We start from the raw sequence: 144,179 nt of genomic DNA, 5'->3' as shown, positions 1-144,179 counted from the left end.
CGGTCATAGCTTCTTGCTTAATTACAAAGCACTAAAACATGAAAATAACCAAAATAATGACTGCAATAAACTAGCAAAATAAAATATGTATTACTGAAATTAAAACATCTCTGTCCAGACTGAAAGGCCCAAAGATTAACCTGTGTATTCATGAGACGTTTGGGGACTAATTTTGCCTTCAGATTCATACATACACCATTGACAGCCATGGAAACCTCACAGTTTCCAAGGGTAGAATTTGGCTGTAAGAATACTTCTGTCCTACACATACATTCTCTTTAAATTAAGTTGATTTATTTCCCCACTGTGAAAACTGAAGTGCAACATAATGATATTTGTAGGCTCAACATCATGTAGAGATATTTGCCTAGTTTGCAATGGGGTAGGCAAGTGGCAGAATATGCAAAACTTGCTTGTTTCACCATTACCTCATCTCCAGTGCTTCTGGTCCCATTATGTTTGTTTCATTCACCTCTTGTATCTTGTCAGACACCTTCCCTGGGAAGCCACTGCCTTTTTTTACTACATGTCTGGATGGTGCCTTGCACAATGGGACCCTAATTGTGACTGGGACCTCTAGACACTTTAATGTGTTTATTATGGTAGTGCAATAAACACCACCATAATAAACACATTAAAGTGTCATGTAACATGTTTATTACACCACTGTAATACAAATAATACTAACAGGAATGGGGCATTAATATGTGCGAGTGTGTATATATTATAGTGATCATTCATCTATGTGGATATTGCTGTTGTGGTTTGGTTTTTTTAAGTTCTTTCCTTTTGTGTGTCCCTTCTTAAATGTGCTGGTTTGTATGTTTCCCTGAACACAGGTGAGCTTGCAGGACCAGGATGCAAGTCCCCTGCCTGCGTGGAATGCTCCTGTGTGTTCACATGAACAATATTGATGCCCGGCCATCAAATAACTGCTGAAATTGGGTTTTGGAGAAGTCAAGATTAAAATTCGTCGGGGCTTTCAAGCAATGAAACTTGGGCATCACGATGATCACTACAGTCTCCTCAAATCAGCATTTAGGCATCTAAAAATGGGCATTTGGGCAACTGAATGATGCTTTGTCCAAGTTTGAAAACTCAGTCCACTGACTTTAATTTTGGGCCAGAGGCAATGTTCTAGGAGATCAGGAGTAGGCTGATTCCTGGGACAGCAAGAGCAAAACTGAGCCAAGCAGAGCTGTGGTTTTTTGGTTAGGGAGGGAAGGAGGGAAAGGGCAGAGCAGGTAAAGTTGGCTTATGGAGCCATGCATAGGCATGTTAATGTCACCATACTTGTGCATGGAAGCCTTGATGTAAACAAAGAACATCACTTGCATAAATTAAGATCCAAATTTGATTGGCGAAGAGTCTAAGGTTTTAAGCGTCCAAGATGCTATTGGTAATGAAAGAAGTAAGGCCTCTTGGTAGTCTAGCCAGGGCGGGATCTGAGTTTTGGTCAAACTTTCCTTGGCATGAGGAGGCAAGAGCTGTGCAGAAACATATGATGTGCCAGCAGGAAAGGAGGAGTGCCGCCCATTACACTCAGGTGCATCGTGGATGACATTGACAAGCTCAGGAGGAGGCTGCAGTGCTAAGAGTAGGCAGATGGGGAGATCCTACGGTGTCTTAAAAATGATGTCTAAAACTGGTAGAGAAAAATAAGATTGAAATCTCAGAGTTGTTTTAAGTTATTGGGGTGACTATAATGGGGCGGGCCACAACTTAAAATCAAATGGTCCCGGAGCAGTTAGTCTCAGAACTGGGCATGCTTTATATGCAAGTAGTCAGATAGAGCTGAGCTGCCAGATCAGTGGGCTAACCACTTTATAAATGTGGTTTAACACTATGTGTCTTCAGTGGTTTTATTAATGCCACTTCCATCGTTTTAGAAGCTTAAAAACCATTTTGTGACTTAGAGAGAGGATGATGTGGGTCTGTGTTTGGGGGGAGGGATAGCTCAGTGGTTTGAGCATTGGCCTGCTAAACCCAGGGTTGTGAGTTCAATCCTTGAGGGGGCCATTTAGGGATCTGGGGCAAAAATTGGGGATTGGTCCTGCTTTGAGCAGGGGGTCGGACTATATGACCTTCTGAGGTCCCTTCCAACCCTGATATTCTATGATTCTATGTGTTCTTAAAATATAAAAATGGTTGACAAGAAGGGGTTAAAAATCCTCCTGATAGTCAGACAAGGCCCAGCTCACAAATCAGAGAAGGAACTTCTGCTTTTGTCAGTGTTCTTTGGCCATGAAATAGCATTTAGGCATAGCAGCTACTCACTAACCTGTGAAACCAAGAATGAGAATTGTGCTTAATGGGCCTCTTAAGTAATGCATGTACTCTGAGTTTCACCCATTTCTGGCATTACTGCTGATTGTGGGCTGCCATGCAGATAACTGCAATTTACAAAAATGCACAATTGTTATGAGGATTGACTACCGCTATTATCGGTGTTTGTGTGCCATTTACAATGAGAGCTGCTTTAAAATGTAATTAAGGGAACAGCTTCCTGTTTTCAGTCTCCTCTCATTCTTTAACATTTACATTAAAATAAATTACACTCACTGAATGTTGTTCAATAGTCTCAGCATAGGCCTCGGATCATCAGAAATTCTCAAGCTGGCAAATTTTTATTTCTGTGTGTGTGTGTGTGTGTAATATGATATAGACTGGTCCCTGATGTCAGGTCTGGCCAAACTGTGTCTAGCACAGGACTTAGAAAGAAAGAGTGAGAGCGTGTATGTGAGGGAGGGGAGTATCAAAAGTACACATTCCTGGTATTCCCCTGGCCCTTGTCTCAGTTGGGTCTTTCCAGGCCCTGGTGTAAATCAGAGCAGCCTTCAGGCTACTCTTGCCTGTGCCCATTCCCCACAATCCCTAAGGGATGATCTGGCAGTTGAGGATTACTGGAGCACAGGGGCTCCCTGGCTACTCCCCTTTTAACCTGTGAATCCCCCCTACCCTGCTACTACAGCAGACCAGCGCCACCTAGGGATGCAGTCCATGCCGAGATAATCCTGAGGGGGGTCAGTTCCTCTGGTTTTCTGGCTGATTTGTATCTGACAGCACTGGTAAATCCTCTATTTATCCATACTAAAGCTAGAGCATGGGCCGCTGCATTGCAGACTTGGTCACTCTGCCTCTCCATCCTCTCTCAATCCCTTCTCTTCTCTTCTAATCGATGTAGGTCCTTGTACCCTCTAAGTGGTCAGCCTCCAAGCACATACTCTGCTCCTTCCATCAGGCCCATAAAATGTGACCTTCTCCTCAAAATAGCAGCGTCTTAGATAGAGTTTGTCATCATGCCTCAGTGCCTCTTGTCTTGTCTTAGATCTAGTGCCATTTGTGATGGTGATATTTATGGTGTGGACACCTTCACTTAGGAACTGGGCTGACACCAACAACTCATTTCACATAGGCCATTAGAGTAATGACTTTTGGTCACTATTGAGTGGTGTCTTAGACTGATAACACAGACATAAAAGCTGCTGTATTTATTATCCTACAGTCCGTCTCTTGAACCATCCAGTCCCCATTAAGTCTCCAGCTCCATTCACAAATCTGCCCTGGCTTGTCTCCTGCAGTCCAGTCTTGTTCAGTTCCTCCAGAAGCTGTAAGTGGTGCAGAGCACATTCAGAGCTTTGGGAACACTCTCTGGCTTCCCTGGAGCTGAGCCACGTCTCTGGGACATCACATGTGGAAGGCAGCCCACAGGTAGGGTGACAAGATAGCAAGTGTAAAAACATTGGGATGGAAGTGTGTGTGTGTGTGGGGATTAATAGACACCTAAATAAGACAAAGCCCTGAATATTGGGACTGTCCCTATAAAATCGGGACATCTGGTAACCCTATGTACAGGTACCAGTGCTTTAGCTGAGTGGACGATACTGAAGGACGTGTCCAGGTGTTGCTGGCAACATTAAGGCTTCAGCTCATCCTTAAAGGTCATGTTAAAGGCTTATATTTGCCTCTGCACAGATAACAAGACATTTCATGTTCAGGATTTCCAGGGTTTCAACCTACTCCACAGAAACAGCTGTTAGTAAATCTGCGACAACAGATGTTGGGATATTCAGTGTTCTGTGCACTAATCTCTTGCTCTGCCCTGCACAATTAGACATTTTTCTCAGGGTGAAGTTCGGACAAATATTCTCAGAACAATGTGCAGTAAACTACTCTGGGTCATTTTGGACTAAGGAGCCCTAGGCAGACTGCCCACTTTTCCAGTCAATTGACCTTATTTAAAGAGCTCTGTCGAGACAATAATTTCTTGCTTTGGCTTTTCCCCCTGCTGCTATTGTGCATCATGGGATTGTCTGAAAACAGCAGGATAAAAACCTGAAGGGTTTACGTATTCCTAGGATGAAAAAGCAAAGAACAGCCCATCCTAGGTTGTTAGGATAATTTCTATTGCTACACAAAGGGCTCAATCCAGCTCTCAGGCAAATAGGTGTAAGTTACAACGTAACTTGTAAATATCAGCTTCTCTGTGTGAGAGAGACAGCTATATATGAGACCGGATAAGTGTATATGAGACCTGATAAGTCAACAAATGCACAGGACTAGCACCAAAGGAAGCCACATCTGGTTTTTATGCTGTTGTTTAATAGCCAGTGTTGTTTAGCTTGTGGCTTTGGAAGCAATACTTCCTAGAGAAGGGTCCAAGCCACCGCGTCAATGTCTACACTACAGCTGGAGGCATATTTTCCAGTCTGGGCAGACATAATTTAGTTTGGGCCCATTATAAAGACAAGGGATGTTTGGAAAATAAAGTGAGATCTGTGTTTGGATTTTGAATCGTTCCACAGACCAGGCTAATCTCTATGGTTTGGAAGACTCGCCTAACAGCATGGATTGATTGTGTGCCCATAAAATCAACTCACAGACAGCTACAAGGACCAGCTCTGGCTCTCTGTTTGGCCCTGTCCTTCCTCATCTCTCTTCTGTTCAGTTTTTCATTCACCTCATTCTGTTTCCAGGAACATCTTCCCTGGTGTGGAAATCAGTGAGCATTAAGACTGGTTGCTTTTATTATTTGAAATTCACAACAGTGAATATTGAAAACATTCCATAAAAAAGCAATCATCAGTCACCTCTGTTACCGTGCCTCAGTAGGTCACAGCTGAGGATAAACCCCTGAGAAATAGCACACTGGTGAACAAGAAGTAAAAAATGCAGACTCCTTAGGCATCCCAGCCCTTATTTCACCACCCGGACGCTAGACTTTATGATGAGTGGTTAATGAAAACCAATTTAATCAAACAAAAGGTTCTTCTGATCTCAAGAGACCAGCCACACAGCCAGGTCAATATATATCACAGATCTTACTCAGTAATCACACTGTTGCCAATCCTTCAATAGCTAAAATCTAAAGGTTTATTTATAAAAAAGAGGAGAGTTAAAATGGTTAATAGATCATATACCTACAATCATTGCAATGTTCTTATCAGATTTGTAGCCGTGATGGAATAAACTGCTAGTTTGAAAAAGTCTCTCTGGAACTTACCCAGCTAGCTTGGGGGTTATCTGTCCTTGTTTAGAGCTTCCTTGTTAGAAATCCAGTCCAGAGAACTGAAGCAGGAAATGAAGAAAAAAATCGAGATGTTTCCAGGGTCTTTTTATACCCTCTTCCCCATGAGTGGAATTCTGTTGTTCCGAACAAAACTCCCAGTCTCAGTTTGTGGAAAATTACAGGCACAAGATGGGGTCCAGGGTCACATGAGCAAGTCACAGGCCCTTTCATGACTTTGACTCACAGCCTCCAAGTGGGCAATAGCTACTCCTAAGTCGTCCACAGGAAGCCTTGCTGGGCAGCACGAGTTTCTTCTATGGCCCATAGAGTTCTTTAATGGGCCATCAGCTTGAATAGTTGATTCGTAATGTGCTGGCCAGACTGGATGTAAATTACTTTGGGGGTATTATCCCAGGAGCAAACACATTTGAATACATAGTCAATATTCATAACTTTTTAGATACAAAAATGGTACATGCATATAAATGGTACTTTGGATATACTTTGTGCAAAATTTGTTGCAATTGTATAACCATGGTAACAACAATGATCTACACGATCATATTTCAATCATACAGCATCACAACCTCTAAAATGGAAGCTGAATCTGACAATCAGTTAAGCTGTTTGACAGTAATGTCAGGATTCAGAGTTTTCCCTCTAATGCTATTTGTATTGCAATAGTGGCTAGAAGCCCATCCCCAGTGTGCTAGGTGCTGTACATGGTGTGGAATTCTGTGCCCTGCTGCAGCTCATGTATGCTGCTCTGGCAATAAAGAGAGGCTAGAAGTAGCCCATAAGGGTTCAAGGGAGAATTCCCCCAGTGCAGGCTGTATGTGAGACATGCTGCTAGGGAACAATCCTGACTAATGTGCAGCTGTTGCCCCTGCCCTAAAACCTTGCCTTACAATGCCTTGCTGACATACCTCCCACCTTAACCTCTCACAGACAGCTTTCCTGCATGCATGCCACACCCTGAGCATCTGTGTGTAACTGCAGCCTGCCAGCCATGTGTGGATTACACTCTGGCTCTTTCCAGTCTCGGTTCTACTGCAGGATGACCCCAACACACCCCCAGGCCTAGATTTCCTCTCCAAAAATGTATGCCCTGAACTGCCTGGCACTCTTCTGGACAGTACAAAAGATTTTAAGTCTGTTATTCTTTAAAGGGAATAATATGCCAGTTTATTATCTGAAATAGTTATTCAGACATTTACATTTAAACACACTGGGTTAGATAAAACAGTAAAACAAGTTTATTGTACAAAGATTTTAAGTGAGTACAAGTAATGAGGCATAAAAGTCAGATGTGCTTACAAGAAAAATAAAGGTAAAACACTTATTAATACCTAACAACAAATGATATCAAATTCAAGCAAAGTTTCTCACCACATGCTTTCAGCAGTTTTACTGATCAAAGCTCTATAGGTCAGGACCCCTCCTCCAAAGTCCAATGATTGCTTCCTTTTTTCTTCCGGAGCAGTGAATGCAATGGGCAGAGAGCTGGGTGCCATGGGATATTTGTGTTTCCTTTTTATAGTTGCAGTCCCTCTCCCGAAAAAAATTTCCAGCTGGCGCTAGGAGACAAAGTCTATGTGGAAGGATGTTCCCTGCTGTTGCCCCCCCCCCCCCACTGTTTAAACTTCCTTTGTCTTCCCTTCCTACTTCATGACTCTGTTTACTGCTTACATGCAAATTAAGCAGAGCACACATTCCTTTGTTTAAGACAGACCTGTTTGCCAGCTTCTGTTCATGCAGGGCTGTGAAGTTTGGAACATACGTTGATAACACTGTACAGGGATATCTTCTAAATTCACATTACAATGTTGCCATACGCCTTTTATTAGGACAATACTGACCAGCAAATTATGAGTTTTCAGATGATACCTTACAAGGCATACTTGGTACAAAGATTATTTCCATAGTGTATACAGTGTGAATACAGGGGTTTATTCTGTCACAGTGTGTCTATAAGGTAAGAGGGGGAAGGGCCATAATACATCTGGCTATAGCCATTTTGGCATGGACTAGAAGCCACAGGCAGCCCCGAGGAAGCTGTTGTAAACTAGAGCAGCCTCCAGGATTTCAGCAGCCTCCACAGCAGCCCGGAATTGGGATGCCCCAAAGGCATCTGAAAGCTACCTGACCTCTTTGCCTGCTGGCCTGTGCTTTCTGTGATGCCCCTCCAGGAGGTTTAGATCAGAACCTCAGCCACAGAGTAAGAGACAGTCCCTACCATGAAGAGCCTCTTCCCCATTTATGTTCTGGAAGGGGGCAAGCTGCCAACTAGAAGAGAGGAGCCAATCTCACCAAGAAACTCTTTCCCATAGAACAGAGTAAAGAGTGACCATGCTGTCAGTTCCAGGTGCACAGGTCACCTGAATATTTCTTTCCCCTGACTGGATGAGTGTAACTCTGATGTGAATATTTAGTTGCCAGTCCAAAAGTCACTATCCCCAACAGGGTGACCAGATGTCCTGATTTTATAGAGACAGTCCCGATATTTGGGCCTTTTTCTTATATAGGCATCTATAACCCCCTCCCCCCCACCACCACCCTACCCCCTCCCAATTTTTCACACTTCCTATCTGGTCACCCTAATCCCCAAGTATTCTATGGATTCATGTAATTGGACATTCTCAGTTTCAATGTCCCCAAATATATGATTTGTAAAACCAAACTTTTATAAACAGAAATGTTTCCACAATTAAAAAAAAAAACCCACTGAAGATGTTTCCTTTTAATCAAATAAACATTCCACTGCAGTATATGAAACCCAGACAAGGTAGCAGGAAGGTCTTGAAAGTGAAACTAATTTTAAAAAAGTAAAACTGAGCTACTGGATGTTTATAGGCCAAGTAGAGAGAAATGTGAAACAATACACAAAACTGTGACAAAGTAATGGGATTTTAAAAATTCATTATAAAAAAAAAAAAACTAAGCTGATATTAAGTACACAGCAAAAGAATGAAAATAGCACAAGGCAGTTTTGTTTGGAAGTGTTATTATTCGAGGATAATCTGCATTTTAAAAAGCATCATAAGTCGTTCTTTAGGCTCATCTGTATATGCTTAGAGGAAGAGTTTTTTGGCAGAGCTGTGCTTCATAATATTTGGAAAGGATGCTGTATGTTTCACTGTTTGCCCGGGAGATCCTAGATCTGGAAAGAACAACTCCTGGAGAGGGAAAAGAGGAAGCAAGGCACAGTAACCATGGTTTCTGAGGAACTTTGCAAGGAAATGAAACAATAACAGTTTAGAAGACGAACAATTGCAGGTAAATAACATGTTGACTTGGTGTTTATGGGAATTTCCATCCTTAATGTAGTAGACGCTTGTTGCTAACTCTCCAATGAAGTGTGCTGCTTCCAAAACAAAGCAGAGTTTAGCTGCCATACCTGTGGAAGGAATGCATGTGAATACCACCATTAAAAAATAACTCCCAAAGAGAGGTAACTTTTGAGATAGAAATTTCCATCCTTTTGGTTTCCACACAAAGATAAATCCTAGCATTTTTTAGTTTTTAAATACCTTTGGGATACATATGTACTAGGGAACCGAGCCATTCCCATTCCTAAGTGAACTGCTTTAAGAACAAATGACTGAGTCCATCCATGCCAGCACTGCTGACTTCTGTTCTAAACCACTGCTGTTTTCCCACACACTGACGCTAGCATTAGTCTAAACCCTTTGAACTGTAATGCCCTCTGGCTACCTATTCTATAGTTTCTGGCACTGTTCCTACAAGCACTGGATTCTGGGAGATTTAGAAAGGTCACTCATATACTATGGAACAGATGTGGGAGGACTGTGAACCTTTTCAGTGTGAACTGTTTTAGTATTATCTACACTGGAACTAACACCTGTGCAGGCCAAAATGATTCAGACTAAGCCAATATTTAGCTGTACTGAAAGCAAGTCTCATGTAAATAGTATTCAGCATGCATGTAGACCATTTTGTGGGCACGTTATCAGTTTAACAAGCCTCTTAAATGGACCACATGGTTCTTAGCATGATAAATTTCGTCAGTATAATAAAGACTACATTACAGAGGTCCTTAGATAATGGAGGGGTCCACAGATCCAAAAGAATTTGTACACTACGGAAACTGGTGTCACTGTTAGTTTCTGTAGCACTGTGGATTGACATGCTTGCTCTGTGCACCCCACACCATCCCTCCCATGTGGAACAGTAGCCCCAGAGTGAGTTCTTTCAGAATCCACACGTGTAATACTTAAACAGGGTTTGTTTTATTTCACTCTGATTAGATCACTTGCTGCTCCCTCTGGCAGAGAATACAAGATTACCCTGAAGAATAAAATGAAGGAATTAATTGACATCTTAATTAATTACAACTTTTAATTAATATTCACAAGGGCAACAAATGTTCCAGAATGAAAAACAGTGATAATTCCTGAGTTGGAAAGGGAAAGGCCCTGCTATTTAAATGAAAATCTTGTAGCTGAATGTGTGATTATAGCATGACATTGGCTGGCTCTGCTCAGTGCATGAAACTTGTATTGTATGTAAAACCATACAGCCCACTGCTTATTAATAATTCTCTATGGCTAGTGCTCCACATTGTCCACAATATGCTGGCATATTGCACAAACATAGTGGAAGGCACAGTCCCTGCTTCAAACAGCTTACAATCTAAAAATCTGGGCCAAACTATGTTTAACAACAGGAATTTGCCATTCCATTGGCCCAGATAACCATCTCCTGTAGTAAGGGATGGGATCTGGGGGATGAAGGGTGGGGGGATCTGGGGGAGGAAGTCTTAGGGAGGATTCCCATGTGGCAACATCCCTAACACTTCCCCCTCACTCTCACTGCCACAGTCACTCTCATTTACATACCGTGGAGCGGGGGTCCCCCTGAAGAAAAATCCATAGGACCCATCTCCTAACCTTAGGGGATTCTGGAGGATCTGTGGGAAGCCAGAGATATCTGGTGCCAGGCCTTATCCCTTCAAGCAGGCACTGGGCTCCAATAGTCCTCCCCTCCTGCTCTGTGGCAGCATGGTTCCATTGGCACAACCCTACCAAGGAAGAACCCTCCCACGTGGGCTTGTCCCCATCTGTTCCTCACTGTATTGCCCCTAAGGCCTCATCCCAGATAGGGGAGGTGGAAAAAGGTGATAGTCTGGCCCACCCCTTCCTCCCTGAAGCCCACCTTCCTCAGGGGACTCGGGCAACCCCCCTGTAGATCTCAAAGGCATAATCTGGCTCTGTGTGATCTGAAGAACCCATTAGAACCATCCAAACACTGTCCTTTTCGTAAAATATTGAGCTATGCTATTAGTGCAGCAGTGCGCTTTATTTGATTTGCATAGTGGAATATATTGGTTGGATGGCTATAAAAGCTGCCCTGGGTTTTTCTGACAGGCTTGAAATATAGCCTTTGGATGTGGCTATAAAGATGGCAGCTTATTCTACTTGCTGGCACGAAAAAGCAGGAAGGGGCAATCCGCCCTGTACATCATTTAGAATTTAGTTTAACACGAGGCTTACATCTTTATGATGACCCCTTGATCCGAAGGACATTCATAGGCTTCAAACTGCGTTGGTGAAGAACATGGTGGAGCTGCACTACAGCAAACGAGATTTGGTGTCCTGTAAAGAAATAAATCAGTGTTGTTTTGCCATCTCAGTAGTTAATTCATCACCTTCCACAGAGCCAGTACAGCACGGCAACTTCCATGCAAGCTTTCACATGCTGTCCTACAGTCTGAGTCAATATTCCTGGAATAACTTCCACTAATCTGAGAAGATAATGTAGTACCATGCCTAGCACAATGGGCATCAGTGCAAATATTAAACATTAACAACGCCCACTGAAGTGCATGACCACTCTGTTGTGGTCGCAATATTATTGCCAATGTGATGAGCATCATTCAGTAGGATCTTGACTGAGAAGATCACTTCTTTCCATGTGGGCCGTTAGATGTTGTTGACTTTAAATCATTATGGTCCTGGAATGGATTTCAATTGTTGAGCGAGATGTGATCGACTTGGCATCTGTTTAACAAACTTCGGAGGCATCCAGTTCCCTGATAACTATCCACAGCTTGTAGCAGGAAGTGTAATTTTTCAAATCATTTTTGGTAGTGGAGTGGTCAGATTGTGCTCTCGGTTACACCAATGCAATCCCATCAACTTCAGAGAGCAGAATTTGACCAAAAAATGCTTATTGGTTAGGTGAAGTATTACCATCAAGTAGAGTGTCTTACACAGGTTCCACCTTGATTCTGCAGTCCTTTCACATGCAAAATAATAATAATAATAATAAATAATAACACCTAACTCTTATATGGTTCCTTTTTCAGTAGATCTCAAAACACTTTACAAAGGTTGGTAAGTATCATCCTCATTTTCGAGATTACAGTAGGGTATTTGCATGTGGAACAACTGCAGTATTGGGTAGTGTTGGTATAGTCCAAAGCAGAGCCTACAGCTGGTCAAACCTGGAAAGAAAAACTTATGTATGAATACTATCTTTGGCAACATTTTCTGACCAACTTCAGAGCTGGTCCGAGCATCGTTAATAAACCCCCACCTTATATGGCAAGGCCCTGATCCTGCAATGAGCTCCATGCAGGTTCTGTTGCTCACATGGAACCCAGCTGATTTCAGTGGAGCTCCACACTGGAATAAGGTTTTGTCTATGCAGAGCCTATTGCAGGATCAGGCCCCAGCTAGTGAAGGAATTTACTGCAATCCCATCTTTGCCTATTAAGTGTCTTCTGCTTCTGAACCAACGTAAACTTCAATATTAATTTTAAAATATTGCTGGCATTTATCAAAGTAATTACTGTGACCATGTAAAACTCCAGACACCATAAATACTGTTGATACTGTAGATTGAATGCTCCCTAGGTACCTATTACTGATGCTACAAAACATACTTGCAGACAAGGATATTTTTCTCCAACCTCAGCATTAGTTGGGCTCATGCAAAACTGATGCAGCACATGGCTGCAGAGTCCCGAAAATGACCAATGTTCTTTGTCAAACCCCATCCATCTTTATCAATGACTATTTGTACTGAGAGGAAAAATACCTGCGTATTTTGAATGCTGGGCAAATAGATCCACAAGCTGTAACGGGGGGGGGGCGGGGGGGGGAATTAACTGCTGTGGTGGCTTTTCTGATCACTCATCCTCTGAAAAGCAGATGGTGTTTTTAAGATGTTTCGGGTTGGTCACCCAAAAGCGAAGCACCCAAAATTACTATTTGCTATAGAAAATGTTGGCTCTGACATCTTAGCGCACACAAGAATGTGTGTAGTGTACAATACACACTGGCCATACTTCTATCAGTCCATCCCTTTTTTTTATTAATGGGATAAATGAAAGTAGTCTCTGCCCCTTCCCCACTCCCCCCTCCCCCCCCGAATGGAGATAAACTGTTTTATAGCATATGAAAATGTTGGGGAATTGTTGGATAGCTGGATCTTATTTGGCATTGGGGGAATTATGTGCTGAGTTGCCAACAAAAATGTATTTTCCGTTGTAGAGGAAATACTTACAAAAAGAAACCAAGCCAAAACAAAAAAAAGCGCTGTCTAATTATCTCTATTTAAGCCATTTCCTGTTGCTGATTGGGCTTATAGTCTAAGAGGAAAGTTGATTTTTTTTGTTGCTAATGCTGTGAAGGAGCAAAGAATTGAACAGTCTGGTTAAATTTTTCAAAAGTGAGTAGTTATTTGGCTGAGAGTGGGTCAGAAAATAGGCTTTTTCCTATGGAAAACAATTACAAACATTAAAAATGCAATTTTTCATTGACATTTTCCACGGTAAAGTTTGACTTTTAAGTATAAACAAACCAACCCAAATATTTCCGCTAAAACCAGAAGTGGTTTGATTCAGAAATACTGCCACAGTGCCTCATGGGAACTGAAGTTAGGTTGTCTCATGCTCTCATTTTCCTCTATAGCCTGTGCTCCCTTGGTGGACTATATCTTCCATAATGCACCATGGTGTCCCCCTCTTGGTGCAGAAATGTGGTTGCATCATGGGAGTCTCTGAATATGGTGCAGTCTAGCTGGGGAGTCCAGCCCATAGAGGAGAATGGGGACATGAGAAAACTGAACTACAACTCCCATGAGGAATTGTGGGTTTTTTTTTCTTTAGAGAAAAATGTCCATGTACAGCAGTAAAAAATTGATTAAAAATTTTCCACAGATACTTTTTCAAATATCTGTTTTGAGTGCCCAACCTGAGACACCTTTAAAAAGGCCTGAGTTTAAGTTCTGAGCCCCTGCCCTATTAAAAAAAATCAGGCCCCTTCAAGGGGTTCCGGGTTGGGCACCCAAAACCACTAGTCATTTCTGAAAACTTTGGCCTCTTGTTTTGGGATGGATCAAGTAAAGGACGGAAAGTACAAAGTGATCTTTATGGAGACCCTCTGGCCTCGTATCACCAAGTCAGTGAGATGGGGGTGAGCAGTCCGTATAGAAGGCTGTCCTTCAACATAACACAGTGCACTCAGAGTGACATAAATTCCAGTCGCATGGCATTAGTTGAGAGTCACGGCTGTTAATATTATCGACTGTGATCCTAGAAACTTTTCTGCACCTGTTTAAGCATATATGTAGCCCACTGACCTCAGAATTAGGTATGCACTTCAGTACCTCTCTGAGGCCTCAGCTCAGGACAGCACCTACATATATGCCTAACTTTAAGTATGTGCTTAAGTCTCATTGTGTTCCAAAATTAGGCAAGTGCTTAAGTGCTTTCCTGAACAGGAAGGCTTTCGTGAATTGAGTCCTTAATGTTTAGCTGTGGCTGTAATATACAAGTGCTAATTTTACCCCTTTCCTTAAAATGATGCATCTTCTGGCATGTCCATGGCAACTTGCGTCAAATTTGCTTTTAGTTAGATGTACTGGCTTAAGTTGATTTTGTTTGTGTGCTAGTGCTATAGCTGCACCTTGTGCCCCTTTGGGGGTCACCCAGACCAGTAAGGGGGCATGTCACCACCTGCCCTGTCCCCCTGGGTGCTTCTGGGCTGTGCCAGTTTGGCTCAGAGCCCTGACGCCAGCAGCCTGCTCACAGTTCAATGGTTTCACCCTGGCTTCCACCAGCCTGGTTACTCCTTGCAGGGTGACCCCAACAGCCCTTCCAATCCCAAGTCTCCCCCAAAACATCTCCCCGGCAGTGTTCAGTCCCTCACACTGGACTCTCCCAAAAGTCATCAAGGTCGCTGTCACCAACCTGTTAGTGTGGCTGAGGATTTTACCCCTTCAGTTTGATACACAGCACCAAGATGGTTTTGTAACAAAGCAAGGATGAGTTGATTAACAAAGAGCAGATATGTAAGTGATAACAAGTAAGAATAGAAGAGACAGGTCTGGTTATAAGTAAAACAAAACACGCTTTCTACTGACTAAAACTTAATTACAGCAAGTTACAACCTTTATCAAAGCAGTTTTCTTTCTTACATCAACTTACTAGCATCCTTAGTCTTCTAGACTAGGACTCCAATGGTCACACAATTGAAAAATACTGTTCCCATTGTTCCCTATGTGAGGGATGCCATATTGACTTTTTGCTTCTGCTTATATTTCCCAAAACTCATTGATTTGACCCCAGGGTCAGAATGACCTTTTGCTGATCTACCCTTCCTGTGGATTTCTCACCCCTCTGTTGATTCATATGTAAATGAAGCTTCCATTGTTTTGATTCTATAATGCTTAATTTATATAAGAGACAGATAGATATCTGCCTTCCCTCCTGTCTGGGAGAAAATCTGTTTCTCCCTGTGTTTGGTCACAAGTTTTAAAGCCTAATATCGGTGAGTATCCATAATTCCTCATAGTGTTGTTAAGTACATTTCACATGAGATTAATCATGAATGTGTCACCAGCTTTTGTAAAAGACAGGGTTTCATAAAAGACCTTACTCAATACACTTCTATAGTACAGTAATATTGTATACTGCGTGCAACTCTGGTCTCCCAGGTTTAAGAAAAATGAATTTGAAGTGGACGGGGCAGAGAAGGGCTGCTAGGATGATCAGAGGAATGGGTCAGGATGGAATTTTCCCTTGGGTCAGATTGGCAGAGACCCTGTGGGGGTTTTTGCCTTCCTCTGCAGCATGGGGCTCGGGTCACTTGTGGATTTAAACTAGTGTAAATGGTAGATTCTCTGTAATTTTAAGTCTTTACAGCATGATTTGAGAACTTCTGTAACTCATCTGAGGCTAGGGATCATTACAGGAGTGGGTGGGTGAGGTTCTGTGGCCTGCAATGTGCAGGAGGTCAGAATAGATTATCATAATGGTGCTTTCTGGCCTTAAAGTCTGCATCTCTACAATCACTTGATTCAATTGCTTATTCTTTGGGGTTCAGATCCCTTGTTCTCCCCCTGGGGTGTCTGGACCTGATTGTAACACACCTTCCTTCGTAAAATATATAGAGAGATAGATATTATCTTTCTCTCTCTATTGTCACCAGAAAAAAAAATTATGGGCCAGATCCAGAACTAGTGTAAATTGTTGTGGTTCCATTGACTTCAATGGAGCTACACTGATTTATTCCAGCTGAGGCTCTGGCTCCACAAACATAAATAAATCGGTATATTTTAATGATGATTTAAAACTTTGTTTTACTTCATATTGTGTTTCACTAGAGAATGGAGTTTTGTATATTTCCAACAGGAAAAGATTCAATATACATTTCGCAATATTTCTGGTCTTTGTAACCAAGTCATCTGTGACCATCTTTTGCAGCTGGGATGGGTTGTTGCTGCTTGTTTAAGAACATGTGGTCATTATGGAAGATAAATGATGGTCCTTGGAGTCCATGGTTGAAGCACATATTAGTCACCAGTAAATGATGTATCAAAAATATTCAGCTTGCAAAAAGATAATGGTGGTTCCTATTTGAAAATGCAGAAAAATGCACATAGCTGGAGCACAAAAGGATCTCATCAATATCTCTGTTCCTTGAAAACTAACCTGTCAAGAAGAAAATGTTGAGGAGATGGAGATATTTATGCACTCACAGCACTGATCATTATGATGTAAGGGACTATTAATGCAAACTTAAAATATTAAGATGTGCAAGTGTATCACATAATTGTTTTTTGGCACAGCCTAGGAATGCTCTTCAAAAAGAAAAATCATTAAGAAATTGCTCATTGCACATCCCTGACCTCAGACGATTCTGCCTTTCCCCATTTCACTCTTATCCGTAACTTTAATAGTCATGCTTGATTTGACTCTTCTGTAATTAATTGATGGTAAATTCCTTAGCCCAGTGCACCGCCTGCATCAGGACTGTGTGTGGTGAGGGCTTTAGGTGAAAGAGTAGCAGTCATGGAGCAGAATTCTGTCTTCTGGGCTGCAGTAGCCTCTGTGGCTTGCTCTGCAGGGTGAAAGTCTGATGGTTTCAACAAATGGCAGATCCACTAGCCTCACTTCTGCTGCTCTCTCGACCTGCCCCTGCACACCAGCTTGGGAGCAGTGGAAAAGTGAGCCCCCACATAGCTTAGTCCCAGGAAACAGAAAATACAGTTCTCCGGAGGCTCTCAGAGAGCATCCTGCCAGTCATGGCCTCTCTGATAATGACAGGGATTCATCTGGAGTGCCTCTGCTGACTGCAGTGTTGGTCAGAAATGTAGCGGGTTCAGTGTTTGCCAGGGAGGTTTCTCTGGCCTGGGGGGAAGGGAGAGAGAGTCCAGAATGGCCAGGTGGCTAGGGGCACTCACCCGGGATGAGGGGGGCACTCACTGGAGCACTGTCATGGATGGGTATATACTGTTCAGGAAGGACAGGTACGGGAGGAAAGGTGGAGGAGTTGAATTGTATGTAAGAGAGTGGTATGATTGCTCAAAGCTCCAGTATGAAACTGGAGAAAAGCCTGTTGAGAGTCTTTGGGTTAAGTTTAGAGGCGAGAGCAACAAAGGTGATGTTGTGGTGGGCATGTGCTATAGACCACCGGATCAGAAGGATGAGGTAGATGAGGCTTTCTTCAGACAACTAACTGAAGTTTCCAGATCACAGGCCCTGGGTCTCATGGGGGACTTCAATCACCCTGACATCTGCTGGGAGAGCAATACAGCAATGCACAGATAATCCAGGAAGTTTTTGGAGGGTGTCGGGGACAACTTCCTGGTACAAATGCTGGAGGAACCAGCTAGGGGCCATGCTCCTCTTGACCTGCTGCTTACAAACAGGGAAGAATTGGTAGGGGAAGTAGAGGTGGGTGGCAACCTAGGAAACAGTGACCATGAGATGGTTGAGTTCAGGATCCTGACAAAAGGAAGAAAGGAGAGTAGCAAAATATGGACCCTGGACGTCAGAAAAGCAGACTTAGACTCCCTTAGGGAACTGATGGGCAGGATCCCCTGGGAGGCTAATATGAGGGGGAAAGGAGTCCAGGATAGCTGGCTGTATTTTAAAGAAGACTTATTGAGGGTGCAGGAACAAACTATCCCAATGTGCACAAAGAATAGCAAATATGGCAGGCGACCCGCTTGGCTTAGCACTGAAATCTTCGGTGAGCTTAAACTCAAAAAGGAAAATTACAAGAAGTGGAAATTTGGACAGCTGAATAGGGAGGAGTATAAGAATATTGATAGAGCATGCAGGGCTGTAATCAGGAAGGCCAAGGCACAGTTGGAGTTGCAGCTAGTAAGGGATGTGAAGGGTAACGAAGGGTTTCTACAGGTATGTTAGCAACAAGAAGAAGGTCAGGGAAAGTGTGGGACCCTTACTGAATGGGGGAGGCAACATAGTGACAGATGATGTGGAAAAAGCTGAAGTACTCAATGCTTTTTTTGCCTCGGTCTTCACAGACAAGGTCAGCTCCCAGATTGCTGCACTGGACAACAGAGTATGGAGAGGAAGTGAGCAGCCCTCAGTGGCGAAAGAACAAGAGAAGGACTATTTAGAAAAGCTGGACATGCACAAGTCCATGGGTACAGATCTAATGCATCCAAGGGTGCTGAGGGAGTTGGCTGATGTGATTGCAGAGCCATTGGCCATTATCTTTGAAAATTCGTGGTGATTGGAGGAGGTCCCAGATGTTTGGAAAAAGGCAAATATAGTGCCCATATTTAAAAAAGGGAAGAAAGAGAACCCAGAGAACTACAGACCGGTCAGCCTCATTTCAGTCCCCAGCAAAATCGTGGAGCAGGTTCTCAAGGAATCCATTTTGAAGCACTTGGAGGAGAGGAAGGTTATCAGGAATAGTCAACATGGATTCACCAAGGGCAAGTCATGCCTGACCAACCTGATTGCCTTCTATGATGAGATAACTGGCTCTGTGGATATGGGGAAAGCAGTGGATGCGATATATCCTGACTTTAGCAAAGCTTTTGATACAGTCTCCCACAGTATTCTTGCCAGCAAGTTAAAGAAGTATGGATTGGATGAATGGACTATAACGTGGATAGAAAGCTGGCTAGATTGTTGGGCTCAAAGGGTAGTGATCAATGGCTCAATGTCTAGTTGGCAGCCGGTATCAAACGGAGTGCCCCAGGGGGCAAGGGGGGAGGGATAGCTCAGTGGTTTGAGCTTTGGCCTGCTAAAGCCAGGGTTGTGAGTTCAATCCTTGAGGGGACCATTTAGGGATCTGGGGCAAAAATTGGGGATTGGTCCTGCTTTGAGCAGGGGGTTGGACTAGATGACCTCCTGAGGTCTCTTGCAACCCTGATATTCTAGGGGTCAGTCCTGGAGCCGGTTTTGTTCAACATCTTTATTAATGATCTGGATGATGGGATTAATTGCACCCTCAGCAAGTTCACAGATGACACTAAGTTGGGGGGAGAGGTAGATACGCTGGAGCGTAGGGATAGAATCCAGAGTGACCTAAACAAGTTGGAGGATTGGGCCAAAAGAAATCTGATGAGGTTCAACAAGGACAAGTGCCAAAACCTGCACTTAGGAAGGAATAATCCCATGCACCGCTACAGGCTGGGGACTGACTGGCTAAGCAGTAGTTCTGCAGAAAAGGACCTGGGGATTACAGTGGATGAGAAGCTGGATATGAGTCAGTAGTGTGCCCTCATTGCTAAGAAGATCAATGGCATATTGGGCTCTATTAGTAGGAGCATTGCCAGCAGATCGAGCGAAGTGATTATTCCCCTCTATTCAGCACTGGTGAGGCCACATCTGGAGTATTGCATCCAGTTTTGGTCCCCCCCACTACACAAGGGATGTGGACAAATTGGAGAGAGTCCAGCGGAGGGCAACAAAAATTATTAGGGGGCTGGGGCACATGACTTATGAGGAGAGGCTGAAGGAACTGGGCTTATTTAGTCTGCAGAAGAGAGGAGTGAGGGGGGATTTGATAGCAGCCATCAACTACTTGAAGGGGGGGTTCCAAAGAGGATGGAGCTAGGCTGTTCTCAGTGGTGGCAGATGACAGAACAAGAAGCAATGGTTGCAGTGGGGGAGGTCTAGGTTGGATATTAGGAAACACTATTTCACTAGGAGGGTGGTGAAACACTGGAATGGGTTACCTAGGGAGGTGGAGAAATCTCCATCCTTAAAGGTTTTTAAGGCCCGGCTTGACAAAGCCCTGGCTGGGATGATTTAGTTGGTGTTGGTCCTGCTCTGAGCAGGGGATTGGACAAGATGACCTCCTGAGGTCTCTTCCAACCCAAATATTCTATGATTCTATGTGGGAAGCCGAGGTTCAAGTCCCTGCTCTAAGTCAGGCAGAGCAAAGACTTGGACCTGGATCTCCCCCATCCCAGCTGAGTGCCCTAACCACCAGGCTGTTGGCTATTCCGGCATGGGTTGCTCTCTCTTAGAAGTGTTCGGAAGGTCTCATTTTTGTTCCATATAGGAATGAAAACAAATTTTGATCCCGCAAAGATTTTTCACAAAACAGATTTTCCACCCAGCCTTCGTATTATCCCCCTTTGACAGGCCGAGGAGGGAACCAAGGCACAGAGACGAAGTGAATTGCCTAACGTTGCACATAAAGTCTGGCAGAGCAGATACCTGCATGCAGGCTTTCCAAGTCCCAAGCCACTGCCCTAACTGCTGTACCATCCTACCTTTCCTCCTTCATCAGGAGAAACAACTACATCCTGCCCTGGTGGATCTGAACAAAAGAGAGGACAATGGAAGCTGCTAAACGAAGACTTGGTGAAAAACCCACAGACAAATTACATAGAAACCAACCAGCACAAAATAGAAAATACTTTTCATGGGGCTATATTGTCCTATCCATATGTGGATGTAGAGGAAATCCTCTATGTGAGGATCTTCGGCACAGAATAGGGAGGAGTAAGCCCACTCCCCCCGTCCATTCCTGCTGCAGTGTTGCAACAATCTGTTAGAAATGGGGAAAATTTTTCTCTTCTGTGTGGAGCTGTTCCCACAGGAGAGGATGGTCTGGCCCATTGTCTGTAAGATATTTTGACCAAGCTCAGCAACTGTTAGTTTGACAGGAGCAACCTCTCAGCTGCAAAAACCAAAATTCTTCTACAGATCAAAATATCTGTACACACAATAGTATCCCAGATTGACCAAGCCCAAAACACTGACTATGTCGGATCTCAGCTACACCAATAAAGTCCATTGAAATTGGCAGAATTGCCCCAATGTAACAAAGGAGAATTGGCTCCTATTGGTTTTCTAAATGTCATGTCAATGCTGGGGATCATTCAACGTGTTGCATTTTAATGCCCTTTTCCTTCAGTAACTCTTCAATCTCATGAAAATAAGCAAACATAGCGAGAAAACAATGCTTGAGAATTCCCCTGCCTTCTCTCAAGCCTTGCCAATGTGGTTTGCATTCAGCGGAGGCTGAAGGATATGCTAATTTACTCTGCATAACGGAATTATGTTTGTGCTATTACACTGAAAGAACAACTTGAATGTGCCCTCCACCCTGTGACCTATTCGCCCTTTATACAAAGAAAAGCAGTCAAATCCAGTCTGTAGCAACTTTATTCTCAGGGAAGAGGGGAATCTGTTTGTTTAGCAACACTTGCTTTATTTACTCGACTCATCAGCTGGAATGGAATAAGGTTCCTTTTTGTATCCACTTCACATTTACTTGGCTTTCCGAGGTTCACATTCAACTGGCAACAAGACCCTTTCTGCTACTATGCTGATGAACAGGGGCACATCCGTCAGTGCCGTGGTTCAGTTATTTGTAAGTGTGCATTCTATGTAGATTGACCCCAGTGGTGATGTTTTCTAGACACAGAGAGCAGGTGTATGTTTTCAGCCTAGAATTACTCATTTTTGAAATTAAGATATCAGCACCATAACAAGAACAAAATTAAACTCTCCATGAGGGAGTGTGGTGTGTATTTCTCCTTTGCAACAAGCAGCAGGAACTCTGAGAATAAAATTTCTACTGAGTACAGGAAGAGTCTGTAAGAAATGTAGAGGGACAGTACTCAGCTAACAAAGATATCTCTGTGTCATAGCTGCTGCCATCACACTGAGCCCCAGTTTTTATATCAAGGGGTGAGTCAGACTGGTTTCTGGGTGAGGGTTAAGCTGCAGTAAAACTGTCAGAGAACAGGGCCTGCGTTTCCCCTCACTTACACCCATTTTAATCAGTATAACTCAACTGACTTCAGTGGAGTTACTCCTGATGTGCACCAGTGTGAGAGGAGAAACAAGACTCTAGGGACCGTATTAACTTCAGTGGGATTCCATGTATGTGCAACGTGTTCCATTCACACACGGTTGCAGGATCAGAGATGCCTGCTCTTACACTCAATGACAATATTTGGCTGCACATAATTAAAACGTAGTCCAGCCTAGAAAGCTGGAGAGTTTTGATTTCTGAATTGAATAGATCGCTTTGATCTAATGAACAGTGGGGTCAGAAAAGAGCAGTCTCTTTCAGGAGTGCTTGGGTAAGGAAATTAAAGAAGTCGAAGTTCAGTTGACAGAAATGGACATTGAAGTTGTTCCAAATGTGACTTTTGAGAATTGGAAGGAAATGATGACTCCTTTCCCGCTGCAGGATGGAAGTAAGGAACAGAGACATTCAATGGGGAAAAAGCACAAGAAGCAGTGCAGGCAGGCTGGTCAGAATGCAGAGAACAAGAAAAGAGAAAAACAAGGTGTATTAGAGGGGTCAGAGTGATCTTCCTGGTAGATTATCCTATGTACATCTCTGCAAGTTGGTCATCAGCCAGTGTGTTGCTTGAGACACCCATTTATTATCATATTGTAAATAAAGGGATTTGCTTTTGTGATCTCCTCCATTGTCTTCTTCTCTTATAAAGAACATAGTGGCCAATAAAACAGCTAAAAGAAAGTTGATTCAGGAGACTACCTGGAACTTTAGAGGGCAATCCAATCGTGGAGTTGATTTGAGGGGCAATCAAGAAGACAGGGAAGAGATCCAATGTAGAGGTACCTGGCATCAGCCCTCTATGGCTAACCTCTCTCAGATGAGCTTAGGAAAGAAGAAAAGAACTGCCATGTGAGGGAACAATATTGCAAACTACCCAAGCTTCAGAAGAATACATTAGAAAAAAGCCAGAGGTAACAAACCTAAAGAATCCATTTAACCTGTGTTTGATGGGCTGGAAACTAAAATTAAAGGGGTAGAAGAGAGGCAGCAACTTTTGGAAGACCATCACATGAAGCATCAGAATGTGAAAATAATTAAAGTTAGCATTTCCTTTTAAAAATGAGTCACTCATGAGTGTGTTCTAGAAGTAAATAGCGGTGTGTTTATTGTGGCTCTTGGAGGGTAGATGATATTAGCTTTGACTTCAATAGGAGTAGGATAATGTTTGAAGGAAAATACCCAATCAGTGCCCACTGCCTGTCAGCTAAGGGGGTCAAGCCTGAGGGCAGACAGGCAGAAGGGTCCATGACCAGTAAAGCACACTAACCGCCAGAGCCTGGAATGAAAACCCTGAATCTCACACTATTCCTTTGCTATCAGCAAATAGATGTGACACTGACGGTCGAAGTATGTGTCTCATCCTTAGCTTGGGAGGCAGAGGTCCGTGCAATGGAGCTAACCCTGTTGTTGACCCCTGTGGGTGTCAGCACGATGAATTTGGGGGTTTTTTCAGTTGTGTTTTCTAATGACCTAGGAAACTGCATACACAAAAATCCATTTAAAGAACACTATTAAGGTTGCAAAGCACTTAAAAGTTAGGAAATGTCAGAACTGAGATTGCCTCTGAAATTTAGCCCCATTGTGCATATACATTATGAAACAATCTTAAATTACATGATCACATGCTATTTTTCACAGGACCCCCTTTTCCCTCTAAGCCGTCTACCTCTGGGATTTACAGTTCACAATATTGTAAGTTTCTAGCCCTCAAGGACATGGGGAAAAGTTTGAAAGCATGACCTTTAAAGGCTCCAAAAATCAGCAAGCAAATAAAAATCTCAGGATTTTTAAGCCAATCTTGAGGTCCGATTCATGATTTTGGAATGCTTGGGGTTGGTAATACTGTTAACTGCTCTTACTAGAAGGGTTTAGTCTATTTACAATATTCTCCACTTTATTGGGAGACCATTTCCTCCAACCTGACCTAGTTCATGACTAGGAGAAACTGGTGTCATTCAAGAGGGTTAGAATTCCTTCCTCACTAACTCTTCTTCCAAAGGAGGAATGGAAGACTAGGAGAGGAAGAAGGACAAATTCTAATCCCATTTGCTTTGGGGTAAAAGTTTCAAAAGTACCTAAGTCCCATTTTCGAAAGAGATGTATGCTCCTAAAGGCTAGACCCTCAAAGGTATTTAGACACTTAGCTGCTGCTTTAGGTGCCTAACTCTACTATTTAAGCACCACTGGCATTTGAAAGCTGTTGCTCAGCTGCCAGCTAACCCTACAGGTGCCTAAGTCCCAGAGGCACCTACATTTCCACCAATCAGCATTTTCAAAGCAGTCTCAGAGCTGCTGCTCACAGCTACCAAGCTGCCTATAGGCCCAGCTCAAGACAAAGCCCAGAGGCCCTGAACTGAGATTTTTAAATGGGGTGGGGGAACATCTATCTCACCAGCAGGGCCTGCTCATGTAGATGTGCTCTGAGCCCCACTAATGCCTCCTACCTGTTAGAACCTGCAGCAGGAGGGTCAGATGCAGGCCACTGAAAGATGGGGGACAAGCACAGCACCCACTGAAAAGCCAGCTGAGGGAACACAGGGGAGCGTGAGAGAGGCATGATTCAGGAGCAGGAGCGAGAGAAAGATGGTTTCAGCTGCTAGGGGCTGGGCTACCTAAATGACTGACCTGGCCAAGGTGCCTAACTGCCAGAAAGGGCTTATGGCTGAGGATCCCCAGTGGAGGGAAGTGCCTATCTCTGGCCCATCAGCCAGGTGCACCAAGTCAGTCACTTAGATGCCTAACACCTCTTCTCTGCCCACTCCTTTCCTCTGCATTTCACTCCGGATTACTGGAGATGACTCCCCCTTCAGCTTGCTGCCTTCGGAAGATCAATTCCCTCGGCACCTAGCTCTCCCCACGGGGAACCCGAGTGCCTCTCTCAGGGCTGAAAATTCCACTGGGTGGCAGGGTGCCTAGCTGTGAGGCATTGCTACGCTGAGCAGAGCAATACCTAAGTACCTTTGTGGATCTGGGACTAAGTGTCTAAGTCACTTTTGAAAATAAGATATAGGCCCTTAAGACACTCCACATTTTTTACCCTAGGCTTAAGTCCAGAGTAACTCCCTTGAGATAAACGGAGTGACATTGATGTAACTAAGAATCTGGCCCAGAGGGCTTTAAGCCAAAATTTGCTTTCCTTGTAGACTGGGGAAATAAGAATGGGGCGGGGGTTGGGGGGTGGAGATGACAATTGATGGAAGACAAAATGTACCTCTCTCCAGTTTGCCCTCACAAAGAAAAGAAAGGGAAGGAAGAATAGACCCTGGTACTCTTAAATGTAAAGCACAATGAAATATCCTCTGGGAGGTGAATTTCAAGATTCCCCTGCCTCAGAGACCTTTTCTGTTCCAAATGATGCCTGAGGTTTAGAACAACCGTTTATATTCTCTCACTGGGCTCTGGCCTATGCTGTGAGACTGACAGCCAGCTCTGGAAAGCAGAGCCGGCAGCTGGGTTCTCTGTGCCTGGGTGAGGAGAGCGTGGGCATTGCTGCCTGAGGATAAAATATTGATGTGTTTTAGAAATGTGTATTTCCCTAGGCACTTACCTGGGATCAGGCTGTGCGCTCAGTTACAGCAGTGTAGATCCCGTGTCACTCCATGAACATCAGTGGAATGACCAGATCTACACAGATTACATAAATGATCTGGAAAAAGGGGTAACAAGTGAGGTGGCAAAATTTTCAGATGATACAAAACTACTCAAGATAGTTAAGTCCCAGGCGGATTGCGAAGAGCTACAAAAGGATCTCACAAAACTGGGTGACTGGGCAACAAAATGGCAGATGAAATTCAATGTTGATAAATGCAAAGTAATGCACATTGGAAAACATAATCCCAACTATACATATAAAATGATGGGGTCTGAATTAGCTGTTACCACTCAAGAAAGAGATTTTGGAGTCATTGTGGATAGTTCTCTGAAAACATCCACTCAGTGTGCAGTGGCAGTCAAAAAAGCAAACAAAATGTTGGGAATCATTAAGAAAGGGATAGATAATAGGACAGAAAATATCATATTGCCTCTATATAAATCCATGGTACACCCACATCTTGAATACTGCGTGCAGATGTGATTGCCCCATCTCAAAAAAGATATATTGGACATGGAAAAGGTTCAGAAAAGGGCAAGAAAAATGATTATGCATATGGAATGGCTGCCGTATGAGGTGAGAGTAATAAAACTGGGACTTTTCAGCTTGGAAAAGAGACGACTAAAGGGGCATAGGATAGAAGTCTATAAAATCATGACTGGTGTGGAGAAAGTAAATAAGGAATTGTTTTTTACTCCTTTGCATAACACAAGAACTAGGAGCTACCAAATTCAATTAATAGGCAGCAGGTTTAAAACAAATAAAAGGAAGTATTTTTTCACACAATGCACAGTCAACCTGTGGAACTCCTTGCCAGAGGATGTTGTGAAGCCCAAGACTGTAACAGGGATCAAAAAAGAACTAGATAAATTCATGGAGGATAAATCCATCAATGGCTATTAGCCAGGAAGGACAGGGATGGTGTCCCTAGCTTCTGTTTGCCAGAAGCTGGGAATGGGCGACAGGGGATGGATCACTTGATGATTACCTGTTCTGTTCATTCCCTCTGGGGCATCTGACATTGGCCACTGTCGTAAGACAGGTTACTGGGCTAGATGGACCTTTGGTTTTGACCCAGTATGGGCATTCTTATGTGTAAATGATAGTAGGGAATCTGACCCCTTACAGCCAAAGGCTGGCATTAACAAGCTGGCATTAACAAGCTCAAGGGAATAGATATTTATAAATATATTTTTAAAGTGCAGTTCTCCTCTGAAACGTGACTCTAAAAATAGCTGTGCACCATCGCGTTCCAGTGACTGCTGTATCACATGCTCCCACTTTATAAGGATAAGATTTTTTTTTCTGACTGTCAGCCTTAGAAGCTCATTGTCAGATGTGAAAGTGACCTGCATCCTTGCCTTCTCACATGTTATTGCTAGTAATAAAAGTCTGAAGCCCTTGGTGACACCTCTACAGCCACATTTTCTGGAGCTGATTGGCCCTTTCACCAAAATTTAGCAGGCAATTCTGTCCATGCTACATGGGAAAGGCTAGAACCCAGAGCACTCTCCCAGAGCTGTATTGTTGCATTAGGGATAACAAGACAAAACAGTAATAGGAAACAATTATTTTAATCAGTAAAATAGATAGAAAACTGAATGCACATAGGGAGTATTATTTCTATCAGCTGTTAAGAAGGTTCCATTTTTACATGGACACATTTAAAGAGGAGAACAACATTTTAAAGCATCTGATCATCAAATTCAGGTTCTGCCACTTTTACTCACACAGAGTAGTACCTTACATCACAAGTAGTCCTGTAACACAGTGCCTCTGGCTGGATTGTCAGCAGTGAGAACTGGATCCTCATCCTCTGGATCGAAAACCATGAGACTCTACAGTGTGAGCTAAAAATCCTAGCTTGGAGCCAATAGTAGTTTCATAAAATTCTATGTGGGCCAGCCACTAGAGGGGGACAGAGAGCCACATTTTCTAAGATTGGGTCCAAGTCCCATTGATCTCAATAGGACCCTCAGAGTCTGCTTCTCAATGTAAACATGGCAGACTCTGGCCCTCACTGATAATCCAAGTGGCAGTGTAAATTGTACATTGGGGCATAAACAGGTGTAATTTACCAGCTGGTGGGTAGAATGGGAGGGAGAGCCGGGTGGAAGGGGAGGTTATCTTACAACACCAGGGATAGCCAATTCTTTTTTGTCAAGGTCCAAATTTTTTTGCCTAGGTATAGTCAAGGTCCAGAATCCAGAGAAAATAATAACAATAATGATAAAAATAAGTAAATAAAAAGATTTCAGGGTCCGTTCAAAAGCATCTGGCAGTCCAGATTTGGTCCGCAGTCTGCATATTTGACTACCTCTGTCTTACACAATCATGTTGGTTTCTCTTTATGGTTAAAACTAATCTCTATGAGCTTGATTGTCTCCTGAGCCTGAGCTCCACGTGGTGCAGGAGAGGGGAGGAATGCGTCAGGATCAGCCCTGGCCTGGTAACAGCTAGAGCTGCTGCCAGGAAGCTTTGATTTGCGCCACGGATACTGAACCCACCACAGGTATAGCGGAGTGGAGCTTCATCATGACCACTCCCCGCTCCCTGCCTGACCCTGACCCACCACTTGTACCAGCACCGTATGACTGTATTCCAGGTTCCCATCAATTCTCAGTGTGTTTCAGTGTAATTGTAACGTTTGTTTATCTTAGTATATTGAAAATGTGGAAATGATCTTATTATGAACAAGAGTGTGATAAATTAAGTGCTACAGGGCGGGGACTGTTATAGTAGACAGCAACAGGGTTAAAGTACAGGTCCATGTCTGCTATTTAAAACTGAAGGGGTGAGATCCTCAACCCTGTCCCAGCCCTTTTATATGGGGTAAAAGGCTCAATGTGGTGTAAAGGGGCTCTACAAGCTCTGGGCCCAGCCAGGGGAGGATTGAGCTGGTGCAGACACTAGTGATGACAGCCATAAGGCTGCCTCCTAAAGATGCCCTCTCATGTCCTCTATTCTTCCTTCCCTTTCTTTTTTTTGTGAGGGCAAACTGGAGAGAAGTGCATTTTGTCTTCCATCAGTTGTCATCTCCTCATGTCCTGGCTTTAAGGGGTGAGCCCACAGCACATAGCCCTTTGGAGGTTCTGAGCAGCGCTGCGGCCTATAGACTGCTGGGGCAGGCTGCTGTAACTTAGACATGGCTATCTGTATTATTCCAAGCATTACAGAGCAGCCCAGAATTGGGAAGGGACAAAGCCACCAAACCCCAGTTCCCCTAGGTCTGCAAGGTCTCTTAGATGTGCCACATGGACTCTTACCGAAGAGCTTAAGTGGTATCTAAGTGGTGCTTTGGGCTTTTGTTGGCCCTCAGCACAAAACTGAATTTTACTCTGGTAGCTCTAGGATTGCATACAACTTTGTGATGTGCACCTAACCTCGGTGGGAGGGGGCTGTATGAGGCAATGTGCTTTTTTTTTCTAGAGGGTTTTTCAATGACGGCCATATGGCTCTAGACTTTCACAACACTCCTAGATCTGAAGATGATTTAACATTAACATATGTTCTCTGGATTAATTAAAGATGTGATAATAAACACAGTTTATGTTGCAGTTAGACATTATCACCCATGAATACACCTCTTCAGTCAGTGCTGCAGGGCTGGCTTCTTTTTGCCTGGGTCACCTGCTCCTAAATCCAGCCCTGATATAGATATACATATATGAATATAACTTATTTGTTGGGTAATTTTTTTTCAAGTCCATGTTAATATTATTTTATAACCTGCTTAATGTTGGTATCATGTTTTTGAAAGCTTCCCTTTCTTCCTGGTGGGGATCCTAATAAGCGAATTCTTTTTTAAACTCTGTGTAGAACAACGGGAATTTGGACTGAGAAGCAGGGGGAAAAAGCACCATTTCAATCATAAGCTCCAGTCTTCACAGCTCAGGGCTATCTTCTTTCTTCAGTGAACTAGTACAGGCTACCAGAGTGATTTTTCTCTTCTTTTTTATATCTGATTTTCTATTTTTCTCAAAACTATGTTCAGATCCCATGTAACAAAGACTTGGTTAAAATGAAAGCTGTGAAGAAATGACGCTTGTTTGTGTGTGTGTGTCAGGTTTGCCGTTGTGTTTTGTTTGTGTTAGAGCTGATCAGAACGTGTTTTTTTTTTCTCCATGGGAAGTTTTGACAAAAATGAAAACATTTTTGTGTTTGTCAAAAGGTTTTTATGGAAAATTTTGACTTTTTGTTGAAAAACTGTTTTCTTACTTCCCTGCAAAACAAAACAAAAAAACCTTCTCTAATTTTTCCGTTTTCAGCAACCAAAACCCAAAACATTTAATCCGTCAACTGCCAAAAACGGAAACATTTTTGGCCAGCCCCCTGACATTTTTCAGTTTTCTACCAAAAATGTTTGCATTTCAGTTTTCCAAAGAAGATTTTTTTTCTTGAGGAAAGCCTTTCATTGAGTCAAAAATCCAACTTTCCACTGGAAAAAAATGTTTCAACAGGAAATTTTCCTCCCAGTCCTAGCTTGCACATTTTCCCAGTGACACTGAGCAAGTTGTGAGGCTGCAGAACACTTCACTAGAGTCAGTAGGATGCTGACATGTGCAATGATCCTGCTAGCATGTAATGAAACTGCAGCCGGTGTGTACTTCTATCCAGGAGGCAGCCTGCTAACTCAGCAAAAATTATTTACACTTGAATGCATCCTGTCTCACAAAGCATACGCTGCAGAGAGATACCTTAAAAGTAGTTTTCATACTGTTCATTTTCTTTTTTCAACACATGCTACAATGCAGGCGTCTCATGGGATATGAGTTTTATACCCTGGCAATAACACAGAAAAGCAATGCTTGGCAACAAGTTATCTCATTGAAAGCACAATTCGGCCAACTTAAAGAAGGAGCCCTCGACTGCTGATCAGACTGTGGATGAATTGTGTAGCTGTAGGAGAGAGCAGAGCTATCAACATCCCTAACGGAGGAAGGATTTGACATTTTATCCTACGGGCATAGACAGCACGCCCACTATCTGCCAAAAACAGACATGCAACTTGAAAGGATAATGCAGGCCATATGGCATTGCCAGCAGTACTCAGCCTGTCTGCCTCTAGAGAGCAATACAAACAAATCTGACTTCTTCGCTGGACATGTGGCCCAAACACCCCCAGTGTGTATTTTACACTTGTATTGTACTTGCCTCTTAAGCACTAGATAGAGGTATCTTATTGCTTTAAATAATAAGGAAAGAGAACCAAGCAAGTCCCCTAAGAAATGAAAAAATTACCTTCCTTTCTTAACTGGGGAGACAGCTGGTTGCAACTGAAGCCCACTTAGAATCATAGAAGATTAGGGTTGGAAGAGATCTCAGGAGGTCATCTTGTCCAATCCCCTGCTCAAAGCAGGACCAGCACCAACTAAATCTTGAAGAATCCCTTTTACTTTCCATAGCCTGTAAAAGTATTTTTCTAAGGGGCCTAAACCTTCAAAAGCTTACAAGTGTTCTTAACTTTACTCATGTGAGTGGTCCCTATAATTTTAATGGGGCAACTCCTGTATGTCAAAGTAAGCATGTAAGTGTTTGCTGGATCAGGCCCCTTAACAAATAATGACAAATGACTATACTTTGAGAAGTTTGGCTACAGATATGAAAGCATTTTCATGATGTTGTCAGCTCTCCATTTAAGAAGTTGCATGTATGTGTATATATATCTTTGTGACATATGCTCCCTAGTTGAGGAAACCTCAGCCAAGTTATCGTCCCATGTGTTAACATAATTATGAAAGTGCAGAAAAAATACTAAGGAAACCCTTTTTTTCTGATTTTATATATCTATATCTATCTATATAGGACAGAGTTGCCTCTCCCTAACGTTGGTTTGACACTGGTCTAACGTCACTGATTTCTGTGCAGCTACTCCTGTATATGTCTGTGGTGGCTAGGATTTTAAAGGTTTCAGAGTAACAGCCGTGTTAGTCTGTATTCGTAAAAAGAAAAGGAGTACTTGTGGCACCTTAGAGACTAACCAGTTTATTTGAGCATGAGCTTTCGTGAGCTACAGCTCACTTCATCGGATGCATAGCATATCGTGGAAACTGCAGAAGACATTATATACACACAGAGACCATGAAACAAAACTTCCTCCCACCTCACTCCCCCGCTGGCAACAGCTTATCTAAAGTGATCCTCAAGTAGAGCCATTTCCAGCACAAATCCAGGTTTTCTCACCCTTCCCCCCCCCCCCCCCCCCACACATACAAATTCACTCTCCTGCTGGCAACAGCCCATCCCCCTTTGAAACCCCTCTTTATAATGTGCATGATAATCAAGGTGGGTCACCTCCAGCAGTAATCCAGGTTTTCTCACCGCCCCCTCCCCACACACACCCCTTTTTTCCAAAAACCACACACACAAACTCATTCTCCTGCTGGCAACAGCTCATCTTACAATGTGCACAGCAATAATCCAAGTTTAACCAGAGCGTCTTGGGGGGGTTTTGCAGGAAAAAAAACAAGGGGAGACAGGCTACCTTGCATAATGACTTAGCCACTCCCAGTCTCTATTCAGGCCCAAATTAATAGTATCCAATTTGCAAATGAATTCCAATTCAGCAGTTTCTCGCTGGAGTCTGGATTTGAAGGAGTCTAACTGTGAGGTGCCTGACTTGCTTTGACTTTTAATGGCAGCTGAATGGCTAATTACGTATGCTGCATTGAAAATCCCGGCCTACAGAATTTATAGCCCTATAGTTTAACTGCAGTCCCTTGAACATAAGCTTAAGAGGGTCGACTGGCAGAGATCTTGAAGCTCCCATAGGCAATGAAAAAAAAAATTTTTGCGAAACAAATAGCATACTACATCAGAGTAGAAGTGTAAAGCTTTTAGACTGCTAGGGTGTAACGCTGGCTCCATTGAAGTCAATGGCAAAGCTCCTGCTGACTTCAACGAGTCATGATTTCATCCTTAGATTTGGGGAGCATAATGTTTGGGTGTAGATGAGAGATTTACAAGGACTGAGGCTCAAATTTCCAGTCAATGTTCATGAAAGCGACAAAAGAGATGTACCTTAACTGATCAAATTCTGTTCTCACTTATGCCAGTGTAATGCTAGACTAAATCTTTTGACTTTAGAGAAGTTAGCTGGCAAAAAGAGTGGGACCAAATTTTAAAACTCAGTGAATTGTAGAAAAAAATCTGCAAATATTTATTCAAAATAGAATGAAAAATGACTCTTGTCCACACACTCAAATGCTTGTCCAAAGTGAATTTCAAATAGCTTATCTGTCTGTAAAAATTCACAATGTGTAATATTCACTGTGTTGGTTAGTTGCATGAAGCCATCCAATCAGGGAATAGAAAGCATACCATAGGAATAACTAACCAACACTGCACAAACTGTCAATATACCCCACATACTGTGGAAAAATCTGAAGACTCATAGGAAAACTTTGCAAAGAATTTCAAGCAATGGCTACACTGGAGAATGTCATGACATATTTGTGGACAAACAGCAAAAAAAAAAGAAAAAAAAGGCAAAAGTTGACATAAATTGTCCCTTGCAAATATCTTGCTCTGTGAATAATAAACCAGAATAACAGAGCTGGTTAAAATCTTCTGCTCTTCTGGGTCAAAAAATATTACTAGCTTCAGATGCCTTTCCATTCTTTACCCATTCAGTGTCTACACAAAATATTTTGAAGAGCAAATGAGGAATAGCCCAGGTCCTGTTGTCCAGGCACTCTCTGATTGTTTGGAGAAAAAAAGTGTGACAAATGTAAATGTATTATCCACACAGCTATGCAAATAGTAGGGGGATAATTTGCATAAATATTGTTTGCAAAGAGCAATTAGCACTTCATTTACATGCAGTGAAGTAGCAATTTGCACATTCTCAGGAAACAATTTCTTTGCCCATATGTGTAAATTTGGTGCATTGCAATTGACACGCTAATAAAAAGATGTTAATAGACCAATGTTTTTAGTTTATATCACAGTGTGCTGAAATATTGATTTTGGTGTGCTATTTGTAAAAACAAAAAACTACGGATTTGAATTTTTTAAACTTCCTTGTTTTTTTTAAACACCAGAATTCATTTCAGATGTATGCTGTTTGCATGCTCTTAAAGTGGTGTTTTAATGGACATTTTTTATCAGATAAATATAATCACCATTACTAAATAGCATTAATAAATCCAGTCTTCTGATCTTCAGTAAAAATAAATATATCGGCACATGGCCGTGTAAACATAAATAGTCCCTTTTTTAATTTTAATCTGGCACTAAATTTACAGTAAAAGGTTAATAAAAAGAATAGCTTTCATTTATGTATCACCTTTTTTTGTCCAGAAAGCTTTCTGAGAGCCAAATCCTATGTTATTGGGTGGATAAAGAGTTCCCACTTAAATCAATAGGAGCCTTACATAGACCTTTGAATGGAAAAAAATTGTCCTTCATATAAAGGAAGCACTTAATCCCTCACCTACATGCAGCTACTCTGGAATGGAACATGAACATTTTAGTCAGTGCCCAAGAGTGGAACACAGGAAACATACTGCGTCCACTTGAGACAACTCAGAGAATGAAGAAAGGCAAATTGGGTAAATCCTGACCTCATGGAAGCCAATGTTTTTTTTGCCATTGATTTCAGAGGGCCCGGGATTTCACTAATTGAACCACACCTATTGAAAACTATACAAGTTTAAAAATAAATTGATTTCAAGGTAGTTTCCAGATCACTTTCTGCATTCTCTCTTACTCATGGACATTTTAGATAAATATCTGTTTCTGTTTCACCATCAGTGATTAAAGTAAGACATCAAATGTAGAGTTAGACATGAATCAGTTATTCAGGGAGGAAAGCCTTTGTCTCCCATCACCAATTTCCCTGAGCTCTGCAGGCCCCAAGGTTTTATATGTTGAAAGTTTTCTTCAGAACATAACCCAGAGTCAGAGAACAGTGACACAACATGAAGTTCATGGTTAGGAAACACAAATGAAACTATGAAATAAGACCATCACAATGCTCTTGAATGCACTCAGACAGAAAATGATAAAAGACAAAAACACCCTATCACCTATGTCAAACACTGTCACAGAACGATCACTCCATATCTGACTTCTCAGTCCTTGTCCTCAACACCTTTAAGAGACGAGCCTGGGAGTTTAAACTAATAACTCTGCTTGACACGAAAAATCATGGACTCCATAGAAACACTGGTTTTCTCTCTCATTACAACAACAATCTGTAATCCACTAACTTGCTCTTGTATTAATTGCCCACTTCATTCTGAATGGTTTCTTGCAATATGTGTTAACTCCTTATGTTTAAGCTGTTCCACCTTGTATTTAACTGTGACGCTCTGCTTACCTTTCCCAGACTCTGTGGAGTTGAAAGCCTCTCTCTCTTTCACCAACAGAAGCTGATCCAATTAAAGATATTGTCTTGTCCCTCTCCTCTCTCATATCTTGGGATCAACACAGCTACAACAACATTGCATACAAGCATGTGAAAAGGCATTTTTTTGTCTTCCCCATAAAATGTGCAGTTCTCTCCCCCCTCAGGTATGAATGACTGATTTGCTGGTGTACTATTATTATTCTTATTTTATTCATCATATTTTAAAAAACTCCTCACAAAACTTCTAAGCCCCCTGACACTAGTTAGACTAACAATAACAACAGTCTCTTACAGTAGCTGAGCACCAGGGTTACCTAATTAGGTTGTGCATGTAGCCTGATCTGTAACTGGCATTTTGTCCATTTGGTCTCCCAATGTTAAATATATTTTAGCATGCTGTGGACTTTCAGCGTTCAGCAGCCTCCTATAAAGAGGCTGTCAGTAGAAGTTTTAAGTTTTAAGAATACTGTCACTACAGGTTTGACAAAACCCAAAGAAGGTACCAATGTGAGATTTCTAAAAATAGCTACAGCACTCGACCCAAGGTTTAAAAATCTGAAGTGCCTTCCAAAATCTGAGCGGGATGAGGTGTGCAGCATGCTTTCAGAAGTCTTAAAAGAGCAACACTCCAATGCGGAAACTACGGAACCCAAACCACCAAAAAAGAAAATCAGCCTTCTGCTGGTGGCATATGACTCAAATAATGAAAATGAACATGCATTGGTCTGCACTGTTCTGGATAATTATCGAGCAGAACCCATCATCAGCACGGATGTATGTCCCCTGGAATGGTGATGAAGTATATAGGGACATATGAATCTTTAGAGCATCTGGCACATAAATATCTTGCAATGCCGGTACAACAGTGCCATGAGAAGCCTGTTCTCACTTTCAGGTGACATTGTAAACAAGAAGCAAGCAGCATTATCTCTTGCAAATTGTAACCAAACTTGTTTGTCTGAGCAATTGGCTGAACAAGAAGTAGGACTGAGTGGAATTGCAGGGTCTAAAATTTTACATTGTTTTATTTTTAATGCAGTTTTTTGGTACATAATTTTACATTTGTAAGTTCAACTTTCATGATGAAGAGATTGCACTACAGTACTTGTATTGGGTGAATTGAAAAATGCAATTTTTTTTTGTTTTTTTTTACAGTGCAAATACTTGTAAATCAAAAATAAATATGAAGTGAGCACTGTACACTTTGTATTCTGTGTTGTAATTGAAATCAATATATTTGAAAATGTAGAAAACATGCAAAATATTTAAATAAATGGTATTCTATTATTGTTTAACAGTGCAATTAATCACGCGATTAATTGCAATTAATTTTTTAATCACGATTAATTTTTTTAATCGCTTGACAGCCCTAAAAAATACACAAACTCCAGCCTTGCAAAGGAGAGAGAAGTGATACAGAACATCCAGCATTTGCATTACTCACACCACCCTCTGTGGGGATACCTGAGTGTTGGAATGTGGTTGTCTTCCTGCTGTCCCTCCCAGCACTTACGTCAGGTAACATCTTTTATAATGTGTTACGGTAACGCCCATCTTATCTTATGTATATTCATAATGGTTTCAATCCACTTTTCCTTGTCTGCACTTCTACACTTCACTTCTTTTAGGAGCCCCACGTCTTCTAGGTTACTTATCCATTTACTTCATGTGCATTAGCAATTCCATCAATTATTGCTATAGCATTGTTGCAGTCGATATTTGTGAGTTTTGGTGTTCCTTAAAATACCCTAAAATATCAATAACTAGCATTTGCAGTTTCTTACTTCATACCAGTCAACTGACTTACTGCACTTGTTGATCACTATACTTCATCTTTTGACATAAGACCCACTTGTTTGTCATTTGCTTATGTCAACCTCCAACCTAGGACTTGATTAGTCATGCTAAGCTACTACTTTACAGGCCTTTGGCCTGCTGGTCTTCTACTTGCCTTACAGCAATAATCAATATTACCTTACCTGTCTGTGTTACCTTACGTTGTACAGATTTTTAAATCTGTGATCCTGAATATAACGTATTAATTGACCTTCCCTACATTGAAAATTAATAATTCTCAGACAAGATGGGGAATATATTGTGAAACACTTCTTTTTCAGAAATGCAATGAGATAGCATTTGGCAAACACCCCACAACACTGCAAGCGAGGCTAATGATAAGAAAACAATAATGGCATGAGACATTTGGGAGTTATCTGACCTTCAGAAAGCCCATGGGCTTATTGATTTCAAAGCCAAATAGGTCCAGGCAATTTTCTGTTGATTACCAATAACTGAATTCAGTGACAGTGGCTGATGCATATCCAATGCCCATAGCTGTTGAGCTATTGGATAATTTGGGGCCAGCCAACATGTGTCAGCTATCAAATTCACCAAAGAATACTGGTAGGTACATTTAGCAAAGGATGCAGAAATCAGGCTTTGTAATGCAGATGGCTTTATAATTCCTGGACTTTGCCATTGGGATGAAAACTATCAGCCACATTTCAAAGGATAGTCAGTAAACTATTATCAGGATTCTTTTTTTTTCTTTTATAATGGCCTAAAGAGATGATATACCAGGCCAGGTCCTTGGCTGATTTAAATCAGCTTAGCTCCATTGACTTCAGCTGTGAATTTGGCTACATCTTCTGTATTGTTCCTCAGATTGCATACAGCAATGTGACTGATCAGCCAGCAAGGCACGTTGGAAGCCCTGTGATAGGAAATGGGATGCTGAACATTTAGGGGTAGCTTGTGGCGTAGCCCTGAGTGGATGTGGAAGGAATGGGAGCGGACACAGAAGTCTTCTCTCCATTGAGCCCCAGCACACAGGCCTGTCAGTCCAAGCCCTTGCGCTCCTTATGTGCAAGGCCACGAGAGTGGAGTGGGGTGGTGCTGTGGCCCTGTTCACGTGGTGCCCTGGTGAGCTGAGCTGGGCCAGCAGAGGGGGAAGTGCACCCTGCACCCTGTTATAGGTTGTATCCATGGTTGCTGCTGCTGTGTCTTCCACAACAGCCCCCAGAGGCATCCAGTCTGCTTCAGGTCCAATGGAAGCTTCCACGGGGGTCATTCATCTCCATAATCCCCCGCCATGGGCTGATGATGGACTGTCCCAGTAAAGCCCATCTTGTGGGCTTTCTCTGGGAAATCAGAAGATGTCAGTGCAGGAGGCTGTATCTGGAATATTGATCCCACAATGCTCTAGACATGCACTTTTAAAGCCCTCCATGGCAAGTACCAGAATTTCTCACGGCTCTTATGTGCTCCCCTCTTTATTCTTTTCTCACTCTCCACATTAAGGGCAAAATCCTCCTCTTCCTATTGTAGCTGCAACCTACCCCCTACGCACAGGACAAGAGTGAGCTGGGTCCGCTGTTCTGTTATGGGTTCCTTCTTGCCTACATCCACTCCATAGGCCAGATCCTCAGCTGGGGTAAATTAGCATAATGGAGCGACTCCACTCTACAGGAGCCGAGATCCTCTCCCACATCCTGATTTATGCACTTTTAAGTCAGAGTTTAATTTTGCAAACTAGCTCTCTTCTTGTTCTTTGCATTTATTTTTGGCAGGAAATGTTGCCTACGGCATGAGCAATGAAGACTTGCTCAGTGTTAATAATTGTCAGGGAAAATGAAGAGGCTATTTCTCACATCAGACTTTCACCCTGCATGACAAATGCTATTCTGAGCAGATTAAAAATCAATGCATGGTACAATATGTCACATATAGAGCAAGTACATGGCAGAGTAATTGGCGCACTATCCATTAGCTACTGTTAGTGAATGTGCCTCTGTAAGTGGAACAGAAACTACTAAAGACAGGCAGGTCAGATCCCCAGGTGGTGTAAACGAGCAAAGCTCCACTGAAGTATATGGAAATATGCTGATTTACACCAGCAGACGATCTGGCCCAGGATTTTGATGCAACTTTGTTTAAAATATCATTCAGGCTTCATATAATTATAATGAACAGAGCTGGCATCTTTTGATATCCCCCCAACCCTGGCAGCCTCAAACATATTTAATAGAGTTGATTAATATTTCAGCACTCATTTGAAAATATTACACAATTTACTTAAGAGAGATTGTCTTTGCTGTTTTTCAGCTCACTTGGTGATGGGCCTTTGATTACTGACCTTGAGTATCTCCTGGGGAAATTATTTGACCTTAAGATACAAATTAGTCAGTGGTTGTGCATGAAGTGGATTAAAGGAGAAAGCCAAAGGGAGTAAAGGCTGAAATTCTTTTTCAAAGTCATATTAGGATTAGAAAGCATCCTACTAATCTTCTGAAAAACACTGGCCTGATTGTTCAAGTCAGCCAATGAGTGCTGTGATTGCTCAACACCTCTGAAAAGCAGGCCTGTAAGCCAGATCCTCAGCTGCTATAAATCACTGGCACTCAATTTAAGTCAATGAAGCCACACTAATTTTACACCGGCTGTGATGCTGGTCCCATATGCCTGCAATCAACACATTTCAACATGTGAAAAGTGCAGTATTTTTACCAAGGGTAAATTGCAAACCTGGCTGTTTTTGGATTATTCTTCCATATGGTGAAAACATCTTGTAGCTATAGAAAAGCTTCCATCCCAAAGTGCTTGATAATATTTGTGTGTCACAGGCAACATCCACCATAGAAATGAAACTACCTGCAAGGTTTGCCATTGATCTGAATAGAGTCAGAATTTCAACCACAGTATTTATTGAGACACAACAACACTGTGCTACACTGTCTAGACACTACTACTTTTCTTTTGGGGGAATTCTGCGCCACTTCAACATACGCAGAATTCATGTCCCCCCCCCGATTTCTTTGCTTCTCTGCAGAAAAATGGTTTCTGATGGGGAAGCAAAGGGAAGCCACAAGAGTGGTCATGTGCCTTCTGCAGCAGCATGGGTGTGTCATTTCAGGCACCTGGAGCAGCTGGCAGAGAGGTAAATCACCATGGATGGGGCGGGGCTAGGGACACCTGGCCAGTGGCTCCTACCCTGCACCAGACTCAGCTGCTAGTCTCAGCTGGGCTGGGGGTGGGGAGCATGGGAATTCCTCTTCCCCTGCAAGGAGTGGCCGGGGCTGGGGCCAGGTTAGACCCCCCCCCCCCAGAAACATCCCTGTGATGGGGTGGACTAGGCCCAAAGGCCCCCTGCTGGAGGCCTCAGGGTTTTGCCACACGCATCCCAGGGAGGGAGCAGTGGAGAGGTCCTCCAAGCAGGCTAGAGTGCCTGCCGGGGAAGCAGCCAATCATGGCCCAGGAGGGCCATATAAAAGGGGCTGCGGAGCAAACCACTAGTCAGTTACTGCTTGGAGCAGGAGAAGAAAGGACTGCAGGCCTGGCTGCCTGGAAAAGCAGCCGGGCCATAGATGGTTTGCTAGCAGGGACCGGGGAGTATTGAGGGAGCTCCTGGCTGGTTGCTAGGACTGAGTAGGGACTGAGCCTGGGGAGGGCTGCAGGAAGATAGTGTCTACAGGGAGGAAGCCCTGGGAATACAGCCTCATACCGGGGCTGGACTACTTAAAGACCAAAGCTCAGGGAGGGCTAGAAAGAGACACCACCAGAGGGGTATATCCCAGAAGGGGTTTGTGCTGGTTAAGAGGCAGACAGGGTCACTCGGCCGAAGCACTGTCTCACTGACAAACCCACCTGAGAAACACTGAAAGGGGTCACCAGAACTAAAGAATGCAGACACACCCAACCAGAAGGGGGCACTCGTGGGAGGTGGGTGCCAACCCAGTTACACTCCCCCAGCTGCAGAAGCTCCACGCCCCTCCCCTTTGCTACCTGCCCCCAGGGGTCACTGTATGGGTAGCTGCTCCCTCATCTGCCCAATCCCTGTGCATCTAATGTCCCTCCATACCCAGACTCTCTTGCCAAGCCTCACCACCCTGCATCCAACCACCCCCCACTGAGATCCCAGAACCCCTACCCTGCTGAACTTCACCCCTTTTATCCTGAGCCCCCTGCACCCAGACCTTGCTGACGAGCTATACCCCCTGCACCCATACTCCCCCACCAAGTCCCACCCCCCTGCACTGGGAACCCCCCAAGGACCCCCTGTGCATCCAGATCCCCTTCACCCAGAGCCCCCCAGGAGCCCACCATACCCAGATTGCCCCCCACAGAACTCTCTCACCCCTGTCTCACACTTGGATACTCACACACTAAAGCCCTCCACACTTGGATCCTTCTGAGGTGAGCCTTCCCCACAACTGGATTGGGTGCCAGGGCTGAGTGTATGTGCAAAACTCTCCCTCTCACTTGCTATCTTGGTGTGCCTGGTGCAGAGGGGCAGGGAGCCGGGGTGTTTCTGGGGCAGGCCTGGCCCTTGTGTTGTATGTGTCATGTCAGGGTTGGGTGCAGCCGAGTCTATGTCTTAGCAGGGGGTGGGGTGGGCTCCAGGGTGATCTCCCACCTCCATGCAGCCAGTGGCCTGCATTCCCCTCCACATTTATTTATTAACAAATAAAATATGCAGAATTTCAAAATGTGCACAGAATTTTTAATTTTTTGGCGCAGAAATCCCTCAGGAGTATAATACAAGTTGTTTTCAGGAGGGACATGGCAAATAGTTTATCTAATTGAAAGTGCAGGGGAAATTTAGGTAGCCAGAAAATAATTACTTTCCGAAGACTTGGAATATGACTGGAAGGCTGACACTTATGCAAAGGGCCATTAGAAGTTTAATGACCATAAGGAGCTAAAACTTTGCATTTAAGTCTCATCTGACAGCACCTTCAGCTGCCCAGTAGCCTTTACAGAAATGTTGGAGCGTTGATTAGTTCACAGTCAGAACGAAACCTAGGGAATCATCACTATTTTTTGCAGCATCTGTGTTTGCCTTGTCCATCTCCCACACAAGTACTGACCAGATCTAGTGTTGTATTGTTTATGGAATTGAATGAGATTTCATTGACTGCATGACCTCAGCCTATCATGTGGCATGATGCTTTAGTTTGAGCAGCAAAAAGTTAAGCTCCAGGGGCAAGAGAATGGTTGGATAATGTTCCGTTTTCGTCCGCAATGGCCTCTTTTATCAAAAGAGATGCAGCATTAGGACTTCACTCTAGCTCCAGTTTTGCTCAGTCGGACTCAATGATTTCCCATTCTACTGCTCTCCCTTCAATTCTCCTCTCCTTTATTTTATCCCAGTGTTCCACATTACTTTCAGATTGTCTTCAACTCTGTGATGCTGGCCTATCATCTTTCCTGATGCCAGGACAACCTCTGGGGTGCATCAAATTCAGTGCTTGAGTTTTAGTTCTGTCCACACAACAATTGGAAGAATTTGGCATTGGATACTCAAAAGTGTATTGACCATCCTTGCCACTCACCCAGTCTCCCTCGAAGCCACATTACAGCAGCATCAACATGCCATTTTGGCCATGCATGTCCTAGGTTCACAATCATTCCCTCCCCTGTTATTTTTTGGGTACTAAAAATGTTGTTTTCCTTTGTTGCAACAAGAAGCTTCAGTTTCATCCTAAGCCTAGTGTGTGATGTTTGAAGTCTGTCAGTCACTGATAGCTTCTGCTTCTGCTGTTTTGAAAAGCAAAAGAAATGCCAGCATTTTTTAAAAAGACGTTTTCTCTCAGCTGAGTCTTGACTTCAATTCAGCTGTGAGTGGAATGGAAAATGTTTGTTTTTCTTGGGCTATCAAAACACAGAGGTCAATGCGTTTGGACATGTTAATGACATTCAGTTGTCTTGTGATAACTGCTTCATTAATGTCAATCACCACTGCAACTTCTCAGCCTGTAATCTCCTGGAAGACAAGACAGATTTGGTTCCAGAATGGAGGCACTTAAAATGTTTTTTTCTCTACAAAAAGTGGAAAAATGTCAAGATACTCCTAGATGAGATGTGCTGAGAGATTCATCCTGCTGCAGGTAGTTGCAAAGAAAGGCATATCCGACAGACTGCTGACAGTTAGGGTGTTTTGTCTAGAGGCCCTCTGAACTAGTGACTGTCACCTTCTTAAATATAGTGATTATCATAAGAACCCTTTTCCAAAATGTGGTACTTATGGTAATTATGCTAGTGTAAGTACTGAATGCTTGATGCCGGGACACTTGCCATAGTTATCAGAGGGCAGCTTTCCTGGGGCAATGCTTGTCAAACTATTATTAATTATTATTAATATTAATAATAATATTCTTTTAATAATAATTTAATAATATAATATAAAAACAGAATAGAATCTTTATCTAGTTTGTAGCATCTAATGGGAAGATTGTGCATTTGTGAAGTATGCTTGTGAAATCTGTAGCCCTTGTGGCTGCAGATGTTATGAGCTGGTTGTGACAGCGGCGATTCTAACTTGTTCTATTTGTCTGGAATGTGGCAATGTTGATCCCATGGCAGGCCCTTTCCAGACGTGTCTCTGTGTCTGATTCAAGATGTAAACAAAACATTTCTGACACTGAGGTGGTGCTCATCTTTTAAATGTACAGTAATTAGTTTTTTGGACAACAGCAACCATGTATGGAAGATAAAAAATGCTCACAAAAATGTTTTTACCTGATTAATTAATTCATCAGCAACTTTTTACTGTAATAAAACATGTCTTAATGAGCTATCTGGAGGAGAGGAAATTAATCAGTTATCTTAGAAATACCAACTTGAGAGCACTGCTTATGTCAGATCGAATAATTAATGACTTTAGAGGGAGCATGGAGGTGCACAGTCAAAAATGTACTCACTCATCAGTCACACTGTCAATCCAGTTCCTACACAGTTACTTGCCCCCTAGGAATTGAGACGGGAGAGATATGGGGAAAAGGGGAATACATCCAGACCTGGCATATCTGATCTTGATTTATCCTTCTTGTTTTCTGCTTATCAAAAAAGCTGCAGCAGCAAGTGATCTCACAGCATCTTTTGTTCATGTGAATTTTCTTTAGGGTAAATAAAAGGGAATTTACAAGCTTTGGACTTACTTCTGCATGATGCTGAACACACCCTCTCCATTCCCCAGCTAAAGTGCCTCTGGAGTTTATTCTCTTCTATAGGCAAAATTCATTTCATCTACCTAAAGCCTAAGTATTCTTTCTTTATGTGGTTATAGTACAGAGGAGCTGGCAAGGGACAGCTACTCTCTGGGTTTGGCTACACAGCAGCCGGGAGGTGTAATTCCCAGTATGGGTGCATGGACGCATTCTAGCTCTTCTTGAGCTAGTGCACAAAAATAGCACTATGGGTGGTGGTTCGGGTTAGCCACCTGAGTACAATCCTGTCCAGCTCCCAGGCTATGTCCTTGGGCAGCTAGCCTGAGCCACTGCCCATGCCATGATGGCCACACCACTATTTTCAGATGCTAGCTTGAGCTGAGCTACCATGTGTATGTCTAACCAACTGCTGTGTAGAAAAAAGCCTCTGAGCTCAAGGCTGGAGTGCTGAATCCCAGTGGCTACTACTCAGTGTGTGGGCTACAAAAGAAGCCACAGCCTGTCTGGGCTACTTGTATGGGCTGTTTCTGCCACTGGAGCTGGACAAACATGCATTCAATACCTGCTTCTCAGGCTGGTTCCCATTGCTTCCCTCCATGTTGACCATGTATGTGAGCTATTGCAGGGTCTTCCCGCATAGTGCACAGGCAGAGTGGAGGCATTCTGCATACCTGCTTCAATGGCAGCTCCCTCATGGAGCCCCAGCTGCCTGTTAAAGTATCACAAGCCTCTTGCTAACACAGATAAGGGAGCAGTGCAAAGGGACGCTCAGGCAGAAGTGGTCCATCAACCCACCAAAGCTGAAATATGGCGCTCAAGAAAAATACTAGTTTACGAGGTTTACAACAGTGCAGGTGACTTTATTCCAATGAAACAGCATTTTTTTTATTATCTCACCTTCATGTGGCAAAGTTTCAAACAGACTCCGCTCTTTCCTAGAAGGAAATAATGCACATTAATGAAATGTAGATGTTCATTAAGAATTACGTGGGAGAGGTGTATAAGAAAATTCAGACATCCTGCCAAATGAGTGAGAGCTGAAAATCATGTTTTATTTTTCTGTACTATATTATGTATGCCTTCCATTGGACCAGGTTCTGTGCCTTAATGTGCAACATGCTCCTGGATCTAGCAGTGTTATTCTTCATTTATGAACACCTTAACATGTCCTCTGCAATTTACATGTTAGCAAGACCTAGTTCATTTGCAAATGTAATTTTGGATGCAAACTCTAATAGTGATTATCACTTTCTACCTCTTCATTAGCTTTCTTGTGAAATGTGCAATTGGTTGGTGTTGGTTGGTGTCAAGGTTCCTTCCCCACTCTGAACTCTAGGGTACAGATGTGGGGACCTGCATGAAAGACCCCCTAAGCTTATTCTTACCGAGCTTAGGATAAAAACTTCCCCAAGGTACAAACTTTGCCTTGTTCTTGAACAGTATGCTGCCACCACCAAGCATTTTAAACAAAGAACAGGGAAAGAGACCACTTGGAGACATCTTCCCCCATAGTATCCTCCCCAAGCCCTACACCCCCTTTCCTGGGAAAGGCTTGCTAATAATCCTCACCAATTGGTACAGGTGAACACAGACCCAAACCCTTGGGTCTTAAGAACAATGAAAAATCAATCAGCTTCTTAAAAGAAGAATTTTATTTAAAGAAAAGGTAAAAGAATCACCTCTGTAAAATCAGGATGGTAAATACTTTACAGGGTAATCAGATTCAAAACACAGAGAATCCTTAAGTTACCACCTTAAGTTACAAAAAGACAACAAAACAGGAATATACATTCCCTCCAGCACAGTTTATTTTACAAGCCATTAAACAAAAGAAAATCTAACGCATTTTCTAGCTAGATTACTTACTAACTTTACAGGAGTTGTAAGGCTTGCATTCCTGATCTGTTCCCGGCAAAAGCATCATACAGACACACAGAACCCTTTGTTCCCCCCCCCGCTTGCAGATTTGAAAATATCTTGTCCCCTCATTGGTCATTTTGGGTCAGGTGCCAGCGAGGTTACCTTAGCTTCTTAACCCTTTACAGATGAAAGCGTTTTGCCTCTGGCCAGGAGGGATTTTATAGCACTGTATACAGAAAAGTGGTTACCCTTCCCTTTATATTTATGACAGTTGGTATGATCCAGACATTCTACCTGCATAAGGCATAATACCTCCAGAAGCTCCTGCTGGGTATACACCTGAAACTAACCCCTATCCTGGGTGCCACTCTAAGCAACAATTGAGCTTGATGTTGGCATTGATAGCCAAGTTAATTTCAGAAAATGCTGGATAGATGTGCAATATCAGGTTTCAAAAAAGGAATTTGCCAGCTCTGTCCATGTTGATAAATTGGAGGGGGTTCAAACAGAGCCATGAGAATGGTTAAGAGATTGGAAAACATGCCTAATAGTGGCAAAGAGTCCTGTGGCACCTCATAGACTAACAGACGTATTGGAGCATAAGCTTTCGTGGGTGAATACCCACTTCGTCATGTATCTGACGAAATGGGTATTCACCCACCAAAGCTTATGCTCCAATACGTCTGTTACTCTATAAGGTGCCACAGGACTCTTTGCCGCTTTTACAGATTTAGACTAAAACAGCTACCCCTCTGATACTTAATACCTTATAGTGATAGACTCAAGGAGTTCAAGCTATTTAGCTTATTGAAGAGAAGATTAAGGGATGACTTGATCACAGTCTATAAATACCTACATGGGGAACAGAAACATGGGGCTCTTCAGTCTAGCAGATAAAGATCCAATGGCTGAAGCTAGACAAATCCAGTCTGGAAAGAAAGTGCACATTTCTACCAGTGAAGATAATTAAACATTGGAACACCTTACTGATGGTTGTAGTGGATTCTCCATCACTGGCAATTTTTAAATCAAGATCACATGTTTTTCTAAAAGATATACTCTAGTCTGAATAGAAAATTATTTCAGAGAACTCATATGACCTGTGTTATACAGGAGTTCAGACGAGATGACCACAATGGTCCCTTCTGGCCTTAAAATCTATGAATCCAGGTCTTATTTTCTTCCAGACAGAGAGAGGGAAAAAACTCTCTGTGAACCTAGCTCTGCTTGAAATAGAGGTTAGCAGCAATAAACTTTCTGTCTCATCCCTACACTGAAATATCAACCAATTCTCGTCTACTAAGAGACCACTTTGGTGACTTCTCTGTTCCCAAATGGCCAGGCCAGGGCTCCATTATTCATCATACAAAATTGAAATAAAATATTTGAGGGTCAGAGACTGTTAATGGTCAGAAAAAATGGCCTAACACCTCTAATCAAATAGAGACTTTTTGAACAAAGTTTCTATTCTACAACAAAGGTATTTGGGGCTGTCAAGGCTGATTCCCCACTCTGGCACTTTGAGTGCATAAGGTGGGGGCCTGCAAGGATTTTAAAAATTAATACTGGCCATTCCAGGCTCGTATTAAACTCCCAAGGTTACAGCTTTTCTCTGACCTTGGCTTGGTAAACGCTGCCACCAACCAAATGCAAACCCCCTTTTTTTGGAACCTAGGAAGGCACACTTGGGAATTCCTTCCTGTGGGGACCCTCAAGCCCTTTCACCCCCCACCCCCTCCGGAGAAGAGCTGAGAAAGAAAACAAAGGAAATTAGCTGTTGCCACCAGCTAATTAAACAACATGCACAAACCTCTTAGGACACCAAAAATCCAATCCTGTTCTTAAAAAGATAAATTTTATTAAAAAACAAAAAGAAAGAAAACACACCTGGAACTTAGGCTTTTGCTAGATTTAAAAAACCCACTTACAAAAATTAAACATCAAGAATAACTTTCTTGAGGTCCACCTTAAAGGTTACAGCAAAATAAAAGCATCTGGGGTTAGCACAGAGGAGTCCACAAGCCTTACAAAATAAAAGAAATAAACCTAATCGCGTCTTTCTAGACATTCCTCATCTACTTACACATCTGGGGTTTCAGATAAGTAGATTCGAGGTCTGAATTGATGCTTTTTCATACCTGGTTTTAAAGCTGCTTGCAGCATTGCTGCTCTTTGTTTCCGCTCTCCAGAAAATGACAACAGACACAAAGGGAAAGTTTTTTCCCAATTTTAAAAAGTTCTAGCCTTCCCATTGGCTCTTTTGGTCAGGTGACCACTCCTTTCCTTTTACCTGTGGGCTTGTTAACCCTTTACAGGTAAAGCAAGTAGAGAACAGCTACTAAGAGGAATTTTACAGCTAACTGGCTGGCAGGGTGTCCATAAAAGAGAGCTACCCCACCTTCATTTATCACAGGGGCCTATACAAGAAATATTCTTTCCCTACTAGTGCAGAGAAAGACTTTAAGGTAATACTGCCTGGATATGATTTACAATATGAATGAATTCATTTATTCAATCGAAACCCAATCAGCATGCACCTCTACTTAAAGCAGATACGGTCATAGACACTTGAGTAAGTAGCAGCTATATTTGCTAACAGATTCACCAGTGCTGTTTCAGGTCTGTATCGAAAGCTGCTCACATAAGAGTAGAGAAATAACTGTATTTTAGCAAAAGGGCTCCTGCATGCCTAAATTTGAGGTCCCAGATCTTTCCTCTAGTATAAGGAGGCCCACTCTCAGTCTCTTCCTCTACCAAACACAAATAACATGATGCATGATTGGTGTTGAGATTTGGGATGAGATAGGAAGGGATTAGAGATGATGTGTGTTGTAGGGATAAACTGGGATTGGGGTTATCTGTGATTTGGGAGGAGTTGGGATTAGGGGTGATCTAATGTTGTGGGGATGAGTGGAGATTAGGAGGTGAGTTGAAATGGGGAATGAGCTGGGATTAGGTGTGACGTGATTTGGGATGAGCTGGGAGTGGAGTGACCTGTGTTCTGGGAAGTAGGAAGTGAGCTCAGATGGGGGATGAGTTGGTGTGAGAAGGGGAGTAGCATGTGTGCACAGGACAGCAATTTGCTAAAGAAGATGAATGAAATCTCACTATCTGTGGTGTCTCCTTGCAGCCCTGCTGTGCTGTGCACTGCCCTTACCCTCCCCCTTATGCTGGCACAGATTTGTGTAGATCAGGTTCTCATCTGATGTTCCCTGAAGTCAATGAGAATCTTTCCAAATGGGTTTTGGATGGTCCCTATGGGCTCACTTGTGATCACTGGTTGCATGCCCACACAAAGGCATAAGGAAGTCCCTTCCTCCTGCATGTGATTTACTACATTGCCATAGTCTGCACAGGGAGACTAGGGGAAGAAGAGATAGCAGCTGCTGCTAGGCTACTACTCTCCTCCTGTGCAGGTGACCGGGGGAGGGGAGGGTCACTGGAGCTTATGTTCCACCCAGCACAGCTGAGCTGTCCCATAGGGGGCAGCATGCTGTGTGAGGAAAAGGGCTCATGTAGGCTATGCCCGGATCCTCCTCAGACTGCATTGACAGGTTACAATCCAGCTCCACGTGAGCCCCTTCAGATGTTTAAGGTCAGACTGAAGTCACTTTCCTCTAATCTTAATTAACCTGTTTTTTATTTTCCCTTGCTTGTGGCAGGTGATAAGTAGCGTGTACTTAAAGATCCTTCTTCTATGCAACAAAGATTTATTTGGAAATCAATAAGTAATAATGCACACAATATAGTGGAAGTGCAGTTGAAATGCACAGAGCTAGATCTCACACCAGTGTTGATCTGGCATAACTCCACGGGCGTTGATGAAACCAGGCCAGTGCAGAATGGATGTAAATGAGACCAGCTTCATCCCCACAGGGCCAGATCCTGTACCCTTCTTACAGTGTCATTCAGCAGTAACTCCACCAAAGTGGTTTCGAGCTGACACACCCAGTATAAGGGATTGCAGAATCAGGCCTGCGTAAGGGATTGCAGAATCAGAATCTCCCTGTCCTGGGGTTTATCCAGGCACGAAGCTGGCCCTTGTCTGTATGCGAGGCCCAGGGCTGGATGCTGTTCTGCAGTGACTTGTATGCAGAGCAGCAGAGCTGTCCGTGGTGCTGATGGGAGCTTGCCCTGTAGCAGATGCAGGTTTTATCTTTTTTCCGCCGGGGCAGCTCCTCCGGCACTTCAAACCCCAGCCCGTCCTGGCAGAACGGTTCGGTCCAGCAGCTGGATCCTGCCAATTTTTGGTCCTAATCTCCCCGATTTCACTGCGTGGCCAGAAAACAAGTGTAGCTGCTCCTTCTGGGCTAAAAATGTCTGGACCCTGATGCAACCTGGTGATACTACTACAACTTCATTGTGGTACCTGGTTCCTGCTTGGCCTAGTACGTTTTTCTAGCTCACACCCCTAAATTCTACCAGCTAAATAGAGAACAATGGAAGCTGCTCCCTATTGCATGTCCCCTTACAAAACAACAAAAGTGGGTTGGATCTTGCTGGAGTTTTCAAGCGCTTACGTGCCAGGATGTATCAGGGACTGGCTTTTATAGTGGACGAGGAGCGTGTAACTATGCAGTAAAATGTAGTGGCTTATGGCCAGAATATCTACTCCATCCATCATGGCCCAGGTGTCAGCTCGAGGTGTTTGCATTGCTGTTGCTCCTGTAGTGGGATGTGTTGGAGTCCAGATTGTTTCTCCTCCAGGACAAGTGGCAACATGTCTTGCCTGTTTTGGGGATACGGTCTGGTTACTAAAGGCCCGAACCTGGTAGTCCCCAGCAGGCAGTAGGTGCTGAACATGCGATTTGGACTGTTACTGAATAGGGAGCTGGATTTTTGCTGTGGAAGTGGAGCCGATGCAATTTCCCTCAATTTAATGGCCAGACCCATGGGGTTAGGGATTGAAAATAGAGCAGGTCAGCTGCTGGGACCCAAATCTTTGTGCTGGGGCGCAGGCCTGGTAGGCAGGCAAGGAGAGGCTGGACATGTTCTCCACCTACAGGATTGGGTCGGGGCTAGGGTGACCAGATGTCCCGATTTTATAGGGACAGTCCCGATTTTTGGGGTCTTTTTCTTATATAGGCTCCTATTACCCCCCAACCCGCTGTCCCGATTTTTCACACTTGCTGTCTGGTCCCCCGAGTGGGGGCAGCGGTCAGGGCCAAGTCTTGGTAGGCGGCAGGTGCTGGGTGCAGGTGGCTCAGCTGGGACCAGCAGGGGCCGGGTACTGGAGGCGCTCAAGGCTGGGGCTAGACACCGGCTCCGTTCAGCCAGAGGGATCTGCAGGGCTCAGCGCCCCAGGCTGGCGGGGTGCAGACCGGGGGCGGGGTTTGCAGCCCTGTTGCACTGGGCTGAGGCCGGCTCCGGCTGGCAGCGGGGCCGGGGGGCGGCTACACCTGCTCTCCAGGCCCGGATCTCGGGGGTGGGGAGCAGCCCCGGGCCGGAGGGGCGGCTGCGCCGTGAGGCCTCGAGGAGAGGCTGGGCTCGCTCCGGAGCTGGGTGGCGCCGCCTGGCCGCGGCTCCCGGCCTCCTGCGCTCAGCCCGGGGGAGGGGTCCCCAGCGCGCATCCTCCCTGCCCCCGGCCGGCTGCGGCAGGCTCCCGCCCCTGCGCCCGCCATGGCGCTGAGCAACCTGCTCTTCGCCCAGTGCGTCGGCTACTTCCTGGCCTTCCTCTGCAGCTTCGTGGTGGTGGTGCCGCTGTCCGAGAACAGCAACGACTGCCGCGGCCGCTGCCTGCTCTTCACCGAGGGCATGTGGCTCAGCGCCAACCTGACGGCGGAGCGGCAGCGCTTCACCGTGCAGGAGTGGGGGCCCCCGGCCGCCTGCCGCTTCAGCGTCTTCGCCGGGCTGCTCTCGCTGCTGCTGGCCGCCGCGCAGGCCTGGCGGACGCTCTTCTTCCTCTGCAAGGGCCACGAGGAGTAAGTAAGGGGTGGGGGGGGGGGGGGTTAGGGGACTCTCCCCCCCGCCCCCGAACCTGCCCCTCCGCCAGAACCTGAGCCCCCCAACTTGTCCCCCCAGAACCTGCCCCCTGCCAGAACCTGAGCCCCCCAGAACCTGCACCCCCAACTTGCCCCCTCAGAACCACCTCTCCAGAACCTGCCCCTCCGCCAGAACCTGAGCCCCCCCTGCCAGAACCGGCCCCCGCCCAACTTGCCCCCTCGGAACCAGCCCCCCAAACCTGCCCCCTGCCAGAACCTGAGCCCCCCAACTTGTCCCCCCAGAACCTGCACCCCCAACTTGCCCCCTCAGAACCACCCCTCCAGAACCTGCTCCTCCGCCAGAACCTGAGCCCCCCCTGCCAGAACCTGCCCCCGCCCAACTTGCCCCCTCGGAACCAGCCCCCCAACCTGCCCCCTGCCAGAACCTGCACCCCCCAACTTGCCCCCTCAGACCCACCCCCCCAGAACCTGCCTCCTGCCACAACCTGAGCCCCCCGAAGCCTCCCCCTGCCAGAACCTGCACGTCCCAACTTGCCCCCTCAGAACCAGTCCGTCAGAACCTTCCCCCTGCCAGAACCTGCACCCCCCAACTTGCCCTCTCAGAACCAGTCTGTCAGAACCTCCCCCCTGGCAGAACCTGCACCCTCCAACTTGCCCCCTCAGAACCTGCCCCCTACCAGAATCTGTGCCCTCCAAACCCAACTTGTCCCCTCAGAACTAGCCCCCCAAACCTGCCCCCTGCCAGAACCTGCACCCCCAACTTGCCCCCTCAGAACCAGCCCACCAGAACCTGCCCCCTGCCAGAACCTGAGCCCCCCCTGAACCTTCCCCCTCGCCAGAGCCAGCCCCCCCCCCCATCTGCTACTACCCATCCCCAGCTGGCTGAGGCAGCCCTGCAGCTGCAGGGCAAAGGCAGGGAAGGGGGCACAAGGAGAGGGGGGCTATGCTCTGCCTCGGTGCTGGGACATCCAATACCTAGCAGTGCCACCCCCACCTACATTGTCCTGCCAGGGGTGGTGGTGAACAGGGGGCACCAGGAAACAAGGTGTTAGCTGGGATCTGACACTTCCCCCTGGAGACTTCCATCTGGAGCTTCGCCTTCCCAACTAAGTGCATGACTTTGGGTGTGAGGTAGGACCCCTTTATTTTTGGCATCACCAACTTAACTGGAGCAGGATCAGTCCTTAGAGAAGTTTTGCTTTATACTTGATGCTGTTTGGCAAGGTTGAGAGCTTCCTAGAGAGGCTCTAGCCTGCCATCCTTTAGGGTCAGTTGGAAGGGGTGGGACTAATTCAGGGAGAACATAGGTTTAAAAAGCCAGCTAAGCCACCAGAGGAGCAGCAAACTGAGTTTGGTGGGAGAGTTTGGAGAGTCCGTGAGAGCCAGACACACCTGATAAACATTCTCTAAATTTAGGCCAATAACACTCCTCCCCACCCCTGAGAACAAACAAAACTCTGCAAGAGTAAAAAGAATGCAGGCAGAAGTTCAGCGGCAGAGTGGGGGCTACCCAATTTATTGCATTGAATGCAACATGAACGATTATCTGTCTTGTGGGCAGGTGACATGTGTGCATTCGGCTCAAAGAGATCAGGGCCTTCAGAGACCAAGTACGGGCTCTTGAAACCAGAGTGACTGAACTAATGGAGCTAAGGGAGATAGAGAGGTACAGAGACGAGACTTCCAGGGACACAGCACAGTGATCCAACCCCCAGTTTGACAGGCTCTGTGCTGCTGAGGAGGATGAACATCTTGTGGAAGGAGAACATCAAGCTGGAGCAGAGGGAAGTGATCCCAGAGCTGGGACCCTCCGTCTAGATGATGTCATGGTATCCTCTCACACTGAGAATACCTCTCCAGGGGAGGGGACCACTGTTATTAGGAAGAGACAGGTAATATTAATGTGGGATTTGATTATTAGAAATATAGATAGTTGGGTTTGTGGTGCCCAGGAGAACTGCATGGTGAATTTTCTGCTGGATGCGAAGGTTGCAGACTTCTTGAGACATCTAGACAGACTTACGTGCAGTGCTGGGGAGGAGCTGGTGGTCATGATTCGTGTAGGTATCGATGACATAGGGAAAGGTAGAAAATTTAGGCTGGTAGGTAAGAGATTAAAGACCAGGACCTCCATGGCAGCATTCTCCGAAATGCTTCCAATACCATGCGCAGGGCCAGTTAGACAGGCAGAATGACCGGGTCTCAATGCGAGGATGAGAGAATGGTGTTTGGAAGAAGGATTTAGGTTTATTAGGAATTGGGGGACCTTTTGGGAATGGAGGAGCCTATACAGAAAGGATGGGCTCCACCTAAACCAAAATGGAACCAGATTGCTGGCATGTAAAATTAAAAAGATCGTAGAGGACTTTTTAAACTGAGGGAAGGGGGAAAGCTGACAGGTGCAGAGAAGTACACAACTGGGATAGACACATCATGTAGGGCAGGATCTATTAAAGGGATACTCTATATCCCAGTAAAGAGGAGAGGATAGAAGTTGATAAAGTACAGGTAGGAACTGAAGAGAAACAGTCAAACAAAAAAGAATCCCATTCAGTTACATCACATGAAGGCAGACAACTAAATATTGACAAATTTTATAAGTTCTTATATACAAATGCAAGAAGTCTACATATTAAGATGGGTAAACTTGAGTACCTGGTGTTAAATGAGGATATTGATAAATAGGCATATCAGAAACTTGGTGGAAGAATGATAATCATGGGACATAGTAATGTCAGGGTACAAAATATATACAATTACAGAGCAGGTTGCACTGGTGGGGGAGTGGCACTATATATGAAAGAAAGCATATAGTAAAAATCTTAAATGAATCAAACTGTACCATAGAATCTCTATGGATAGAAATTCCATGCTTGAACAAGAATATAGCACTAGGAATATACTATCAACCACCTGACCAGGATGGTGATGGTTATTGTGAAATGCTCAGGGACATTAGAGAGCCTACAAAAACAGAAAATCCAGTAATAATGGGGGATTTCAACTATCCCCTTATTGACTGGGAACATGTTGCCTCATGACAGGATGCAGAGATAAAATTTCTAGATATCAATAATGACTGTTTCTTGGAGCAATTAGTCTTGGAATCCACAAGGGGAGAGGCAATTCTTGATTTAGTCCAAAGTGATGCACAGAATCTGTTCCAAGAGCTGAATATAGCTGAACCACTCGGTAGCAGTGCCCATAATATAATTAAATTTAACATACTTGTAGAGAGGAAAATGCCAGAGAAACCCACCACATTAACATTAGCTTCAAAAAGGGGAACTACACAAAACTGAGGAGGCTAGTTAAACAGAAATTAAAACGAATAGACACGAGTGAAATGTCTGCAAGCTGCATGGAAACTTTTTAAAAACACCATAATAGAGGCTCAAACTATAAGTATACCCAAATTAAAAAAACAACCACAAAAAACCAAAAACCAGAGGACCAAAAAAAAAAGTGAGGGAGATTCCCACATCTGAACCATTCTTTTTAGGTGACAAATCTGAGGGAACTGTCCCAGATTGAGCTGTCAAGAGAGGAGGTTTGGGAACAAATTGGTACATTAAACAGTAATAAGTCACCAGGACGAGATGATATTCACCCTAGAGTTCTGAAGGAACTCAAATATGAAATTGCAGAACTATTAACTGTGGTATCTGATCTATTGCTTAAATCAGTCTTTGTACCACATGACTGGCAGATAGCGAATGTAATGCTGACTTTTTAAAAAAGGCTCCGGAGGTGAACCTGGCAATTACAGGCCAGTAAGCCTAATTTCAATACCAGGAAAATTGGTTGAAACTATAGTAAAGAACAGAATTATCAGACACGTAGATGATTACAGTATGTTAGGGAAGCGTCAACGCGGCTGTTGTAAAGGGAAATTATGCCTCATCAGTCTATTACAATTTTTTGAGGGGGTCAACAAACATGTGGACAAGTGTGATCCGGTGGATACAGTGTACTTGGACTTTCAGAAAGCCTTTGACAAAGTTCCTTAGTAAAGGCTCTTAAGCAAAGTAAGCCGTCATGGGATAACAGGGAAGGTCCTCTCATGGATCAGTAACTGGTTAAAAGATAGGAAACAAAGGGTAGGAATAAATGGTCAGTTTTCACAATGAAGGAGGATAAATAGCAGGGTCCAGAAGCGATGGAAGCTCTGTAAAAGTGGGGGGGCCATGGGCACCCTAACCATGGCCCCACCCCAACGCTTCCCCAAAAGGCTACCCCCCTGTGTCCCCCCTTCTCCTCAAGCCCCCACCCTCGTGCTGCCCTTTCTCCCTAAGCCCTTGTCCTTGCACTGCTCCTTCCCCTAAGGCCCTGCCCCCTTGCTGCCGCTTCTGCCGAAGCCCTGCTCCCACACCACCTCTTCCCCCCCCCAAGACCCTGCTCACTCCTCTGCCACCCGTCACATGCCCTTACGTCTGGTAAAAAGTGGGAGGGCTCTCCCACTTTTAAAAATAATGGGGCCATGGCCCCCTGGGATCTGTACTGGGACCAGTCCTATTCAACATTTTCATAAATGATCTGGAAAAAGGGTAAACAGTGAAGTGGCAAAGTTTGCAGATGATCGAAAATTACTCAAGATAGTTAAATCCAAAGCAGACTGCAAAGAGATGTAGAGGGATCTCACAAAACTGGATGTCAGGGCCACAAAATGGTAGGTGAAATCCAATGTTGATAAATGCAAAGTAATGCAGATTGGAGAACCTAGTCCCAACTATACATACAAAATGATGAGGTCTAAACTAGCTGTTACCACTCAAGAAAGAGATCTTGGAGTCATTATGGATAGTTCTCTGAAAACATCTGCTCAATAGATAAAAATAGAAATAAATGCTTAAAACCCATAGTCTTGAACAACTGTGAAAATTTAAATTGATAACTGAAAAAACATTTAAAAATAAACATCAATATTATCTATCAAACTCTAAAGAAATAAAAATAAAATTCTGCCAAGCCTCTTCATACCGCACTTGTGAATCCTTGCAGGCATTTATAATTATTGCTCTAGTTTTACTGGTACGCTCCTGCTGCCTTGTGCCACTCTGAAACCAGCCAGTTGAAACGGGTATATGGAAGCTTTGTGCCATCAGGGCAGTGCAAAGCAGCTGGGACATTCCAGTGAATCTGGCCATTTGTGAGTTACCACTAGGAATTCCAGGCACTAGAAGAACTCAGTTTAGGAACACGCACCCTCCTTCTCATTCCTCTAGTCACTAAATAATGTACATTGTGTGGTCAGTACAGCTGGTCAAAAAATTCAGAATTTTGAAACTTTTTGTTGGGGGAAATAAAGGGGAATTGATTCAACTGATGAAAATTTTTACCATTTTTCCGACATGGTACTAGTGGTTACGGTGATAGTTATTTATGAAAATTATTATCTCGCTATCATTTCAGTTCCAAGCTTAGCATTACCTGCAACAATAAAGTGATCAAACTGGCACCTGATTATGTGGAATAAGAAATACACAAAGGGTACTGGAAGCAATATTTAGTTATGGAGTAAACTAAGATGTACAGACTGAATGGGAGGCTGTATTGTTTTAGTGGCTAGGGCACTGGATTGGAGTCAGGAGAGTGGGGTGCTGTTCCCAGCTTGCTGGCGACCTGTTGTGTGACCTTGGATAAATATCTTTTTTGTGCTTCTGTTTTCCCTTCCACCCTTTGTCTTGTCTTTACTTAGATTGTAAGCTCTCTGGGGCAGGGACTGTCTTGCTATGTATTTGTTCAGTGCCTAGCACAGTGAGGCCCTAGTCTTGGAACAGGGGGTATGGTGGATCTCCATCACTGACAATTTTTAAATCACAACTGGATATTTTTCTAAAAGGTCTGCTCTAGGAAATATTTGGGAGGAGTTCTACAGCCTGTGTTATACAGGTGGGTCAGACTGGATGGTCACAATGGTCCTTTCTGGCCTTAGAATCTATGAATCTTGGTAGAGACCTGAAGGTGCTACTGTAATGCAAATAATATTATTATTATTATTACTATTATTCTCTAATATTCTGTGGCCACCCTTAGACTATCCACTGTTAAAATGTGCCCTAACAGATTTTTAATAAAGCAATAGCTAGCTTTCTCAGGATTGAAGCTTATCCTATAAGAGGAGACTTTTTAATACACTTTGAAAAAAAGTGTATTTTTAAACAAATATCATAAACCTCAATTAGCTATCGATGTTTGGTTGAATCCAGATGCATTTTATTTCTTATAGTTTAAAAACAGCTTATTTGGAAGAAACAGAACTAATAAGATTTTTAATGGTGTATTTTGGACAAGACTTTCACGATTTTTGATCTATTTCCAATTTTGGGTATTTATTTTATTTTGTTGTGTTGTACAATTCTTTTGTTGAGATTTGTTCTTTATGAGTAGCTTTTGAGATTCTTCTATTTCAGCTGTGTATTATCCTTTGGGTAACACTATTCATAGTTAATAAAATGTTGATCTGGGTAAGAAAGGATTTGGAAGGCTGCTATGTGTTTGAAAGCCAAGATTAGGTGTATTGTTATAATAAAATATGCAAGTCTAGTGCCACATAAGGTCAAAATATGGATTAAAACAGGACAACATGTAGCCTGTCTAATAAAACACTGGGAAAGGGAAGTTCCACCCCATGCCCAGATTTGTCATGGCAAATCTGAAAAGCAAATGTAGCATCCTAAGTGAGTTATGCTGTGTTAACACTGAGCAAAGGTCCATTAACATTTCAAACATGCATGAGCGACTAACCCTGAAAATGGCCCTTTATTTCTGGAGAGGTAGAGGAATTTGTGCTCTTTGGCCATCATAAACTATGCACATCTTTGCTGTACTGATTGAAGGTTGTTCAGGAGGAAGTTCTGCAGCAGTGCTGCTGCACATCCTTGCACTTACTGAGGTTGATGAGAGCATTGCAATTGACTTCACTTGAAGGAGGATTGGGCCCATGATGAATAAGAAGGGACTCCTAGTTAAAATATGAGGCTATTCACCTTATTAAATAGTTTACAGAGCATCCATTGATTATCAGTCAGATGCGTGGCATATAGCTACAAACTACTATAAACAGAAAACTAGCTGAACATTAAGAAGAAAGACAACACAACAGCACTGTAGATTAATGAAAGGGTTGCCTGGAAAGATGAGTCTTGCATCACACAGTTTGCACTTTACAAATAAACAATGATAACAATGTGCTTGATGGCGCATTTGTAAGATGTGAAGCTTACAGAGTTGAGCTCTGGTAGACCAACCGGAAGGAGCAAGTTTTAGAATTGGGTTGTTCCACTGAGAACACCTTCAGTCCTAACCCCAGCCAAGATTGCACATTTAAAGACTATCAGCGTCTTGAATTACACCAGAAAGTAGATGGAAAGTCAGTGCCGAACATCCAGTAGAGATGTTCCACGCTCATGCTAACTGTCTAGTAAGTGGGTGAGCCACTGCTTTCTGCAGTAGGGGCTTGATCTAAATCAGAGTCCACTGAACTGACTGGAAAGACTCCCACTGGTCTTTGATCAGCCCCCTGTATAAGCTTTCAGTGTATTTTTGATAAGTCAATCATTTAATTTTATAGTTGACAAATAGATTTGTGTATTGCCATTTCCTTGCTCCATGCAATATCACTGTAAGAACTGGCAATGCTTAATTTTAGTACGGGGCATGATTTAGTGATCTAAGCGCAGGCCAAAGAGCCAGGGACACCTTATTTCTAAATCTAGCTTTGTCACAGGCTTCTTTTGTGGCTTGGTCAAGTCACTTAAATTCTTTCCTTTATCCTGCCCCTCCTCCCCTGCAGTTTCCCTATCTGTAAAATGGGAATAAATTTGTTTTATGTGCTTAACGGGAAGGTCCTGGGAATTAATTGACTTGTCCTTTAAAGATGAAAAGCACTATGTTAATGCTAAGTATTAATCATTTATATTTAATTTTCGCATTATCTTGACTTAAAGCATTTAACATTTACATGTCCAGTGACAGCCATAGCCTACTCCTAGTGAACTCAGTGGGAAAACTTGCATTCAATAAGAATAGAAACAGGCCATAAGTGTGAATGCTCCAAGCGACCGATCTTGTGTTTCTGGAAGACTGGCCATGCTGAAGTCCTTCTCCTGAAAGACCTAAAACAGCTAGAAAATGTGGTGGGCCTACACTGTCTTTGATCCTCATGGACACCTCGCACTGAAAGCAATAGGAATTGCCTTTGATCTCATTGGTTGAAAATTGTCATTGGGGGCAGGATTTTATCCCTGGTATTATAAAGGGCCCAGAATTTCCCATACTGATTGTTAAGGTTCATCTCCTGTAACAGCAGCAAATAGCTCATAAGGATGAAGAATCTATCATCATTTTTCTCAAGTGTTCCATTAAACTAAACACTGAAATGCTTTTCAAGTCAGTGATCAAATTCTAACAGGCTGGGTAGGTTCTGGCAAGGACAGTCCTAGTTTCTGCAAACACAGTGAGAAATAAGACACGCATCATATGCCTTGAGCTGGCCGTGGATTCTAAACTGCATGTCATAGCTGGTCGTATTCTAAGCTGTAGTGCAAACCCAGATCCTCAACTGATGTAAATTGACATAGCTCTGTTGACTTCAATGGACCTATGCTAGTTTATACCAGATGAGGATCTGGCCTGCTATGCACACTACACACACAACTGAGCCCTGTCCCATGCTGCTAGATTAAAATAATTATAGTTATCAGTAATATTTTGTTTTATTTTTAGTTTTCTTTTGGTAGGCAATTTTTGTCCCAATTATCACTATAGTCATGAAATAATTTTAGCTCAAGTTACTATATAATTTAAGTTAATAACATTTATTTTAACAATGGTGATTTTAATCATTAGAGCTAATGAAAACCGTGCTGCGTGTGAGCAATCACACAACTTTCAATTTATGATTCAGAATGGGCCTCCTACGTTTTAAAAAAAGAAAAAAGCGAAAGAGCTTAAGTGATGGGCATAATAAGAACCAACATCATAATCCTTAGTCTGTCAATAGTATTAGGCATTCTTAATTAAAGCAGATGTGTTTCAAATGGAGACTGGTATTTTTCATATGTGCCCAGTGCGTGCTGCTTACAAGACTGCTGATGCTGTGTTTCAGTTGTTTATGTGTTACATTTTTCTTCCCTTTTATTGCAGCTCTTTCTTTTATGCCTTCCTGAATCTGCTGATCAGCGTCTTTGTGGTTTTTGTCATCTTTATTGCTAGCACTATAGTGAGTGTAGGATTTAACATGTGGTGTGATGCTGTTACCGAAAAAGGAAGCATGCCAAATAGGTTAGTATTGAAGGAAAAATTTTCTGTTTCACATATGCACAAATAAATGGAGGTATAACCAAATATAGTTATTAAATGCATGGAAAGCAGATAAGGAAAGATATTTAAAACCTGAAAGTCTTTTTATAAAGATATGATTTTGAGATTGGGATCAAAACAACGAATAAACCTTCTGCTGGTAGTCCACATGAAAGAAGAACATTGTATGGTTATTTCATTGATGTTTCATTGCCTATTAGAAAGTCATAGTTATATGGAAAAGCACAAGAAGGATAGAAAGAAATTAACGCACAATCTTTAGAGACTGCTGTGAAAAGAAAACCTAGTTGTGATAACTCTCTAGTGAGGGCGGGAATGTGGTCTAGTGATCAGAGCAGGAAACTGGGAGTCAGGGCTCCTGAGTTCCAAATCCTAGTTTGGACACTGACTCACTATAAGAACCTAAGTGAGTTATTTAGCCTCTATGTGCCTCAGTCTGCCATCTACAAAATTGGTATAAAATATTGGCCTCATAGTGTTGTTGTTTACACCAAGATTCTCAGATGAAAAGCACTGTATAAGTGCAGAGTACTGATGACCAACGTTATCTTAAGAGTTATAGAATGTATAGTTAATAAAATAATATTTGGGTTCAGTGTAGGAGGCAGATGGTAGCTTGAGATGAATTTTTCAAATCAAACAAATATCAATGAAGAGATAGGAAAAAGTGACATTTTATGTCATATGATATTGAGTAACACTATTACTAGAGCATAAATTTATGTTTCACATTGTCATATGTTGCAAAATGCCATAGTAAATGTTCTGTTTAGGGCTGCAACGATTAATCGAATTATTCGAATATTCGGTTAAAAATTCTATCTCAGTTGTCAAAAAAAAAAAAGAAGCCTAATCGAATATTCGGATAAGAATCCAAGATGGCTGACACCACTGAAAAGGACAGAGAAGAGCCTTCAGAAATCAACCAAGAGATAGAAAGACATCCTCAAAATCTTGGGATTTTTTTCATACCACCAATAAAAGTCCGAGTTATTTGTAAAATCAGTAGGTAGCCTCTCTTTTACCATCACTATATCTCCTCCTTGCTGGAGCTTCTGAAACAAAAACACCCACCCAATCCCTTCTCCTGAAGCCTTGCCTGATGATGTCAAAAGGTAATGGAGGCTCGTACACTTTGTTGCATTTAGGGGTGAAACAAACATCTGGGGTGATCCAAATGTGTGTGCTTGTGCAGGAGGTGTTGGGGAGGGCGGTAGAAAAGGAGGGTTTTAAGCATATTATTTGCATAATGAAGGTTATGTTACACATTTCAGAAAATCAGTGTTGTTCATTTACATAATTAAATATAGATTTAAAAAATAATGAAATCTCTCTCTTAATGTGAGAGGAAATTGGCAAGTAGCCCAGTTATGGCAATAATTGAAAGCTTATTTGATAGACTATTCAACTGCTTACTCTTTGAAGCCTTTATTCTGGTAATGCTGTTTAGAATAACGGAAAAATATTTAACAGTTTGTTCTGGGAGTGGACATAACAAAAGAAGCCTATACTTATTTCAAAGGGAGCAGAATAATCTTTCTAATGGCAACATTGTCATACCTATGTTGTTTATAGCTGTGCTCTTTTGTTATTATTTAGAAAACCATGCTAGCAAGGACAGTTTTTAAGTGGCTATTTCATCTTATGCTTGGTCTGTTTATTTGGAATCTCTGAAATAATTTTCTCCCCTCCCTCCCCACCAAATGCCTTCTTCTTGTAGCTGTGAAGAACTACAGGATATAGATCTTGAACTGAATTTAGAAACCTCTGCCTTCTATGATCAGTTTGCCATTGCACAGGTAAGTCAGAACAAGATACTAGAATGTTTCAGTTCATTAGCCATTTGGACATGGACCTGATGCTACTGGTGCTGAGCCAGTAGAAATGTTTCCATTGACTTCAGTAGGTGCTGGGTGGAGCCATAATGATGGGCGTGTTTTTTTAGTAAAAATTAAAAATAGATAGCTTCAGATGTTGACTTGTACCTACTGCTTTTATTGCTCATTACTGAAATGTAACTGTCTCAGCAAGGCTCATTCCTGAAAAATTCTGAGCACTTTGGCCCCTATCCAGCAAAATGTTCAGTCTGGGATTTTCCCAAGGAGCCTATGGGAATTAAGCACGCAACTCCCACTGACTTGTGTTGGGATTTGGATGCTTACCTCCGTTATCCCTCCTTCCCCCCCTTAAATATATCAGCCTTAATGTGCTTAATTTAAAGAATGCGAACAGTCCATTGACTTGAGTGGGACTTCTTTAGTGCTTAAAGTTAAGCATGTGCTCAAGTGTTGTGGTGGATTGGACCAGAGTACTCAGCACCTTGCAAAGTCAAACCCTCAATACATTTTTGATAAGAGCATATGAACGGCCATAATGTGTCACACTAATGGTCCATCTATCCCAGTGTCCTGTCTCTGACAGTGGCCAGTGCCAAATGCTTCAGAGGTAATGACTAGCATAGGACAATTTCAAGTGATTCACCCCTGGTCATCCAGTCTCAGCTTCTGGGACACCCGGAGCATGAAATTGCATCCCTGACCATCTTGACTAATAGCCCCGATGGACCTATCCTCTATGAACTTATCTAATTCTTTTTTGAACCCAGTTATACTTTTCGCCTTCACAACATCCACGGGCAATGACTTGCACAGGTTGACTGTGCATTGTGTGAAGAAGTACTTTTTTTTGTTAGTTTTAAACCTGCTGCCTATTAATTTAATCAGGTGACCACTAGTTGTTTTATGTGTAGGGGTAAATAATACTTCCCTATTCACTTTCTCCATACCATTCATGATTTTACAGACTTATATCAAAACCCCCTTAGTCATCTCTTTTCTAAGTTTAGCAGTCCCAGTCTTTTTAATTTCTCTTTGTATGAAAGCTGTTCCATACCCCTAATTATTTTTGTTGCCCTTCTCTGTACTTTTTCCAATTCTAATATATCTTTTATGAGATGGGGTGACCTGAACTCACACAGTTTTTAAGGTGTGGATTTACCATATATTTATACAGTGACATGATGATATTTTCTGTCTTATTATATCTCTCTTTCCTAATGAAAAGGAGTACGTGTGGCACCTCAGAGACTAACAAATTTATTTGAGCATAAGCTTTCATGAGCTACAGATCACTTCATCGAATGCATTCAGTGGTCATCCGATGAAGTGAGCTGTAGCTCACGAAAGCTTATGCTCAGATAAATTGGTTAGTCTCTAAGGTGCCACAAGTACTCCTTTTCTTTTTGTGGATACAGACTAACACAGCTGCTACTCTGAAATCTTTCCTAATGGTTTCTGACAATCGGTTAGCTTTTCTGACACTGCACATAGGGTGAATTTTTTCAGAGAACTATCCGCGATGACTTCAAGATTTCTTTCTTGAGTGGTAACAGCTAATTTAGACCCCATAATTTTGTATGTATAGGTGGGATTATATTTTCCAATATGCATTACTTTTCAAACTGAATTTTAAAACAATGTAATTGAAAGATCCTATTGCAGCTTAATTTCAAGGGAGTCCCTTGGGTATTTCTACTTAAGATAAAATTTGGATGAACTCCTTTGCTGTCATCTTGGACATCATGTTTCTTGGGGGGGTAGCTTCCGAGTGATGGGTAGTGTGGTCTAGGATCGTGAGCACACATTGGTGTCCTTGGGCCAACTTCTCCAGTGGGCTATCAGGTCCATTACTATCCTCTCAAATGGTACTTTAATAATTTGTAGGGGTACTGAGGTCGTGGGCCTTGCAATTGGCATTCAGGGCAGAAGGCGCAATAGCGTCAGACCTCCAGGTGGACTCTTGACCAAGAGAACCTTCATAGGATTCTGTCTAGGGTTTTATCCACCCCTAAGTGTCCCCCAAACAAATGACTGTGGGATAGGTCTAATACTGCCCTTTGGTATCCTCGAGGTACTAATAGCTGCTCCAGTTCTTGCTCCTATAGTCAGACTATTCTATATAATAAGTCCTCTTCATCACAAAATGTGGCCCTGGGCCTTTGATTTTCCCCTATACTGGGACCCCAATCACTTTGACTACTTCCTTTCTAATACTGTGGTACAGAGCATCATTGGCTTGGTCCTGCCCAAAATACTTGTATGAGAGACCAATATGTCCAAACTAAAGGGGGGCTATTTCTGTTTCACCCCCAGGATTAGTGTCAGTTGAATTGGGCTCAGCTTGAAGTTCATTAACTGTCTAAGTTGCCTCCTTGCCTGCTGGATGAGACTACTTACCCACGAACACCACCTTTTGATTCTGGGCCAAGATTTTGGTCCCCATTCTTTTGTCTGCCCTCCTTTCTTGTTTAACCTTCCAGGATTTCCCAGTTGCTGAAAATAAGTGTCGGGCTAAAGAGCTAAATAATAGAAAATAAGAGATGGGCTACTTTCTGGGGCCATGGTATCAGCTCTGTGGTTACTGCTTTCCTCCAACCCTTCCACTGGGAGTAGACGTCTGGGAAGTTTTGTCCTTTGAGTGCAGGATATAGAAAATCTGGGATTACTCCCGCTGTCACCCTTGTTGTGTTTCCCTGAACCTCTGTTTGTATGGGAATGGCTGGGTAGTAATTAACTGTCCCATGTACACAGGTTACTCCCATGCATTTGGCTGGAGTCAGCTGGTTCCACCCCACCAGTTTCCGAGAGACCAGCGTAACTGCACTTCCTAAGTCTACTAATGCAATGGTCTCCGTACCATTCATTCCAACTGGCCATGTAAATAGTGTATAGTGTAAATGTTTATAGTGACTCCTTTTCACTGTCACCCAGACTACACTGCATGGACCTCTCAATGTTAGGACATTGAGCTGCTATATGCCCTAGTTCCCCACAAGCATAACATCAATACACAGCCCGGGATATCCTCCTATTCTAAGACTTATTCCATTAGGTCTTATCCCGTGGCCTTCTCTCGCCAGTTCCCCAAATTCCTTCATGCCCTCAGGCCACTCTTTGGCATCCCTCCTCCCCAATATAATTGTATCTGAACTTCTGGAGATCTGGGCCTTTGGGACTGGGATTGAACTCTTGGTCCAGCACATATCTTATTCAGTAGTCCAAGAAAGCTCTCTGGCCATTAAATGCCTCGCTATGAGAGTGACCAAATCATCATAAGAGGAAGGATCATTTTGGCCAACCCACCCTCATAGGTTTTGGTGGTAGTCGTCTCATGAATCTGTCCAAAACTAAGAGTACTTTTCTGCACTGTGGGTCTTGTGACACAGCCACTTCTGCATTAGGTGGATAAGGTTGAACAGTTGTGATCTTGGTGCTTTACTCTTCCAGTACCTCCACTCATGGAATCTCTGGGCTCTTATGGCTGTAGTCACTCAGGATCTTGCAAGTATTTATTTCAGTTTTCACCTGGGAGTAGTCTTTAGCAGCTTCCACTGCAGTGACATAGTAGGCCTTCTGGGCCTTTCCACACAGGAAAGGAACGAGGATACTGGCTCACTGGTCTCGGGGCCAGGCCTCACTTAGGGCTGTTCTTTCAAACATGAGGAGATATGCCTCAATGTCATCCTCCGTCATAATCTTTTGTAGATAACTGCTGGCCTTTAGGGATCATGTTCCATCATGGCCACCTCCCAGAGTGGCCAGGGCTTTCAGTTGTCTTACTGTCTCTTGTAGGATTGCTCGGTCCTGTGCCTCCTGGATCATCAATAGTTGATTTGTCTCTTGTTGTATTCATACAGATTCCTGCTGCGTGGCCATCTGTGCTCTGCTAGCCATTGGTTTTACCACAGTGGCCTGCACCCGTACCCTCGTCATGTCATCCATTCTCGGGAATTATCTGTCTTGACCTTGGGTTAGTCCACTGCATCAATTCCCACTCCTGACAACATGTGTGGCAAGACACCCCCCTTGCCTTGTCAGCCTCAGAATTTCTCCCTCTGGTGATGAGGGCCTAGAGTAAATCATACCTGCTCCAGAGATTATTAATTCTTCACTTTCGTTTATTTTTTCAGTATTTACAAGGTGGGCGTTAGAGTAGGCCTCTTAAGCAAAAAACAAACAACACAAACGAAATACATTTCCTTGCTCCCTCCCTTGGGTGTTGCCTTATTACACAGACTTCTAGTTGCTACCCCGTCCCCAAGCAGAAGTTAACTTGGTTGTTTCTTCCACACCCTATAGGGAGGAGAACAGCGTTCCACCAAGGAGAAGCCTTTTTCTGTGCTGCCCTTAACCCTGCTGCAGCTTGTTTTTCATCCCTCCTGCCTCTCTCACCAGAAGAGGGGTTTTTTCAAGGTCACCGGCAGACTCAGGTGTCTCTCATTAAGTGGAGATAATCCCTTTTCAGTTCATAGGGAAAGGGATCTTCACTAGAGTTGACATACCTGCCTTCCACCACTCTCTTACAGCTGTCAGGTCTGACTTTGGCAGAGATTACAATCTATTTAAGAAAAGTTGTTAAGGAACCTTAATGACATTCTGCCAGTTTTTGGCCTGATTCACCATTGCATTACTCCAACATAGGCATTGCCAGACTGAAGTCAACTCAAGGTCCATCTTACCCAGGAACTTGCCTCTGACAGTGGCCAATACTAGATGCTTCAGAGGAAGATGTAAGAACTCCACAGTAACCAATGTGGGGTAGACTGACTTCTACATAAATCTCCTCCTGGTCTCTATTAGAGATTGATTTAAGCCCTGAAGGGCAAGGTTTAATATTTCTTCCAAAATGTCCATTAACATTGACTATGGTAACTCTGGATATTCTTTATCTCCACATAAATGGCCATTCCCTTTTTGAATCTTGGCAGGGTTTTGGCCTCAATGACTTTCTGTGACAGTGGTTCCAGTTTATTCATAGAATTGTAGGACTGGAAGGGACCTCGAGAGGTCATCTAGTCCAGTCCCTCGCACTCATGGCAGGACTAAGTATTATCTAGACCATCCCTGACAGGTGTTTGGCTAACCTGCTCTTAAAAATCTCTGATGATGGAGATTCCACAACCTTCCTAGGCAATTTATTCCAGTGCTTAGCCACCCTGATGGTTAGGAAGTTTTTCCTAATGTCCAACTTAAACCTCCCGTGCTGCAATTTAAGCCGATTGCTTCTTGTCCTATCCTCAAGAACAATTTTTCTCCCGCCTCCTTGTAGCAACCTTTTAGAAGTATTTGAAAACTGATATCATGTCCCCTCTCAGTCTTCTCCTCCACAGTAAACAAATCCATTTTTTTCAGTCTTCCCTCATAGGTCATGTTTTCTAGAACTTTAATCATTTTTGTTGCTCTCCTCTGGACTTTCTCCAGTTTGTCCACATCTTTCCTGAAATGTGATGCCCAGAACTGGACACAATACGCCAGTTCAGACCTAATCAGCGCGGAGTAGAGCGGAAAAATTACTTCTCATGTCTGTCTTACAACACTCCCGCTAATACATCCCAGAATGATGTTCGCTTTCTTTGCAACAGTATTACACTGTTGTCTCATCTTTAACTTGTGATCCACTATGATCCCCAGATCTCTTTCCACAGTACTCCTTGCTAGGCAGTCATTTCCCATTTTGTATATGTTCAGCTGATTGTTCCTTCCTAAGTGGAGTACTTTGCATTTGCCCTTATTGAATTTCATCCTATTCACTTCAGACCATTTCCCCAGTTTGTTCAGATCATATGTTGTGTAAGAAACTATTTCCTTTCATTGGTTTTGAATTTCCCACCTTTTAATTTCACTGATTGTAACCTTGTTATTGTGTCACGAGACAGAGAAACAGAAGTTCCTGATCTACCTTCCGTAGACTATTCATTATTTATCATATCCTCTCTGTCTGGCTCTTTTGTAAGGTAACAATCACAATCTTTTCAATCTCATTCACTGAGTTTTTTCATACCCTTGACCATTCTCATCTCCAGTTTTATGTGGTGTAACCCTGTTGAAATCAATGGAGTTACATGGGTTTAAAACAGGAATAATACAATGGTGAATCAGGCCGTACATTTTTATAATTTTCTTTTCATTGTAATAACCTGTTAGAAGCTTCTAAAATATTTTCTCCCCCTACCAACTTTATCATTCCTCTTTGGCCAATATTTTGTTTTGCCATGGTTCGAGTGCAGGAAAAACAAGCGCAAACTAGTTGCCATTGTGTCACATCTATTTATCTATTCTGTGCTTTATAACCGTAGTATATGACCGGCCACTCAGGCAAAATGTCATAAATCCTGCTCTTAGGAAAGTCAGTGTGGGCTCTGACATTCACTTTAAGGTGAGCACAGCTCTGGGAACAGTGTTTGTTGTTAATTTTTCAGTCAGAGATTAAAAATCATCTGGGTGGTTTATTCCTCTCAAACTGCTACTATGTTAATATAAAAAAAAGGAGGACTTGTGGCACCTTAGAGACTAACAAATTTATTTGAGCATAAGCTTTCGTGAGCTACAGCTCACTTCATCGGATGCATTCAGTGGAAAATACAGTGGGGAGATTTATATACACAGAGAACATGAAACAATGGGTGTTACCATACACACTGTAACGAGAGTGATGAGGTAAGGTGAGCTATTACCAGCAGGAGAGCCGGGGCGGGGGACCCGTTGCCAACTGTGTGAGACATATCTATTCAGGGGACACCATCATAGGGCCTAATCACATCAGCCACACTATCAGAGGCTCGTTCACCTGCACGTCTACCAATGTGATATATGCCATCATGTGCCAGCAATGTCCCTCTGCCATGTACATTGGCCAAACCAGACAGTCTCTACGTAAAAGAATAAATGGACACAAATCAGACGTCAAGAATTATAACATTCAAAAACCAGTCGGAGAACACTTCAGTCTCTTTGGTCACTCGATTACAGACCTAAAAGTGGCAGTTCTTTAACAAAAAACTTCAAAAACAGACTCCAACGAGAGACTGCTGAATTGGAATTAATTTGCAAACTGGATACAATTAACTTAGGCTTGAATAAAGACTGGGAGTGGATGGGTCATTACACAAAGTAAAACTATTCCCCCCCTCCCCCCCCCCCCGGGCTGTTCCTCAGACGTTCTTGTCAACTGCTGGAAATGGCCCACCTTGATTATCACTACAAAAGGTCGTTCCCCCCCACCCCCACCCCACTCTCCTGCTGGTAATAGCTCACCTTATCTGATCACTGTCATTACGGTGTTTATGGTAACACCCATTGTTTCATGGTCTCTATGTATATAAATCTCCCCACTGTATTTTCCACTGAATGCATCTGATGAAGTGAGCTGTAGCTCACGAAAGCTTATGCTCAAATAAATTTGTTAGTCTCTAAGGTGCCACAAGTCCTCCTTTTCTTTTTGCGGATACAGACTAACACGGCTGCTACTCTGAAACCTATGTTAATATAGTACAAATTCTGGTCCTATAAATACCAATTCTGCTTCGTCTGCGTTTTCCTTATGTAGGTGTAATTTCACTGTTTCTCCTTTGCTATATATTGTTGTCTTCACCAGGGGTCATGTCCAGCCATAATTGTGTGTGTGTGTGATGTTCCCCTCACTGTCAGTGGAAGGGTAGTGTAGAAGTATATGGTAGGATATGACTGAGTAAACTGCAGTTATATATTCAGCTGCTGACACCAGGGTCATTAAGGACAAATTATGTGCAGGGGGATACCTTCTTTTGACTATAATAGGGAACGGTGCAAGAAAAAATTCTACTTCATACAGTGTTTGCCAACATATACAGAGATCCTGCAGGAGGAAAGTTTACTTTGTTGTAGTACATAGGAGAACTAGCCCCGAACAATCTGGTCCTAATTCCCACTACTGACCTACCAGGGGCAGCCTATGCTGCTTTAACTCCTGTACATTCATGAGTGAGGAGTGAAGGTGCATCTGCCAGATTCTTTTATGTTGACAAAAGGAAATGCAATTTCAGGGCACAGACCTGCTAGTGTGTAAGGAACCCCAGAAGTAGATCACGTGAAAAAAGATCCCAGTGGGGAACAAATTCCTGCAGTGCTATCTGTTAGTATCATAAGGTATATTAAGCAGAGTTTCAGCAGAGCCAGTTTATGGGTTTTTCTTTGGCACCGTGATAATGATTCTTCAAGGCAAGTAGAGCAAGAATGGCCATCCTTAATGGTCCAGGAAAACAGGTCCTTGTATAGCACACTGATGGCTCAATATAGCTGTTCATAACCAAGCACCACTCTCAGGGAATACACTGGGAATGTTTCCTGAATAAGAATTACAGAGCTGGGCCCGGGTAAACTTTGCAAGGAGAAACTAACCAGTTTGATGATCGCTGGCATTTAAATACCATTCAGCTGGTTCTAGCTTGTCCAGAACTTTTCTTTGATCTTCACTCGTTAACTGAATTATGCTAGATTTATCTAGAGTCTTTCATGCTGGCATATGTCTCTATGGCATAGAAAAGCCACTTAATGCAGATTTAAATCTGCGTTGAGACCATTTAAGAGAGTGCTACAATTTTGATGTTGCACTAATGACACGAATGCAGATATGCGATATTACATATTAGCCCAAATGAGTGTGATTTTAACACCTTCTCATTCCATATCTTTTTATCTAACTTACTTCATTGCTATTTTTAAAGACATTTTATATTGGTGGACTGAGATGTAAATAAGGACAAAAACGTGGGAAATTTTCAAAAGTGTGTTAAGGGTCTAATGTAATTGATAACATGAGATGTTTATTATTATTGTAAAGATTATTAGTCAGGGATTAATACAGCATAATACAGAAAGGAAGGTTAATACATTGCCAATGAATCTGGAAGACAGAAGTGCAGCTGGTGAGACTCTTAAAGATTTTGTGCTTACCCTGCTTGTATTTATACCTGACTCAGAGAAGCTTCACAATTTTCTCTGTATTACTTTAAACTACCACTCATTTCTTGTCTGTCTTCTCTGACACATTTTTTGAAGATACCAAGAGGCCAATAATTGACTGTATCTGGTAGATGGGACACATTTGTAAGTTTTAATGTAGAATACATCTTAAATTCTGAAAGGTTTTACACAACCCCTCCACGAAAACAGGACAGACATTGCAACAGTTTCTTCATTTTGTTTTGACCATAGCATTCCAAAAGTCAGCAAGACTTTAAAGACATTCTGCACCACCTCTAGCTTGGTACAGAGGGCATGTTAGCTAAGTATCAAGAAAATTGTTTGTCTTGTCCTGTCTCTCTGGGATGTCTCTGTACCTAACACTGAAATTAGAACACTTCACACCTCCCCTTGATTTAACATAAGTAAAGAGCATTTTGAAAGGAGCGTAACATAAATGCAATTCATACACAAACATGTGATATATATAGTAATATTGTATATGATATTGGCTAACACTGTAGACCTTACAGACTTTCTCTCATCTGGCTCTATACATACTTTACTAGACACAGAGGGTTGATAGCAGCCAAATACAGCACAAATGCCAAAAGGTTTAGTGGGTTGAGTGTATTTCACAAGATATAGTGGTAATAATATTATATAGGCTTATCACTGTTATCGTTATCTTTTTACTCTTACTTTTATAGTAAATGTAAAGGGAGTTACCAACCTGAAAAGACTGAGAAACAATGGGCTAGATCATCCGCTGGTGTAAACTGGCACAACTCCGTTGAAGTCCATCCACACGAGGATCTGTCTTTAAAATGAGGGTTGGCTGTATCTTGAAACACGACATTAATCTCTCTGCCATCTCTTTTCCTGCCTAGTTTGGTCTCTGGGCTGCCTGGCTGACTTGGCTGGGAATTACCATTTTGGCCTTCCTGAAGGTTTATCACAACTACAGGCAGGAAGACCTGCTAGACAGCCTGATCCATGAGAAAGAGCTGCTGCTAGGACGATCCTCTTCACGAACCTTTTTGCAGGATGAGAAAAGTGGCATGATCTAATATGTAAGCCACTCGATGGTGCAGGTTGTAAATTTTATAATTCATTAGCACAAGCTGAAGTGAAGAGAATTGGTGAGTGTGTGAAATCATTGCTTTCCTGAACTGAAATTTAATTTAGAATTATACAGTCCTTTAATGAGAAATTGTCAGAAGCCATATTTCTGTTAGGATATAGACAATGAACTGTATGATACAATAGGCTTCCTTTCCTGTACATACTGGGAGCAGAACTAATTATGCCTGTGTATGAAGATGGCTGTCCCTATCAGGGTTCTAGCATGCTTTTCCTGATTATTGAGGGAAGGATGTTTTCTGAGAACTGTGCTAACAAAACCTTGCTAAAGACCACCCCTTTAGTGTAGTTTGCAGCATGGTTTCAATGTTGTTCTAGCTAGCACTGCTCTGACCTACTTATGGAAAGGGCCTTTGATACCCCCAAATTTGCTGTATACATATGAAGTATTGCCAACAATTTTATAACCCTTGCTCCCATTTGATTTGATCACTTTAGAACATTTGGAGCTGTGTACCTGACTATATACTTAATGTTAGATAGAGTAAAATTCGTACAGTGACATAAGCTATTACAGCATCTTAAACGTACCGTATATTTTTGGAGGGATTGTAGAGCCTATTTATGTTTATGTTTCATCTTAGACTTTGGCATGGCCAGCATTTATTACTGCTTTGTAAAATGTAGTCTAACGGGCAGTAACTGCAGCTTGCATAGCAAGAGATTAATCTTAATATATTATATTAATGCTTGCTCTTTCATATATGTAATTTGATCCCTAGTACTATATACTATTCAGCTTCAAGTATTAGAGTTTACTTGTGCTATTTATCTCAAACAGGATATGTGAAATTATTATAAATAGCTGCATAGTAGATCTATGAATGTCTCTATCAGTACAGTAAACTGTAAAAACTGCTCAGTAATCATATAGCTGGTTCTTTTATGAACTGGGCTATTTTCCCCCGCATTGGCCAGGGGCTGCTCCAGGATTCAGTATTGCTACCCTGAAAAGGGAGAAGGGCCATTTACTTTATGTAGTCCACTAGGGACTTTGCTATTGCTCTTAATTTTACACAGAAAGTGCTCAGATGGTAGGATAATGGGTGATATTATAAAACACTAAAATATATCCAACGATTAGGAACACAGATAAGTCAGAGGGCAGTGGAATTATTACGCTCGAGAATGAATGCCTTGTTAGTATATAGAGAGACAAGATGGACGAGGTAATATCTTTTATTGGACCAACTTCTCTGGGTGAAGAGACAAGCTTTTGAGCTTACACAGAGCTCTTCTTCAGGTCTGAAAAAGCCTGAAGAAGAGCTCTGTGTAAGCTTGAAAGCTTGTCTCTCTCACCAACAGAAGTTGGTCCAATAAAAGTTATTACCTTACTCACCTTTCTCTCTATTATCCTGAGACCAACATGGCTACAATAACACTGTAAACAATAATTGTTAGTATATAGGCTATAGTCATCAGGTACAAAAGGAATCTGAGGCCCCAGTTTAGCAGAGTGCTTAAGCAAATGCTTAATTTTAAGCATGTGACTAATACCACTGACTTCTGTAAACTGCTGAATCACGGTCTGAAGGCACAAAAATCACTCAGACTTACAATACTTCTGTTGCACAGACTCTGCTGTGTTTCTGAGAATCTAAGATTTTGTGTATGGACTAACGGCCAAACTGTTCCCATATGTGGGAAAAACCTATGTAGGGGATGTGAAACTCTGTGAATTGTTCAATCAGGGGAGCTGGCTCTTGAAATCTGCACATCATAGAGTTCCAGACGATTTCCAGAGACTAGATCTCTCTGAACAGGGTTTCTAGAAACAAGGCCCATCTACACAGAGGCCCTGTTTCCATGTACTGGTTCCTACCCACAAAGGAACAAAATTCCTGCAGGAGCCATACTGCCACAGCATTCTCCAGCTGTGAATTCACATCAGGGAAGGATTTTAAGGAGATGGAGATGGAGACCAAGTATGTTAATGTCAGTTTAAGGTTCAGCATTAAGGCCTCCATCCAGCAAGTTACTTGGCCTAATTTTGAGCATGTGGTAATATCACTGACTTCCATGGTGCTATTCACATGCTCAAAATTAACTTAAGTAATTTTCTGGGTGGGACATAAGTTACTTCTTGTTGATGTAGAAAGTGGATGTCTCCCCATCACTTCCTATCCTAGACAACAGAGGCTGTCCTTTTGGGAATGCTTCCACTGGTTCTGGAGAAGAGTATGATGCTGTGAAGATGAGGCTGTCCTTCCCTCCACTTTCACACTGCCTGCCTCCCCGCAGACGCCTGGTTGTCTTTCTCCAATCCACTGTCCGCCCCAAAAAAGAAGAGAATATTTGGCTCAAAGTTTCTAGTCTGTTTGGTTTTGCAGATAACTTTTATTCTAGGAATTAAAGCCCTTTCACTATCTTGTTTGTTCTTCAGCTCAATAGACTAAATCTGGGATTTTCAAAAGAGACTAAGGGAGTCAGGAACCCAATAGGAGTTGGGCACCTAACTCCCTTAAATTCCTTTGAAAACCCCAGCCCAAATTGATATAATACAAACAGGTGAGAGAATGTCTCTGTTCATCTGAATCAGGTGGAATGAGTTGAGGTAGCTAGTTAGGATGGTTCATTAGGGCTTAAAAGCAAAGAGCTTTTCAAGGAAAGTTCCCTAGCAGCTCAAAGGAAGAGGACAGAGATTAGCAGCTATGAAGCTAGTTTAGAAGAAGGCAAACTTCTGAGCTAGGTTGTCAGAAGTAGTTTAGTTTTAACCTAACTGGGCCTTTTTGTTTGAGAACAGTTTTCCTCTAGTTTTCAGTCTGTGAGAAAGCATTCTGCCAGCTCATATTCTAAAGCTGAAACACCCAGGCCAAACTACTTGTGCCAAAGTGAGGGCTAGGGCAGAAAATACGGCCAGGGATGAGAATGTGAACTTGTTCTTTTATATTTTGCAGCATCCAAGTTACTTTTTCTAGCTGTAAATTACCAAGGCATTATTGAGTTAGGCACCATTATTAATGCATCACCATTCTTTGACCTTTCAAATTCTTCTTTAATTTGCATTGTCCAAAACCCCATGCCTGAGACCCTAGTAGTTTAACAAGGTTGTGCATTTCATGTAACAAAACTCAGCATTTTTTTTTTTTTGGGGGGGGGGGGAAGGATTGTAAGGGGGGAGTGTTTCAGTGGTTTTTGCCATTTCCGCCCCCTATATATCTATTGCTGCTGCCCATAGCAAATACCCAGATACCCTTGTTAAGAATGTGGCCTGCATTTATTTTGCTCAGGGACATACTGATGTTTAAATCAGACTCAAAAGACCACCTTTTTGGCCTACATAAAATGGCTGATAGTAACGAAGGTAGAGTTTACATAGAGCCTTATTTATTAAAATGCAAATAGACACTGTTCTGTTGAATTGCTACAACACCAACAAGGTATTGACACACAAGTAACCTGCTACGTTAGATACATTCCAGATGCCCTGGCTTCCACGAGTGCCCTTTTCCTGTTCGCAAAACCACTTGGGTTAAGGAGTTATGTTCATTGCTGACAGAGGACATAGTGCTAGAAAAACCTGATCGAGCTGAGAAACTGTAAAAATGTGGTTTTGTTTTTTAAAACCAAAACTTCTTTTAAGGGAGCTCAAGTAAAACAATAGTTTGGAGCAAAGTGTTTTTAAAAGGGCAGAAAAGCTTGTAAAGTCCTGTCCCTTAAATATTCAAAGCATCATGCAGTGTTTCATCCCTGAATCTCTCACGGGTATCACGTAGGTAAAACTCTGCAGCTTTGCTTTGGGAATTTAGGGGATTGTGCTTGTTTATGATGCTGCTGAGAGAAATATGTACTATAACAAATGAAAACTCAGATAAGCATGATTTGTTGATGAAGGTGTTCAGTATTAGAGAGGGGTGTGTGTGTGTGTACATATGCACACATATGCCATGTTAAAGGTGTTGTTAGGATAATCCCCATTATTAAACCATGATATTGATGTAAAATCCCCTGTAGACAGTCACAGAATATGTCAGAATAGCTTACATTTCTACACTGCCTTTTTTTTCTTTCTTTCTTTCTTATCTGCATGATGCCACTTAGGATATGGATACCTCTCTCTGTTATCAAACAATTTCACTGTTAGTATGACTGAGTACTAGTTCCTATCCCTCAAGGTTTATCCTCACTTACGCAGAGTATTAGGGATTACTGTTTATACTTTTATATAATCTTGAACAAGACAGCATAGTTATAGATGAAGGTAAGAGAAGTGTTACATTTTGTAGATTGAAATACATTGGAATCCTACATGACTGGAGGATGACATTCCCTTTGAACAAAGTTCCTAATGTAACATGAATGTGCATTGACTCCTTGATGCACATTAACCCTTTGATGGAAGTATGACTATTAATTAGGACATAGTAATTAATGCTTATTCAAAATAGGTGTCAAATACCTTAAAGTATATTTTCTTAAAAGCCTTAATCCTTCAATTGTCAAAACTAATTCTTCTTCTGCAACAGCCTAGCAAATGATGTAAGACCCAAAGCAATTAGCATGGTTTTTTTTTAAACAGTGATCCATCAATTGGAGAAGAAAAGTAAATGCAAGGAAGGGAAGAAAGATGTATATGAACTGCAATTATATACTGGTAGGACTGTAGAGGGGAAAATTCATTTTAAACCCCATTGGTTTTATTCAATTAGATGAGATAATCAGAAGCCAGATCCCCAGCTGGTGTAAATTAGTGTTGCTCCATTGAAGTCAATAGAGCTATGTTGATTTACACCAGCTGAAAATTGGGCAATTTATATTTAAAAGCATTTGAACACTTGCTTCCCCCTTCAGAGCCATATATGCAAATATCTGGTTAAATTGACAAGGGCTTTGATAGTAAGTCACAGAAATGGATGACAAAGCTGGTCAGTCTCTGGTGGCCAATTATATGGTATCTGGTATATCAGGACCTTTCTGAATGTATTTGTTTTTCTTATAGAGATTACTCATTTAGGGCCTGATCCAAAACTCACAGAAGTCCACTGGAGTGTTTCTACTCTCTTCTTTGGGCTTTGGACCAGGGCCTGATCCTACAATCTCTGTGCGCTCAAAACTCTCATTGATAGGAGAAACATAATTGAGTGCACAAGGAGGGCAGGATTGGACTCTCAGTTACACTGAGCCTCTATTGGAATTCTAGTCCCAGAAGTTCTTGCTTCTTTATACAGATTTAGTATACTCATTTCCCAGTCCTGCTGCTAGCAGTTAGCCTCTACTGATTTTGAGATGCAAAAAATCAATGACAGACTGACATTGTGTGAAAAATTGATTCTCTGCATTGTCTTTAAACACATCAATCCACATAACAGTTTTGTAAAGTACAGTTTAAAATGAGAAACCTCCAAACCAGAATGATCTGCAGACTATTTAATACAAATCACGTGCATTTTGGTATATGTGGTGTTACGCTGTATACAAACACCTTGTTTATAATTCCTGTCCTCCAGTGTTTGCATCCCAAACATTCTCTGTAAATCACTCACAGCTGCTTGAATTGGTTCTCCTTTATGTATAACATTTGGCTGATCATACAAATGGGTCAGAATTATATTCTCTTATGAACATTTAGTTTGGGGTTTGATTAAACTTTTGTGTCTACTTCAAAATCAGAGTCCTGGGAGTGAACACCTGTGAACTCTGAGGAAAGTTTGCATTCGGATACAGATCTGAAATCTGTAGCTAGGGCTGCCCAATCACTAATCTTTGCTGATGGAAATGTTCTATTTTGTCTAATTAAGATGTTTGTTCTGCAGGCAAAAACCCTGGAGACTGCAGTGCCCTTTTTAAAGTTTGTCCTAAGAGGAATACCAGTTCATGCACATTCAGTTTCTATTTTGCACATAATGAGAAAAGGCACATGTACCTAACAGTGTTGGAAATCTTGTTTTAAAATGATTTTGTCCCTGATTTCCTCAAGGCCAAAATGCACTGCATTCCCATTCTTTTCCTGCTTTAGAAAGAGTAAACTTTTTCTGCATTATATTTCAGCCTTCACAGACAGACACACAGCTCATAAACATTTGTATTTTTTTTAAAGTGACCAAATCCTGATAAATTATTTTGATCCTAACGCTTTATGGGGAAGGACAACCCTCTGATTTATTCCAGGCACAAAAGGATCAGGCGATCATTTCAGTCTCTCAGAAACCCTAACCATGGTGTCTGAAATGCATAACTGAAATGTACGTTCACCTAATTTACTTCACAATGTATGTATTGCAATGTAGCCTTAAAGTTGGCTGATTGATAATGCCTCTTTATTAGTGGTGCAAGTGGAATCCATTTCTTACTGGTACGGGGGGGAGGCTGCACGGGGGGCATGTGACTCCTCCCCACCTTGCCCCCATCCCGGGGCCCCCACACTCTCCCCATCCCCTCCTCATGATCCACCCCCATTACCTGGAGAGGGTGTTGTCCTCCTCCCGCAGTGTAGGAGAAGCAGAACGTGGGACCGCCCAGCAGCCCCACGCCCGCAGCTCCTCCGGTGCGGCTGTATTGCCCCAGCCCTTCCATGCAGGGTGTCCTCTGTCTGTACAGCAGCCAGGCCCGCTGGAGGACAGGACGGGCTGGGAGGTGGGGTTGGGGGCAGTACAGCAGCCGCTCAGGAGGAGATGCTGGTGTGGGGCCGCCTGGTGGCCCCTCGTTCTGCTCCTTTCCCCACTGTGGTTCCCAGGAGAGCCCGGCGATTCAGGGCTCTCCCAGGAACCACAGCAGGGAAAGGAGGAGAATGCTGGCAGTTCCTTCGGTGGCTGTACCGCCCCCAGCCTCGCCCCCCAAGCCCTGTCCTCCTGCATGACTACTACTGGGTGCCGGAGGACATGCATTCCATGGAAGGGTGGGGGTGGGGGTTCTGCTTCTTTCCCTGCTGCAGTTCCCAGGAGAGCCCTGAACTGAAGGGCTCTCCTGAGAACCGCAGCGGGGAAAGGAGCAGAACGTGAGGCCACTGGGTGGCCCCATGCCAGCAGCTCCTCTGGTGCAGCTGTGCAACCCCCAGGTCCACCTCCCGCCCTGTCCTCTGACGGGGCTGCTCTACAGACGGAGGAGACCCTGTGTGGAAGAGCTGGGGGCAGAACAGCTGCACTGGAGGTGCTGCGGGCATGGGGCTGCTGTATGTTCTGCTCCTCGTCTTTCCAGTACTCTGTACCAGCTATAAATATCTTGCTAGTACAGCGTAGCCCGGACCGGACTGCTGCTCTTTATTCTAATATTGGGAGAAGTATTTGTACAATAGTGTTTTCTCATGGAATTCTTGAGTATCTTATGTCTGGACAAAAGATTGTGTTTAAAGTGATATTGCATTAATGTGAATACCCCAACTCTTAAATATTTCTACCTCTAATAGCTACTGTAGCTGTTTAAAGCATCATGGTTCCAATTTTCAAAAACATCCGACTTAGTCTATTTTCAAAGATGATTTAAGTACTTAGAAGTAAAATCTCACTAACTTCCAGAGAAACGTTGGCTCCTAAGCCACAGCCACTTTTGAAAATGAGGCATAGGCTCCTAATTCACTTAGGCTCTTTTGAAAATTTCCCCCCGTTCTTTCATACAAGCCCCAAACCTGTTTCTATTGAAGGTAATTGTAAAAAGCACATTCATAGGTTCATGGGGCCAAATTCTCTGCTGGCATACTGCCAATGAAGTCAAAGGAGTTAGGCGAGGGGAATATTTGACCCATCTATTTTGCCTGTGTCTACATTATGAGCTGGGGGTCTGATTTCCTTGCCTGTGTACACATACTACCGCACTAGCCCTCCTTGAGCTAGCACGAGTGTTTAGGGTTGCTGCAGTAGCATGGATAGCAGCAGCGGAGGCTGGGTATGTACTTGGCACAGCTAAGCCATGCCTACGCTGCCATTACTGCTACCTCTACTACCAGGGCTACACTGCTGTTAAAGCGCTCACTAGCTCAATGAGCAGGGGAGCCACGCCCCTAGCTGGTAGTGTAAACCTAGCCTTGAAGGTTCATCTAGCATGACCTCCTTCATCACAGAGTCCATAGAATTTCACCCTGTAATTCCTGCAGGAGAATCAATTATTCTTCCCTGCTATGTACACGAACCCTATCAAGTCCAATAACTTGTGCATGAACTGGAGCATATCTTTTAGGAAGATATCTGGACTTGATTTAAAGACTCCAAGTGATGATGAATTAGTCACTTCGCTTGGTAAAGTGTTCCAAGTGGTTTTAAACTGTTAAACATTGACATCCCTGGTGCATGATCAAGTCCCCCAGAGCTGAGTATACTCTTCTTGTTATGGTCATCAAAATCCTTTTGCAAATGACTTTGAACAGCTCCTGCTGAATAGCATCCCTAAGGGGAGAAAAGACTGAATTGGCGCTCATAACCACTGCAGAATGATGGTATTGCAAAGGAAATCCATTTAAATAGGGCAGGAAAACAAAAAGGGTTTTGCTGTTGATCCTGAGGATACCTCATGGGTGTTAGTTTGCAAAGAAGATTTGGCTCTACTGCCATCTAATTGATGTTACTCTAATCAGTGAACCAAACTTATACTCTATTTACCAACTCAAACTGTGCAATTTAGAAATCAATAGTGTGATCTACAGCACAGGGCTAAAAGGTTTCTGCAGGTTTATAAAAAAAAAACCCCACAGTACCACTGACATCTCTTCTCCCAGGCTCATTTCATCCTCAAAACATCCCTGCAAACTTCAGAGTGCACAACAGATTATAAAGAGTTTTACTAACATTGTAGAACCACTCGATCCTTATTCCTTGTGTCTCTATTTGAGACAGGAACCGCTCATGGGAACTGGAGAATGCAGCATCCACATAAATCAGAATGCAAATGGATAGCAAAGAAAGTTGTTAATGTATTTCACATGAGGAATTTAAACATTCATGTTCGAAGCATGAAGGTCCCAGTTCTTCAGTCCCTAAGTAGGCAAAACTGGCAGTCATTTTAGTCTTAGCGTTGCCCACGTGGTCAGTGTTGATTCAAGTGTTATAGCTTTACATACTGCATGTGGAACAAGTCTTTTTGAGAAATGTGCTGGTCTACTCTCAGCTTTTGTAGGGCTTTAACTATATCAGTATGATGCCCTAGTATAGACACAGTTATACTGGTGTAAAAGTGCTTAGATTGGTATAACACCCCCCAATTTTTTTCTGAGTGAGCAAACTGAAATATCTCTCTGATTGACTCTGAAAGCTGTGCCTTTTACTTTGGCAAATCAAAGTATAAGAAATTAATATACAACTGGGCCTTTCCCCTGTGTAGCTATGAGGTAAAACAGAGTGAGTGTTCCAAAATCACTGTAAATTTGCCATTATTAAAAGGAGAACATTAACAAGGTCATTGTAGATTTAAAGGGTGTGTCTTCAGTATGTTACTGCCTGCAGAGATTTAAAGGGTGCCTTTACTGCTTGTTTAATGCAGAGTCTGAATGCATCCGAACCTCTTCTAGATAGATGCCTTGTGATTTACATATTTGTGAACTACTGTCTCTTCTTGTATCCACTTGGAAAAAGCTTTATGACAGCCTAGATGAACATTATTTTATCCTGCTAAACAGGTCTGTGCAATAGATTCTTTAGGACACAATTTTAACAGTTTTCATAATTCTTTTAATCTCTAAAACCAAGAATGGGCCAGATCCTTAACTGGGGTATGTGGCGTAGCTCCATTTACATCATTGGAGCCATGCCTGTTTACACCGACTGAGGATATGGCCCAGTATATTTTAAATATTAGCACTCATGGGTTGTGTTATCTATTGCTGTGATTATTAACTGCTGATTTGGGGGATAAACTACATGCAATTTCACAGAACCACAGAGTCCGAATAATGTTTACTGTTGTTGTTTTTATACAGTAGTGAAAGGGATGCAGTTTATTTACATGCGGAAAATCAGTTACTAGCATTTTAATGGAATACTTTGTAAACATTTGGCAAAATGGAAATAATGAGCCCGATCCTTCTGCCAGCGAAACCACTGGCAAAATTTGTGCTGGCTTTGAGGGGAGCAGGACTGGGGTCAGTGTAACTAATGTACCCTAGTATTATTGATATTGAATGAATGTGTTTTTATATTGAATGCTTTTTGCTGGACAGTGCATTGCACTTTTATGATTTAAGCTATATACAAATAAATTATTTGAAAATTCAGTGTTTTCATGCCTATCATTTGAACTTCTACTGGAATAATTTTAGTGTAGGGCCTTATTCTCAGCTAGTGAGCTCCAAGAGTCAAAAGAGAGATCCTAGTTTACAGTAGCTGAGATTCTGGCCTGCAGTGTAATCTGCAGCCTTTCTGGGTAATCTGCCTGTCTCATAAGGACAAAATGATCCTGGCTAGCAGTACATGTTTTAGATCCCTATTGCTAATAATGTACTCATTCTGTATGTGGCATTTCCACTGTCTGGCTCCCTGTCCTCCTCATTGGGAAGCTTCAATATTATGAACAGGCTGCTGACTCCTGTTAGCCTTCCTGACCTACGAGGGTATTTTCATTCCCCCTGCAAACTGTTGGAAGTCTTTGCAAACTGCATTACCTGATCTTCCACCGGGACTCATTTCAGCTGAGAAAAAACTTGCATCTCAGTCATATAGCTGAGGCAGAAATGCAACGTCCAATGGGGGGAGGCTATAATTAAAAAAAACAGCAGCATCCAGGATTCAGTCCACGAACCGTGGGTCCTTTCAGTTCCAACTCCAGTCATGAGTGTCCTGTGACTGCCTGGCACCATCTTAGCTTTTCTGATTTTATGTCCTATCAAGGCATTACTCTTCACCTTTTGACACCAATCCATACAACATCAGTAATGAAGATTCCAGTCCAGTTAACAAGGGTGCGAGTACATCTGGTGATGAATAAAGAATAGTAAGAGAATAAACAAGTGAGTCAGACTGTGAGTGTGTGAGAGAACATCTGAATGGATGGATTGGGCATCCGCTTATGTGTGAGGAGAAAATAGAATGGATAACAGCAGGGGGGAAGTGTGGTCTAGTGGTTAACCAAGAGATTTGGGTGCCCAAGTTAATGACCTGTCCAACTTTCAGAGGTTCAGAGATTCCAGGAGATTTGGGGTCAGGAGATTTGGGAGCCAGGAGTTGTGGGATCAGAGATTCCTGGCTCTGTTACTGACTTGCTGTTTTAACTTGGGCAGGTCATTAGATTTATCTGAGACTTCTGCTGTAAAATGAGGATAATACCACTTCCCTCACGGGAAGGGGGTTAGGCTTAAATAATTTCAAAGGCCTGAGATGCATGCTGAATACAATTTGTTTGAGACTGATATAATCTATTGTGTATAACTTACCTCAAAAATTTTTTAGACCTGTTTTAAAGGTGGTTACCGTCTTGTGAATAAATAGAATGCTATTAAATGTGGATTTCATCCCTGTTTCTTGTCCTTTCCAATCCTTATTCTGGAGTTGTCATTTTATCATCTTAACTCTCTGATTTGTTTTCTGAGAGGTGTAAAGCATTACATTAGCATATCAGGGTGGTACAAACTAGCACGTCCTCTCCCAGACTATTGAAGTTGCTGTATGTATTACCTGCAGTACCACACCATGGCTCTCGCTGAACAAACTGCCCTTTCAAAACAAACCCCCTGGTTTCAACGTGCCTCTTCCAGAAATTACAGTTCAGCTCCAGAAAAGGTGAGCTAAATGGGTCGGGCACTTCTATGTAGACAGCGGGAGGGATTGAAGGTTATTTAATTACCTGCTCATCTCACTAATATACCATTTCCTAACCTTTCTCAAGAAATGTTTTAATGAGTTACTCACATAAAAGCCCACTGTATTTTTCACTGAATGCATCCGATGAAGTGAGCTGTAGCTCACGAAAGCTTATGCTCAAATAAATTGGTTAGTCTCTAAGGTGCCACAAGGACTCCTTTTCTTTTTGCGAATACAGACTAACACGGCTGCTACTCTGAAACCTCACATAGAAGTTATAAATCTCTCACCTTATTACTTTAAAAAAAGGAAATGGGGGAGCAAGGCGATGGTACAGCTTGCCTCCATTGGACTGAACCACACAATCGGTTTGCGTAAAAAGTCACAGGGATGAATACACCTATGTGAGCATCCTTTGACTCCCAAACTGGCAGCTTGTCTGATGCAATTGCCTGTGGGCCTGTGATAGCCTATGGTGAGCATCAGCTTAGCTGCTGAAGTCACCTCTTTCTGCTTTTGAGACTCAATACTGTAGTTTGTTTCATCCGTTTTCAATTGAGAAGAGGCATACATTCTTTATGAGAAAAGGTTGCTTCTCCCTGTTCCGATTTAATTCTTTGCCTACTTTAAGATGCCTGGAAGATGATGTGCTGTTGCCCCTCAATGCCATATGGAATATTCTTTATCTACTAACAATAATATGCATAGTGTTTTGTTGGTTGTCACGACAGGGGACTTTGGGCTGTGATCTTGCAAGCATTGTCTTCCATCTTCTTCGCAGGGTTTTTTCTGCTGTTGCAGACTCTCACGTAGTTTTTATCTTTCTGAATACAGTAGCACACTTGTCCAAATATTTTCTTTTAATTTTACTTGAAAAGAAGACCAGGAAAGAAAGGATGTTGCTATTTATTCCTACGGAGAAAATAAAGTCCAGAAAGTCTCACAGGCCAGATGAATTTGTTGGCCCTCTCTGAGACACACTTGGATAGACACATTGGGATTCACTTTGACACACACAAGAGGCATTCAGCATTTATTGCACTATCATTGTTAAAATGATCCCCTTCATAAATATCCTTACTGTAAGATATTAATGGGGGGCCTCCCAAGACAATGGAGCTTTGTCCTTGCCACCTTCATAAACGGTCAGTTGTAGCATTATGCAAAGCCTTAAACTATTGTTGGGCATGCATGGAATGAATACGTGATCCCCTGACTGAATACGAGCTAGAAGTAAATTGAAGAAGTTTGTTGATGTCACAAACCATGTAAACTTGGCTCATGAGGTTTACGGACTGAATTGAACTCAGAGGATTAAACTACTGACTTGATAATTAACCTGGGATTCAGTTCTGTTATGTGTGATATTAGGCAAATACCCATAGCCTGGTTAAACGAGTTTCCATGCTCTCTTCCATGCGGGGGAGCCCAGTGAAACATTTCCAAGAGCAATCTTTTGCCCACGTAGGAGAAAGCTTGAGGGGACGTGAGAACACCGTCTGCCAAGGTTTTACTCACAATTATTTCACATATGTGTAAAATACAGCATTGCAGAGCCTTTGAATACAAGAAGTAAGGCTTGCACATATTGCAGAAGCAAAACCAGAGCGGAATGATGATCTTGTGGTTAAGCTACTGACCTGAGACTTGATTGACCTGGGTTTAGTTCCTGGTATTATCTACCTATATGACCTTGATTGAATCAATTAATCTCTGTGTTTCTGTTCCTTTGCTTTTTCTTGTTTCTTCAGTTTATAAGCTCTCTGAGGCAGGGACTATCTCTTACCAGATATTTATGTATTGCCTAGAACAATGGAGCTCTGATTTTGGTTGCAACTTCTAGGTGTTAGTGTAATATATACAATAATAATAAAAGAAATGGAAAACAAGTGACTACAGGAAAAGGTAAGTGTACAACAGGGTCAGCTCTATATTAGTCTTCAAAGGGAAGGCTGGCACATTCTCTGGTGTTTGGTTTGAATGGGCTGTGAGCCTTGTGCTGCAATATGCATTTAGATGTTATCTGCTAAGATCTTTGTCTTGGGCTATGCACGGTTCCACACGTGTGACACTGTTATTGCCTCATAAACCAAGTCCAGCATTTCAAAGCAACGTGTCTTATCTGAAGAAAGAAGATAACGAGCTGGGATTGAAATTCTTCCAAGACTTTGAAATTCTGCTTCACACTGCTGTAGTACAGACTCACAGCCAGGATCAGTACTAAACAAAGCGAAAACCACAGGAGCAAAGGCAATCCAGCTGATGGCCTGTCATGTGCTGGGAGAGGTTGGGGAGAGAAAAGAAACAGGCATTATTTTAGTGTTGTCTGAAACAGCTCCCAAATTTGACCCCCACTGCTGCCTTTGTCCTGGTTTTCTGGAAACAGCAGGTTAAGCAGTGCTCTGGTTGTGAGTGCTTCTCTATGCATCAGTTAAATGGCAGCGAGTCACACCTCCCTACAGAGGCGACTGAATATAAAAGATGTAATCTAATGGAGCATTAGAAGGGTTTAATTATATACAATAAGAACAGGATTACCATCGTTAATGCATGTTCTCAAATTTCCTCACAGCAATTATTTTTTATACATTTAAGCAAAACACTAGGTTAAATACTAGAGAATATTAAGCAACCACGACTAATTATTTAATGCTCACAAATGTTCCATAAAGAGAGAAGTAGTAGATTACTTGCCTTTCCCCTGTAACATTAACTTGTTACAGGGCCTGCTAATTAAAATAAGAAGGAGATGAGGATCTATCGACTCAGCGGCACGTTTACAATGCTTTCGCAGGGCCAGTCTGCCTCTCAATGTTAAACTTGCTAATCACAGTGGAGTGTCCGCTGTGCTTAATCATGAAAAGGAATATATTGTAAACATTTCTTCTTGCTTGTAAAAAATAATCTGAGGAATTTCAGATCACTGTGGGTCAGGCATATTACCCACGTGGAAATCATTGGGCTACATTTTACAGCTTGGGTGCCATTCTGCTGTCTATTATAAGCTGGGCTATGCCATTGCAACATTCTGGAAGGGGCTGGTCAGGAATAACGGGCAAATAGAGATTTAGATATGAGAATGCATCTTTAGTGAATCTTTCTGTTACCCCTTCATGATGCGAGAAGTGAGCCAGTTTTCAGGGTCCTGCTGGTTGTTTCCACTAAGAGGAGAAATTGATGAAGGAGCCAGATATTTCTTTGGGGGCAATCCTGTTTATTTAAGAATATACAAAGTCCAGTTTCCCTGAACACAGCAGGAGATAATTTCTTTGCTCATAGTTCTAAGCCTCTTTTCTACAGCACTCTGCCCAAAAAGCTCTCTCACTCCTTTTTCAGGGCCACATCCTTAGTGCTTGTTCTGCTGTCCCTTGGCTTTCTTCTCTTTCTCTGTGTCTGGTATGTGGTGTTTCTCTCTTACACAGGCACACAATCCACCAATCACTGCCCCAGTACCTGCATTTGCTATATCAGTCCCCAGGCAAATTCCTTGGGTCACACAGTTCAACTTCTACTCAAGTCTTGCCATGTGCCTGTGTTCTGGGTGGTTCTCCTGTTGTTTCCACTTTCTGGTTCCATAAAGGAGCTCATTTGTTTTGTACATGTATCCTGAGTGACAAACGCCTGGTACACCCACCAGTTTCAGTGAAGTTTAACTTTTCCATGGTGTATCCTATCACTACGACGATGACAGCCCAGGGACTAATGGGGGCATAACCCCCTCTGTCCAACCAGTTGGGGGCCATTGGGCATAATCTCCTTCCAACCAACTGGGGGCTAATAAGGGAGAGGTGGCATTACAACATCCCTATCCCACTGGAAGATATACCCAGCTAGGAGGAATTCTCCACTGGCCAGTTAAGCTGGCACTACAGTAACTTTGTGCCTCTAGTCTAAGGGCTAGGATCTGGCATCAAGCATCTAGAGTACCCTGACTTCTGAGGATAGCTGGGGGTGTACGATGCTTCTCTTTGCATAAGAGACCTGTGCAATAGGTTTGCACTGTGCTCCTGTGCCTTATCCCAACTGGAGGAATAGGCTGCCGTAAAAAAGATGGAGAAAAGTTGTTCTCTCTTGTCACAGAGGGCAGGACAAGAGGCAATGGGTTCAAACTACAGCATAGCAGATTTAGGTTAAATCTCAGGAAAAAAACGGCCTAACTGTAAGAAGAGTAGGACAATGGAACGAACTAGCTAGAGGAGAAGACGCTCCTTCACTGGAGGCTTTCAAAAAGAGGCTGGATAACCATCTGTCTGGGCTGGTTTAGACACAAGGAAGCCTGCATTTTGGCATTACGACCCTTGCAGTCCTTTCTAACCATATGGTTCTATGATTCTAGAGAGCAGCACAACAATGTGGATAGGAATTGTACATTCTCCCTGCTGCAGCATGGGTCAGTGCAGTGTATGCAGGTTATGGTGTGTATGGGGGAGGGTTAACAGCAGTAAAAGGAAGCTGGGAACAAAGACACGGGCAGTGGTTAAAGTAGATCAAAACAAGAGGGAACTGGCCAGTTCTGTTGGGTGGTGTCACAGGTGTTGACATTAGGTGCCAGATCCTCAGCTGGCGTAATTTGGTGCAGTTACCTTGAATGCAAGGATTGTTACTATTCTACATGTCAGCATTTCTGTGGTGGGCATCTGTGTCAACTCTGTCTGCCTGACAAGCTGAGATTTGCAACGCCCCAGTGGATCGGAGAAGGGTCAGCCTCATGATACAGGCAAAGAAACAGGCACACCAGGCTTAGAGCTAGACTCTAACCATACAATCTCCTTTGAGTAAGGAGCAGTGCATAGTGTACTTCCCGGCTCCTCCCCACTGCTCTAGGGTGGGAGTAAGTTACTTTACACGCCCTCCTGGAACAGCTCATTACCCCCTGTGTGCCTGGTCATCTACTGTGGATGGCAGGTTGTGGGGGCTGTCTTCCCACTTCCCATCCCTTTCCCTGACTCCCCTGATCATTTGCCAATGACAGGGAGTACGGCCCTCTCCCCGCATCGCAGCTGGAGTCATAGTCTAAGCAAGGGAGTAAGCCAGAGGGCATGTTCCTCCTGTCTTGTTCTCTGCACTGAAGTAACAAAAACTTATATGTAGCAACTAAATTAGGTCTATTTAAAGATTACAGCACTCTAATGACAGAAATCAGGGCCTGGTGTCCACTGCAGCCTGCTCACCTGGTTGTATCCCTGCAGCCCAGAGCCTCATCCTTCACTATCGAAGGTGACCCCCTCGGCCTCTGCAGCCGCACCCCATCTCCTACCACAACAACTGCTGCGCCAGACTCCCTCTCCTTTCCTTGCCCAGCTGGGTGAAGGCTGTGGCAATCTAGTCAGACAGGAAGCCTGGGATAGATCTCCACTCTCTTAATTCCCAGGCTTGTGTTTAGCCACAAACCATCCTTCTTTTGTGTATGTAGCATGTGTGAGCTATTTCTGAGAGAGTAATGGCTACTCTGTTGGTCTGCATGGTCATTGCACAGTCAGTGTTACTTTATAAAGCACTCCGAGTATTAAATGTGCTCTCGAAAACCAAATTCATGCCTGAATAAAAAATGAGAGTGTGCAACTATTTGCCTGGCATATGCACATGATCAATAAGAAGGTAAAAATGTGGTGTGTATTGTTATGGGTAAAGGACCGACATTAGCTGTAGTGTATTTAAATTAGCTCCTATTACCAACCCTGGAATACATAGCAGTCAATTAAGCTGTCATACAGATGTACATAAAGGAAGGTAAAAGTCATAAAATCAAGCAACAAGCACATAATAATGTATCAAAAAGTGTGTGGGGAGAAGGTAGAATGTTAATAGCCAGTCATTTGAAAGCTCACCAGAAGCCAAATCGATGCTCTATAATAGAGTTGGGTGAATTATTTGCAGCAAATAATTTCTTCATTTGAATGTAGACCTTCTTTCTGCTTGCAGATTATCTGTGAATAGGCTTCGATTTTTATTAATTTGTCTGTTATTTGGAATTATTCTACAAAAGGTTTATGTGAACATATTTTAGCCTGCGGATTGCTCACCAGCTCTTTCAGTGAAACTATGTGCTGTTCAATATTTCCAATGTGTGATTTGTCTCTCGAATCACCTGATATTGTTCTTCGTTCTTAACTGGGTGACAGACTTCAATAAAAAGGTCACAGTTAGTCTTATAGTAGTGAAAATTATTTGGGAACTGATTGTCTGAATTGAGAATCCCATTTTGATTCAGGCCTTTTTATTCCCTCTCCTCTGAAGTTCTTGCAGAGGGTAAATAAATCACACAAATGTTGCTCTCTGCATTCACACTTCATATATAAATGTAGGTATTCGTTAGTCCCTATTCATGTTGGAAATGCTCACTTCCTGCTTATAAAGTTTCAATGAGGGAGCAGAAAAAATTACAGTGTGAGGATATGTCTGTACTTTGAGCTGGGGGAGTAATTCCCAGCTCAAGGAGGCATACCCATGTGATTGAACTAGTGTGCTAAAAGTAAAGCATAGCTGTAGGGACATGTGTAGTATGAAGGGCTACGCACCCATCCAAGATGCTAGGCATGTACCCAGGTCAGCTAGCTCTTCCTGCTGTTCTCTCTATTTGTAGCATGCTAGCTCGATTACAGCTAGCACCGGTATGTCTCCTGCAGCTGGGCATAAACGCCACCAGCCTGAAGTATAGCCAGACCCTGAGATCAACAATCAGATGCTATGAATAATGAACAGTGCACAGGTATAGTGGAAGTGAATTCTGATCATTGAAAACAATCTTCAGGGTTAACTATGTTTGTTGTACAATTGCAAATAAATTCTTTAAAAAAATCAGTCTGCTCATGTCTAATTTGGAAACAGAAAAAAGGGCTACATTCTTGAACTGGGTGGTGAAACTTCAGAGGAATTGTTTTCCATCAGAATATGCAGTTCAGTTTAAATCAAAAGGCTTGGTGAAAATGGGTACATTTTTCCAGAATTTTGTTGTCAAAAATGAAAAAAAGAAAGTTCTTTTTGGAATGAAATGTTTCCATTTTTTGTTTTGAAATTAATTCTCTTTTCAAAACATTTTATTTTGTATCATCATCTAGCGAATACAACAGAAAAAGAATTTTAAAGTGGAATTTGACAATGAGACATTCTGAGTTTGTTAAAACACATTTTGAACAACTCAGAATGAATTTTTTTCTGGTATTTTCCTTCACAGAGAATTATATAATTTTCACTTTTCACTGCAATTTGTAACCAAGCCAGATTTCAAAATTGAAAAATCCTTTGTGAAATGGAACTTCCATCCCCCCCACGGGTCCATTAAACACATTAGCTAAACGGTTTGTTACAAATAGCATACTCAGCTCCAGCTAAGGGCCTTGAATACTAAAGAGGCAGCTGGTCTGTGATAAAGGTACAAGACTGGCTCTCAAGAGCTCAGGGTTGAATTCCTGGCTTTGACACAGATGTTTTGTGTGACTGGGGACAAATCACTTGTAACCAGCTCCGCTGATTTAGACCAGTTGAGGATCTGATGCAACATGTCTCTGAGTCTCAGGTCCTCATCTGTAAAATGGGGATAATAATACTTCTTTTCTTCTCCCTTTTTTCAAACTGGTCTATTTAGACTGTGGGCTCTTTAGAACCGGAAGATCTCTAACTATGTATGTGTACAGCACCTGACACAATGGATCCTAGTTAGGGTTGCCAACTTTTTAATTGCACAAAACTGAACATCCTTGCCCCGCCCCTGAGGCCCTGCCCCTGCCCCACCCCTTCTCTGAGGCCCTGTCCCCACTCACTCTATCCCACCTCCCTCTGTTGCTGGCTCTCCCCCACCCTTACTCACTTGTTTATTTTCAACAGGCTGGGGCAGGGGCTTGGGTGCAGGAGGGGGTGAGGGCTCTGGCTGGGGGTGTGGGCACCAGGGATGGGGCCAGAAATGAGAGGTTCAGAGTGTGGGAGGGGGCTTTGGGCTCAGGCAGGGGGTTGGGGAGCAGGGGGGGGGGCTCAGGCCTGGGGCAGGGGGCTGGAATGTGCAAGGGGGTGAGGGCTTTGGCTGGGGGTGCGGGCTCTGGGGTGGGATCAGGGATGAGAGGATGTGGGTGCGGGCTCTGAAAGGGAGTTTGGGTATGGGAGGGAGCTCAGCACTGGGGCAGGGGTGCAGAAGGGGGCTCAGGCCTAGGGCAGGGAGTTGGGGTGTGTGAGGGGGTCTGGGTTCTGGCTGGGGGTGCGGGCTCTCCGGTGGGACCAGAGATGAGGAGTTTGGGGTATAGGAGGGGGTTCAGGTCTGGGGCAGAGGGTTGGGGTGCTGAGGGGTACAGGCTCCAGGTGGTGCTTACCTTGGGGGGCTCCCAGAAAGCGGCGACATGTCCCTCTGGCTCTAGGCGGCTCTGTGCGGTATGTGCTCACTGCCTCCTCCCACAGGTGCAACCCCCGCAGCGCCCATTGGCTGGGGTTCCTGGCCAATGGGGGCTGCGGAGCTGGCACTTGGGGTTGGGGTGGTGCGTGGAGCCCCCCTGGCCATCCCTCTGCCTAGGAGCCGAGGGACATGTCGCTGCTTCCGGGGAGCCACATGAAGCTGCGTAGGAAGCCTGCCAGCCCCGCCAACCAGTCTTTTAACGGCCCGGTCTGTGGTACTGACCGGAGCCACCAGGGTCCCTTTTCGACCGGGCGTTCTGATTCAAAACCAGACACCTGGCAACTCTAGTACCAGTCTTGGTTGGAGGGGGCTCCAGATTTTCCTGTAATATAGTCAATAACACTTGCACACAGATTTGTTGCAGTTTTTCTGTGACTTTTGTTTGCCTTGAATATTCTTGCACACACAAGAAGAGAAAACAGATTATTTTAATTATTTCCTCCACGTCACCAGTGCGTTAATGAACTGCATATTCACCATGGGTAGAAGTCAGCTGAGAGAACTACAGCTTAGCTGGGGGAGGTTTCACTTCCCTATCTCAGTGAAAAACCTGGACCCATTTTTTTGCCATAAAATGTATTAATTATGTTTAAATTAAACATGGCTCCAGGGACTGAATTCTTGTTTGCTCTACTTGTCTTACCTTCTGTTGATTTAAAATACTGAAGCAGAACTGATCACATATTGTGCTTCACGCACACACAAAAACACGGACAGCATGAACAATTCTTATTCATGAAGTATCGCTGCACAATTAATCGCAGCAGCAGGTAGGCAATCTCAGGTTAGTGCCAGGGACAGCCCACAGTTATAATGTAAAACTTCAACTTACCAACTCTGTAGTCCCAGCAGGAAATGTCTAGAAAAGAGAATGAAAATGTTCTTACACGCTAACCAAGGTCGCCTCAGGGTAGCAGAGTGAAATAGGAGATAGGAGGCCTGATGAGAATCTGGGCCATCTGGCCCAATAAGTGAAAGTTGCTACCTAAAAATGGCAAGTGTGAAACGGTAGAAGCATTTCAGGAAGAAATGGAAAACAGATAGCAATGGAGCAGGAAAGTAAGATCCAGAGACTGCTGCTGTTGTGATTGGGATGAGAGGTTTCATAGCCGTTGCCAAGGAGGAACGCCTCATCTGAATCATTTCCAGCATGAAAATGAGACAGACCAGCAGGCTGAGGTAGGAAGTTAAGTTTAAAACAAACACTATTGTAACATGGATTCCTCATCTAACAATATCCCGGAACGGTGCCTATTTGGCAAGGGCAGCTCGAGCACAACCCAGCATGAACATACAGAGAATGGAAAAATGTCACTGGCGCCAACAAGCTTTCTCCTACCAGCCTCTAACTGAATTGTATTAATAGCACTGTGTGGACAAACAGCAAGGGAGGCTTAATCACAGGCTGTTTGCAATAAAGAAAATTCGTTATGGCTCTTGAAGTGAAAGGCTGGGAATTTTTCATGTCTTAAAAAAACCTGGGGCCAATTCTCCTCTCAATTACACTTCATTATGAGTCAGGAATAATTCGATGGGTTAGTTTGCAGCGAGGGAGATTTAGGTTAGATATCAGGGAAAATTTTCTAACAATAGGGGTAGTTAAGCTCTGGACCAGGTTACCTGGGAGGTTGTGGAATCCCTGACATAGGAGGTTTTTAAGAACAGAATAAACAAACACCTGTCAGGGGTGGGCTAGGTATACTCCTGCCTCAGAGCAGGCGGGATAGACTAGATAACCTCTGGAGGGTCCTTCTAGTCCTACATTTCTAGGATTCAGTGGAAACCAGCGCAAGTAATAATATTTACAAATTCATGGATGACAGGAGAGGTCCTGGAAGACTGGAGAAGGGCTAATGTAGTGTCCATCTTTAAAAGGGGGGGAAAGGAGGAGGCGGGGAATTATAGACCAGTCAGCCTAATTTTGATATCTGGGAAGCTACTAGAGCACGTATAAAATATTCAGTTTGTGAATACCTGGAGGATGAAAGAGCGATCGCTAACAGCCGGTATTGATTTACCAAGAAGGATGTGGAAAAATTGGAAAGAGTCCAGCGGAGGGCAACAAAAATGATTAGGGGACTGGAACACATGACTTATGAGGAGAGGCTGAGGGAACTGGGATTGTTTAGTCTGCGGAAGAGAAGAATGAGGGGGGATTTGATAGCTGCTTTCAACTACCTGAAAGCGGGTTCCAAAGAGGATGGATCTAGACTGTTCTCAGGGGTAGCGGATGACAGAACAAGGAGAACAATGGTCTCAAGTTGCAGTGGGGGAGGTTTAGGTTGGATATTAGGAAAAACTTTTTCACTGGGAGGGTGGTGAAACACTGGAATGCGTTACCTAGGGAGGTGGTGGAATCTCCTTCCTTAGAAGTTTTTAGGTCAGGCTTGACAAAGCCCTGGCTGGGATGATTTAGTTGGGGATTGGTCCTGCTTTGAGCAGGGGTTTGGACTAGATGACCTCCTGAGGTCCCTTCCAACCCTGATATTCTATGATTCTATGATTTCCTTCTTTGATAGGGTGGACAGGGGGAAGTGGTGGACATAATATACCTGGACTTCAGCAAGGCTTTTGACACAGTTCCACATGGCATGCTGATAGGTAAGCTGGAGAAATGCGGGCTCATCAGAACTCCCATTAAGTTGACACAGAATTGGTTAAGCTATTGCAAAGAAAGAGTATCTATTAATGGAATGATGGCAGATTGGAGGGAGGTCTCAAGTGGGGCTCCACAGGGATATGGTTTGAGTCTGTTGTTGTTTATTCTTTATTAATCTTTATTAAGGACTTGGATGTAGGAATAGAGAGCAGACTGATCAAATTTGCAGATGACACAAAGCTGAGGGGAGGGGGGCTTGCCAACACTTTGGAGGATAGAGCTAAAATTCAGAGGAATCTTGATAAATTGGAGAACTGGGCTATGGACAACAAAATGAAATTCAACAAAGACAAATGTAAGGTGCTACACTTAGGGAAGAAAAAACAAATGCACAAATACAGAGTGAGGGAAAACTGGTTTAGCAGCAGCACATCTGGGAGTTGTGGTGGATCACAGCCTCAGCATGAGTCTGCAATGAGATGATGTTGCAAAAAAAAAAAAAAAAAAAGCAAATGCAATCGTAGGTTGTATTAACAGAGGCATAGGAGGTGGCAGTCCCATTCTACTTAGAACGGCCTCAGCTGGAGTAACGAGTTCAGTTTTGGTCACCAATGTATAGAAAGGATGTAGAGAAACTGGAAACGATCCAGAGGCAAGCGACAAAGATAATCAAAAGGAGGGAATTCAAACCATACAAGCAAAGGCTGAAGGAATTGGATATATTTACTTTGGAAAAGAGGAGATTAAGGGGGAACACGATAGCGGTCTTCAAATACTTGAAATGCTGCCATAAAAATGGAGAAAAATTCTCTCTTGCCACAGATGGCAGAACAAGAGGCAATGGATTCAAACTATAGCATATCAGATTTAGATTAAATCTCAGGAAAAACTTCCTAACTGTAAGAATAGCAGGACAATGGAACAGACAGCCTTGGGAGCTTGTGGAAGCTCCTTCACTGGAGGTTTTCAAAAGGAGGCTGGATAGCCATCTGCCTTTAGACACAACAAACTCTGCATTTTGGCAGGGGGTTAGACTGGGTGACCTTTCTGGTCCCTTCTAACCCTGTGGTCCTATGGTTCTAAATGAGAGGAGAATCAGATCCCTTAGAATTCCATTCCACACTGCCCAACTTGCACTATAGAGAGATTATTGCAATTGTCACTGTTGTTATGGACATAAATGCTGGGAGTGAGATGGGGAAGAATAATTTCTCCTCAGACGTGGTGTTAAGCACTTAAGTGGACATCCACAGAACTTAGGGGCAACTTACTGGATCCTTTCATGTGCCAAATTCTGAATGACTAGAAAGCCCCACAGATAACATGAACCTGACCAACACCCATTGAAATCCCAGGCTAAATCCCTTTTGCTTCAGAGTGACATAAACAGCATATAAATCTGTCCTAAAGGGGCACCACCTCCATCCCTGGGCCACCGAGGGGGTGTTCTGGGATGGGATGGGATGAGATGAGAAGGGGGAAAAAGGGATGTGACCAGAACCTACTGCTCTGTCAATCGTGAGCTGTTAGAATGCTCCTTTAGGGGACTGTTCCAGGAGGTCAGTGAAAATAGCTCTGTGGCTGTTCTAACTTGTGCCAGGGCCTATTTTGCCCCTAGGGAAGGCAGAAAGGTGGATCATAACCACCTGTGCTGAAGGATTGTGCCTCAAGAAACTTTCCTGATTTACACAGATAACACAATGAGTAATGATAACAGACACTGGTGAGGAGAGGGATTTGGAAAGATGTGGAAACATTGGAAAGAATGCCACTCTTGGGAGAGTATAAAGAGTTTTAATATCTTAAACATACCATATCCAGTGATTTCTGGCTCACGAAATCGAACCCTTCTCTCTGCTTTTCGCTTTTCACTCACAGCTTGGTTCACGGGTGGCCTTTTTCTCAGTATCGAAGGCGGACATTTACTACAATTCGTCTAGATAATTGATCAAAGCACAAAATGCCATTGTTCAAACTGAAATAATGCCTTTTGAACTTTCTATGGCTATGCAGTATTTGTATGGTGTCCTTAAAAAGACATGATCTGAAACACTTGTTGCAACATTGTTTACATTCAGATCGTTGCAGTATTTACAGCGAAGTAACGCTGCACTTCCTTTCAGAGTCATAGATCTAGAGTTCACTATAACTTGTCATCACCAGAAGGAATGACAGAACAGAACTTGGTTAAAACATAAAAAGGCAACAATTTACTCTTTTTGGAACATATATCACAGCAGTGAGTTCCACTGACTAGATATGCATATGAAAAAGTATTTCCTTTTATCAGTTTTAAACTTGCTGCCTTTCCGTTTCATTGCATGTTCTCCAAAAGAACCACCAGCAAATGAATAGACATGCAGGACAAGTAGCTGGAATAGGTAATAAGTGAATTTAAGATAAATATGGACATATCCAACAATTCCACTTTGATATTATTGGATAGGCAACTGAAAAGTGAGGCTTTTCTGCTAAGGGGAAAGGAGTTAGATGGAGTAGATCACAGAAAAAATGTCTCTACATCCATGCATGTAAATGAGGCTGTGTTTTTCACAATGACTGTTGCATTTCTATGATCATTTTGGGCTTTCCTTTTAGAAACCGTGCCCAATCTCAAACTCTTGCAAATAGCTCAGCTCTTAATCTTGCTTCTGTTGATAATATGTGGGCGCAAGTCATCAGGAAATGATTTAGCTGTAGTGGGATCACATATCTCTCTCTCCAGTACAGTTATGGCCTCACTTTACACGTTTCACAAATTAGATTCATTATTATAGTAATAAAGTGGGATTTTAACATTAGAATTTTCTACAGATATTATAATAAAATCATTGATAGAATTTTAGTTGGGAAGAGAGATGTGATTCACTCTCAAAGGGGCTTTAACAGCCCCTTGTCAAACAGTGAAGGCCAGTCATCATTAAATATACATTTTTCCATCAAAAACCCCAGTGCTGATCACTGAAATATGATATTTTATTGTTTTACTGCATAAATAGCACAAGCAGAGCTTATTGTTTTGTTTTCCTGGGGCTATTTATCCATGATGGCATGCCTAACCACTCTGCTTTTCGGCTCTTCCACAGAGCTTGGTGAAATCCCCACAAAGCAGTGGCTGGTAAATACTCCTTAGACATGGGGCAAATTTATTTCTGAGTGGGATGAGTGGGCTTAGTTCTGCTCTCAGTTACACTGGTGCGATAATGAATCTCAGCAGGGGAGAATGGGGCGTGTGTTGTCCTCTTGTTACCCACCTCACCAACTGGGAGAGGAAGAGCAGCCTCTGTGTAGCTGCTACTTTCCTTCCTGCACATTGTAGCAGGCAAGGGTGGGAAATGGACAGAGCCTTGGCCCTCTCCTTCCAATGCACTGGCCACCATGAGTGGGCTGACACACCAGGGAAGAAATCTGTGCTGGGGATGAGGCTGGTGTTCACGTTTTTCACTGAAGATAAAGCTCTGTTGACATACACCAGCTGAGGACCTGCCAAATGTCTGCACCATTTATATAAATATAAACCGTGGGCTAAAAGCATGACAGTATAATGAAGTTTGCTTTTCACTTGCAGACAGGAAAGCAGCATTCAGATTAGGACGGCAGCTAGTTTTTGATGAGCTGGGATTCTCCACTGAAAGCTGCATGTAAATAGAGCTGTTTGAAGTAACTCAGATATTCGCCTTACCTTCTCTTTCCTGTACATCAGAGAGACCGAAGACTCTTCCTCATGCTGCAGGGGGCTAACAGCTACCGGGCTTCTAAAACTCTGGCAATCCACTCTCTGATGCCTCTTGCAAGGATTTCACTGTGTCTGGAAGTCCTGAATTGCGCTGTATCAACACATTCTTTAGGGGGGAAATGTCTTTCTTAAATCTGTTCATATAAGACCCTATGCAGGCAGGTTGCTGAGGGCTTCCTGGTTCAAGGGGCCTCAATTACCAGGGACTTCCTTGGGAGATGAAGTTACCCAGGAGCTCCCTGGAGGCCCTCAGCACATATAAGGTTCTAGTTTGTAGGATTTTTACATGAAATTTTAACAGATGCCCAAATCAGTATGAAGCCATATGGCTAGGCTCTGACATGAGGCACAGCCCTGAGCAAGGAAGGGTGTATAAACTGCATTGTCCCAGAAGTACTAAGTCACAATTCCTCCCTCGGTTCCTCCTTGCCCCAAAGGGGTCATAATTTGCTGCTGGTCTATACCAGCATCCATATGCTGACTAAGCTACTCTGGCCAGCAAGTACAGGGGTGGAGCCAAATATCCACCCATTCCCTACCCACCTGCCCCAGGATGGTAATAAGCAGGGGAATATCCTCTCTTACCTCTATACCCCTATACTAATGTAGCCCATGTAGAAGTGTATGGGGGGGGGGTATCTTTTATTCAAGCTTACTCTCGTGCACAGATGCATAGGTCAAGCCGCAATCTAGCCCTAGACATTAGAACTTTGGGTAATGATTTCTTTCCCCCCCCCCCAAAAAAAATTCAATGAAAACAAAACTCTTTTCATTATTTACAAAATTTGTTTTTGATTTTGGGGTGGGGGTCTTCAAAAAAGTTAAACCTAAACATTTTTTGGTTTTCGGTAAATGAAAACTGACAGTTTTAGGTTGGAAAAAAAGGTTTTAATGTTCTCAAAAAATAAAAAAAAACACTTACCAGTTTGACACCCTCCCCCTCCAATTTTAACAAAAATAAATTTTGACAACAATAAGACAACAGTTCACTTGAAAAGCTGTTGTCCATCAAAAAAAAAATAGCATGGTTGCAAAATTGCCAATCAGCTCTAAGAAAGGATCCTTTAAAAGTGCCACTCTAACTATTCACCTCTCGATGCTGAGAACGTTGACAGCAATCATTGTAAATGTCTGAATAAGCAGTGGTTACCTGAGCCCTCATGTTCCAGCATGAAAAAATGCGATAAGCTCAAACTTCAGAACAGCTACTGATCCATTCCTGCTAAGTGTTTTTGATTGCAGATTAGTCACCTAAAATTGCATATACATTAAGAATCAAACGGAGTTTAATGTATGATATGAAGGATTTCATGCAAATAACTGCAGTGAGCTTTTTAAGGGGATGCTGAGAGAAGAAGTCAGTGTTACTATATCGGGACAGGTTACTTTGTAAAGGTCTGGAGTGTCCTCTCCAAACCTCATCATCCTATTTTAAGTTATTTTCTATCAAAGCGTTGATCTCATTTCACTCAAGGTATGTCAGAAGTACAGCTGGACAACTAATTCCGAACCAAGAGTTTGTCTGATGAATTTCACCTCTTTCTCGCTTTGCTAATTGTCCATGAGCAGATCGTGATTTTTGTAAACATACTCATTATTCTGATGTAAACGGTGGATAATTTCTGGGACTAAATTCTAGATCCGTAGATTGCCGCAAGCTGTTTGTTAAAAGTATTCAAGAGTCAACAACTAACCATGTTTTTGAAACAAAACAAAAATATTGTTAGCCAGTGGTTGAGGACTTAGGCCAATTTCTATAGTGAAGTTTTCATCATTAAAGCCAACACATCCTCCACAAGTTACCATGGCTATTTCCTATCTGAAACAGAAGGGGGAAACTATGGCATCACAGAGTGCACTGTGTTGGCAAATGCGGATTTTAATGGCTTGCATTGTGTATGCAAATATGTGTCTTTACAAGAAAAAGGAGTTTAAGTGTCTGTTCAGCAGAAAAAAATGAAAAAAAAACAACAACCCCAAAGCCTCATGAATGACTTCCCAGTGAATAAACATGAGCAGCCTACTCAAAAGGACTGACTGCACATACCGTACTTTCCTGCAGTACCCCAATGGAAGATGTCTAGGAAATAAACATAACACGATAAAACCATTTTACGCTCAGAGGATAGCAGTGTAACTGTATGAACTCTCTTTCCATTTCCTCCAGCAGGAATAAATATTTTAGACAAGCAAAGTACTTTGTAAATGATGCCTTTGTGGGGATTCATCTGGCCTGGTTCAATTATTTCGAAACCTAGCAATTTTCTCATATCATTGAATCTGGTTTTATTGCAAATAGGGTCATAGAAATAGTCACACACTGCGATAATGGACTTAGTTTATCTTAACTATTAACACTTCCAATAGGTTTACACACAAGTACATATACAATATTTATGTTCATGCACAGTGCATATATATTAATAATGAAGTAACTTTATCTTGAACAATCTGAAAACAAAATCACGTAATAGCATACAGCAAGGGGTGCAGTTGTAACTGGAAGCTGCAGATCAGTATAACAAAACAGAAAGGTGATTAATTAGAAGGGAGTCTTCCATATCTCCTCCAACTTCCTGAGTGTCAACTGATCCTTCATTCAGTATTCCACCGTTAGTGGTTCTGTGTACACTCCATTAATAATTTAGCCATGCACCTGTAGGCAGCAAGATGAGTTTTCGTGATGGTAAAGTGTGATTTTTCCACGGTCACGTAATACATCAGAAAAAATATTAATTGCCCCCACCACCTCGTTAACCCTGAAAGGTGTACTAGCACTTTTTTGCCTCTGGAGAAACAAATTCACCCCTGAAAGATATCCACACAGCAGGACACCCACAGAATGGAATACAGCCTAGCTCTTACTTGTAATATCTATCAGACGGGAAGTCCTGCAAAAATCATGTTCTTGTGAAAATCATTCATAAGGGAAATTTTTGTGTGTCTCCTCTTACAAGCAGAACGAAGATTAGTTTTTCTTTTGACAGTTGTTTCAGTGTGCAGGCATTTTCATAGAGTGTTTTCAAAAAAAAGGTAATGGAAGCCATGCAATTACCAATGGTCTGATAATATTTAAAACTGTGTTAGTATGAATCAAATGACACAGAAAGAGCTCAGCTTTCATTTATTTCAGAGCATGTAGTTTTTAATTCTGTTGATACCTACAGACACATTGTATCATGAGGCCAATCGTCCATAGTAAAGGAAAATAGAATGCAAAGAAACATGCAGGAACCTACAATATTCCTATTGCTATCCATGAGGGTCACTCATACTCATGCCTGGGAGCCATGCACTTTTCATGCTCTATATTACTAATCTGCTGTGAAAGTTTTCATTAATGACACAGAGCTATGTACTGTCCTTTGATCGTATCTGCAACTCCCTTCAGTAGGAATTCACCTGTGCACTGAGGGCATATATCAACTGCTGTTTGCAAATGTTAGAGTAAACTTCGTAATATCAAACATAGTTATAGATCTGATACAATACAATAGAAGTTGCTTGATGAAGACAGAACACTGGCTCTGGCTCTGTATACACCGGGCAGTTCTAAAGCAAAATTCACTGCCTTGATCCACAGTGCTAATTTATAATCATGTACAGCACGTTCTGAATGGAATTCTTCTATGAGCAAATTCGGGGAAGAATATGCAAGAGGATCATGCATTGTGGGTAGGCCACCTACACTGCAGATCAGAATGGAGAATTTGCCCCGTAACAGGGTATTACCAACTCCACATTGGGGAGGCAAGGGTTAAATAGTTAGTCTGGGCCCAGGGGGCCATGCCCCTCGCCTCTGCTGGGTACGGTCCCAGTGAAGGGAGCATTTAAAAGGGTGTGACTCAGATCAGTCTGGGCTGACCGCAGTTGGGTGCAGCAGCCTCCTGCCAGGAAGCCGCCAAAGCTCCACGCCACCAGGACCGAATCTCATAGCGAAGCCACTGGGAGCTGGCCAACCCTGAGAGTCAAGGGTGATGACTCACCAGGGCCAGCAGGAGAGATGCCGGGGACAGATCAGAGGGGAGTATACGAGGATCCCATGTCTGTTCCATGATGACGGCAGAAGCACTGGAGCAAGGGTAGGCAGTGACTCAGGGAGAGTGCTTTGCGGTATCAGGCCCTGAGTCCTGGATGATGGCTCGAAGGGCCCTGGGTTGGAACCTGGTGGAGTAGGGTAGGTTCAGGTTCCCCTATCCACCCCCACTCTCACACATAGATGACGCTACACCTGAACCGTAGCCGTTAGGTGGAGCAGCCTCTGGATTCTTGCAATAGGCAGTGCTTCCTTGAGCTGTAATGATCAGAGAAATTGACCTTTGGACTCTTGCCATTAGGCATCACACCTTGGATTACCACCATTAGGTGGTACTGCTGGCCTGGAGCACAGTCAAGCCCTGACATGCCCCTTTAGGGTCTGGTAGAAAATAATTTTACTTTTTTAGAAGAGCCTAAGCCAAATTCATCCATGGTGTAACTCAATTGACATATAAAGGGGGTCTGCTCTGACTCTATTTCTTCACACTACCCCTTCTCATGCTTCTTTCTGGGTAGATAGTAAAACTGAGTACTCAGGATGATAGATAGTCCATATATATTAGAATATCTGTGACACTGAAACAAACTTTCTTAGCCACCAAATGTTTTGCACATCTATTTGATAATTAAACTCTTGGAATCACAATCAAGCTCTCATTTGTGACCCACAGTGCATTTTGAGATAAAAGTGTCCCATAAACCATTAGATTTATTTCACTTGATGTTTCCCCCTCCATTCTGTTTATCCTGCCACTGGGATCTAAAATGTAAAGTACGTATTGATTAAATAAGAGTTACCAAGTAACCAAATGCTAATATCTGCTCTCTGCTCATTGCTTCCACATCGGTCAGTCCTACAGATCTGACTGTTGCAGCTGAACAGAGCTTAAACCTGGCTGGAGAGGGCATTCAGAGTGACCTTTCATCTCTCCACTGGCATACATTAGGGGCTATTTTAGTGCTAAAGCAATCTCTCTTTAAAGAACCCTGGAATGTTGTTAAATGCAGCAGTACTATCAGCAATCGTACTAAACAGAATGATCTAGCTGCCAGCAGGTGGATTGGCTGACTTGAGATAAAATAAGGGAGACAAAGAGCATGAAAAGAAAAACCTTGGAAATAGCAAATATACTTGTCATAGAAATGTAGGGCTGGAAGGGACTTGAGAGGTCACCGAATCCAACCCCCTGCCCTGAGGTAGGACCAAGTAAACCTAGACCATCCTGACAGGTAACTGTCTAATCTGTTCTTAAAAACCTCCAGTGACAGGGATTCCACAACCTCCCTTGGAAGACCATTCCACAGTTTAACTACCCTTATTTTTTCCCTAATATCTAATCTAAATCTCCCTTGCTGCAGATTAAGCCCATTACTTCTTGTCCTACCTTCACTGTACACTGTCCTATTTATAAACAGCCCTTACCATATTTGAAGACTATTATCAGGTCCCCCCCTTAGTCTTCTTTTCTCAAGACTAAACATGTCCCGTTTTTTAACCTTTCCACACAGGTCTGGTTTTGTTGCTCTCCTCTGGACTCTCGCCAATTTGTCCACATCTCTCCTAAAGTTTGGCACCCGCAACTGGACACAGCGCTCCAGCTGAGGTCTCACCAGCGCCGAGTGGGACAATTACCTCCTGTGCCTTAAATATGACACTCCTGTAAATACAAACTAGAATGGATGGAGTGTATTATTTTAACGGAGTTCAAGTTGAGTGACAATTGATTTTTATTCTTTGTTTTATAAAACTAATTTCCCCACATGAAATTCAGTTTAATTAAAATGCACACTAATATATCTGCAGGAAATAATCTGAAACAAAGGGATTAAGGTCTTGAGCTAAATCCCGTGGAAATCAAAGGACTCCTATTGACTTCCAAGGGCTTTGGATCAGGCCCTAATGGATTTGAGAAACCTGGAAACCATTAATGCCCAAATTGATTCTACAGATGATAGAGGACAAGCAATTGGACATGAGATTTGCAAAGTGATATGGAAATAAAAAAGGCCAATGGCATTTTCAGCTGTATAGTCAAAGACACCACAGCATGGGCTGAGTTGATGCTATAACTCTCTATGTGGCACTAATGCTGAAATGTGGCATTCAGGTTTGAGCACCTCATGGAAGAGAGATTAGAGAAGAGTAAGACAATGATTAGGGCAATGGAGGGATTGATGTCTGAGAAAAGATAGAATGAGTGAAATACATGTAACCTGCATAAGAGTGAGGTGCATGTTAACAATCTAAAGGTATCTGAATGCTGTACAGACAATGAGCCAAGTTCTGTCCTCACTCATGGACGATTTACACTACTGTGAGTCCATTAAAGTCAAGAGTTTTTCGTATTTACATTGTGGTAACTGAGATCAGAATCTTACCCCCCACGATGGAGAGAGATGACCAGAGTGGCACAGAGGGGTATAATAGGAGTAATGGGTAACATTTTCAAAATTGCCCATGTAGTTTAGGAGCATGGGTCCCATTCCCTTTTCATTTTACCCAAAGAGAATACATTAAGAAAGGGAAATGTTAGGAGCCACATTAGGGAACACTTTCCTTAGTGAGATATATAAAACTCTTGAGCAGTCTCCTCTAGGGAATGGTGGAAGCCAGGCTGCTAATGGCCTTTAGAACTAGACTGGACTAAACACCAGCAGTACACTGCGTTGGGTGTGTGATCAAGAGGATGAGCTAATATGACTGGGTGGGCAGGGAACGGAATCTTAGACGTTCTCTGACCCCATTGCACCATTCTGGCTACCTCAGAATTCCTTGGCAAGGGGAAATCTGTAGGTGGCGTGATTGCAGTCTATCACCCTCAGTTACACCCCAGCATGCAGGGGGCATTTCTGAGAGATAGGAGGTGAGGCTGGAGCACTGTTGTGTTCCACCGACTCACAGCGAGCTGTTAGAAGGTCCCTTGGGGCAGTGGGCAGCCAGGAAAAAACCAGAGTACTGTTTGTGTCACTCTAACTTACGCTGAGGACCAAAGAAACCCAATAGAGCTTCCCAAATCAGGGGGCTGTAGAGGTGGTGTAAACCACTTTTTCCCCACCAAACCCTGCTCCTGTGCCAAGCACAGCTTTGCCAGAACTGTGAATCTGGGCCTCTCTAACATCTGTGTGGTTCTGTTCCCACCTAGACAGTCATTAGCATTGGAAAGTGAAAACGTGTATTTTTTTTCTTGTGCTACTTTATCATCTGCCATATGGCTAATGTCAATGCTGGGAAATAAGACATAGCTTTTCAGTGATAAGAAGTTGTGTTAGCTTTCCTGACGGACACCTGCTGTTCCAAAGCAAAGAACTGTTCCTGTGGGATCCTGCGTGACTGATTTCCAGGAGAGTTACCTTATGTTTGACTGAGATAAATTTCTACCAAGAAAACCTTTCGGGCTACGTTTTCAAGACATCAAATTAATGGTATGCACCAGGGGTCCGATTCTGTGAGTGCTCCACAGGCAAGGAATTGTGTGTGTGTGTGTGTGTGTAACACTGGCAGGATCAGGCGCCTGATAGGTTAGTCGATATAACTGATTCAATCTGCTTGATTTGGCAAGAAACCGATTTGCACACATGAGTTGGGCCAAACGCTGTTCTTAGTTGCACCCAAGCAATTCTCCCGCAGTCAGTGGAAATTTGTGAGGGCGTGAGAGCAGAATTTGGCTTTCTACATGCAAGTGAACTCCTGAATGGTCATGCAACACATTTTCATGGACAAACTATGATCAGTTCCAAAAGCGAGGTGGAAAGTTACTTTCCAGGCAAGGGGCACGATCCCTCATTTTCTTTGCTTTAAAATCTTCCGCAATATGATGGAAACTGACTGATTGCAATGCTGAAACCCTGCTTGGGGTGCACTCTTGTGCCAAGTGGCTTAAGGGCGTCTCTGCTGTTTCATTTGCTATACTATGGAGCCTCCCAAAAAGTAGTTGTCCTTGGGCCTCTGCTCTCACATGGTTATTATCACTGATGAACTGCCCACATTTTAAGAATGGGCTATCTCAAAAGCTTTTTATTTCAGCAATACACGTAACATTCCCTGGATGACATACCCCTTCCCCTCAACACTCAAAATACCCATCAGTTCCACACTCTCCTCTTTCCTCTCTAAATCTATGAATTCCACAGTCTTTCCCTCCCAACTCTACCTGCCCCTCTAGCTGGACATATACCCCCACGTTCAAGCCCAGTACCTCTTCACTCATCCTATTTCCCCCTCCCCAGCATGACTGAGTCTCTTCTAGGTGACTCCCCAACTCGACAGCTGTTTCTCACAGCAGCAGTAATGGTGGCAGACTCTGCTGGCAGTGGAAAGGGCAGGCAAGTTGTCCGGCTGTCTCTGGCTGTGGCGTGTTGGGTTATGTGGGGTGTGGGTCTGTGCTGGCTATGGGCTAGGTGGTCAATTGGGGAATGACCCCACTTTTGGTTCTTGAGGTGAGCAAGTCTCCCTTGACTGCTAGATGTCTCCATTAGCTGCCGTGGGGGAAGAGCTCTCAGCAGGCTGGTGGGGCAGTGAAACTAGTGAGTAGGAGGAACAGGACTCCCAGATCCAATACTGTATCAGCTCTTCAGACACTGGGAAGGCAGTGACTAGTATGGGGTAGCAGCAGTGGTTGAATGGAGAACTTAGCAATTGCCAGGCGTGAAAGGCAAGATGCTCAAAGGACTGTGGGGCCCCAGTGCTCCTTACTGTTGCATCAAAAAGGAGAAGCATTCATTTCTCACAACACTTGTTTCTGACTGGATCATACGCACAGACTGCCCTCCAAATGGATGACCACACCCTGTTGGCCATGCCCATGCTCTCTAGAGAGCACTAGGGGCCAACTCGTTGGCTCTGATATCATTCCTTTGTGCCATGGAGTGGTGCAAAGGGACCTTAAATGAGACCAAAAAGGCTGATGAGGGTTCTCCCAGTATAAGGGGCACATCTGGCTTTATCCCACATGCTTCTGTTTGCCAGGAGTTGGGGTAGGAAGGCATTGTAGCAGGAGGAGGAGAGGGCATGGCAAGACCAGAAAGGGGTGGAGCCAGAGTGCATGGCATTTTGGCCAATCCTCAGCCACCAAAAGGAACTGCTCCAACTGGGATACTATAAAGCAGCCCTCTGGTTGCTCTTAGTTATGCAAGAGTTCATGTTGACCTCTGGTGGCCCCAAGATCAGTGGAGTGTAAAGGTATTTGAGGACCAAGCTCCCTTCCACCTCTCAGCTGCACCCAGCACAAGATCTCTGTAGCTAAGCTTATGGCCCTAGGAGGATATCCTACTGCCTGCGTGTTTTGGTAATAAGTAACAACGTATTAGAAGACAAACTAGAGAAAATCCCACATGTAAACAAACCCCCCACCATTGAAATCTTTGCTTTAGTTATGCCAAAAATATACAAAGTAAATCGTCTGAGATACACTTTTAAATAATATTCCTGTATTTATGAGCCCTCACAAACCCCTTTTATTCCAAAATATTAGTATTTGCATGAGTATAGCAATTGGACTGTGGGGCACTCTGATTACAGGCAAATGGAGGATACTTATTGTACCTGGAAATGGCACTGTGATCATGACAGGCAACTTTCCAACAATACTTGTTGCTAAACTGCTCAGACTTCTTTTTCTGTACAAAGTGTGACACTGTGGGTCTGAAATATTATTAACCCTATTGCTAACAGCAACCCTTTGCAAACTGTGATTTAAAGGACGGATTTTACACCTTGTTTCAGACAGATTAATAAACCCTCAAAACAGTTTTTTACAAGGAAAACAATAATATGTTAGTGTCCATAAGCCCTGATAAAGATTGAGACCCAATAGCACTGAGTGCCGTATAAACACAGATAAAGACAGTTCCTTCCCTGGAGAATCTATAAACTAAAGGAGCTATGCTGATTGACACCAGCTGAGGATGTGGCCTTCAGTGTTAATAGAAAATGGAATAATACTGAATAATAAACTAAGAAGCTACAGCATTTTACAGATCCAAGTTAAGCAGCTTTAAGAGCAAGATATTCATTGCAATGACCTATGCAGGCAAGAACACAAAATCTGTTTAGACATACCTGTTGCTCATAATGAAAAGTGTAGGCAGCATCTCATAGTGGCACGTCTAGCTTGGGAGGCCTGCTCAGAAAAATCCTTCATCAGAACAACAGCTGTCTCCTTCCTTTGTGTAAATTCCTTTAAAGCTGTCAAAGATCCTGTAATCAGACTAGGTCATCAAACCCAGGCCTTATGAGGACTGGAAATAAGATCCAGAGATGAGCATTCAGCTGCATGGGCCAGGTCTAAAACACTACAGTTGCCACTGAAATTAAAGGAAGGGACTTTAATTGCTGTGAGAGAAAAGTGAAGCCATAATTGGAAGAGCCCGAAATCTTTCAAAATACCTCCTGAAATGATGCTAGCTGCAAGGCAGGAATCTATGTGCCACCTAACAGAATCTGATAGCAGACCAAAACACTTACCCTGCAAATCCGATGTAGTTAACTACTGGAGCATTTATCTGTGTGATTTCAGGAAGTAAAGGCAAATTGTAATCTAGATTTCACCATACAGTTGAGTAGTTTTATTACTTGATTAAATAAAAGGGTAATAAGGTAATAAAAACTGATTCTTTTTCTTCTCAGTCTAAAAGCCTGAAAGTGAAGTCAATGTGTTTAATAATTTGTAGAATAGATTGGAAATAAAGCAATATAATTTGCTTATTTGCCACTGGGAAGTGAAATTATGATTTTAGTGCCACATTTGTGTATAGGCCTGTGCTAGCACTTTTGCAGTTTGAGTAAACCATTTAGTATAAAGAAAGAGAAAATGGGCCAAGTTTCTCCCTGGGGCAATGTTTATCGACTTCCTAGGAGTCAGGAACTACACCTGGGACGAAAGTGATCTGGTGTGAATAAAGCCATTCCTGGATAACATTAAAGGACCAGTGCCAATTTATATCAACTGAGAATCCTGCCCAAAGTATCTGAGTTTTGGTTACAGGGATGAATCTCAGTTGAGTAATGGTGGTTCAGAGCACGGGCCAAAATGCATTCTTGTTGCAATTCCATTGTTATAGATGGAGATGCAGCAGTGTTTGATTTCAACCTATTTCTGCTCTGTAGAGTTTTAAAAACAAACCATCCAATTTTGGGGCTCAGATCCTTGGTTTGTGATAGAAAAATGAAGTACAGCACAGGCACAGCTGGCAAAATCCTTGTCTAGTTTCATGGCCACATAATGCCCTAACTTTCAGACTTGTGTCTTGTGTAGCTGGGTTTACAGCTAGGTGGGGCAAACCACACAGCTCCCCGGCCATCGGAAAATGGACATTCTAAAAGGACAGATGCTGATTACACCGTAATGACTTTGAGTGAAACGATTCTGAAGGCGCTAGGCTTCTCCGCTGGCCATTAGGCAGAGGTGCTGCAGCCTGCCTAAGAATAACACAACTGCAAGCATTTAAACACTGGGAGCTGCAGAGGGCTTGGGAAAAAAGGAATGATAAGGTAAAATATCCAACATGAACGTCTAAATAGGATAGGCAGGAGGAGAGGCTGCCAAGGCAGACACGCAAGTGGAGCCATGTGTCCCAGGGTGGCTATGGACTTAGAGAGATCCCAGTGAAGAATGACCGGGTGACTGTGGGTGCTGGCAGGTATTATGAGGTAACAGGAGGCAAAAGAATGCTCGCAGAGGATGACTCATGAGAAGATCGCCGGTAGCATTAACAATAACAATTAATAATTTTTACTTATCTGGCCGCCTTCATCTGAAGCTCTTGTGTGCTTTACCACACTGGATGCAAGCTGTTCCTTCTATTTTACAGAAGAAAGACAAAGGCACTGGGCTGGTTAAGTGTCTTCCCAAGGCCACATAGCAAATCAGCGGCTGAGCAGGGAAAGGAACCCATGATTCCTGACTACTTGTCCTCACTGCTTACAAATACACCCAGCTCTCGCTGCAGATGTTGGTTATATCTATCACTCCTAATATGAGCACAAGGCAAATGATAGTTTTACATACTGTGTAGCTCAATGATATCTGGGGAGAGAATATTATGCCTGATCTAAGCTTAAAACTGAGGACCATGTTGCCATAAATCCTCAAGCACACAGAGATGGCATGTGGACCCCTTTCCGGTCAGGGATAGCAAAGTGCACAGGCGGTAACAGAGAGGTGGATCTGAACATATATAAAGTCATGTACTTGCCTGAGCCCTCCTGCACAGCAACACTCGTCAGAGGCACCACACGCAAATGAGCCGCCGAGCTTTCTCATCTGTTTTTACTGGTGAAGGATGTTTAACAGTCCTGTCAATTGCCTGAAGATCAAGTGGAAAACTGCAGTGCCAGAAAACTAAAAAAGGCAGAGCCAATGCAATAAACACAGGGCTCTCTTGACTTTTTCAGGTGTCTAATTATATATGTTCAAAATGGCCAGACTACTAAAACCTTAAAGTTGCTTTTTCCTTCCTCCCAGGCTTCAGGCTTCAGCTGATAAAAATATCTTCATTCTCTAGTTCAACGGCCCCTGTGCCACCGGGGGATGTATTTATTCCTGAATTGAATTTGGCAGCATCCAACATTTCCAATGCTATAATTATAGCATCTCGCAGTAATAGAAATAGCAATGACCCTCACCACAGTACTGACCTGCCTGCTTTGCAACTCTCCTAATCTGTCATGCACACCAGCTCTTCACAGAAACAAAACAACCGCGCAGTGGGGAGAGACTGAAGCTGACATTTTGCATTCTGGCTGTGCACCCCTGGTCTATAGCTACTGTCTGATGTATACACGGCTCTTCTGTAGCCCCTATGGTTACCACACATCTTGCCTTCTTCTGTACAGTGCCGGCAGTGTTTGAATTCAGCTGCCAAAGCGGTGGAGGGGGAAAAGAGCACTTTCATTTATTCTGACATCCCATCATCCTGGAACTAGCAAGGCTCAGCCTTGGCATGGTTCCATGCCTGACTGGGAGAATAGCTGTACAATATGAACTGTATAGCATGTGGGGTAGGGGGGGGATGTGTGCAACTTGTCTCTTGTGTCAATGTTTTATTCAGTTTTGATTAAGGTGAATTTCTAGCCAGATCATGAACTATGGCTCAGCTCAATTATCAGGGGAGAGTCAAGACCTCAGCATCAAATAGAGCAGCCAGGAGGGTTGCTCTAATATATGCTGATTGTCTATGGACCCAAGAGGCCATTTCAGCAGCCAGGAATCACTGTGCATAAGAAAGCCCTGGCCACATCCCATTGTCCCCACCCCTCCGCACCCCAACCCAGACTCTGTGCTGGCAGCATAGAGCCATAAGAGCTGCTACAGTGCTTGTCTACCAACCAAAGATTCCCACATGCTGGGGGATTTCTGGAGTGGCTGGCTAAACTAGTTTTTAGGCAACTTTGAGCTGGTGGAATAGTTCAAAGCTGTCCCAAATGTAGTGGAGAATGGGACTCCATGAGTTTAATTTAGAGAAACCAAAACCACAAAGTAAATCTCAGCCAAAACATCAAGCTCTCACCAAAGCATTTTTCACACAGTTTCAGCCAAACCATAGATCTCACTCAAAACCTGGCCCAACTGTTATATCATATAGCTGGCTGACGAATTTTGAACTATGAAATTTCAACAAATATAAACCAAAACAAGATTTTCACCAAAATATTCATGAAATTGTATTTGTTTTGGATTTTGTTGTTGTTGCTAGATACATCATTTATTTCTTGTATGGACAAATCCAAAACCACCCTTGGCTTCAATGGCATAACTCCTGATTTACACTGGTTGTAGGCAAGAGTAGACTGAGGCCTAGAGGGAAGAAATGATCCCCACTATTATTAGAAAATCACCTGAACAAACAGATTTTACTGGTTGTTGCTTAAGCCAGGTTTTGTTCTTTGTAAAGGGATTAGCTGGTTGGAAGGCTGGAAAATCAAATAATGTTAATTTCCATTAATTGGCAAAAATCAGATTAGCAATGGATCTGCCGCCAGCTGAAATGAATACACCTAAAATACTACTTAAAAAAATAAATAAAAAGCAGCTTGATGAAAGTAAGTAAAATATGCAGCGATTTTGCCCCGTGTGAGACTGATTGTTACTACCAATCATACAGTTCATTCCACAGAAATTTTGTAAGATTAGATTTGTTATCATTTCTTCAAGAAAGGTCAGATCGATCAAAGCATTTGGGGCAAGAAGGAAAAGTAGAACAGTGTTTTTAAAAGAGTACTTGCAAAAGGAGTGATTTTATAGTACTCTCTTAAGATGGAAGGATCTGTGGGTAAAACTCTTTGCTGGTGAAACAAGCACAAGGAACCCCCAATAGTTAGGCATGCAGAGAGGTCAGCATACTGTTTTGCTGCTCAACTCTGTTACTTGGAGCTTGTCCTCCTAATCTACTCCTCTCCCCTTTGTCCACCTGTCACAGTCTGTCTGACATCTAGACGGTAAGTTTTCTGGGGCAGAGATGCTCGTCTTTGTCTATACAGTCCTCAGCCTTGATGGAGACATCTGATGTAGTAGTAATGACGACGATGGTGATGATGCCAGATTCTGAACTCAGATATGCATTTGCATAAATCCATTGCAGCCACTGGAATTATTCTGGATTTACACCAGTGTAAACGAGATCAGACCCAGCCTCAGTAACTTCGAAGTGAGTTGAGCCTGCTCTTTCAGGGTTGGACATAGACTCACATCTTTATATTTTTCACTGTTATCTCAAAGAGTTTGTTTTGAATATAAAAGAATCTGTTTCACCCCTTTCCAGGTTTTCTCTTTATTTACCAAAATATACTGTAGGTTTTCTTCTATGTGTGTCAAAGCGTTCACATTTTCCAGCAGTGTCTTGTATTTAGCCCTGGTTAAGAATAGGTTGCCAAGTGGGTAAAGCGGATTTCTGATTTATGGGGGGAGAGTGCATTATCGGTAAATTCAAGAGACTAAATCTGCCATGGAGAGGACTTCTTTTGTTTCCATCATCAAGTCAGCTATTATGTCCTGTCAAACATTCCAAGGGGTGCTTTTGCTCCAGGCACCTGAGGTAATAACTCAGTTCAGAAATTCCCTGAATGCTAAAGTCTTCATCTCAAAATGCTTTCAGCTTATGTTCCAAACTCAGCATGCAACAGAGAGAGAGAGAGATTTCGAGTTAAATCTTTGTCCCTACTTGTCAACTGGGGTCCCTGTTCTGTCACAGACTATGAGTTATTCCCATTGAGGTCTCATTGGAGGGTGTTCTCCCAGCACTAGTGACGGTAGTTACTGGCTGATGTTGTGTCATCTTAGCTCAGGATTTTCCTCTAGTGACATATTGTCAAGCCATAAACATAACTTTGCAATATCACAGAATTATTAGGACTATTTTATGACACTCCAAGACATATCCCCTGTCCTATGGCATCAGAAGAGAGTTTGAAAAGGTGTTTCTCCTTTCTCCATTTTCTCTCTAACCTTTCATGGATGATGGGATGGAAAGGTGGATTCTCTCTATCTCCCTCCCTCCCCCTCCTGCTTGCTATGATGTATCTTGTTGGTGTCCTCAGTCCATTTGCTCAGTGTTACCCACACCGCTTTCTCAAATTTCCCAGGAAGCATGAGGAGTCCCCCTGTGATTAGAGTTCCTATCCTTCTTCCTGAAATCAGGTGAGTGTTCTATGCTTCATCCAAACCCATCAGCTCCTACAGAGCCAAATGTGCTGCCCCAAAGAACCACAATATGTCACATAGGTAATAGGTTACGCATCACTGTTATACAGAGCTATTGGATTGTGGACCAGATTCTATGGAGCTATGTCAATTTATATCAACTGTGGATTTGGCCCTATGTTTTTAATGGTCCATTTGTTGACAGTTTCATTATTTTATGAAGTCAGTGGGAGTTACTGTGGCAGGAGAATAGGGAAGAAAAATGTCTCTAATCAGGAGATTAGAATATCTCTCTTCAGGACATTTCTTGGTACCCAATTATTGCTTCTGTGTTGTGCATATTTTGCTCCTATTACATAGGCCTGTGACAACCAACATCCAGTCCCCAAATGCATGTTAACCAATGTACATTTTAACCAGGCATTATCTGGATTAATCCAGACAGACTGGTCAATACTGCCAAGATCTCTCAGGCTGGAGATGCGTTCAGGGGGAAAGCATAAATACATTACCCAGGATCTCTTCCAGCTCATAGTAGGGTTCAATGACCAAATGGAGTTCAACATTTCAGAATGATTTCTAAAACGTGCAGGATTTATAGATCAATAGTGACCCACTCTTGATATCTCTGGCTGAGGCTCATCTGAGGCTGTCTGTCTAGAGCATACACGGAATAAACCAGCTACAGAATATGCTCTCTGATGATTCCCACAGAGCTGCCAGCAATTTGTGAATAAATATGTCTGTTGAGTGTGGGAATAAAATAAAACAATGGGCGGGCAATGGATGGCAATTTAAAATACAACAGACGGTTGCTTACATTTATAACATCAGAGGCTCATCACTCAAACAGCACGATCAACCTAAGCCAGGGGTTTGGGATTACTGAACCAGCCATAGAGTTTACCTTGCTTTCTGGGAAACTCGTTCACTGTATCGGTTTTCATTATTTAAATAAACTTGATAACTTCAGGTGTGTCTGGTTTCCTCTAATCAATGCGTTTTCCATCCCCATGAAAAAAATATGCAGGCTACACTTCATCTTATGTACGTCACAAGTGGGGCAGGTATGTTATAAGGCAGCGATGTCCAACCGCCCGCTCCCTTGGATGGAGAGTAGTTTATTTCATTATTTTGCCCATTTGTTTTCAGTTGTGGTGTTTGCTGATTCTTTTCACCATTGAGTTTGGAATTAAAATGTGTTTATTCTCTATAAATAGGGCCCTACCAAATTCACGTCCATGAAAAACGCATTGTGGACCGTGAAATCTGGTCTTTTTTGTGCTTTTACCCTATACGATACAGATGTCACGGGGGAGACCAGCGTTTCTCAGAGTGGGGGTCCTGACCCAAAAGAGAGCTGCCGGGGGGGGGGTCGCAAGGTTGCTTCTGTGCTGCCTTCAGAGCAGGGGGGCTGGAGCCCGGCGGCTGTTGGCTGGGCACCCAGCTCTGAAGGCAGCGCCCCGCCAGCAGCACTGCAGACGTCAGGGGGGCAATATCATACTGTGTCATCCTTACTTCTGCGCTGCTGCCTGCAGAGCTGGGCAGCCGGAGAGGGGTGGCTGCTGACAGAGAGCCCAGCTCTGCAGGCAGCAGTTCTGCTTTCAGAGTTGGGGTTCTAGCCGGCAGCCGCTGCTCTCCAGCTGCCCAGCTCCAAAGGCAGACCCGCTGCCAGCAGCAGCAGCAGTAAGGGTAGCCGTACTGCACCCCCCCCCCAATAACCTTGCACCCCCCTCCCCAGTTCCTTTTTGGGTCAGGACCCCTACAATCACAACACTGTGAAATTTCAGATTTAAGTAGCGGAAATAATGAAATGTATGATTTTTAAAATCCCATGACTGTGAAATTGACCAAAATGGACCCTGAATTTGGTAGGACCCTACCTATAAATGTATCACGTTTCCTATTTGTTTGGTGACTTGCCGCCCCCCCCCCCCCTTAATTTTGTAAATGCCATTTGGTCTGTATGAAAGGATCCTGCAATGAGTGTTTTGTGTGTGCGTGGCAGTCTTTTTTCCACAAAAGGTAACAGGGAAAAATGGAGAGATGTAATCGTTCTGATGGAAGAATGCAGGATTCTATTTCATCCCTATTTTGAAACAAAAGATTTATTGTAGTGCTGATGCAGAACATATACAGTACGCTGAAAACTTCAATTGTCCTTCTTTGTACAGTAATGTCACGTGTGGCATTGTTATTTATTGCTGTCATTGTTATCACCATGCCTAGAAGCTCCAGTCATGGACCAGGACCCCATTGTGCAGGGTACTGTACAAGTACAGAACACAGGGTTAGTCCCTGCCTCAAAGAGCTCGCAGTCTAAATATAAGACAAGACAACAGATGGATTCAGACAGACTGATGGGGGAGTACAAGGAAACAATATTGGTCAGCGTGGTCAGCACACCGGCAACCTAACAGTTGTCAAGTTTTTTGCAGGTCTCACAGCAAAGAAGCGATCTGAAGGGGGACAAGGTGGTAGCTTTGAAGATGATGATGGGGAGCTCCTCCCAAGCATGAGGGGCGGCATGGGAGAAAGTGCTTGTTTGAAAATTTAACAAATGGATGATGGAAACTAAGTTCAGAAATGGGAGTCAACCTTTTTGATACTGAATGAGAGATGATAGGTCGGGTGTGGGGTGGGTCATGAAGGGCCTTCAAAGTGAAGATAAGTATCTTGTGTTTGTTATGATAGAGAAGGGGGAGCCAGTGGTGGGATGCAAAGAGAGGGGTGATATGGTCAGACTTACGGGCTAGGAAAATGGTCTTTGTAGCAGCATTGTGAATGGATATGAGTGGGACAAGATTGCATTAATCAAGGCTGGAGAAAAGGACGGTGCAGTAATCAATATGTAAGTCCATTGTCCATTAAGTTTGTGTGTGAGATAGCATAGTCTGGAAGGTTGGAATTTTGAGAGGCAATGATAACATTCAGTAAAAAGGGCCAAATTATCAGCTGGCGTAAATTAATGTCACCAGTGGAGCTATGCTGGTGTACAGCATCTTAACATCAAGCCCAGAACACGTAATGTAGTAGAAGTGCCATGCAGCAAACAGTAATCACACAATTTAACCAGTAAATGCTGGTGAAAAGCTGATTCTCATTCTCCATAGCCACATACTACATCATGTATTATAGGACATAACCTATTCATAAGGCCTTGGTACTATATACAGGCCTTTTAATGGCAGCCCAGATTCCAAGCCTGTATATGAATAACTGAGGTCTCAGAAAGAGTCATAGGAAGGCTCTTATCTGCCATTTGCATATGCAAGTGTAACCCACACTAGAAGAATATGGGTTCCCTTCCAGGGGCTGTTATTTCCCCCTAATGTCTGTTCCCCATAAGAGGATAACAGTCTTCTACAGCTACCAGATAAGGGAGATACTCCTGTATCTCAAGTGGCAGAGGCTCATGGCCACAAACCCCACTGTCAACCCAAGTGGGCTTGGTTACACAAAAGTATGTGAATTTGCAAGGTGGGCTGTGGATCACCTTTACTTTAAAAATGATTCAGGATTTTTCCATTACATTTAGCAACCCCTGCAATCCAGCATCAGGAAAGCACAAATGGGCACTTTCTCAGTTGATATAAACCTCCATAACTCTGGTGACATCCATGGAGCTCTGCTGATTTACACCAGTTGAGGATCTGGTACAAAAACCTTATTTTAACAGTTGCTGCAGTCTTCAGTGCTATGGTGCTATCATCCTTAATTCCAGAGCTAGAGCAAAATGTGAATATACAGGCTGGAGGAGAGCATTCAGGTATAGAAGAGGAATGTCTGACCATAAGTTCCCACTTACCTTCATCACCCACCTCAAACCCAACCTTATCATTGCCATGACAGACACAGCTCCCTTCCCTCCCATCCCCAGAATCACTCACACGTAGCTTGATTCTTGAACCCCTTCCCAACTCAACATCCCCCCATATCTAATCTAATCCTTTCCCCCTTCTTAGCTTCAGTATCTCATTAGCTAGTCGTGCTCCTCAAAGTCACCCCACAATGACCTCCAGCAGAGCATGGTCAGATTTTCCTCCCACCATCATTATCCTGCTGTTTGTCCTTCACCTCATGCACCAGCAGATGTGGAAGGGTCAGGTCTCTGCATGGGGAGGGATACCATCAGGGTACACACACAGCCGCCTTCTTCTTACAAACACTTCTGCGCAAGGCAGAAATTATGACAGGGCCAGGGAGAAGAATGTGATCAGATGCCTTATCTCATGCAGATTGCTGCTGCCAGAACTGTTAGGTCATAGTTCGGGGTGGCCAACCTGAGCTTGAGAAGGAGCCAGAATTTACCAATGTACATTGCCAAAGAGCCACAGCAATACGTCAGCAGCCCCCATCAGCTCCAACCCCTCCCCTCCACTCCTTGCGCCTCCTGATCAGCTGTTTTGTGGCATGCAGGAGGCTCGGGGGAGTTGCGGGGGGGAGAGGGAGGAGAGAGGGCATTGCAGGAGAGGGGGAGGGGTCAGGAAGGGGTGGAGTCGGGGGCAGGGCCTGTGGCAGAGCCAGGGGTTGAGCAGTGAACAGCCCCTGGCCCATTGGAAAGTTGGCACCTGTAGCTCCAGCCCCGGAGTCGGTGCCTATACAAGGAACCGCGCATATTAACTTCTGAAGAGCCTCATGTGGCTCCAGAGCCACAGGTTGGCCACCCCCGTCATAGTTGCTGGCCAGAGGAGCAATTAGCCCTTATACAATATGGCCCTGAGTTTCCTCTCATGCTGGTTTTATGCTGGTGCAGCTGCAATGTCTTTAATGGAGTTACTCCCAACATACCTCTTATATGTCCCTCCTTTGGAGGGGCAGCATTCATTTTCACCCGAAAATTACCTACGTTCCACACACATTTGGTGCTGCCTGATTTCTTTTAATTATGCACATCAGAAGTAAAGAAGCATGAAGTTGAGCTTTGTAGCCCATAGGGCAAGCTTGCCTATTATATTCACTGGCTTGCCTTCATTATATTTAGCTGCTTTCATTATATTTAGCCATAACACAAGAAACCTACAGGCCTGTATCCTGTAAGATATTAGCTGAAACATAAATTAGCATAAGTGCCGTTAAGTAGGCCATAACCCTTGGCATAGATTAACGGCTACCTTTAGATTTTGGGAACTAAGAAGAGCTTATTCAATGCTAGGAGTTAGAATGTGCTACCATAAGGAACATGGAAGTAATAACCGTGAATCCACTTAAGCAAGGGGTGATGGACATGATCATGAACTGAAATGGTAGTTACACGTAATTAATACACTAACCTAGAGAAGAAGGACACCTCAACATTAGTAGGATGAGGAAATAGAAATAAGGAAAGGAGGAAAACCCCCTACTGAATATGCATTAGATATAGTGGTGGCCCAGCCTGTGGGCAGTAGGAGAGAGAGATGTAGCCCTTGGAAGGTGCCAGAATGATGGCCACTGGTGATGAGAAGAAAAGTGATGGTGATGAGGAAGATAATGGCTAACTTTTCAGGTTGTTCTGCAAGGGATGATGTGCAGTTTTACATTCTGTAGTCCCTCTATTTACCTTACTGAGTTAGGGTATTTGTGATTTTCTTAAATGTATTGATAAACTGTATGTAAATATAGAAGAGTTCCTATAGTGTGAGTGTTGCAACTGTGCACATCAGGGCTCCCAACTACATAGTAATTTTAATAATACTGGGCCAGATCTTGGGACAAGAACCTGTCAACCCTCAAAGTGATAACTGGGTATTCTTAAGTAATCAACATAATTAATACACAATCAGGCTACAGCTTATAGAAAGACACACTAAAGGAACAGATTCCCCAGAATTTTAATTTTCCTGCATGAATGATTTTTCTGGTGCTCCCCTTTCTGAGTTTTTGTCACACATTGTATGCCATATTTGGGCCGCGGCAGGTTGTTGAGAGGTATGACTCCCAAATTACACTAGTGGAAGTGAGAACAGAATCATGCCTTCTGGTTGACACATTATGGGCGAGATTCACCAGTATGTTCCAACTGCTTTACTCCACTTCACCGTAACTGTAAATCCCACTTCACTGGCCAGTTACACTGGGCCTATGGCTGTGTTGCACCAGTGCAGCATAAAACTACAACCTACTGATGACTCTCATCCTGCACACAAATATACATGTGAGGGGTCTGATTCTGATCTCACACTGGTATAATTCTATCGGCTGCACTGGACTTATTCCTGATTTACGCTAAGGTACCTGAGATAAGAATCTGGCCCAAAATGCTTATAGTATTGTATTTTTTCTTATTTCATATCAGCACAAATCCTTTTTCTTCAGGCACAATTTTTCCCTTATTGTGGTTCAGTTTTCTTTCTCTCTTCTCCTTCCCCTTTTTTTAGAAGGTGATAATTACTCTACTTCTATTATGAATAAACATTGAAGGGGATCAGATATTCAGGAACCAGATCTCTTGCATGTTCTGATGGGAGGGGAAAAGTCCAATCTTTTACATGCCTGTAAAGCACCCACGCCATCCTTCTAGCATCACAGACATAAGAATGAATAGATATTAAATAAAAGTAATATTAAAAAAACCCCCATAGCCCGAAGCATCATCCTGTGCTGAATTATCAGGGTTTTCAGTGGTGTTACTGTGCTGTGAAGAAAAGGGGGTGTTCAGATGGAATGTACAATGCTATTATTTGTTGGGATCTATCAAGGGGTTTGGCCCTGTGCAGACACCAAGGAAGACACAGTCCCTGCCTCAAGAAGCTTGTAATATAAATAATTCCTCAGACCCAGTTCTATCAGGGAATCTTCAAGTAGTCAAAATATATGTGGGTTTGGAAGAGACAAATTTGAAAGGATAGTGCCTATGGTCCTTTTGCTTTAACCAATCTTGAGCTATTACTCAGGATGCTACCTAAAGTATGAGGAAAATTATTCTACACCCTTCTATTGTAGTGTTCTTACAGTTCTCTCTAAAGCATCTGGTACTGCCCAATGCCAAAGACATGACGGTGGACTAGATGGACATTGGATTTTATCCAGTATGGCAATTCCTTTGTTCTGATTTATCTGATTGCATGAGTGTGTAGCAGGGAAAGAAACAGTCCAGAAGGAATGAGAGGAGAGACAAGAATAGGAGAATTACAAACAAACAAAACAAAGATTGGGGGTGGGTGGGTGTTTTTTTCAGTTGGTGAATTTATTGTGGCCATTTTTGAAAGAGAAATTGTCGTAACTATTTCAACAGGAAGTTTCATTTCCCAAAGTTATGGGTTCAGAATTCCTTTCTTTCCTAACTTCCAGGGTTAGAGCTGGTCGAAACTCAGAATTTCTGACGTTTCATAGTTTCCTGTGGCATAGATAGCCTGATGCCACAGGCAATGCTCATGGGATGTCTCATGCTGATGATCACGGATACTTTGTGGTCCTTTCCAGAGGCTCAGATTCAAGTTGAGTTTATTGCTTGTTTGATATGGTGTTTTGCATTTGACCTCTGTATACATAAAAACACAACAAGGCTCAGGATATGTTCACTCTGTCAATTCTTTATGTGAGCTGTGATTGGCTGTTTGGGGGGCTTGGCATTTAAAAATTTCTCTGTGACCCAGAAATTCTCTCATCAACCCTTTTATTACACACCAGGCAACTGCAACTAAAGATCCCACAATTTTGTTTTACTCTGTAAACAAATGTTTAAAAGTTTAATTAGGAAACAAACCACATAATCAACCTTCGTCAGTCAAGGAGTAAACTATATTTCAGTTTCTTTGCATGCCATTGGTTCAGTGGCAGCTGCTGGCTTTGTCAGCATGTTGGCAATTAGCCCATGGTTTTCTCAATTAATAAATGCGAAACAGCAGGCAATCAGCACCACGCGACTAGTGATACTGCTCATATAACATGGTGGCTGTCACTATACGTATGTCTGTAAACCTACACACAAATAAATGCAAATGGCTATGCGAAGAAAGCACCTGTCCCTGATTTGTGGTTGATTTTCATGCCTTTTATTTCAAAATTCCCATGAAATGCTTTTGCTTGCTGTGTGAATTACACCAAACCCGTCACAACAGAATTCTTGAAGAGCAATCGGGAACCCATCTGGTAGAAAGGTTGGGTGGTACATGAGCATCAGGCACTACAGGTCTCAAACCTAGGCCTGGGGGATTGTTGAGTAGGAGGCTTACTCTTTGCACCACCACACTATGGGGCCAGGGTAGCTGATACCAGGCAAGCAGGGGTTACACTAACTGACTCAGCAGGATCAGGTGACTAGCAGCCAACTGTTGATTGGTCACCTCCTAGCATAAAGCCTCCTGTTCCTGCCACACCCCTTGTGTGAGTTGCTAGGTGTGCTGCCGACTACACCCCTAAAACCAAGTTGCTGCTTCCTTAACACTTCTTGTTTCTACTCCCTCATCCTGACCCTAGTTATTGACTCCAGCTTTGATTTGTGGTATGACTTCTGGCACCAACTGTGGCTTAACCCTTGCCTTGGCTTCTAACTATTACTCCATTTTGACCCATGGCATGGGTTCTACCTCTGAATCAAGCTGTGACCCTGGGTGTGACTCCCAGCCCTAAACTCTAATTAGGTCAGTCTGTCCCCGCATGGGCCCTGACAATAAACAGGATAGTGGTTTAAAGCATGTATCATTATAGATGTGCAATGAAAACTGAGGCACAAATGTCAAATTTAGGAAATTGCCTAAAATCCCAAGAGCCAGATCCTGGTCCAATAATCTGATCTACTCATTGTGCAGTGGTAGTCAATCATTAGGAAAGGGATAGATAATAAGACAGAAAATATCATACTGCCTCTATATAAATCCATGGTACGCCCACATCTTGTAATTAGAAAAGGTACAGAAAAGGGCAACAAAAATGATTTGAGGTATGGAACAGCTTCCATTCGAGGAGAGATTATTAAACTGGGACCTTTTAGCTTGGAAAAGAGACGACTAAGGGGGGATATGATAGAGGTCTATAAAATCATGACTGGAGTGGAGAAAGTAAATAAGGAAGTGTTATTTACTCCTTCTCATAACATAAAAACTAGGGGTCACCAAATGAAATTAATAGGCAGCAGGTTTAAAACAAATAAAAGGAAATATTTCTTCACACAATGCACAGTCAACCTGTAGAATTCCTTGGCAGAGGATGTTGTGAAGCCCAAGACTATAACAGAGTTCAAAAAAGAACTAGATAAGTTAATGGAGGATAGATCCATTAATGGCTATTAGTCAGAATGGCCAGGGATGGTGTCCCTAGCCTCTGTTTGCCCGAAGCAGGGAATGAGTGATAGGGGATGGATCACTTGATGATTACGTGTTCTGTTCATTCCCTCTGAAGCACCTGGCATTGGCCACTGCTGGAAGACAGGATACTGGGCTAGATGGATCTTTGGTCTAACCCAGGATGGCCGTTCTTATGTTCTTTTCCTTTTACATATCTTCCTTTCTGGGTATTTCTTCAGCATTGGGAAAACTCCCAGCAGGTATAATGCTGGCATAGTGAGCTCTTAGATCACAGTGTGGCATAACCAATGCAAATAGCACTCTAGATGGGGGGTGGCTGGGGCCTGCGCTACTAGTTACGTGAACCCCCTCACTCGTGCAAAGTGGGAAATGGTTTTCCCCTCCGACGACACTTTTTTAGATTTTGGAAATGTTTCTGTAACGCCGACAGACCCACAGTCATCGGCAGGTGGGATTGAACCTGGGGCCTCAGGGCATGAGCCTCTCCCACATGAGCTAAAAGCCAGCTGGCTGTAGCTAAGGCTGTAGAGCTGATTCATTTTATCTCTCTCTCTAAGTGGTCTCGGTGCCACTAGCTGGGACAGAACATGGCACCCAGAAGGTGTGTGGGTTACATTTCCGGTTCCACTTTGGGACCACTGTAAGACCTTTTGAAGTTTTTTTTTGCAAAAAAGAGAGAGCAAGAACCCACATGCCTCAGAACCGCCAATAGCCCAGTGGTTAGGACACTGACATGGGAAATGTGGGTAAAAGTCTCTGGTCCAAATCAGATAGAGCAGGAACTGAAATGTAGCTCTCCCACATTTGAGGTGAGTGCCCTGACAATTCACTCTCTCTACTTTTGACCAGAAATTCCATCCTTGACCTGAGGAAGTTTTGTGGAAACAGACTCTTTCCCGCAAAAAAGTCTGGCATTTTCCAACCAAAAACGGTTTCTTTGAAAAATTCCCAACCATCCGTAGATGTGGTGCCCAGCCCTTGACCAGGAGTACGTATGCAGCTTTTAGATCTGTGACAGGCTGCCTATGATTTCACGGACCTTTCACAATGCTGCCCACCAGCGGCACGTTCCACACCATGCAAGCCGAGGCTAGTCAGGAGGCAATGCGAGCAAACATTCTCTCTGTAACGTGTTGTTAATGCTGAGCTGTCCTGTTGCCCAAGCTGAGCATCAGAAGTGCTTTGAGAGATACTTACTTCTTAGCTTGATTTTGACAAACTCGGTCCTCTAATGCTGTTCTGCAGGCAGTTCAATAGCTCCACACACTAATTCTTCCTGACACTTCGCTTTCCTCGGGGAATTCAAACTGCCATGAAACTTGAAGGGAGCTTCTAGAGCTCTGTTGTACCGATTTGGAAATGATCATTTTATAAACTGGAACAGAAACGGATATAAACCTGAATGGGGACCACCTCTGTTCCTTTACCTAGTGCAGCCAGGCAAAACCAGAACCAGGCACAGATTGGCGTGCAGCATGCAGTGGGGAGGATCATTGTAGTTCACTCTCTCACCTGAGAGGTTTTGCTGCAAGATAAGTAAAAACAGGCATTAGACAAGACGAATACAGTTCTGCATGCAGTTTTGGCTTGAAGAAGGATAAGCTAAGGATACGTGATCCACACAAGACAATGGCAAAGATACTAACATGATTACTGATCCGGAAGGAAGGGAAACTATATAGTGAAAAGTTTCAGAGTAGCAGCCGTGTTATTCTGTATTCGCAAAAAGAAAAGGAGGACTTGTGGCACCTTAGAGACTAACCAATTTATTTGAGCATAAGCTTTCGTGAGCTACAGCTCACTTCATCGGATGCATAGTTGCATGAGCTTATTTATACAGAAAAGTGTCTCTGTGTTCCTGGCAACTCAGATTAGGTCAAGGAACTAACTAAAAGACAATCGAATTGTGGACTAACCCAATACAAATTATTTGCTTTCTGGGGGTGGGAGACATTCAGTTTTATGGATTCATCGATTTTAAGGCCAGACAGGATCATTACATCAGCCAGTCTGAACTCTTGGGTAACATAGGCCATAGAATTTCACCCAGTTACCCTTGCACTGAGTTTCTGTGTTTGATTAAAACATAGTTTCCAGAAAGACATCTGAACCTCATTCACAACAGAGGATAATTGAAAAGTTTGAGAGTCTGATTCCTGGCTGCCTTGCACTCATTGACCCCCGTGTAATGCACAACTGGCTTGGTCGAGCTTTGCACAGGTGCTACTGACTACACAAAACATGACACCGTGGAGAAAAAAGCCCGAAGTCCATAAGGGTCAATCCCATTCCCACAGCCCATAATTCTCCAGCCATTTATCTCACATCCAGCATAATGTTCATTTACAAAGTAAGCTCCCAATATACTCCATACAGCTGACCGTATGCTGTTACCAGTGCCGGGCTCAGTACTAGCTGTTACTGTGTAAACTTCCCCACAACGCACTGCCAGTTCATCTCATTTTTGACCAGCTGCACCTGGCTCTTTCAGTCCTTGACCTTCCTTGAGCAGAGACTGGGGAATTTGCGGAGGTGTTTTTTGTGAGCTGGACAAACGGTGTCTCTCAGGAGACCACCAGACTCATTGTCATTTGCAACCTTAGCCATAAAGTAGAATGAATACCCAGAAATAGAACATAGTTACCCATCACTTAGTTTTCACTGAGGAAAAACTAAACCCAACGGTATCGCTGCTTTGTCCATAGTTTACTGCTGGCTGTTCCCCTTTCTCTGACAATTCCCCCCCTCCCCGCAATGCCGGGAGCCTGCTGTATCCAATAAGTGATCCCTTCTGAGGGCCACAGTTGCAACAGCAAACACCTGGCAGATGTTCTAGAGAGCAGGAACGCAGTGAATCTTCTGTTCTGTGCAGGGCTTTTATGGATCCCAATGGGCCTTTCGATCAATGTTCATTTTTAATGAGCCTAATTATGTATATCTCTCCAGTGCAGGATTATGAGGATTTGAAAAGAGGGTCAATTAGTAATGATTCTACCGGTGGTCGCTGCTACCTGCAACATTAATGAAGATTTATTGAATTAACAGCACAGGGTTTTGTAATCATCCAAAAATTCATACACACAGTTAATTGGAGTTGGTGGCCATAAATTCAACAACTGGTGGAGTTTCTGATGTCTTATGCAAATAGCGATCAGCTAGAGGCCCAGAATATTTAGCCAGAATTTTGCTGTCTGTATCCTCATGCTGTGGAAAAGCTTTATGTTTGATATGCATCTTTAAAGCTCTCTTTTCAGTGAGGTGCTGCTTGTATTTTCACAAGGGCCTCCCACAAAATGTTTTCCTGTTATAAACCTTTCACAGTATGTGTGCGTGTGGATGCAGAGAGTACTTGGGAATTGATTTGGGAATTGATTCAATTTTTTCAAATCATTTTTTTCAAGCTAGTACAATAAACTAATGCAAAGACAAAAGCCAAGTCATCTTATCTACTCTAACGAAGTCACTCAAGCATTAAGAGGAAAATGTCATCCCACTACTTAAGGGAAGAATATTCATATAACAAATGGGCCCATTAATTATATCAGTTCTGCACATTTCCTCATCTTAAACAATATAGATCAATCAAAGAGCCCAAATCTTATTATGATATTCAAGACTACATTAAAATAAAATGCTTGGGACAGACTCTCAACTGGCGTGAATTTTCACCAGCTGAGAATCTGGCCCCGAATATCAAGATAAAATAAAGCACCTACCATTAATTCATGCCTTTTATCAGATTTTAGACTCTCCATCAAGAATGTACATTACGGGCTAGTTTCTCTGCTCCTGCTGAGCTGCACTCAGCAAAAGTCTTGAAAGGAGAGTCAGAGAAAAGGTGGAGGCATGTCCTGCCCCCAGGGTTGGACCAGGCCTTGGGAAAATCCTTGGCATAATTTATCCTGGGTGCTCACAGCTGCAAGAAACTATTCTGCCTCTGAAGATTGCTAGGATAAAGAAAGGAAGGATTTTCCCATGATTATAGTGCTAGTCTGGTGTTGGAAGAGTCAGAGTCAGTTCCCTGCTGTGCCAGAGACTTTCTGTATGACCTTGGGCATGTCACTTGTCTGTCTGTGCCTCAGTACCCATCTGTCAAATGGGCATAAGAGCATAGTCCTACCTTACAGGGGTCTTCTGAGGCTAAACACATTAATGATTATGAGGTGCTCAGATACTACTGCAATAGGGTTCTCATAAGTACCTAAAGATAGAGGTGGTGATGCCCCTTGAGTTCAGTGGCTAAAAAGGGGGCTATGACAGCTCTGCATCATTCCAGGATTCCCCTAGGCAGCAATTATGGCTGTTTTACTTTGCAGGTCTGAGGATCTGGTCACCCAGACCTACCACCAATTCCATTTTGCAGAAGATATTTGTTATCTGCTCTGGATCATTTGTTTTACCTCTGAAGCCAAATGTTCTGGTAAGTGTCACATAGGAATGAGGCACCACTACTTGAGGAACAAACTCCTATTAAGTGCACTTACAGTAGGCATGTTTATACATGAGGTTCCTTTATATCACACTGTGCATTTTGACAGCTTACCTTAAGGCGCTGATCTAGCACAGAGTTCAACTAGTGCAGCGTGAGGTAGGGAGGTGGGGTGAGGACTTTGAAGGGAATTCCCGGAGGACCCTCTCTGGGAAAGTGTTTGAAAACACTAGCTGTGTTGGTGCAGTCTGGTCCATTGCTCAGGCAAAAGAATTTGCACTTCTGATGGTGTTCTTGGGCTTGATCCTGTGAGGTGCTGTGGGAGCCGAGTGCCTCATTGGTTTGGACCGTTTATGAGCTCCAAAGATAATCATCTTTCACAGGGATGATATAGCAGCATCCAGAGACGGTGGTGAACTCTACCAGGGGCAGGGAAATCACTCTGATCATGGCAGAATTATAGCCAGGGACACCCAGGAGGCCCCTACCACACATCACTGTCACTCTTGTTTACACAGTATCATCTCACTTTTCTTCCGACCTCTCACTAGCTCAACCTTTGTGCCTGCCATTTAAAAAGGGCCTCATCTGAGTACGTTTATATTTCCTCAGGTTCACATATTCCCAAGTAGAGCTTGACACTGGAGAGAACGATTCTACAAAAAGCAAGAATAGGCCTGGTAAAATAATGGTGATAATTGGTAATAATCGCCATGGGTATTATGTTTCCAGAGTTGGCAATTGACCCCCCCCCCCCATTTCAGCTGGGAACAGTTGCTGGGGGATAAGAGACATTGTAATTGGAATCACAGAGGGCCAGATTCTGCTACCTTGATTTCTACTTAATGTAGGGAGGATGGTTTAGTGGTTAAGGCAATGGCCTGAAAATGGGGATGGGTGGGGGGGGTCAATTGCCAACTCTGACACAGACTTCATGTGTGACCTTGGACCAGTTACTTAGCCTCTCTGTTCTCTGGGGAAATAGTAGCATTTCCCTACCTCACAGGGGTGTTGTGAGAATACATCCATTCAAGATTGTGAGCTGTTCTGATGTTACAGTGATGAAGGCTGTACAAGTACACAGATATATAGATATGGTGCTACATGACATGGGGGGGGGGTCAATTGCCAACTCTGACACATAACTTCCTGTGTGACCTGGGGCAACTCACTTAGTCTCTGTCTGCCTCTGTTCCCATCTGTGAAATGGGGATACGAGCGTTCCCTGCCTCACAGGGGTGCTGTGAGAGTAAATACATCGTGGTGCTCATGAGGATGCTATGGAGAAGGAAGCCATATAAGTATCTTAGAGAGAGAGCGCATCAAAAGCTGGGTTGTTACTTCTAGCACAATGATGTCTGGATTATACAGTGCAAAGAGTATGAGTTATGACCAGTCTTAGTGCATAACCAATAGCTGCCCATTAGAAATGTTAATCTATGCTCTTTTTATCAATTTCCTTCAGCACTAAAGAGAGGATTTGCTATTATCTGCAGGTGACATGGTCCTCTGACCCCATGTTCTGGGCTTAAACTCTCTCATGGATCTGTAAGATCTGTAGTACTTACCAGCACAGTAGAAACCACTGACATGTTGCAAGCGTTGTTTTTTTTTAAGACATTCATAGGTTCATAGAGTTTAAGGCCAGAACAGGCCATTAGATTCTAGTCTAACTCCCTGTATAACACAGACCCTTAAATTTCACTATACTGAGCCCAGTAATTTGTGTTTGGCTAAAGCATATCTCCCAGAAAGGCAACCAGTCTTGATCTGAAGACTGAGAGAGATGGAGACTACCACTTCCCTTGGTTGGGTGTTTCACTGGTTAATTACCCTCATTATTAAAAATGTGTGTGCTATTTCCAGTTTGAATGTGTCTGTCTTCAGCTTCTACGTTCCATGTATATTCTATGTTCAGGCTTGTAAGGCTTTGGGATCACATATATCACGGTTACAAGTGGGAGGATCTAGGTTTAAGTTTACATTTCGTGTTCATCTCGCTGTAGTCTTAGAGTCCCTAGTAATTCATGGAGCATTTCCTGGGCACTTGGTGCTGCTGGTTCCTCCTAGTTTCCAGCTGCCAACTTGAATTAAAAGAAGCTAAACGTACATCAAATGCTCTCCGAACGTTGCTTTCCCCTGGAGGAAGTTGCTGTAGCTGCCACAGGGATGTTACTCAATGACGGGAAAGGAAACGGCCATGACACAGTGTCTCTATTAAAAAGTCATGCATGCTATGGAAAGTGTGTGAGAACTCTTCACTTAGTACATTTGCTGTGCTCAGAAAAGAGAACCAGGACCATGGAAGAGAAAACCTTTTCCATTGCTCAGTAGCTATGATTAAGATGCTACTTGAATGTGTATGCAGGAGGGTGTCTTTGTGTACGTAGCAGGTTTTTGTTCTTTTAAAGGAAACCAGACAAACAAACAGGGAAACCTGACCTTGTCAGAAAGTGGTTGGAAGCCTGCAAGAAAGTACTTCAGAGTGGCCTCAACTCCCCTCCCTGGTGATTGACTGCTACTGCAACTCCTTATTTATTTCCGTGGTCAGGATTTGGGGCTGTAACTGAGTTACAGGGTCTCCATTACTTTCAGCAGGATATTCCTGGAAAAAATACTGGACTTTTTTGTGTGCACATGTATAATATTAAAAATAAAGCTACTTCTTGTGGTGAATGAGGTTTAGCTAAATATAATGACGCATTTCTGTTAAGAGCTCTATTCAAAGCGAGCCCTTCCACAGTGAAAGAGGTATTTTCATTGCTTCCAATGCAGATACAGTAGCCATGTGCAGAAAAGAACCGTTATTTAAGGAAGTTTAATAAAAACTAGCAGAAAAAATGAAATGAAAAATTAACCTTGCTAGAGCATAATCAATACATTTTTGGGCTGTTGATTAATCGCAGTTAACTCACGCGATTAACTCAAAAAAATTAATCGTGATTAATCGCACTGTTAAACAATACGCTACCAATTGAAATGTATTAAATATTTTGGGATGTTTTTCTACATTTTCAAATATATTGAGTTCTATTACAACACAGAATACAAAGTGCACAGTGCTCACTTTATATTATTATTTTTGATTACAAATATTTGCACTGTAAAAATGATAAACAAAAGAAATAGTATTTTTCACTTCACCTCATACAAGTACTGTAGTGCAATCTCTTTATTGTGAAAGTGTAACTTACAAATGTAGATTTTTTTTGTTACATAACTGCACTCAAAAACAAAATAATGTAAAACTTTAGAGCCTACAAGTCCACCTAGTCCTGCTTCTTGTTCAGCCAATTTCTAAGACAAACAAGCTTGTTTACATTTACGGGAGATAATGCTGCCTGCTTCTTATTTACAATGTCACCTGAAAGTGAGAACAGGCGTTCGCATAGCACTTTTGTAGCCGATGATGCAAGGTATTTACGTGCCAAACACGCTAAACATTTGTATACCCCTTCATGCTTTGGCCACCATTCCAGAGGACATGCTTCCATGCTGATGATGCTCCTTAAAAAAATAATGCATTAATTAAATTTGTGACTGTACTCCTTGGGGGGAGAATTGTATGTCTCCTGTTCTGTTTTCCCTGCATTCTGCTATATATTTCCTGTTATAGCAGTCTCGGATGATGACCCAGCACATGTTCATTTTAAGAACAGTTTCACAGCAGATTTGACGAAACGCAAAGAAGGTACCAATGTGAGATTTCTAAAAATAGCTACAGTACTCGACCCAAGGCCTAAGAATCTGAAGTGCTGTCCAAAATCTGGGAGGGACGAGGTGTGGAGCATGCTTTCAGAAGTCCTAAAAGAGCAACACTCAGATGCGGAAACTACAGAACCCGAACCACCAAAAAAGAAAATCAGCCTTCTGCTGGTGGCATCTGACTCAGAGGATGAAAATGAACATGTGTTGGTCCGCTCTGCTTTGGTTTGCTATTGAGCAGAACCTGTCATCAGCATGTACGCATGTCCTCTCGAATGGTGGTTGAAACATGAAGGGACATATGACTCTTTATCGCATCTGGCATGTAAATATCTTGCAATGCCAGCTACAACAGTGCCATGTGAATGCCTGTTCTCACTTTCAGGTGACATTGTAAACAAGAAGCGGGAAACATTATCTCCTGCAAATTGTAACCGAACTTGTTTGTCTGAGCGATTAGCTGAGGTAGGCCTGAGTGGACCTGTAGGCTCTAAAATTTTATATTGTTTTATTTTTGAATGCAGTTATTTTTTGTACATAATTCTACATTTGTAAGTTCAACTTTCATGATAAAGAGATTGCACTACAGGAGTTGTATTAGGTGAATTGAAAAATACTAATTCTTTTGTTTTTTACAGTGCAAATATTTGTAATAAAAATAAATATAAAGTGAACACTGTACACTTTGTATTCTGTATTATAATAGAAATCAATAAATTTTAAAATGTAGAAAACATCCAAAATAGTTAAATAAATGGTATTCTATTATTGTTTAACAGTGTGATTAATCACGATTAATTTTTTTAATCATTTGACAACCCTAATAAATTGCTAATGTAATTATACATGAAGGCCCCAAACTTTATCTAGGGCATAGCTCAGAAGTGTAGGTACAAAGCATGCCTTTGTGTCCCCCTTGATCTGAGGCTGACGGGATATCAGGCTGGTCCCCAGAACCCTTAGAGCAACCTGAAGGTCACTCTAACTTGCTCCAGCTGCCAGCCCTCGTGGGAATCACAGCTGGGAATAGCCAAAGCACAAGGAAGCCCTGGCCATGCCCCTTTTCCCCTAGCCATACTTACTCCATTGAGGAGTTCACTACATTGGGGAATGCTCCCGTGGCTGGCTAAGCCACCTTTTAACCCAGAATCCACCAGTGCTGGGAGCAAAATGGCCACATTAAAGCAGATAATCAGGCCCAAAATGTGTAGGTTAGACTCAGCACTAAATCTATTAGACTATCACTTGCCTATCATTAATTTGATGGATAATTTAGTGAATAATAAATTATCTGCTACGGGGGTTTAGGAAAATATCTACCAGGAAGGCACATTCCCTTTAAAGAAAACAACATGTAAGCCTGATGCTAAATTAATGTCAGAGAAGAAATTAAATTATGATGTTAATTAAGGGTAATATGTATTTGGGGTCTTTCTAATGGCCTAAATCTGCTCCCACTGACTACATCTGTGCAGGCTTGTCCCCGGGACAAGGGTGAGCTACATTAGTGACATAATTTGGGAAAGCTTGCAATATGGGTGCCCTACCTGTACTTGCTCTGGGAATTAACAGAGGACTTCAGCCTCCAAGTTTATCAGTCCATTACCCTTCCCTATAATTAAGATCAAATTTAGGAAAGCACATGTTTCATAGAATCATAGAATATCAGGGTTGGAAGGGACCTCAGGAGGTCTGTCTCTATTCAGGGCAGTGCGTTAGCAAGCACATAACTTTAAGCATGTGCTTAAGTGCTATCCTGAATAGGGACACTTCCCTGAATCAGGGGCGAAGTTAACACAAACATGAAAAAAGATGCTTTATTTGAAAGATCTGATTTTAAACATTTTAGCGCCCGATACAGAAAACAAGGCCTGAAGAATCCAGGAGACCGTCGTGCCGTTCACCACCAATGCAAGGACTAAAATATGTGAAGGCAGAGAAACCACAGCAAAACATTAAGAGGAAGGGATCAAAGACCTATCTACCTTAGCAGCAGAACATATGCAAAGAAGTGAGCCTAATAGGTAGAGAGCAGATAGGTTGGAGAGGATTGATGGCCGGTGGGTCTTGTGAACATCTCACTCCAGTTCCTGTAAAACTTGGTAATGAATTGGATAATTGTTACAACTACACTTTCATCCAATATTTGAATGCAGCCTAGTTCCTGTACTAAACTAGCTGATAAAAGGCAATCACTGCGACTCTTCTCTATCATCATAAAGATTATGCACCAGATCTTCAGCTGCTGTAAATGGGCATCACACCATTGGCTTCCACAGAACCACACTCATTTACATCCGCTGGGGATCTGGCCCTGTTATTTACCAAACACTTTGACTCCTCATTGCAATTATTTCCTGGTGCGAATGGGCACAACACACTGTACCCTTTCGCTTTGTGTTGAATTATTTTTCTGTTTCCTATTTGGGAACAAGGAAAACAATGTACTATATCATGTAGATTATATCTTGTATATGGAGAGGAAGGTTGATCTTGTAGTTATGTCTCTGAATTGGGACTCAGGAAACCTGGGTTCAGTTCCCAGCTCTGCCACTGCTTTCCTGTGTGATCTTGGGCATATCATTTAATCTGTCTGTGCCTCCATTGTTAAAACAGGAATAATAATCCTTCCTTTGTCTGTCTTGTCTATTTGAATTGTAAACTCTTGGGAGCATGGATTTTAAGTGTGTGTTTGTATAGTGCCTACCACAGTGGGGCTCGAATCTTAGTTGGGGCAGCTAAGGTGAAATAAATAACAACAACAGCAGCAAAGCACCTCTAAGTGGGTATCTTGCCTTGGCATCATTTAACGTTAACTGTGCTGCATTTGATAATGTCAATCTGTTTCTTTCTAACACACCATTTTCTTGATACCACAATTTAAACCTGACATCTACTTCTGCATAAGTGGCTGCTCAAGCACTTCCCTCCTTCTTAGAAAATGAAGGTAGTTCTGACAAGTCTAATGATTTCATGAGGGCACTTTTTTTTTTAAAACCATTTGAAGGTAATTTTACCGTGCTTACAAATGTAAGTGGTGGAACAACCTGCTGTCAATTCAGCAAGTCTTGGATCCAGAAGTCTGTTTCTTTAGTATTTATTTTTAGGATTGGTCTTTCAAGGCAAACACGGTTTGTCTTGAGTGTTGTCCAACATGGGCATCTGAGCAGAGGACCTATGCAATGCCTTTGCACCTCTTAACTCTGGGCACTTAAGTGGGGGGCTTGGATGGGTATCTGCTAGGAGTGGATTTCACCCTAAAATGAAGGTGACTAAGGCCATGTCTACACTACCGCTAATGTTGGCAAAACACCCCCCTGAGCGACATAAGCTTCACTGGCGTAAGTGGTCGTGTGCACAGTGCTATGTCGGTGGGAGAGCTTCTGTTGGAGGTGGTTTAATTATGTCAACAGGACAGCTCTCTTCCCTCGCATAGAACAGCTACACAAGAGGTCTGACAGTGGCGCAGCTGCATCGGTACAGCTGTAAGGTCTCTAGGGGACATACAGCCTTAGAAATTGATTTTCCATGAAGCTCAGTGGCATTGTTCTTTCAATGAAAGTCTCCTGCCCCTTAAAGATGTGCCAAGTACAAGCTAACTCATGGCTTTGCCCCAAGCAAGGGGCAGGTGGCGTTATGCTGCCCTAAATATACACCTTTGAGTGGTTACTCTGAAGGGAACTCTTCTGCACCAGGTCCTTTCTCGGCACGGTGTACATCCCCCATACTGCCAGCTGTTCTAGCGTATGCATTTGGAGAGGAGCAAAGACTGCCCGTCCCCGCACGCTCCAGACCATATGCATGTTGTGAGGATCTAATGTCCCCCCAAAGTTGCTTTCCCTGCAGTAGTATGGGCCGTTCAGGCAGGGAATAAAGGCATGTAAAGTTAAGCACGTGCTTAAGTGCTATGCTGGATCAGGGCCAGAGTGCTCAGCACCTTTCCGCGTTGTTGAGATAATGGATGTACAGAGGTTCCAAAGCTCATTCACAGTTCTATCTATCTAGATCTGTGAATAAACTTTGAAAGCTACGTATGTCACCCCCTAACCCCCCCCATTTATCTGTTAATAATCTTTGGAAACTAACGTCTTTGCCAATAAATTATTTCTTGGCATTAGATCCATGCTTCTGGCTCTAGTGGTTAAAGAGCCATGGCTAGAGATTTACTGCCATGTTTTACTTTAACCTGCTGTTCAAGGCTACGGTGATTGAACATTGGCTTGTAAACCCACTGCCTATATTTCTTATACCATTATAGGTTTTGCTGGTGGTATTTCCCTAATGTCCTGAGAACATATATCACTTTCCCCGAGAAATAACCACCTGTTTGCATACTTGTACTGAGAAATGGTATGATCTGACACTGCATTTAATCCCTACAAGTGTGTTTAGGCATCTGATGTGTAGGTAAAAGGAAAGGATAAACACATGCATCACAATTCACAATAGAGGGCCATTTACCAGTCAAAGAAACATTCATACTGAAAAATTAGCAGGATAGAAACAACGGCATTTTCATTTCTCTCTCACACACCCACTTTATGATAGTTACACAAATGAAAATGTCTCTCCACTCTGCAAAATAAACTCCCTAAATCAGCAAATCAAACTGAAATGTATTTCTAGCTCTAGCTATAGATAAAAATAATGTCTGTGCTATATGGGCTCATGAAGACGCAAAAGAGCCAGCAAGTAACTGCATGCTTGGCCTATGTCCTGGGAGGTATTGAGCTTCCTCAGCACCAACTGACGTGAACAAGAGTTGAAGGCACTCAGCGCCATGCAGGGTTGGGTCCTTACAATATGATCCAACGTCCACTCTGGTTTATGGAAGGACTTCCATTCACTTCTGTCGGTGCTGGATCGGGCCCAGAGAGCACACTCTCAGTGGAAATCGCATGGTTTTGCTATTATATTATATTATATTAAGAGTGCGTAACAAGAAAGTGAAACTGGCATTTTATGCCTGAAAGCCACAAGCGTAGTGTCATCCTGCAAAGTACCCATTATCACCCGACACAGCTTTTGTGCATGGCGGGAGGTTTCTGGTTTCTTCCTCAGGCTGTCACTCCCACATTCTCCAAAAGCATTATCTTATAGCACCCTCCCTCTGAACACAGAGCTAGTACAGTTGCTGACATCTTCCCATTGAAAGAAACCCTCAGTGACACAGGTTTCTGAGTTTAAAATGATGATATTTTCATGTCTTTTATAAAAGGGGCTGAGCTGACAAATTAGAAGTATTTTAACAAAATCAACCTGTTTTTCTTCCTAGGACTCTAGAGTAGACTGGAAGAGTTTTCTTAAAAACAGTATTTATTAACTAGGGCTGGTCAAAATTTTTCCGTACAAACTAGTTTTTGACAGAAAATTGAGTTTTTGACTAAAAATGTTTGTGGAATGTGGCTGCTTGACCATGCCGTGGCCCCATATCCCTGTCACATTCTATTTCCATTTTTTATTAACAACAGAACTGATTTGATGTGCCAGGAGCTTTCAATCTGTATTTATGTTACAAAATTTCAGTAGTTTCTTACGCTTTCCTGCCCCTTTAAGGACTAAACTGTCATGTAGAAAATAGAGAAAAAGTAAATAGCGTGGTGTGGGGAGGGGAGGAATTCCATTAAAAATTAAACTTACACCAGAATTTCTTTCCCTACCATTTAGACTTATCAATTATTCCATTTATTTTCATAGTTTATTTAAAACAAATAAACAAAAACTCTCTTTATATGGCTCTGAAGCAATTACTAGGACATAACTGAAAATATTCTCTCGTGTCACAAGTTTATATGACCTTATAAAGAAAAGGAGTACTTGTGGCACCTTAGAGACTAACCAATTTATTTGAGCATGAGCTCACGAAAGCTCATGCTCAAATAAATTGGTTAGTCTCTAAGGTGCCACAAGTACTCCTTTTCTTTTTGCGAATACAGATAACACGGCTGTTACTCTGAAACCTGAAATATGACCTTATGTGTCCTGCAGTCTTTTCTCACACAAAAGTCCCAGTGAAGTAATAAAGTGAGACCAAGGGCAGTTTGGCTGAGCCCACAGTGTATGTATTTATATATATAGAAAACCAAGTTGAAGCATGTTAATACAATCGTATTATTACCTAATAATATGTATGTGTGTGATAAACACACACAAAATTATTTCAAAAGAAAATTAGTAAGATTGTGTGGGCCCCCCTTGTGTGGGTTCACATTATGAGAAAGGCTTTAATTACATAATCCCACACTATTTTTACACAGGACTCCTGCCTCATTTAGTGTGTATTAAGTGATCAGCCATTCAATTTTATGTTTTGTCTTCATTGTTCAGTGTGTGGTTCCAGGCCTTACTCACTGCACACTATTCAGACCCTGCTCTGAAGACAGAATTATTGATTTCCTCATGGGCTTTTCTATGGAGCTCATCACTATAGTATCTGAGTGCTTCACAAACACTAATGAGTTTATTTTCATTACACCCATGTGAGGTGAAGGGGGTGATATTATTTCCTGTTTGATAAATGGCGAACCAAGGCACAGAGAGATTAAGGACAAAAGTATCCACTAATTTTGGATGTCCAGTTTATGATACCTAGGGCTTGATTTTTTTAGAGTATTTAGCATTATATCGCACTTTCTATGTTCCTAGCAGAGCTCCCGCTGATTTCAGTTGCAGCTATGAGTGTTCAGCACTTCTGTACATCAGACTCCACAGTCTCAAGCTGGGCACCCAGAAAATGAGAAACACACAGCTGGGGACCACTTCTGAAAAGTTTGGTTGAAGACAAAGTGAGTTGCCCAGCATCACATAGGATGGAACTCTGTGCCAGTTCTGCAGGGCAGTGTTCATTGAAAGAGACAATCCCATCTCTTCCTGTAGTTCCTTCAGTGACTACACACCTTCCACCTAATGCTCCAAACAAGGGAGGGAGCCTACAGATAAGACCTCCCTTTAGTACGCAACCCTGATTCATCCCCAGGGCAGGACCATCCTGTGCACTGAATGAGACAGGGGCCCTGTAGCAAAAATAGTATGGGATCATGTGATTAAAGCCTGGCTCCTCATCAGATAACCTGGCTCCTCACCACCTCTGCCCCCCAGCCCGCTGGTATTCAGTCCCCTTGCCCAGCCAGCTCCAGTCTCCCCCTAGCTCCCAATCCCAGTTTTCCTCTCCCACCCCCACCAAATTCCATTTCCAGTTACCCCGCCCCATCCGCCCGACCCCTCATGCTCCTTGTCTCCTTGCTGGAGAGAATCTAGGCCTGTGAATTTCAGCTAATAGTTCCCTATTCAATTCAGCCTTCTGTAGGGAGGCGTGGGGGGAAGAAGATTTGCATCTCCAAGGAAGAGGATAGGGATTCAGCCTCCTACGTGAGGAATGCGCTTTGATCTGTGTGGCTTGCTGTGGACTGACTGGAGGTAAGAGGCTTCTGCACAGAAGCCCCTGGGCTCTGCTGTGCTGCCCTCGAGCACCACTGACAAGATCTTTGCTACCAGGAGCTGCCCTGACTATGGCTGCCCTGAGAACCACTCCCAGGAGAAGACCTTATGACATAGACCTGCACACGTGTTATGGCAGACTTTTCTGCTGTGAATTTCACTGATATGGGTTTGGGGAAAAAACTTGTGTAGCATTGGTAGCTCCTCCCACTTCCACCTTCCTTCTCTAAACCGTCTCTGCTCAACCACTGGGCTCTCCCTGGAACTCATTCCCCAAGGGGGCAGGAAGCCTGCCGTGGAGCTTATTTTCCCCACATTTGCTCCTTTCCTAGCCCACAATCACAGACCTTGTCTCACCCTCAGCATCGGGCAGAGGAGGGGACACAGTGCCTAAACCGAGTTAGCGTTTGGTTACCATTCAGTCCTTGATTCATTCTGCTCTTCCTAGCTTTCTCCTAATGTAGTAAAGGAAGTCAAATAGCCACATGGTATACAAACCAGATACTTTATAACTTCTGGTTAGGATAAAATTATTCAGCCATTACAATGAAATACTTCTTTGATGCGTAAAAAATAAGACAAAAACAGTTTGGCAAAGAAAAGTTCTTATTTTTTCCTATATCATTCCTGATATTTCTTTCGATGTGATGTATTTAGTGCTTTTATTAAAATATTTTTGTTACAATACTGTTTTTAAAATTATATTGTTTTTATTACACTATGATTTTTATAGTAACATCACTTCACATTCCCCTTATGAGTGAGTTGCTACTAAATAGAATTGCTGTTACATTAGATATAATACCCTCGTAAGAAGTTTTTAGAGCCATTCCTACTGCATAATCATTAAGGAAAAATCAGTAAATGGCATGGGAAAGTAACAAATCTGATCAAGAATGAGAAACGTCTGTGATAAAAATGCAGAAGAGCAAGTAACCAAGGTGTCCCTCGACCTTGTACCCAGAGGGGAAGAGGAATTCTGAGAGGCAGGAAATAGGATAGGTAGATGGTAACAGAGACCATGAATATTGATCTAGTTCTTCTTGATGTTTTGAGTAAGTTACAGAGGAGCAGGCGAGAGTAAGGATTCATACACCCCTTGCTAGTCATTTAAGGCCCACCTACATTACCATTCTGGACACTTATGGGATATCCATGGTCTCCATAGGAGCAAGTGGGCAGAGAGGGGTGGGGAGCAGGTGAAGTTATGGTTCTGTCTACCATCTCTCCATTTTTTGGCTGGAGAGGAGATGTATACTGGATCCTTTAGAAGGGGTTGCAGATGACGTCAGTCCCATGGCAACAAGGGAGCCCTGGGAAGCACCATGTCAACAGCACAATCTGCTCCTGTTCAGTTAAAACTAGGGCCTTCTTCCTAACACACAAGATCAACTAAAAGATTGCAAAGACAAAGTCCTTTGTCCACTTCTTTCCTATGTTGACGAGAGCCAGAGGTGGTAGCCTTGCAGCCATGGGGTCTATATTATTGTCTTTACAAAACTCCCATTGCCTTCAATGGGCTAAAATTTCACCCACTAACTTCACCCCTGCTGGTGCTATGCCATGTGCACAAGTACCTTCTGGGATCTCCTCGTTTCTTGCTGGACTGTGGGGTCTGGTCACTCAGGTGCTGAGCTGTGGGTGCTCAGCACCATTGAAAATCAGACCATTTTTATTTAGGTGCCTGTATATGGATTTAGGCACCTAAGTTTAGGCAGCCAGGTATTAAAGTCCTTGCCTACCTTCTGCCATCACTCTGCACCAATTTTTTATTAAGAAAAAAAATCTGTTACCTTAAAAGTTCTAAAAATGGATTGGAGAACATTTGCCAGTGACATTCCTAGTGGGGAAAAAAATCGTAATGTTCACATAGCTCTCCTCTGTCTCTGGGTCACGAAACATATGCTAATCAACTACTTTATGGCAATTTATCTGCAGATTTGTATACACACGGATGCAGCTTAAATATACATGTAAAGCATAGCTAGTTCCTCTGCACTGTAGCTGAGATTTATCTGAAGGTGGATCTACAATTTCCAGAGTGTGAATTATAGTTTGAATTCTGAGTCACAGAGTTTGTTGGGTTGATTAGCTCCCATATCCAAGGATAATACATTTTAATCTCAGCAGTACTCAGGTGGGGGGTATGAATTAAAAAAAAAGCCATTTTGATGAATTCCTGTGATCTTATCTGTGTAAAGCTTTTTCTCGTTGGCAGAGAAGAGTGTTTTTGCTTCAGAGGATAATATGGGAATTCAATCATTGTTTCCCAAACTACATATTATTTGTGAGAGTGTGGTCTGGACGATTGCCTTTCTCAGGGAACAGAACAATATTTCAGCGAACAGGATGGAAATCAATAGTAAAAGATTAAAGCTCAAAGGCTGAACAAGTGCACGCAAACTAAAGGGGAAAATGAGAGTGTGAGCTGCCTTTAGGTGACAGCAGCTGCTCTGTGAGCCAAAGAGAAGCAGAATGAAGAGAGATGCTAGACCTAGTTCATTCCCTTTATTCCAGGAGGACAATGCTTTGTTCTTAGATTAGAAGGTCTTTGTCCTTACTCCCTTAAAAGTGTAAGATTTGGGGCTAAGACCCAGGGTCTGATCAAGCTCCGCTCAGGGCAGGACCCTGGCAGAGGCAGGGACAAAGGGAATTGTAAGCCACCCTCCTATTAACTCACTACTGGGGCTGGCTGAGAGCCAGTTTGGGCCCCAACGTTATTTAGAGCAGCTTATTGCCTGCTCTAAATTGTGCTGCCAGGAACACTCCAGTAGGAGAAGAGAGGAACACAAGGCACTTTAGCCATACCACTTCCCACCCCTGCCACCTTTGGCCCGTCGCAATCTCCCTGCCCCGACCTCTGCACTAGGATGGGCCAGGAGCAGATAGTGCAGGGCCTGCATCAAGGAATCTCACAGCTGCTCCGTTAGGTCTCCTTTGGAATGACAGGATGGTGGAAAGGGAAAGAGCCAGATCTGGCCGTTGGCTTTCTTTTATACAGAGATATGGGTGCGAGGACTGTGATGCAGGTTCCCCTGTCTCAAGTGAACACTGACTACACAGCTGCAGTCAGTCTGGCTCACCTGTGTGTTAGTATTGCTAAAATAGGTACGAGAGTTATTAGAATGTGTTTAGTGTTTAGACTTTACTGGATGCTTGGGAGTTGCTGCTTGCATTCAACAAGGACAAATGCAAAGTACTCCACTAAGGAAGGAAGAGTCAGTTGCACACATACAAAATGGGAAATGACTGCCTAGGAAGGAGTACTGCAGAAAAGGATCTGGGGGTCATAGTGGATCACAAGCTAAATATGAGTTAACAGTGTAACGCTGTTGCAAAAAAAGTGTACATCATTCTGGGATGTATTAGGAGGAGTGTTGTAAGCAAGACACGAGAAGTAATTCTTCCGCTCTACTCCATGCTGATTAGGCCTCAACTGGAGTATTGTGTCCAGTTCTGGGTGCCACATTTCAGGAAAGATGTGGACAAATTGGAGAGAGTCCAGAGAAGAGCAACAAAAATGATTAAAGGTCTAGAAAAGGTCCTATGAGGGAAGATTGAAAAAACTGGGTTTGTTTAGTCTAGAGAAGAGAAAACTGAGGGGGGACATGATAACAGTTTTCAAGTACATGAAAGGTTGTTACAAGGAGGAGGGAGAAGAATTGTTCTTCTTAACCTCTGAGGATAGGACAAGAAGCAATGGGCTTAAATTGCAGCACGGGAGGTTTAGGTTGGACATTAGGAAAAACTAAATAACTGTCAGGGTGGTTAAGCACTGGAATAAATTGGCTAGGGAGGTTGTGGAATTTCCATCATTGGATATTTTTAAGAGCAGGTTAGACAAACACCTGTCAGGAATGGTCTAATACTTCGTCCTGCCATGAGTGCAGGAGACTGGACTCGATGATCTCTCGAGGTCCCTTCCAGTCCTTTGATTCTATGATTAATTTCACTCAGAACCTCTGTATCCCATATTGTAAGGTAATATTTAAGAAGTTGTATTTGTGAGCCTCTGTGACTATGTAAATTGCCAGACAGGAGAGCGACGTTAACTAGTGTGAAGTGCTGATCTCCCCAGAAGATATTACATCCTGCTCGACACCAAACGGACTATTGTGGGGTGATAAAGAGGGTAAAATAAGTTTGTTGTTTTGCCTAGCCTGCCATGAAGATGAGTCATTCAAGTGGAGTGCTCATAATACCTTTAACTCTGAAAGGTCCCGAAGTGTTTTGCAATTTTAGACTAAGTCACGCAAAACACCCAGACTAGGCCCGGATACTAACTTTTAACTTCCATTGAAATCAATGGGAGTTAGGAGCCTCGATTC

The 144,179-nt window shown here is 43.0% G+C and overlaps 2 protein-coding genes across 4 annotated transcripts; one reads left to right on the top strand and one right to left on the bottom strand.

Annotated features, from left to right (window-relative positions):
* The first annotated feature begins 51,305 nt into the window (after positions 1–51,305).
* Positions 51,306–83,142, top strand: TMEM179 (transmembrane protein 179). 3 transcript variants are annotated; one of them, XR_006291720.1, is made up of 5 exons: positions 51,306–51,741; positions 60,910–61,047; positions 62,807–62,885; positions 72,755–73,006; positions 74,652–83,142. XR_006291720.1 is itself a non-coding variant. In XM_037901052.2 (4 exons), exons 1-4 carry the CDS (start codon positions 51,440–51,442, stop codon positions 72,932–72,934), a joined length of 699 nt encoding a protein of 232 aa, XP_037756980.1. In that variant the 5' UTR covers positions 51,306–51,439; the 3' UTR covers positions 72,935–83,142. The 3 variants fall into 3 exon arrangements, 1 of the variants encoding a protein (XP_037756980.1); XR_006291721.1 differs by having other exon boundaries at positions 72,755–74,932; positions 82,413–83,142; XM_037901052.2 differs by having other exon boundaries at positions 72,755–83,142.
* A 2,022-nt stretch (positions 83,143–85,164) lies between these two features.
* On the bottom strand, positions 85,165–109,878 carry C6H14orf180 (chromosome 6 C14orf180 homolog). The gene is made up of 6 exons (XM_043549828.1): positions 109,476–109,878; positions 100,530–100,630; positions 99,326–99,485; positions 97,456–97,579; positions 93,877–93,903; positions 85,165–86,941 (listed from the first exon to the last, which is right to left on the bottom strand). The coding sequence occupies exons 3-6, from the start codon at positions 99,341–99,343 to the stop codon at positions 86,739–86,741; spliced, it is 372 nt and encodes a 123-aa protein (XP_043405763.1). The 5' UTR covers positions 99,344–99,485; positions 100,530–100,630; positions 109,476–109,878; the 3' UTR covers positions 85,165–86,738.
* Positions 109,879–144,179: the final 34,301 nt, after the last annotated feature.

Source organism: Chelonia mydas, chromosome 6, assembly GCF_015237465.2.
Source record: "Chelonia mydas isolate rCheMyd1 chromosome 6, rCheMyd1.pri.v2, whole genome shotgun sequence".
Taxonomy (NCBI): Eukaryota; Metazoa; Chordata; order Testudines; family Cheloniidae; genus Chelonia; species Chelonia mydas.
Note: the sequence above shows the minus strand (reverse complement) of the source record. Positions and strands in the feature narration are given on the sequence as shown.

What these genes read in the sequence shown, in the direction of transcription:
- TMEM179 (XM_037901052.2), top strand. Translation starts at nt 51,440, where the DNA reads ATGGCGCTGAGCAACCTGCTCTTCGCCCAGTGCGTCGGCTACTTCCTG. An exon ending in AAAGGAAGCATGCCAAATAG is followed by an intron (nt 61,048 to 62,806) that starts GTTAGTATTGAA and finishes TTCTTCTTGTAG; the next exon opens with CTGTGAAGAACTACAGGATA. An exon ending in ATCAGTTTGCCATTGCACAG is followed by an intron (nt 62,886 to 72,754) that starts GTAAGTCAGAAC and finishes TTTCCTGCCTAG; the next exon opens with TTTGGTCTCTGGGCTGCCTG.
- C6H14orf180 (XM_043549828.1), bottom strand. An exon ending in GCCAGAAATCACTGGATATG is followed by an intron (nt 93,904 to 97,455) that starts GTATGTTTAAGA and finishes TCTCTTTTCTAG; the next exon opens with ACATTTCCTGCTGGGACTAC. An exon ending in CTGCTGGGACTACAGAGTTG is followed by an intron (nt 86,942 to 93,876) that starts GTAAGTTGAAGT and finishes AACCTCTCCCAG; the next exon opens with CACATGACAGGCCATCAGCT.